This window comes from Pelecanus crispus, chromosome Z (assembly GCF_030463565.1).
Source record: "Pelecanus crispus isolate bPelCri1 chromosome Z, bPelCri1.pri, whole genome shotgun sequence".
In the NCBI taxonomy this organism is placed as follows: domain Eukaryota; kingdom Metazoa; phylum Chordata; class Aves; order Pelecaniformes; family Pelecanidae; genus Pelecanus; species Pelecanus crispus.
Window position 1 is genome coordinate 1,809,405 of NC_134676.1, and position 141,888 is coordinate 1,951,292.

General features: G+C 42.8%; 5 protein-coding genes across 13 annotated transcripts; 2 read left to right on the forward strand and 3 right to left on the reverse strand.

Moving 5' to 3' along the window:
* Positions 1–9,423: 9,423 nt before the first annotated feature.
* On the reverse strand, positions 9,424–24,435 carry LOC104038989 (uncharacterized). Of its 3 annotated transcripts, none has more exons than XM_075726873.1 (10): positions 24,395–24,435; positions 18,754–18,840; positions 16,760–16,984; positions 15,307–15,513; positions 13,733–13,966; positions 12,812–12,965; positions 11,444–11,553; positions 11,186–11,299; positions 10,388–10,537; positions 9,424–9,736 (listed from the first exon to the last, which is right to left on the reverse strand). In XM_075726873.1, the coding sequence occupies exons 2-10, from the start codon at positions 18,829–18,831 to the stop codon at positions 9,620–9,622; spliced, it is 1,389 nt and encodes a 462-aa protein (XP_075582988.1). In that variant the 5' UTR covers positions 18,832–18,840; positions 24,395–24,435; the 3' UTR covers positions 9,424–9,619. The 3 variants fall into 3 exon arrangements, with proteins under 3 accessions (XP_075582988.1, XP_075582989.1, XP_075582990.1); XM_075726874.1 differs by lacking the exon at positions 24,395–24,435 and adding an exon at positions 22,324–22,364; XM_075726875.1 differs by lacking the exon at positions 24,395–24,435 and having other exon boundaries at positions 18,754–18,863.
* A 29-nt stretch (positions 24,436–24,464) lies between these two features.
* Positions 24,465–36,268, reverse strand: CZH18orf54 (chromosome Z C18orf54 homolog). 3 transcript variants are annotated; one of them, XM_075725998.1, is made up of 9 exons: positions 36,254–36,268; positions 35,648–35,789; positions 34,684–35,013; positions 32,412–33,188; positions 30,763–30,913; positions 29,477–29,585; positions 27,922–28,053; positions 26,275–26,348; positions 24,888–25,407 (listed from the first exon to the last, which is right to left on the reverse strand). In XM_075725998.1, the coding sequence occupies exons 3-9, from the start codon at positions 34,961–34,963 to the stop codon at positions 25,305–25,307; spliced, it is 1,626 nt and encodes a 541-aa protein (XP_075582113.1). In that variant the 5' UTR covers positions 34,964–35,013; positions 35,648–35,789; positions 36,254–36,268; the 3' UTR covers positions 24,888–25,304. The 3 variants fall into 3 exon arrangements, with proteins under 3 accessions (XP_075582114.1, XP_075582113.1, XP_075582112.1); XM_075725997.1 differs by lacking the exon at positions 36,254–36,268 and having other exon boundaries at positions 35,648–35,963; XM_075725999.1 differs by lacking the exons at positions 24,888–25,407; positions 26,275–26,348; positions 36,254–36,268 and adding an exon at positions 24,465–24,514 and having other exon boundaries at positions 35,648–35,963.
* A 1,757-nt stretch (positions 36,269–38,025) lies between these two features.
* Positions 38,026–45,733, forward strand: STARD6 (StAR related lipid transfer domain containing 6). The gene is made up of 7 exons (XM_009488849.2): positions 38,026–38,115; positions 38,280–38,329; positions 41,403–41,529; positions 42,655–42,772; positions 43,865–43,958; positions 44,293–44,448; positions 45,702–45,733. Exons 1-6 carry the CDS (start codon positions 38,026–38,028, stop codon positions 44,444–44,446), a joined length of 633 nt encoding a protein of 210 aa, XP_009487124.1. The 3' UTR covers positions 44,447–44,448; positions 45,702–45,733.
* POLI (DNA polymerase iota) lies at positions 45,498–55,120 on the reverse strand. 5 transcript variants are annotated; one of them, XM_075726395.1, is made up of 11 exons: positions 54,964–55,089; positions 54,074–54,238; positions 53,117–53,269; positions 51,865–52,101; positions 51,001–51,179; positions 50,641–50,732; positions 48,956–49,089; positions 47,524–47,726; positions 46,202–46,434; positions 45,999–46,045; positions 45,498–45,869 (listed from the first exon to the last, which is right to left on the reverse strand). In XM_075726395.1, the coding sequence occupies exons 1-11, from the start codon at positions 54,998–55,000 to the stop codon at positions 45,619–45,621; spliced, it is 1,731 nt and encodes a 576-aa protein (XP_075582510.1). In that variant the 5' UTR covers positions 55,001–55,089; the 3' UTR covers positions 45,498–45,618. The 5 variants fall into 5 exon arrangements, with proteins under 5 accessions (XP_075582510.1, XP_009487125.2, XP_075582511.1 ...); XM_009488850.2 differs by having other exon boundaries at positions 45,498–46,434; XM_075726396.1 differs by lacking the exon at positions 54,964–55,089 and adding an exon at positions 54,523–54,550 and having other exon boundaries at positions 45,498–46,434.
* A 2,007-nt stretch (positions 55,121–57,127) lies between these two features.
* MBD2 (methyl-CpG binding domain protein 2) lies at positions 57,128–100,523 on the forward strand. The gene is made up of 7 exons (XM_075726775.1): positions 57,128–57,240; positions 70,546–70,705; positions 77,463–77,600; positions 87,977–88,067; positions 88,798–88,975; positions 97,800–97,940; positions 100,114–100,523. Exons 1-6 carry the CDS (start codon positions 57,128–57,130, stop codon positions 97,927–97,929), a joined length of 810 nt encoding a protein of 269 aa, XP_075582890.1. The 3' UTR covers positions 97,930–97,940; positions 100,114–100,523.
* The last annotated feature ends 41,365 nt before the right edge of the window (positions 100,524–141,888 follow it).

The window sequence follows — 141,888 nt, forward strand, 5'->3', positions numbered from 1 at the left end:
CCTAAACGATTCCATGATTCTATGATTCTAAGTGACCTCCTCCCTCGCCCGGCAGCGCGCACTGATTCTGCCTCGTGCCCGACAGGGATGTTATTCTTTGTAATTAAAGTCAACGAGAGGAAAACAAGTTTCTCGGAGGGATGGACCTCACCGTCGCTGCGGGGTCTCCCACCATCTCCCGCTCGGGGCGACCTCCCGCCGGAGCTGCGTTGGGGGACACCCTTTCTTTTTGCCATATTGCGGCAAGTTAGCTTTTCTGTTTTGCAGCGTAGCGATCACCTGCTTGCTGCCAGCGAGCAGAGCGACTGGCCAGCGAGCCGGAAAAGTGCAAAATGAGTAACGAAATGAAAGCGCAATCGAAGCTGTAGGGGCGGGGCCTGGCAAGCACTGGTGCATTTATAAGACACCCAAAGAGGTTATCGTGAGCCGTGGGAGGAGGCGAATTTGCAGCGCATCGACTGTTGTCCTCGGGTTAGGAGACAGGGCGTCGTGCACGTCGTCACGGGGTGTCACACATGTGCCCAAGGCTTCAGGCGGAGGACAGGCGCGGCGCCGGCAGGACAGCAGCAAACTCCGCATGCGCAGAAGTAAAACCCCACGTCCGCAGTTGAACCTCCAGCCGGTCTCTCCCCTTAACCCCACCACTGCCGCCGCTGGCCTGGGCAAACAGCTCTGCTTGTGCACGGCCACCGAGGGCTGTAGGAGAAAATAAGCTGTCTGCACACTCAGGAGAGCGTTATCAATTTGCGGGCAGGCGTTGCATCAGAATTCCATCTCCTTCAACAGAGCTTCACCGCGAGGCTCGTTTGGTGGAAGAAGACTTGAGCACCCTCTTTCCATCTGTAAACTTTCAACCACAGCACATTTCTGAACCACTGAAAACTGCTGGATTTTTTTTCTATATATAAATTATATGTATATTTTAAAAAATATATTATATGCGTGTATACACACGTATCCTGGCAAGCACTCCATTTCAGAGGGTTTCTGCAGGGTGCCCACTGTGATAAGCATAGGTCAACACAGCTGAGGAAGCTCAAAGGAAATTAAGGTTTTGCTAATGACTTTGGGGTTTTGGCAGAATAAGCAACGTCTGCTGGTTGATAAACTTTAGTGAAAAGGAGGATGAGTTCATAAACATCTGGCACTCCTGGGGAACACCATTTGGGCTGGTGCAGGGACACAGGGGGTGGCAAGGGGCTGCGGGAGCTCCCCGGCATCCCACTCGCATCAGCCTGCGCTCAGCACCATCCCGGTGATGCTCCTATTTCCTGTGCTCCTATGAAGCACAGTCAGTTCATCATTTGTCCAGTTCTGTATTATTTCAAAAATGAACTCACTGAAAACCACACATCGTCTTCACAGAAAAGCCCAGTTTGTCTATTTGATCACAATATTTGCCCATACCCGTGCTGCTGCCTGATTTGTTACCTTCGCGCCTGACTGAAGAGGGAAATAAGCAGCATCCCTGAGTCCTTTGGGGCAGGCGATTTAATGGGAAGGTTTGTTTTTCATCACAGCCTGCATTTTGGTACCCTTCGAACAGAGGGTCTGTACATCCTGCAAACATTGCTACCCTAAAACGGGCAGAGGTGGCACTTGGGGACATGGTTTAGTGGGTATGGGGGTGTTGGGTTGATGGTTGGACTGATGATCTTAGAGGTCCCTTCCAACCTTAGTGATTCCTAGTTTTACTTTCATTAAAAAATAATCCAGCTACCAAGCCAGGAAACATGAAATTGTGACTCTCCCCTTAATTGGCTTAGTGGTGGACTTGGCAGTGTTAGGTTAATGGTTGGGCTGGATGATCTTGAAGGTCTTTTCCAACCTAAACGATTCTATGATTCTATTCCATGATTCTAAAAGCCACCTGTATGGAGCCATCCATGGAAACCCAGCTCCTCCGCAGAGCTGCTGGAGACGGCCGGCGGTGCTGCCGTGCGCTGTCTGCGCTCACCTTGAACACGGCCTCTTTGCCCAGGCTAACGGCAGCCCATGAACCCACAAAAAGGACTTGGCAGGTACCTTCGAGGGTGCTGGGAAGTCCCCAGCTGGGGGAATGGATAACCCTGGCCTATAAAGAGGTGCCACCCCTATAATCAGCAATATCATCCTATAAAACAAGCTAAGCTGTTTCCAGCTGTGCAGCCATCAAAAACTAGCTCAGATCCAACCAACCTTGGCTTGCCTTCGAAAGATCCTCCAGCTTCCAAAATGACTCATTACTGCGCAGGTTGTTTTGGGGTCAGGGATTGGGCTGGATTTGCTGTTTGGCTGTGTTTGCATTGCTAGGGAAAGATAAAGATTTCTCAACTTTTCTAACCTGGCTGTCATCAGAACATACAATAAAATGCAGAAAATTTCCTTTTGTCCGTTGGGATCTATAAAACTCACCTGGGGCCATAACAGCTCGCTGGTGCAAGAAGAAAAGTGCAGGACTGGGATGTGCAGAGCAGGTTTAATTATTAAATCATGCTGTATCGAGAGCTTCTGAGATCCTACTGAGCTCCGTCACGGCTTTTTAGCCGGTGGGATCGCAACAGAAAATGTTGTATGAGGTGTTTGCGTGTGTGCGTGTTCACAGAACACGATGCAGGCTCAGCAGAACAGCACCGTGCAGGAAATCAGCGCAGGTTACTCATTATAATGGCAATATTAGTAAGATGAGATGATTTAGCTGTTAAAAATCAGAAACGGACAAAAAAGGGGGCTACAGCACAGCTGCATGAATACACGTGAACTCTGATAGTTCTGTAAGAATTAGCAAAAAAGTTTCAATAGATTTAGGAGCCACAGCACCAAGCCACAAATGGTCGGTGGACTCAAGGAGCTTAAAAGCCTCCAGATAGTCCTGTGTTAATCTCTCACCATCATCTTTTTTTTTTTTTTTTTTACAAATAATTTTCTGTTTGAGGAAACTGGTCAAACTCCATCGGGTTTGCCAGGCTGTGAAATGTGCACCTTTAACACCACCACGCCGTGCCAGGCCCAGAATAGGCTAAACCCTCCCCAGCAAAAAACACCGTGGAGCTTTTTATGGGGTGCATGAACCCTTTGGTTTATGGCAGCTGGTTACAGAAGCACTGTTGCATCCTTTGCTCTAAAACCCGCTTCGTGCGACCTTGGCTGGGCACGGAGATAGGGCTGGAAAGGGGATTTCGCAAAGGAGGAAGTGGAGGGCAGCCAGGATGACAAACTGACCAAAACCGATGGCCCATCGGGGCTGGGGCTGCCCCAGGAAACGCGTGAGCCCCATCCCCGTGACGGCCGGGTGCTGGCTCGGGAAACGTCCCCAGGCATGCGAGGGACAGCCGTCGCCTCGGGGGAGGCTGCGCGGAGCATCGCAACCTCTGCCGGGGGGGGGTCACAGGTAGCGTCCACCCAAACCCGGGGCTGGTGCCGACCCCAGCGCAGTTCGAGTGGCCCGAAGCCAGGACACGGGAGTGTCGGGGTTCAGCCCCAGCTCAGCACCACGCAGCCATCGCTCACTGCCCTGCCCCGGTGGGATGGGGAGAGAATCGGAGGAGTGAGAGTGAGAAACACTCCTAGGGTGAGATAAGAACAGTTTAATAATTGAAATAAAGTAAAATAGCAATGATAATAGTAACAATAATAATAATAACATACAAAGCAAGTGATGCCCAATGCAATTGCTCACCCCCCGCCGACCAATGCCCAGCCAGTTCCCAGCAGCAATCGCTGCTCCCCGGCCAACCCCCCCAGTTTCCATACTGCCCATGACGCCGTATGGTATGGAATGGCCCTTGGGGCAGTTGGGGTCAGCTCTCCTGGCTGTGCCCCCTCCCAGCTCCTTGTGCCCCTGGCAGAGCAGGGGAAGCTGAAAAGTCCTTGCCTGGCATAAGCAGCGCTGAGCAACAACTAAACCATCAGCGTGTTATCAGCGTTATTCTCATCCTAAATCCAAACCACAGCACTGTGCCTGCTGCTAGGGAGAAAATTAACTCTATCCCAGCCCAAACCAGGACAGGGAGGCGATGAGCGAGCATCAGATGGAAGAAGAGAGTTTGACGAAGCGGTCGTGTTTGGGGACACTGGAAAGAAGCCCAGGTGTGCTGGGTTGCGTTTGCCACCGGAAGGACAGCAGACAGCCCCGACACACGGACGCGAATCAGTATCTGGCTTCTCCTTGGTGAGCCCAACGCCAGCCGTCCCCTGAGCCAGGGAACCGGCTTTGTCGCTTCGGAGCGGGTCTGAAGCGACCCTCTCCGCCGGGATTGCTTAGGTGATCACGTCGGGGTTTGTCACTTAAGTTAAGTCACGAGACAATTTACTCCAAACAAGCTTCACTCATATGCGCAGGGCTGGCGGGCTGCTTGACTCTCCAGATTTGGCTAAAAAGATGCTTTAAAGGCTTTTAAAGTTTCTAACCTCTTGTTGCTTCCCCAACACAAGGCTGATTTGGCCCGCTGGAAAACATCACGCATTTCTGCTGACGGGGTAGGGCAAACCCTTGAGGTAGCTGTACGCTGCTAAGTCATCACACGAGGCATTTTGTGACTTAATTTGGTATTGTAAGTGTCCCAAGCATTTTATTACTGCTTTATATTTATAATTACCCAAAGATGCTGAGGTCCATTCCACTGAACAGACCTATAGAGTTTGTAAGGTAAGAAATATTATCTGCCATAATCCATATTTCTCGTGGAATGCAACACAGCCTTTATTCTTTAAGCACTGCCATTTCAATCAGTGTTTTACCTGTTATTTTCAGAGCATATCCAGGGATGGACTTAGCTGGTTTCAGGTAAATGACCCTGATGTACTGCAGGAATATCCCGAGAAAGCCACAGCTGCCAAATTCCCATTCTCCTGGTGAGCAAAGTGGGGGTTCTCCCTGGGTTTTGGTCTTGCAATAGAGGCGAATTTAGGAGACAGCTGTGCATTGCACATCTGCATTTGAGACCCCAAGCTAGCCAGCCTGCACCTGCAACAAGGCTGTTGCGTTTCATGTCTGCGGCGAGCACGTCGCCCGTCCCGTCGCAGGGTGCCCTCGGGACTCCCAACCGTTGCTCCTGGCATGCAGAACGTCTCCTGACGGGTAGGTGATAAAGCAGCGCCACAAATTGAAGATAAGAACCGAAACTAAAAGACCGAGCAGAATCCTCTCAATTTGCTCGTATTTCTGTTGACTTAAAGCCAATCCCCTAAACAAACATGAGTTGTAGGAGCAAGAGGAAAGCAGAACCGAATGTGAGAAACTGCCTGTATCAGAGCTGGTGAACTTCTGCAATTCCTATCGCTTTCCGCCGTTTTGTTCTTCAGGACCGAGAAGCTTGGTCCTCATCTCTTTGGGCAAAGCTCAGCACAGACGCTCGGATGCATTTCAAGCCCATCTCCCCCACGTCAATTCAAGAACTTCGTGACCGGAAAACCTTTTTGAACGTCTGACCAATCGTCCTTTGGGTAAATAGGAAAAAGACTTGGAAAAGCTAAAGGAGAACTTACAGGCAAGTCTCATCTTTTTAGGAACCAGACCTCACTACATCGTGGTCCTTTCGTCTCGGGCCTGTAGTACTGGGGCAGGGGCAATCTGGTTAATTTACTAATCAAAGAGAGAGCAAAAGAGGAGAGCATATTTCATGACTCGCTGAGTATGTTGCTCTTATGGGCCAAGCGTTATTTGCAAAGCTGTAATATTAATGGCCTGGAATAACACCAAGAGTTATAGGGCTGACCGCGGTCCAGCGCTGCACAACATGCAGCAACAGCCATATATCCCCGAGAGAGCTACCGTATAACCTCGTGTCTCAGTAGCTCCTGGCACCTAACAACACACCTTACTCCTATATTTCAAATATGGTACAAGCAGCAGTTCCGGGCCCTAAAAGCAGGACTAAATCAGAGGGTATCTGGATCTTTATCAGGTCTTTGGACAAGGTTCGGGGCTCAGTATTAACAAAAGTTCACTGGTTTAGGCAACTTAAAGCAAATTGGGAATCTGGCACTTGCGCTCTGACGATTTGCTTGGGTTCTGAATGCAGGAGGTAGGACAATAAATGCGATTCAGCACAGTATTAAATCCCACTTTGGTCAGCTGGAGACAGATTTGATGCCTAAAGGTTGACTGACACCTAAAGAAGCTACGGTGAGAACAGCCGGGTTATCAGTATTACTAAAAGTTAAAGCAGAATTAAAACCAGCACATGTGTAAAACGCATACTGAAGTCAGTCCACCTGGATACACGCTTACAGCTAAGCAAAAAGCACTTCACTCAGCTGGAGGATCAGTCTGCAATTAGTAGCCCAAAACTTAATTTAAAAAAAAAAAAAAGGTCTGAAAAAATATGCTAGCTATTTAGTAAAAAACAAACAAAAATAAAGCATTCACAAACGCCAGCCTGCTTTCGAAGCACGAGGGCAGGGCTGCAGCAGCTGACGGGGCAGTAATCGCTTTCGGAAAGTGCGTTTCGCAGGCTGTTAACCCGACCGATTTGGACGTGCAAAGCAATGATGGTTTCATTGCGGCGTGATAAACGGCAGCAACGCATCTCAGTTCATGGTCCTTCCAAGAGGTTCTCCAGAGGGCATTCACCCTGCTCGCAGCGTACGGGGTTTTAAGCAGACCGGCACAGAGTAAAGCGGGTAGACTTCCTGTCCCAAATCGGAACGGACAGCTAGGCAGCCAAATTTCCCTCAGGGCTCCAGAAACGGACCTACAGAAGTGCTGCTACCTGAACCCCACTGCTGCGAGTCTTAATGAAGTAGTTAGTAGAGCTTGAGGAAGGGTGCTACGTCAACATGTCCCCTGGTTTGCTTATGTAGCACCCACTAATCGCACCCTTCCGTAGCCTCTCAGGATCTGGGGACTCACAAAGATCAGTTGGCAAACTACAAATTAGAAATTCCAGGCTTTTAACACTTTTTTGATATTTCTTTTATAATCAACGTGATCACCCCCTCTTACTGACAGTCACTGTCCTGCCCTACGCTGATAACAGCAGCATCCACCTGGGTAAAGGACCTGAATCTGTCAAGATATGTTTTCAAGAGGAGCTTGCAGTCAAATACAACATAGAATAAAAAAAGCACACCAAAAAAAAAGAATCATAGAATCCTAGAATCGTTTAGGTTGGAAAAGACCTTTAAGACCATCCAGTCCAACCATTAACCTACACTACCAAGGCCACACTAAACCAATCAAGGGTAGACCAGACTAAACCATGTCCCCAAGTGCCACCTCTGCCCGTTTTTTGAACGCTTCCAGGGATGGGGACTCCCCCACCTCTCTGGGCAGCCTGGTCCAATGCTTGACCACCCTTTCCGTCAAGAAATTTTTCCTAATTTCCAGCCTAAACCTCCCCTGGCGCAGCTTGAGCCCATTTCCTCTCGTCCTATCACTAACTACTTGGGAGAAGAGACCAACACCCACCTCACTACACCCTCCTTTCAGGGAGTTGTAAGAGACACAAAAGATAAACCAAACCTCTCCAACAGCAGGTCACGGGTCAAACCCAGCCCAACCAAGAACACCGGCTGCAACCAGGCACTCAAATATTTGGTGGGTGCCTCTAAGCAACTTCTGGACAGCATGCCTTGGGACCATGGGGGACAAGAGATATCCCGGCCGTTGAGGTGAGAGGCCGCAGCTTTCAGTCTGTTATTCCAGCACAGCAAAGGAACACGACAACAGCAAAACAAAACCCGCTTCCCCGTTCCTCAGCCAGCTGGCGCTTCCCACCCGCCGAGAAGCGCGTCTCCCCTACCTGCCGGGTGCCTCTGGATCCCCTAAGGAGCATCTCAACTGAGAACCTGGCATTTGGACCTTCCTTTTCCCAGCTGAATTCCTTTAAACCAGAGCCTTGGGCTGACTGAGCCCCAGCACCCGGGAAGCCAGCCCCTTCCTCTCCTAACACCTGAAAGCACTTAATGACCTGGTAATGAGCCAGGTCTCCGTCCCTTGGGGTGCAGCATGACTTAGAGGGCTGATCCAGCCCTGGTACCACCTGTGGCTGGGGTCAAGGCCAGGCCAGGCTGGACAGTGACCAGTGAGGACACGACACAGAAGAAATACTGCTCCTGTGGGCTCTGGTGGGATGGGGGACGAGGCAGGTCCCTCTGGGACAGCGGTGTCTGAGCTAGGTCGTATCAAGCCTTTTATGTCCAACTCCTGTTTAAGGCTTTTTTTCTGGCCTTTAAAACCAGCACTGGGCTGCAGGTTAATCATGTGGCAGCGGAATTTCTCCTGGACATGCATGCAGTATCTTTTCTTGAAGGCGGTGCAGAAGTCAACGCTTCCACCCCGCTGGGCTCCGCAGTCCGGGCATTCCCTCTCCTGTCCGGTCTGCAAGGCCCAGCCTGTGCACGGCCACCCAACAGCTTCACAAAATCATGGAATCGTTGAGGTTGGAAAAGACCTTTAGATCATCAAGTCACGGAGAGGCAGCAGAGAGCGCTGGGGCGTGGATTGGAGACGTTTGTGCAGGGACCCGCATGGCTGCTCCCTCCGCTCTGCCGCAGCCGGGACAAGCCCAGCCAGTGCAGTAGGAAGGGGAGCGCAGCAGCACCTGGGAGGGGAGAACTCTGAGCTGATGGGATGTTTGCCCAAAACTGATAAAAGCTGAAGAGGAAGATGACCTTCAGCCAGATTGAAGAGTAGCCAGGGGATTTCCAAGAGCCTTGATAAGAAAGGAAATTGAATCCCAGCTGTCTATTTCACCGAATCCTTGTTATAACATTATGTGTTGATAATAAATCAGCAATCCACTTTGATCCTCATTTGATTTAAACCCCATGAACTAAGCAAATATCTTCTGAGACAGAAAAAAAAAAAAAAAGCCCTAGGCCACGGGAAACAGAGAGAGACCTCCTCGCTTCCCTGTTGCAGCCATCCTGCTGGCTGTAATAAAACATTTACACAAAAAGGAACAGGAGCCTGAGCATCACCAAAAAATGGCATAGATGCCAGTCTGGGAAATCATCTTTGCTTCTTTTTGGCCTGTTTTTTGGGGGGTTTATCTCTCCCCACCTTTTGCTTGCGAAGCCCAGGTGCCTGACACAGAGCTTATCTGCTACCGAGTCGACATTCTGCTAAGAATCTAGCCTCAAATGTCGCTTCCAAAATCTGACAGCAGTTTGGAGGCAAAGCCAGGAAAAGAAAAAAGCTGTCTTAAATTCTAACACAGTGCCTCAGTGAAGGGGCTGCAGTTAGAGGAGGGAGAGTGACCGTGACCCGAATGTACGAGGGGCTCCTGCCATCACTGTCAGATGCAAGGTTTGTAACACCATGCCCGGCTGGCGGACAGGCGGAGCTGTGCAAACTCGCCGTATGTGTGTAGAGACACTGCTAGATGCCTATGTGACAGAAAAATCACTGTGGACTGTAGTAGTGCGAGGGAAGAGATGTGGTGGGATAATGGGTGTTATACAGAGCAAAAGCAATTGTAATGGTAGAAATTACTTTAATTTACAATCAAATTACATTGCACTATAAATAAGACATGATAAAATACAAGAAAATAACTTTTTACAGTTAATAAACCCAAATTCTTCTTTTTTCTGAACATGTCCTCTGGATAAATAGCGAGAAAGGTACCAAAAAGTACTGCTACAAACATGATGCTCATGACAAATTCTTGGAGCCATTAATGGCTAAGAGAGGTTATTTTTTGGCAGCCCTTGGAAACTTCTTAAACTCAGCCTGTTTCTTTAAGAAAAGCTGAGCAAGGATATGATCTGCTGTTCCGTGGAAGTAAGCATTCATACGAAGAGTTTCCAGCTATGAAGAAAGAGACAATGTTTTAAAAAGAATAACCAGAGCTACCTGATCATTTTTACAATATGATATGGACTATTAAAGTGCACCTCAAATCCAAGATGAAAATGAATTAATATAGAAGTATATAGCTAAGGACAAGTCTTACACTGGGCTATCAAGATCACTGGGTATGTGCAACCTTAGATAAATACACCCTTGCTCCAGCTCCTAGGATACAGACTTGTTCAAGGCTTACAAAGATCTCTTTTTGAGCCCATCATGGGGGCTCAGCTTGTGAAGACCCTCCGCCTGTCCAGCCTGCTCCAGGACAAGCTCCGTCTCTGAACCACCAGCAGTACTGCACGCACAAACACGATCTGAATTCTGTCTTACACGCACGTACACACACACACACACGAGCACGTCACACCCTGCCACAGACCTTTCCTTTGCCTTCCCCACCTCCTGTTTCCGTGTACAGACCTTTGATATGCGTTGTGTGCCAAGCACTCACCACCAGAAGGGAATTTGCACTCTCCACGTACTTGACATATTCTTAGAATCTCTTTTGAAAGGTGCACACCAAAGCATAAAGCTTACGTGCAGGAGAAAAGCGTAAGATTATGTACAGCTGAACATTTTTTGACTCCCCTTGCCCATTCGAAGTCTCACCTGGTTGCCTGTACTGTAGGCTAGAATCAAAAGCAAATCCTCATCGCATATGCTCTGGATATAATGTTGGGTTCCGACAGGGAAAAATATGACATCTCCAATGCCGATGTTGAAGCTGGCAGTGACTCCAGATGAGAGAATAACTCCAGCCTGTTGCAAGTAAAGCAGCAATATTCAACAACCACAGTTTTCGGCATGCTGTTACTGGACAAATACACAGTGATGGTCCCAGCCCTGCACTGAAATCAGCTAGCGTAGCACCAGTGCTTTCACTGAGACTCCAAAAAGGTGGAGGGGTCCCAGGCAAGTTCCTGTGTAAGAACATGGTAAGTCCCTCATCTTACAGAGGCTCAGCATTCCATCTCAATTACCTTGGCACTTCAAATCTGCACTGAGTGAAAAACATAATAAAATCCTGTACTCTAAATCTTAATACTCACTACATTTTCTCTATTTATCTGTTCCTCAGAGGTGCTAAATCAAAAGTATTGCTTTTTTATTTTGTACTCCCAGCATTCAGGAGAGCGGGGATTCCTGTCATAAGCATGTGTGATTTTGCTGAGCTTAACAAGACTGATAAATTCTGCTCTTCATATAACTCCACTTTGAGTAGGCAAGCTTCCACAAATGTAACTGAGATCAAAATTTTGTACGGAGAAGGGGAGTGTGGACACTGAAAGTCTTGCAATAGTACTAACTGTAGTACTATTAATCAGGGCTGGGAATCAGTTATTAGGTCTGTAATTGTTACACAGCCAAACCTCCACTGACTTATCCCTCACCGATGTAACAAATTACCTGTCCGCAGCCGCTAATGACATAACCCATCTCATTAGCATTGAAGTGGAAGTGAGGCTGCCCCAGTTGATGGCTGAATATCCTCAGAGTTGCTAAGGTAAGGGTATTTTCATGCTGAAAAGCAGAACAAAAACATTCAGAAAACCATCCACGTTCGTTATATCCCTGTTATACACGACAAAGCAGTGATGAACCCACACAAATTGTGTACCGTGCCTTATGGTTAAATAGCTACAGTATCCAACTGAAAGCACATACCTTGTTCAGCGACTCACTAAAAATTTTTTCTGTTTCATTTAGTCCAGTGCCATTTATGCGGTAGCGAGCCCACTGGAAGATTCCTCCTGGAAAAGGGTGTTTTGCTGACCCTAAAATAAAGACAGCTAAATGAACATTTCCATCAAGGTTTGTTAGTGTTGCTTGCTAGTGTATTGGCCAACTTCAAGTCATTACTATGTACTTTAGTAATCATATTGCATCTGGCCTAATTTAAAATTTCAGTGTACTTTAAATGATGATGTGAATTTTGCATTTGATTTAGAAGAAAATTACACTTGAGGCCTCAAATCTTATGAGCCTCTGGAATCAAAAAGAAAGCCTGTTTAGCTTATCTGTCCTTCATGCACTATGCAATCTCCTTTACTGTATTTTTCTGTAGTCAGATAATCATAATGAAAAACTCCGACTAGATTTTTACCATCCCAAATTGCTATCAATAGCAATACACTTGAACGTGCTAACTTTCAGTATGTTAATTCATGCTAACCATTATGGTACCAATTGTGTATCACAACATTTTGTAAAGTAGTGCCAATGCAGAAGAACATTTTCATCCAAGCGCAAACATTTTTGTCATGCATCTATTTCTCATGACCTCCATCAGCTGTGTGTGGAGCTCTGGACCTATATTTGCTTTTTATAGCTTTTTGAACAGACTATACTACTTGGAACTACATTTTGCCACCTATGTTTATTAGGTGCTCACTGATAATCACTAGATGCAGGCTGTACAGAGGGTTGTTTAATACAATTGTTGATAAACCAAACAGTGACTATGGTTCAATGCTGTTTATGAAGTTGTATTTGTAAAAGAAAAGGGAGGTAATTAAGTATATGTTAAGGTATTTATTCATTGATGTTTCATACGCAAACACAAGATACTCTAAGAAGCTCAGCACCAGTCACTCTCCAGCTGATCTGCTGCAGGGCTTCCTGACCTATTAGATTTTAATTTCTGAACGAAAAGTTTAGGTTTAGGTTATTGCTTAGCTTAACTGCAGCAGGGAACACACCAGGCCTAGTTACATACACCAGCAGAGAACCTTGAGCTGGGAAGTATTTAGTTCATGCCCTGCTGCTTACTGGCATTCTGCTCTCATAACTACTGTTGCAGATAGAAACATTAAAATCAAAAGGGCAAACTACTTTGAGATAAGAATCAGGTTATACATCTTCAAAGGGCAGTAGTTAGATGTGTTATCAATCTATTTTTCATTTTATCACCTTAAATTCTTATGATTTCTCTATATACTTTTTAATTCCTGTTTCAGTGAACCGATTACAGATCCCCTCCTCTCCCCCTCTAGAAACAGAGAGCTCTTACATACAGAGTTCTCAGATGTATACCTTCGAGATTGTAGAAGTACTGCCATACAAGCCTGTCCGGAGACTGCACATAGGTGGCTTTTTGTACAAGCTCATCTAAGTTTGGTGGGAGGTTAATTGCTTGATCTTCTACTTGTTTCTTGAATGTTCTGATGAATTTAACTCCATCTTGTGGCTGCAGGACACACAACACGTATTAAGTTGACAGATACAGCAAACTGTGGGATTAAAAATCTGCTTCATCAAATATCCCACTTTAGTACCTGGTGGCAGACAAATTCCACCTTATGGACATACCTCATCTCTTTAATTGCCTCACCCTGTCAATACCCTATTTTGCTCCTTTCCTCCTCAGTTATCACAGAGATTTGGAGCAGAAGGGGAACTCGATCGGTTGCCCATCAAACTGTTTCAGGGTGGGAAGGTCTATCACAATTCTGTGGTTTGAACATGCAAATTCCTGACTCAGCAGAAACCCTGTGGCCTTAGTTGGCAATGTCCCATGAGCAAGACTAAGTCAGTTCAAATAAGATGCATTTTAACAAGCAGATGGACTTATCTATAGTTTCCTATGAGATCTTCTCATACCACAGAATTCATCAAGGGTCTATTGGGAAATTAGCTTTGGGCTTCACTATGTTATTTTCCCTTCCACCCTTGGAAATATGGTGGATCCTCAATGAACTGGGGATAAATGTGAAGCGTGGAGGAGAAAAAAGTTTCTTGGAGCCAGCATCACCATTTATTTCTCCTCATGTATAAAGGAACACACAGGGTGGCACAGCATTACACAAAGGACATGTGTACATCTTTCCACACTGATGGGACTAAAGAGAACAGCTGAGGTAGGGAGGATCCTCTCCAAGAAACAGAGAGAGAACCTGGACTGCCATGTTAATGTGTAGAAGACTAGACAGAGGCTGGCTATCCTACCATACAGACCTTTAATGCTCTAGCTGCTATATCCTCTGGGGTAGAGAAAAATGCATCATCTACATCCAAGGTCTGAAGTTCTTCATGTGTTGTGAAAAACAGCAAGAACACACAGTCTTCTGATCCTACATTCTTTATCCAATGCACAGTATTTCTAGGGAAGAAGATCACTTGACCAGCCGTGACATTGTATGTGGTAACCACACTGTCATCTGCACCAATTACTCCAATCCAGGCAGTACCCTGTAACATAATCAGAACTTAATGATCATAATGAAAGTTCTCATTTAATCCACATGCGGCAGATCAGTAATTCAAATAACCTGGAGGCCATTAGAAGAAAACAGATCCTGATGCACTAACAAGCCTGTGCGAACCTAAATCCAGAATAGCATTTTAAGTGACAAAATTTTATGTTTAAGGAACACATGACAAATACACATTGCTCATACTTAAACCATTTCTCATTAAAAGAGGCTGTGAACAGCTATAAAGGAGTCATCTTTGACCAAAAACTGCTGGAGAGAGGGCCAGGTGTTTGTAGAATGCCATACTCCAAGGACAATTCCCCCTTCCAGCTGGAGCTGTTCAGTTCTATGCTGATCAAAATATGAATAATTATTCTTAGAAATAAATTAAATTAATGATTGAGATATATCTAAGTACCTATGCTTCCAAAGAAAGATCACTGTGTTTTCAAATTAATATGCTATCTTGAACTCCTCATGGTGAGTTTCTATTTATCTCTTATTTTTTTATTTTTACAAATTTGAAATCTGATGCTCAGGTGAGATAGGGCAAACCTTTTCAAAGAAGATTTACTGGGGGCAGGGGGAAGGGTATTTGGTCTAGAAAAGAGAAAACTTTACGGGAACAAAACAGTCTTCCATGTATAAAAAGTTGAGAGAATGAAAGATGATCTGAGGGTCTCCACAGCCAATGGACATAAACAAGGAGAAAATAGATTTCTTCCCGCCCCCCAAAACCAAAAATGTGGTTTGTGTACCAGCACAAACTTTCTAATGGTTTGTGTGATGAAACATGGGAGACAACTATTTTTTGATTTTGTAATAGCTCCTTTGTTGAAGATTTTTAAAAACTGAACAAAACTCAGATACGCTTTAGGTATTCCTACCCTGCATCAATACAAGGGATGGAGCGAGAGGCTTTTTGAGAGCCTTAACAGTCCTTCATCTCTCTGATTCTGTGATGGCTCTATAATATAATTACTTTAATCAGTGTAAGCACTTGGATAAGTGCATAAAATTCTGTAACTTTCAGGTATCCAAAGTTTCCTCTGACCTCAGTTTTTATACTTCATTGGAAGCTACAGGTGTTTGGTCCTCTTGCAAGTAACAAGATTAAACAGCCTATTTCAAGCACCTCCATTTGAAAGTGTTATTTCAAGCAAGAAAAGTAATGGCATACATCAATCAATGGCAACTCTGCTTCTGTTACCTGTTAACATTTGTATATAATGTATATGTAATTTTTTTTTTTTTTAACATATGTACATCTTCTATATATACTTGATACTTTAAACTGCAAAACCAACAGGGAAAGCCGAAATAATCAGGTAATACCTGTAGCAGGTAGCCATGTTCATTGGCATTAAAATGCCAGTGGGGAGCCCGAAGCCCTTTGCTCTTGATCCGTAAGGTTCCAACAGTCATTTTGGAGCGATGGCTATTGATACTTTTTCCAAATTCCTTTTCTTCATCACTTTGATATTCATTTACATCCTTCCTGAATCTTGCCCAGCGAATTTCACCACCTGGGTAGCTATATACCTGTAAAGTTAGTGAGAGTGGAGAATTGTATTAATTGTGGACAGTGGTGACCAAACAATCCAAAAATACTTCAGAAAATTCTTGGTCTGGGCAATACTGAAGGGACCTATTCCTTTTCTCATTGAGGATTCTCTCTGTATGCATTTTAGTCACATTTCAAGATCATTTATATACTTCCTCATGTTGTGATGTAATAGTATTGTTTCTACAAATGAAAAATAAATAGCGATATCAAGAACAAAATTATTGGCTCCTCTTCTCTTTATGTCATTCTGATTTGGAAAATCGGTTACATATATGCAAACTTTTAGATTCAAAACGTTTAGAACATTTCCTGAGTGAGACATTTTCCTGAATTTCTACAGTTGCAAACTATTTGCACCTGAAACTATTCCTTTCCCAATATTTGTACTGCCTCTAGAACATGTTTTGTACTTGAAAGAATCATCTTGCACTGAGGAAGGGCATATTAAAAGGGTTGCTCCCCTCTTAAACACTTTTGTTTACATTCTTACAAACATTTTTTGTTTGAAAATGAATTACATAGTTACATCTAACACAAAAAAGTACCAGAATGGCTGTTGTCAGTTTAAAGTGCCCTACTATCTAATCCATCCTTTTCCCTCTTTTGCTGAGAAGCAAAAATTAATCAGAAATTATTTTTTATATAAAGATACATTTAGAAGATGGAGTATGTCTTTAGAGTTTGCGCAAAGGATATGTTTCTCCTCAAAGTATCCAAATACACCTAAACAAAACCTACATAATTCCTAGGGTTTCATTACATTGTCAATTAATTCATTTTAGCTCACTGAAACAAGACCAGGGAGTTCATTTTTTTCTTGCAACATAATTTGTTTGAACCCAGTCCTAAGAATGAAAAAGTTAGTGTGTTACTCAGCTTACATTAAAATTTGATCGTCCTGGTTTTGTTCTCAGAATTTCATACTCTGTAATTTCAGAATCACATATAAAATGGTTGCCTTGTCTTGTAAGCCTAATTTGTTGGAGCAATTATTTAGCTCTCCAAGAGGCACTCCAGAGATCCATACCACTTCCAACATCTGTTATGAATTGGAGTGAAACGCTGTCAGGAAGTTTGCGTCTCTCCCCATGGATTATAAAAGAAGCCTGGATAACAGGTTTAGACTGATCACCTAATGCTTAAAAATTAGTTAGGTGAAACGAATTCATTAAACTTCTACATATGATGCTAGAATATTATTGCACAAAATGAACAATTTACCTTTGATTTCCCCAGATGATACAGGAACTGGAATTTGAAATCCACACTTCTTTCATCTGGTTTTGGGGAAGATGCACCATCGTCTTTAATACCCGTGTCTCTCATGTAGGAAGTGTTCTTTACATAGACCAAGGACAGGACCAGCACTCCTATTGCGGTGGTGATAACACAGGCCAACAGACAAACTAGGAAGACTTTCATTAGGGACCAGCTGCCCTTTCTTTCCTGAAATTAATAAAAAGGCCCACCCCCCAAAAAAGAAAGCTTTATTAGATCTAACACAAAGGAGAAAGTTTGTGATAGTTCTTTTGTAATCAAAACAGTATGCCTTTCAGAAACACAGGTATCAGCAAATTACTGGGCACAGTACAGGGAAATCTCATAGAGTGCGTTATCAGATCATTGCTGTCCTTTCATTATTTCATCAAGTAAAACCATGTCTTCATCATCCTGGGGTCTTACAAACCGATAAATATTTTTTCATTGCTGTTTCTAATCTATAACACAAAACACTGAAGACCTGTAGCATCCACTCCTGGCAAACCTTCATCTCCAGGGCAGAAATGCTGCCTCTGCTTTACGTCACATCTCACATGGCCCAGCTCCCTGGCAGTGAAGACAGGCCAGAATGGGGAAATTGCACCTGTACTAACTCTCTGGGCATCATTTCTTTACTGCAAATTTCCTCTGTGGACATTCAGGCCTCTGGAGGAGAGTGAAGGGGAGGAGCAGCTGGGCACGCAGAAGCACAAGTTCTGTACAGAAGGCCAAGGCACTTCTGGCACCACGAAGCACCACCTTAGTGAGGATGTTTGGCGTTTCCTGTCCCTTAACCATTTTTGCTGCTGAAGTTGCAGCTTCAGACGAATAGAGACTGCATTCTCCGGCCCAGATTTTAAAACTGTTTACTGATTCTAGGTGCACAGCTTGATCTACCTTTGAAAACCTGATTTTTCAGATAGTGAGTGCCTGAAAATGAGCTATGAATGTTGATTTCTTAAGCTAGACAATCAGAAATAAAAAAATTGAAGACTACTTGCAGATTTTAACAAAATGACCTTTTTCATGAATCTATTTGACAAAAGCTCTTTACAGATACGTCTCTCTTGCCAGCAGAAAAGTGCTCAAAATATCACCCTATTCTATTCAGTAATAATCTTTTCTTCAGTTCAAACGACTCCCTTTTTAAAGCTTGTGTTCAATTAAATATCACAACAATAGTACTCGGACCACAGAGTCTCATCAGAGAACAAGGCTTTACAGTTAAATGCATTCGAAATCTCCATTTTCCAGATTTGAAGGATCTTTAATATACAGCATTTTCACAGCAGTGGCACCAATTCCGTAATTATTTTTAAAGCCAAAAGAATGCTGTACAAATTACATAATAATAACTAATACCCAACTGTGTGGAGTGAGTTATGTTGTGAGGAAATCGGTAGCCATGGTATATTTCTAGCCAAGAAGCAGCACTGTGCCGACTGCAAAGAAATGTAACGGCTGATGAGCAATATGCCAACTCTTACTGCACAAAGTTAATTCAAATCCCAAGAAGCAAAATCTTTAATGGGAAAATTACTGAGAATTACTTTTCTCAAGGGGGAAAAAAAAAAAAGATGAAACAGTACTCTAATGTGTAACTCAGAGATACTAAATATTACCACAAGATAAGCTTTTAAGTAGCTCTTTCTGTTAAAATCAATGGGGAATGCTCCAAAGATAATTACTTTGTCCAGTAGTTACAGGATAAAGAATTTAGCCATCAACTTAAGTGGGGCCAGGGAATTATGTCTCACAGTTCAGATCCTAGCTAGTGCACATGGAGCTATGCATTTTAGGACCTTAGTAACTGTAGCCCTTTAGAGCTTTTATTTTCTTCAGGACCTTCTTAATAGTATAGTATTAGGTCATATTACAAAATCATATAAGGGTTTAACCTTCAGACTGACTGTTAATAACGTTTTGATAGCACTGTAAAAGAAAATGACTGGTACCTCTTTCTTTGGCCACTCATTTCCTTTTGAAGAACTTTGTATGCTCTCTCCGTGCATTTCAAATGCCTGGTTATCCATTTAGTAAGGCTGAAATAGATTAGTCCACAGAAGACAAGAAAAACATTAAAACAAAAGAAAGTTAATTCCGATATGCACTCAGTTATGTTACAGAGCACAGGGAAGTGACTCTTCTTCTGCATAGTAACACTTATGGTCTTTAGTGCAGTACCATCGTGCAGAAATGTGATGCAATACAACAAACTCTTTTTCACTAAAGTACAATAGAAAGGTTTCAGCCTCCACATTCAGATTTAATATTATTCATGTATCGCATGAACCCTAAGACACGGCATGACAATGCGTCTGAACCACCAAATACTTGGGGAAAAAACCCAGGCCATCTAGTCCCGTTACCTATGCTAAGGACCTAATACATTTAAATAACAGTTTTGGCTGGTTGTGTAATCTACTTTTACAACCACAAAACCAGTTGAGGTTCCAGAACTTCTCGGCAACCCATTTCCCCGCATACATGTTATCATCGTTAAGGTTTTCACAAGCCTAAATCACTCTTGCTGCAATGGAACTGCAACCTTTTACCCTCCTGCAATGGACCTAACTACACAGGAAATTCCCTACTAGGCGAGGCCAACAGTACATCCAGCCTAGTGTTTTTTCTGATAGGACTTCAGGACATGATAAGGGAGAGCATTGCCTGGCTACTGCTTCCAGGTTACACCTTTCAGACTTTACAAACACACATAACTGTTGGATGAGAGATGCTAGAGGAAATAGCCTCTTCCCTTTAGATTTCACTCTATGAAAAACTCCACGACTTAGACAAAGTCTTTTCTGAACTTGCTGATACTCCCTGACCTCCCAAGTTTACTGCTTGCAGGTTAAAACAAAGAGCACTTCTCAGTCCTAAACAGATCTCCTACCGGCTCCTTTAAGGCCCCCTACATCTCAGTATTGTGGGATTTGAGCAACAACAAACGCACGTCCCCCTCTCCAAGCTGAAGGTCCCAGCCTTTTTAGTCTCTCCCTATTAGGCACCTCTTCCATCTCCATGATCATTTCAGTCACTCTCCTCTGGACCTTCTCTAACCCCACCACATTATGAAAATAAAGAATAGCAATAGATTTTGTTGTTAACTGCTCTCCAAGTACTGTTTTCTACTTCCCTAAAAATAATTTAATATAGACTAGGATTCCTTATTTTGAGGCACACAAGCGTTAAATGTTGCTACCTAGTCATAAAAAGGAAACTGGGTTTGTGCAATACATAGTGTTTGTAATGACCTCTCTTTTTTTTTCCCCTCCCCCTCATTTCCTTGATATATTCCATGTTTGATTACGTACTCCCAAACTTCTAGGAAACTGAGGTTAAGCTTATTACCCTATAATTCTTTGGTATCATTTAGATGACTTTGTTAAAGGTTACTTTGCTAGTCCCATTTCTAGACCCTCATGGGACTGCACTGAGTTCTGAACATTACTGATACCTCGAAGATAGCTTCAGCCATTTCTCCAAGAGCTTAGTGTTAACACCAGTAGGCACAGTCTGAACACAGGTAGCTTCCGTAAGAGCTATCAGTCATGTCTTCCCTGTGTTTTATCCACCACCCATTGCCACTGATGTTTTAAGTAAACATTACACTTCCACTGACATAACTTATTACTCTCTGCAAGGAGGTCATGGACAAAATTTTCCTTGGTCCTCCCTTATATCAGTAAGGGACTTATCGTTTACTTTCATAAGCAATAAGGAACTTTTGGGTTATTTTATTTCTTTGACAGCTCTTCCTCCTTGTATCTCATTGTGCTTTGGACTTTCCAAAAAGCACAAAAGTCCAAGATGACTCATCTTTAGGGACAATTCTAGCTATTCCTGTAATGCATCCTTCTTGAAGACCACTGAGGACTACAAAACATGTTACATTTATTTTCACTGTTTCACATTAGGATATCCTACAACTATATCTTAAATATATGTATTTTCACGAACTGCCAAACTTCTGAGCACCTTTTTCCTAGACTTTTTTCATAAGATTTTGCAAACAGATCTTTGCATTTCTTGCAGTTGCTTTTTTCTAGTCTTCTTTTCCATTCAAAAAAATCTTGAAAACCTTGTGAGAAAATTCTTGTATTAACCTCCACCTTTTGTATCAAAACCTGACATCATCCTAGTCTAAAAATACCCTGGATACTCTGTATTCAGTTTATTCTTCCCAACAAATATTTGGTTAACTAGTATCTCCTCAAGGCAACTTATTCTGTCAGTTTACAAAAATGTTTTTCCATCTTATCCTTCTTGGTTTGGTGGTCTTAATGGTAGGTCCTCAACATGAAAGTATGACAATAAAAGAAGAAAAATACTGTTAACAGATCATCTCCCTCTATATTCTAGACTTCAATACAAAGGTAAATATTCATAGAGAAACATACATTCCCTTTTCTTCAGGAGCCACCTCCACTTTTTTCCTGTATTAACAAATGAAATATCCCACCAAGTAAACATTTGTATTGCCTATATCACAGCTTTGTATAGAACCTTGTACATTCTTCCATTTGGTTTCCATACAGCCTGCACTAGTATAGACAACTTAGTGAATATGTCTGCTTAACATTTGTTTTCCATATTGCTTCAATCCTTTTTATAAAAGCCCTATATCCACAGTTACTATGCCTCTGGTAACCTTTCCAGTGATAACACATTCTTTTGTCATCAGTCCCCATTAATTCTAGTTTAAAACCTTCCTTTCTAAGTTGGTAAGCCTAAACTTAAAGAAGGACTTATTTTTCTTTATGAGACAGAGCCCACCTCTCCTCAGCAGTCCCTTCTTTTCTGTTCTTGAAGAGCTGTGAAAGCTCAGCTATTCAAATTGGCAACAGCAGGATCAGGTGAATTAAAATTAAGGAAAAGTTTTTCTCATTTCCCTTTGAACAGCAATTCTCTCTGCATAGCGAGAGACCTACCAACTGTAAAGTTGACCAAATATTTTGAGTAAGGACACAAAAATTGAAAACCAGGGTAGATCACAGAATCCACGATCAACAAGAAAATATACATCATTATTTTCAAGGCTTTCAGAATTCCAGATACTCTTTTTTTTATATATATATATATATATGTGAGAATCTATAAGCATCTCTTGGAAAACAAATACAACTGCTCTGGCAGTGTCAAGAGTTACATAGGAAAAGAATTACTAGGTTGACAATGAGTGACTATGGGGTTTGCAGTTTTTCAGATCCTCCTTTTCAGACTAAACCAGGTGCAAACTGTAGCCAAATTAAGCCTCTGCTGGCAGCACTGTTAGTCTTCATGATATCTGGAGCCTGAAATCAAGTTTTCCTATATCAGCACCTTTTTGTATCAGTGTGAATACAGAGAGATTTGCTAATGCAAATGGACTGTTACAGAGGAAAAGATAGCTGCAGAATACAGTCATTCCATTTAAAGACCAGTATCACAATGGACTCTCTCATTAAGCCTTTAAAGGGCAAAAATCCCCAAGACAAAAATCCCATCTTTTCTCCTCCCACCGTGCCAAGTCAGTGTCTTACCACAGATAGGATCGTCACAAGATTTAAGAGCACAACACTTGTCTTCATCAAAGCCTTTACTTCCCTCAATGCCGTTTTACTGATATATATACACTGTCATTCAGGAAGTGCCCTCATAAAAAGATTTCCTGTATATGCAAATACATAGGATCACAAATACTTGTGTACATCCTTAGCAAACAGTTCTTGTCATTTGCTCAGAACAGTGACTCTCCTTCTATCTAGTCCTGCTATTTTATTTTAGTATTTCCTCCAAATCCTGGTCTCTGTCTTTCTGCCCGCCTGCCTTGTTTTTCCCACTGTCACTACGGAAGACTGTAGTTCAATAAAATTCCTTTTCTCTGATCTAGCCTCAAGGACAAGAATTTTTGTTTAGTACTTGATTTACGTATTCCGTTACCTTTCTTCAGTGGCAACTTCTTTATTCTAACTTAACAGCAAACTAAATTCCAACTGTAATTACAAAAACTGACCAGCATATACAACCAAAAAGTTAGGTTTTTTCTATTGATATGTAAGGGATCAAATCCCTCTCTAAAATACTCTTTAATGGCCATAAAAATCTTGATAGCATTTAAAAAAAATTATTTTTATCTGAAACCAGTTGTCTCCACTTACTAATGGTGTTTTATTGGTATTTTTAGAATTTTATTCTATTCTTATTTGAATTTCTACTGTTTATAACTAGAAAGTGTCACTCATTTGTTGCTTAGTTTCATACACTTAAGGTACTTTTATCTTGTGCTGTACAGTGCCTCACACAGTGTCCATGATCATACGTGGCCAATATAAAGTCAGTAGATATGAATAATCAATAATGTCAACAATACTTCTAGTTGTTACCTAGGTCTGTGTGCCATAAAAAATGAAAAAAGTTGTACTGCAATTCTTCATCAAGGTACATTAAACTGATAAAGGAGAAATATCTGGAGACTAATAAAACCACCTCCAAAGAACAAGGAATCTCACAGATACGGATAGGTATGAGAATTCTCCAAGGAGGAATTAATGAAAAAGACTTTCTAAATAGCAAACAAACTCTGCCCTAACATCAAGAGAAGTTCTAAGGGAGCAGAGGATGCTTTACATTTGTCCTACGCACCCCTGCAAGGAGGATACAAGGGGAATATAACCTCTAAGTGCTCTCAGGGCATCAAGTCTTGCTTTAAGTCCACCTTGCTTGTGCTACCGGCACCCCGAGGAGTATCTGTACACCTGGGTGAATAAATCTACCTTTCTGCTGCAAGCTACATGGGCCACAAGCCCCTCCAGAAACAGGAGAGCTACAACAGCTTTGGCAGTGCCACACTAGCTGTGCTGAGAGTTTGAGGTATACTAGCTCAAATGATGAAGCGTACACACACTGTGCGTAACTACCTACATGTGGCATCCCGAGTAGTGCAAAAGTAGAGCAAATTCATTGTAACCCACACTCAGACATGTGTGATGTCAAGAAAAACCCTCATCTTCCCTTGCACAGCTGAATTCCTTTGATAAAATGACCTCTGGCAAACAGATACTGTCTTAATACAGTTATATCCACAGTATTGGTTGCTTTGTACCTTCATGTCTCAGCAATGCCATGCCTTCTAAAAGCTTCTACAAGAAAGTTTTTTAGAGGAGTAATTGAGTAATTTCATTTTCTGTACTCTGATTTCAGATCTAGCTCTCAGCATTTGAGAAAGACCAATAAAATCTGTCTGAAATACATTATTACGTATTACTTATGATCTACCTATGTTCTCATGATGCCGTGACAGTCATAAAATGAAGTCATTGTCATCTCTCTACTTACTAATTCTAACAGGAAGATGGCAGAAATACATAGCTAGTTGTCCGTCTACTTTTTCTTCTGGTTTCTATTTAATTTCTCAGAATCAGTACATGCTCAGGTACCTGCTTTCTCATGTGTACCTATAAATATCCAGATAAAAAGGGAACGGCTCACTAGAAAGGCATGTTGCCATACATATTTTGTTTACTGACAGCATAAAATGCTAGGCTACATTATAGAAGCCTCAGAAAACGTTCTGTCAATATATTTCAGTTCACAACTCAAATTACTACTTACAGGTTTTCTCTTTGTCTCTCAATTTGCTGCTGCCAAATGGGATAAGTCCTGCTCCTGTCTCCCCTGCACAAGCTCCAGTGCCTATCAGTGGCTTTCACGAGCTAATTCTATGCCATTGTGCTGCAAAAGAAAAAACAAATTCTATTACTTCTCTGCCTATTTAGGCCCACTGAAGGATTTTATACGCTCTAAAGCTAAGAACGAAGCCAAGGAAAATGGAAGGGAGATTAGGACTTCCCAGTACCAGTGACAACCAGCTGTCGGAGCAGTTCAGCTGGCACACATTCTGTGTTCCTGCACAGGATGCCTCTCAACAAGTGCCTTCTCTCCCCAGGGAACCAGCCTTTACTAGGATGTGAAAGGGGGACCATTCAAAAAGACTTCAGACACCTTTTGATACAATATATTTGGTAAGTCTGTTGTCAGGGAACAAGGAGCACACAGTTACATCAACTCAAGTCCCGTAAGAAAGAACAGCGCAGAAAATATTACGTAATTATATTATTGCTAAACCTTACTGCTTAACGTTACACATGATATTGAGTTCCCTCTGTTTCTAACAGGCTCTATAAGGAAGTGATGACTAGAGCTGGCCAAATAGTTTAGGTTTTTTGTAAATTTTTATAAACACACAAAGATTCTTCCATGAAAATGTTCGCATTATTTTAATTAAATATTCTCTATAAAGTGGGATCTCTTGTCACATATTGTTAGGTCCTACTGGAAGCACTAATACTCAGTTAAGCTTTGAAGTAATTAATGAAAAGAATGAATATGTACAGAAATACTGAATACAACATTTTGAGAACATGCACTGGTTAAGCTTTCAAAAAATTTTGACTAGTAGTAGGGCTGACAAATTACTTAAACTACACAATATTAAAATATTCTTAGATATCAGCTTCACAGATTATTCTTTTTTTTCTTGTTTATCTTCATGATCATCGGTCTGCTCTTGTTGGTTACCATTATCTTCAACAAGACATCTAAGACGTGACAAATGGTGTAAAGCCCTAGATTAGGAAAAATGAAGACTTTAACAATAGTGTATATATTACTGTCTACATTTAACACAAAATGATATCGATTTCTTACAAACAGCTTAACAGTTTGAATGGTATTATATACAGTTTACATCTCTAACTGTTCCATTTAATTCTGTTCTGTAAAAAACACTAAGACTTTTTTAAAAAAGTAAAACACTTCGGAACTGAAATTTTAAACACATCTTCTCAAATACAGGTGCTCACACAAACACACAGTTTCTATTAAATTATTACAGAACGGGTATTTAACACAGGGTGTAAACACTGCAAAACAGTGTTATAAAATAGCACATCAATACTGGAAGTTAGTGTATTTTTTTAAATTAAAAAATCTTTTAATTTTACATTACAGTATAAAACTGTACTGCAACACTGAGTTTTGTTGAAACAAATGTTCTACATAATAAACCCCTGTTTTCCATTCTGCCTTTTCTCAAGCTTATTATTTCTTTAGTCACTTATAACTGTTCAGTAGGACTCTGCTGATTTCATTAACGAAATGTTTTCTAGGAATAATTTTCTCCACTGTAGTGAAAAAAGTAAGAAAATACTTCTACCCATATTACAAACTTCTCCAAGCCTGATTAGAGTCCATCTATGTGTAGCAATAATTAATCTATTGACATACATGAAATACAAATGTTGATTTACAAAGCACATCTCTGCAACCGTTCACTAGGTAGTTCATGGAGCGGGGGAGTACCGTGTTTTTAATTATTCACTACTGGTTTACTCAAAGTTTTCAGATTACATGACAAGTCTCAGCTAATTTATCATTCCTTTTCTGCACTTTTTGAACACAGTGAAAAGTCAGAAAAATCAATGGTCACTTACTTCTGAATAGAATTAGTAAGAGGGATTACCTCACTGTCACACAGTTTTAATTCAGCTTCTGCTTTTTCAGAAAGCTTAAAAAGAACAAAAGAGAATTGTTACCTACGGGAAGGAAAAGTAGCTGAATATGACAGAAACCATGGCATTTTTATAGCACATTGCACTGGAAAGTATCGCTAACAACTTTGTAGAACAGAAGTTATTCAGGTTGGGAGGGCCCTCAGGTGGGCTCCTGCTCAAAGCAGAGGCAGCTACGAGGTTACAGCAGGCTGCTCAGGGCTTTATCTAGTCAAACCCTGAAAACCTCTAAAGACAGAGACTGCACAACCTCTCTTGAACAATTTGTTCCAGTGCTTGGCCGTCATTCAGGGTTAAAAAGTTTCTCCCAACATCCACTGTGAACCTCCTGTTTTGATTTATGCCTGTTTCTCATCCTTCCACCATGCACCACTATGAAGACCCTGGCTCCATCTTCTTGATGCACCTCCTCATAGGTGCAGGAAGACTTCTATTAGGTCCCCCAAAACTTCTTCTCCAGCCTGAACAAGCCCACTTTTCTCAGCTCCCCCGCAAACAAGCACTCTAGCCCCCAACCACCTAGGTGCCCCTCCATCAGCTTATTGTCTCTCCCAAAGCGAGGGGCCTAAACCTGGATGCAGTATTACGGATGTGGTCTACTAAGTGCTGGGGGATACAGAGGGACAATCATTTCTCTTGATCCATCGACTGTGCTCCTGTCCATATAGCCCAGGCCCTGCCGTTCCTCCTTCGCTGCCAGGGCATGCTGGTGGCTCATGTTCTGCTTGTACCTACCAAGACCTCCTGGGCATTTTCAACAGAGCAGCTCCCTAGCCAGGCAGTCCCCAGCCTGATTGCTGCAAGGGTTTCTGCCTTCCCACGTGCACAGCCTTGCACTCGCCCCTGTGGAATTTCATGAGGTTCCTGTCGGTCCGTTCACCCTGCCTGTCTGATCCACATATTTATGGAGCATTTCATTCGCTACTGAGTATAGGACATAGGGCTTAAGAACTGCATGCAAGCAACATTATGAAAAAGGTAAAGAGATAATAAAGTCTATTAAATAATTTTGAAACAAAAGTGCCAGAAAATACCAACTCACTGAAGCCAAAGGAGGCAAGGATAGAGCATTTGAGAATACTTGGCTTTTTAAAAATTTGGTACACGCCCCTGAAAGCCTAGAATTAATAGGGATACTATCAGAAGACCACATTTCCAGAACACAGCTACTGCCAGAGCAGCGGAGGGGAGCACAGCCTGCTCTCCTCGGGCAGGCCCGCCTGAAATGTCGCCATCTCCTGGTACACAGGCACTGCTTTCCGCAGCACCGCCGAGGCCACTCTGCAGTTACTGACCTGCCACATGCAGCCCCTGCAAACAGCGTTTATGTTACAACAGTAACATAGCACAGAGCCTCCAATTTCCAACAGCAGCAACAAGGCACAGGGGATTTAGGGCGCAGCAGTCTTGAGCGTATGCTCCCGACGCAAACTGGATTGAATCTGCTGGCAGTGCTTGTTTTACATGACCAGGAAACCAAGTCCGTAAATGGACTAGTGTTTTTTTCTCAGAAAGGTACACAGCACATCAATTTTGAAAAGATACAACATAAGGAAACAGCCTACTCACTTTTTCAAACTCTTCCTTTTGCTCAGCAGTTGTGTTCTGGCTTAAACTTCCCTGAATTGCTTGAAGTTTAAACAACATTAGCTTCAAAGTTTCAAGGGGCCTGGGATGATGACCTCCAGAAAAAGTATTTTCCTAAACCAAAACCCAAAGAATTTGTTGGTCTTGCAGTGTACTGCAGTGCACATAAAACGAAACAAAATAAAACAAACAACTTTTGAAGTTTCCCTGAAACACGTTAAAGGCTAATTTCTGCGAGTGTTTCCTTCTACCTATTCTTTAAAGGTCTATTTATAAATTGTACGTGTATGACGCTACACTGGTTTGTCTTAATTTATACCACTGTACGGTCAGTGAAATCAGTGTAAATACATACATTGTTAGGAAGATGTGAAGCAACACAGAAAGGCCTCAGCCCCGGCTTATGTAAAATAATTCAAGAATATTAAGACTATTGGTCCTTGTAATGCTACAACAGCAGTGCTGGAACATGTTTCAACATTTTATAACTGACAGAGCAAGTAAGCTTCCTTGATGATAAACATAGATTTATTCAAATAATTAGCATCTATATGCTCTCTGCTCATTCTAAATCAAAAAAGCAAATTAACTCAAGGTGACAAAAATTTGTGGATATAATTTGTAGAAATACTTATGTCTAGAAATGTCTGGTGATCTAGGAGAACCAAGAGAACAGGAAGCAAGAAGGATGAAATACAGTGCAGCACCATTCAGAGAACAATCTGAATTACTCACACACATTGTTAGCTTCTGTGTCAATTAACTCCTTAGGGAAACAGAAGCATGTGTCACAGTGGAAAAACTTAAAGGGTAATGCTCTCTTTACTACAAGATGGGAAAACAGAATCTTAGAGCAGTTAAGATTCAAGGACAGCAGGGCAGAAAGTAAAGGAAAAAGATACCAGTACATAAATTAATACTATGCCTTTCAACTAGAATACTGGGCCCAGTGCTCACCTCCCTAGCTGAGAAAAGGATAAAGGGTTCAAACAATCAAAATGAAAGACTGAACAATATTAAGACTGCCAAGAAGGTGCTTAATATGTAAGAATAGAAGTAAAATAATGAATAATCAAAAGAGTAGATTCAATCCATGATCCAATTCCAGTGCAACAGCATAAATAATATGAAACATATTACTTAACTTACCTCTTGAACTTGACTCATACCCAACAGTACATCAGCCAGGCAAGGAAATTAGTAGTATTTAATACATCAATAACAAAAAAATGTCTTCCTTTACTCGAGGCAGGAAAATTATTATTTAAACAAAACAGAGTATAAAAGTCAAACTATTACAAGCAAAGCATTTTATAGTTAGATGCCTTCTTAATCATAATTGTGACCAAGGATTTGATTATAGGATTTAATAACTGTATGAATTCATCATGCTCAAATATGACTAAACTACTGCAGTTAGACTTCCTACTTTGTGTATTACAGAAGAAAAAACAATTTACAGGTATTCCCCCTTCTAATATTTACCAGCCTTACATATTTTGAGTGCACTCAGAAATAAATACTCAATTTTACTGACCTTATTTTTGTCATTTAAACAGTCTTCCAAGAACTTATGTATGATATCTGCCTTGGGGAACGGTAGAGCATCCTCCATGTCCTCACAGCACACAGGCACTGGTGGTTTGCTAAACCAACATTAAACACACAATAGAGAATAACAACAGGTTTATAAATTAATAGAATTGTTTTAGGATACAGTCATTATGATGAAAGCAGATATATTGCATCAATGCAACACCAAGGGGTCACCGAGTAGTCCTGTCAGCACTTTGGTGTATGTGTGAGAAACGCACAACTATTTTTTCCAGTTTTGCCAGTATAATCAAAACCTGGGTAGCCACAAAAAAAACCCAAAAAAGCAAGGTAAGGGCTTCTTAGCTATAATTTATTACACATGGGTGTTTTCCTTACACCTGGTACTCCTCTATTAATATTCAACATCTAAAGAAAAATAGTCACCTCACCTTCTGCTTACTGACCTCTAATTCTTCTACAGTCTCTAAGGTATTTTAATTCAAAGCTAGTAGTCTCATAGAAACCGGTATTAATGAAGCCTGATTTCCAGTGATGTTCTCATACGTGGGTATTCTGGTGGCTAGCAGGAGACTAGATTATTAGCCTCTCCCTCAACAGGAGCATGAATAGTACCATTTCTATTATCATCACATGCAGGAATGCTGTGGTTTGAGACTTGTACTCACCTGTTAAATATTGCTAGGTTTAACCAATAGTTCAAAACCTTCTAGGGTAAAGGGAAACCGACAGACAACACCCAGAACAACATACACCTAGCTGCTTCTGCAGTTTTTACTGCCAGAAATTCTAGCATTGATTTTTATTATTCTTTGATCCTGTGAAATAACCTTTCAGTTCCTGAACAACCGAAATTTCACTTCCAAGACTGCTCCACAGCTTCCCAAGGCCACACCACTTTTTGATTTTTAAAATGGACTTCCCACTATTAACTTGTTTTTCCTAAAATATTAAATCTGTCAATTTAAGTTCCATTAAATAATTTTTCTCTTGAAATATATCATTGATATACAAAGATACATAAGAAATATTAAAAGGCAACAACAAGTAATAGTGATAGCGCACTCTGCAAGTTAATGAAAAAGGGAAAGCAGCGCACTAATATCCTGACCTTGAAATATCAAGCATTTAGCACTATGCAAGAAATCTAATAGTAAATCCTTTCTTTATGTACCTGCCACATCACCATTACTTATAATCCATATACGAAAGCAATTAAGTACATTATGCATTTTCCTGAACAAATTATTCCAACATATGTTTACTTACAAAGTACCTGGAGCATTTTCCCATGATCTTTCTGCTCCTAGTATATCTGTTGTAGAAGGACTGCCACCATTTTCCAGAGTATTTGACAAATCTTCAGCTGAACTCTCCAGACCTTTGTCAGCCTTCGAGGTAAGGAGCTCACGCTGGTCTTCTAAAAAAACGAGGACACAATGTGTGCAACCCTCTTCAAGGGCATTATTTCCACAGTACTTTTAGTTTTATGCAATACTCAAAGAACATTACTACAGACAAATCAGCACTGGAAATATTTTACAGACAGTACAGCCCAAATACAACTCCTTTGGTTATCTTGGTATGGCAGCATGGCATGTAAGTCATCGGTACCAAATGGGATCTGCAAGGTTCTAGCCAGGAGAGTATTTGAAGTAGTCAAGCATTTCTTTTCCTGACTTACACAGAACAAGTATCATATGCAGCATTCAAGATTATTTAATGTTTCTAATCTGCTTTCATGCTATAGAAAATATAATTAATTCATAATGCAATGTTATGTATTACTTAATAATACTCTAAGTTATTAGGTTAATTTTCTTATTATTTTGTACAGGTTTTTCCAATAGCTACTTTTACAGACACCTGGGAGAGAAATCAGGCAAACATACACGCAAATCACATATACAGTCACATACAGGACTCGCATTTAAAAATAGGTTGATAGGCACTCAAAATGTCAGGCATATTCTCATATATTTTTTTATACCTAGCCTGTTCATGATTGGTAAAATTTTGTGTGTATAAAAAGATATAACCCTGTATTTAAAGTTCATCATGCACACACATTAGAAGGGTATTTACAGACATTCGCATATCTGGCATTTTGTCACTTTGAATCCACAACATAACATTTTAACTTAGTTTTTATATATAACCTCTTGGAAAAAGGGAGAGATCAATATTTATACTTTGCATAATGAAGAAAAAATATTTTTCTTTTTGAATGAATACTTAAGACAGAAGTGAAGGTAATTAACACTTCGAAGTGTTAGTCTCTCCTATCAAGCAAATCTTGCTATTTTAGAACACGGAGATGGCGTTTCACCATGGGAGGCCCTCCCTGCTTCTGAAGGACGATGGCCTGCTGCAAAGAGTAGCTACATGAGAGATTCCCAAGGAGCATCTTTACATAAACTGAAGGCACTGGATAACCTAAGTATATGGGTTACAAATATCTCCTGCTGACTGTGTAAAGTAGAGGAAAAAGACTGCACGATAAATGGTATTTTTTACCAATCTGACAGGTTCATTTACACTATGTTTAGGAATCTCTCACCCCCAAGGTTACACTTCATGTAATTTAATTTAATGCTTGAACTTCTATTAAAGTATTCATGGAATTACTGTCATTATCTCGCAGTAAGGTACTAAATATGCCATTGTAATAAATACTTTGCTGTAAAAGGAATGCTTAGATAGTGATTTATATATGAAAACTTACAGTATAAAAGCTGTTTAACTTAGTCAACTACTAGTAAGGTGCTTTGAATCATTTGTCAGTCATGGACATGAATAAATCTACTGTACAGCACAGTCTGACTAACATGGCTAGAGAGTGGTGGTTTAAAAAATGTACATGTCTCTATACACATACCCTCAAAATTAAAAAAACGAATTATATGAAATTTAGTTACCTCTGAATGGCTTTTTGGTATGTCTTGAAAATGAGTTATCAAATTGGCAGCATGCATCTGGATTGTCATAGTTGTAACTTTCTTCTACTTTGTTATCACCTCTCAGATCCAGGCAGCTCTTTTGTTCAAAAAAAACAGAGCTGGCTTTATCTACAGAACGTCTTTTTTTCAGGATCTCAGAAGTTTGTGAAGAGGAAGCTTTGCCTTGTATATTAAAATTTTGATCATCACTTTCTTTAGTTGCATCAGAAAAAAGGTTGTAACTCTTAAGCCAGACCGGGTAGTGAAAATTGGGAATACTACTTAACCCTGACACACTTAAGTCAGACTTCTGACTGGTAAGCCACCTTGGATAATTCGTAAGAGGAAAACTGTTAGAATTCTCTTGAAGAGACAAGGGTCTCAAACTTCCTTTAGAAGAGACCGAATTGTACCCATCGGACATATACACACTGTGTTTCTTTTTGCTGAAGTCTCTGTGTGGATTCCGGTGAGCAACAGCTTTCCCATTCTCCTGGAGACTGAAACCACCTTCAGTATCAAGTGATGAGGTTTGGTAAGGGCAGAAAGATGTTTTAAGTGACCGCCTGTTCCACTCACTACTTTGATGCCTTGATTTAAAAGGACTACTCTGGACAAAGGGCAGCGATCCATCTGCTGGAAAAGCTAACAGATCATCTGTCGCGAGACTAATCAAGTCCAGGTCACACTCAGTCTGCCTTCTACAGGGTGAAGTAAGAGAACCCAATCCTATGTGCTGATTAAAATCGTCCAGTGCTGAAAAACAGAGATATTTTACATGAATTGCTAACCTTCAAGCATACCAAAATGATATATTTGTAAGATCTAACATGAAGTCATAATTTAAAGCTGAAATATATTCTTTACCGGGGGTACTGAATTACAGTTCTTGCAAGAGTGGTTGTTTCTAATCAGAATCTTGATAAAAACCTCATCAGTCAAAAGTTACCACTCCTTTCATAGCACATAACGTTTAGAGCTTTGAGTATTTTCTTCAACTTTTTATTTGAGAAACAAGATTTCAACATTCTAGAGTCCATTTTTAGTTCCACATTCAGAACTGTGTATTCTGCAGATACATCCTTAGTATTTCAGTCCAAGTAGTGACACTTCCTCCACACAGTAACATTAAAGATGACTTTCCCCATATTGAAATTGAGCACATTTACTAGCGAAAAAGATGGCTAAAAGCAATAGCTTGCAAGGCAAGTAGCCAGATAATGGGCCTACAGACCCATTTTGTGATTCAACAGAAACTTACATGCTATATAAGATTTGACTTGGCAGTTTTTCAGGGAAAAATTATAGCTTGCTTTTTTTTTTTTTTTTTACTGAAACTATGAAGCACTTTGATTCACGAAAATAGGTTTTCCTCAGTTGGTACCCGGAAGATATTTTTTCTCACTTTCACTGTAGTATTAGTAAGTGAAACTGTATATTACAGACTATTATAACATACAAAACATACATGCAGACTAGCTAATACATGAATGGAGCTAATGAGACTTCTGCAAAAAAAAAAAAGCAACAGAGAAATTTTGGAGTAAAATATGAGCAGATGACAGCTTTTATAGAACAGTTTCTCATTTTTAGTGATAATCAGAATGCTTATTTTTGTTTGGGAAGTCAGCTAAACTTAAGTAGAAGATAATTTGCATTAGAAAGATATAAACAGAAAACTAAACACAGCTAAAAACCAGCTGTCTTGGTAAGAGAAAGAAAGGAAAGGCGTGAAGCGAGAGGAAGGTTATAGGCTACAGTGAAGAAAAAGCCCTGAATAATACAATATGTTACTATAACTGTCCATGCCAATGCAACCCAGGCAAGCATCCTTTTTCAGGTACAAAGTTTGCCTGTACTTAGGACTGTTATTTTCAATGTAGTGGACAACGCATTTGCGGTATAAATTAGCTTAAGCACAGTAATCTACTCTAGATCTTCTCATAAGAGTTCGTATAATCAATTAAGTATTTATTTATTCAAGCTAACTAATAATGACAAAAGCCAGTTCAAACCCATACACATTACCCTGATGGGTTAGACTTCAGAGCCAAAAGTACACTCCATAAAAATCAATGGATAAGGGGCAAATTTTGTTCCAAGACAAAGCAGCATTCAAGGGAACTGCTTCAATTAATTAGGTTAGAGACAAGGAGGTGCAATGCCATTGGCAATGGAGGGAAAAAAAAAACCTAAACCATGAACAACAAACACCACAACTTATTAAAAGACATATTTGCAAAAGACATACCATGTTTTTCTTTGGCATGACGCTTTGAAAACTCAACTTGTTTGGGAGTGCTTTGACATATGCAGATTTTTCCAGTGCTTATTTCTGAAGATGTGAGACTTAGATCAAAATCTTCAATATAAGCCTCCAGAGCCTCAGATGCAGAGCTATAAAACTTGTCCTTGTATTGAATCAAACTGTCTGGGTATGGATTATTGCTGTCAGCGCTACAGCTTGTTAAAAGAGAAGATATTGTTGACTCAGGAGAGCAGATACCGCTTTCTTTTATTGAGCTTGTCATGGTTTTTATCCAGGTTTCTAACAGAATCTTCACTCATCTTTTTAATCAATCTAAATGGAAAAAAGAAACAAAACCACAAGTGATCTGCACTAAAATGTCTCCTCAAACTGTAACATATCTAGAATTTTTTACTTCTTATGTAATTTTATTATTTTCCTAAAAATTACTATTTCACTATTCAACTTGCTGCTTTTCAAATAAGTTTGTCATATATATGTGCTACCCCTAGAAAAGGACAAAGGCAGAAAATAAAGGCTCTGGGGAAAAAAAAAAAAACCCACAACAATAGGGAAAACTTCCTGTATAATTAAACTTTAGCGGTGGTGGTGGGAATATAACAAGAGCATGAAAATCTAGCTCCTCACTAGTTCTAGAGGAACCTCGGTACCCTGCTTTTGGAAGAACAGGCTTTCACGTAAGAATTACTGACGTTTGTCACCAAACATGCAATTCAGCAAAAATGCACCGAAGTATCATAACTTTCAATTTCAGAACCAGCACAAAAGAGTACCCTTCAGGGACAGGAACCCAGAAGTAAAAGTAGCTTAGTATGAAAAAACTAAACTACTCAATGTAACAGGAGTAGGAAGCCATTACCCTTGCAGATATCTTTATATAACCAGAATGGGTACACAGAGCAAAAGAATTTTACAAGCCACATGGGAGCACTTAGGACCATCCTACCTATGCAATTTAGTCAACTCAATCCAACCTGCCTTTGTAAGCCCAAAAAACTGTTAATTGAAGAGTTGGAAGCGCAGGCTTGTTCCAAATGTGATCAGGATGGTCAAGGTCACTGAAAGAAACGTAACAGCTCGCTTCATCCCTGTAGATAAAACAGCATTTTAAAAAAATCTGTTAAGGTGTTAAGGAAACAGGTGCTGTAACAAGGAATAAAGTTAATAGCTTTGTTATATCCAGTATCATATGCATACAGGGATCACCATGCAACAGCAGCATAAGGATTGACATGAAAAGGGCACAGCGGGGACTAGCTCTTCCAAATCCGGAGCGGCTTTCCCCAGAAAGCCGAGGAGCGGGGCTAGGCACCGGCCCGAGACCTCCCGGGGCCCCATCCCCACACCACATCCCCGGGGAGAGGCCGAGCGGGCCCGCAGGGGAAGACCCGGCCGCAGCGGGCACCCCCCGACCCCCTTTCCCTCACAACAAGCCGCCAGCACGGGGAAAAGAAGCGCCTAAAGCAGCACAGCCCCTCCGAAACGCCATGAGGGTGCACCACCCTAGCTCCTGCCCGCCCATCCCTATCCCGGGAGCCCCGGGCATCCCCACCCCACAGCCGGCCGCTCCTCTGGGCTTTGCCGCGCAGCGTTTTTGAAGGGACCTCGCCCCTTTGCAAAATGGCGGCGCGCAGGCGCAGGGGCGGCCGCGCAGCCCCGCGGGAGTTGTAGTCGGAGGCGGGCGGGCGGTGTCGGGACTACAACTCCCGGCATGCCCCGCGGCGGGGAGGCGGGAAAGGGCCGCTGCGGGTCCCGCCGCTCCGTGCCGCTGAGGTGAGTGCGAGCCGGTGCTGCCGCCTCATCCTCCTCATCCTCCTCATCCTCCTCATCCTCCTCATCCTCCTCATCCTCCCCATCCTCCCCTGAACCGGACAGCGGGGCTGCCGGGTGGGTTGTCCACCGCCCTTCGCCGGGCTGGGCGCCGCGCCTCAGGGCCGCCTCCGCGGAGGATGGGGGTCCCGCCGGTCCAGGCCTTCGGCTCCGCCGCGTCTTCAGCGCTCGGCTTCGCCTGTCAGCGCTCCCCGAGCTGGGTGCGGGGGCTGTGTGTGCTGGTGGGCGCGGCCAGCCTCGCTGGAGGCGCCGGGAGTCTGTGCCCTGCCCTAGTCCTCAGCGGGCAGCCCTCCTTCGGGGCCGCAAGCCCTGAGCACCTGGCTGAATGCGTTGGAACAGGCTGCCCAGAGAGGCGGGGGAGTCCCCATCCCTGGAGGGGTTCAAAAAACGGGCAGAGGTGGCACCTGGGGACATGGTTTAGTGGGCATGGGGGTGTTGGGTTGATGGTTGGGCTGATGGTCTGAGAGGGCTTTTCCAACCTGAATGATTCCTAGTTTTACTTCCATTAAAAACTAATCCAGCCACCAAGACAGGAAAAATTAAATTAATTATTCCTCTCCCCTTAATTGTTTTAGTGGTGGACTTGGTAGTGTAGGTTAATGGTTGGACTGGATGATCTTAAAGGTCTTTTCCAACCTAAACAATTCTATGATTCTATGAAATTCCACAGGATGCCACTGAAAGAGTCTGTGCAACCCATTACACGGGACAGCCCCATGAAGGTCTAGGTATGAAGTTAATTTTGTGCGAGAGGCTGGTCCAGAAGCGTTCAGCGCTGTTGGCCCAAGAGCTACTGTTGATGTCCTTATGAGAAAGAGCTCCCCGAGAGATACCGCAGGGGTTGGGGGGAGGAAGGGCGGAGAGGTGGGGAGCTCCGGCGCCCAGGAGGTGTCCGCGCTGGGGAGGGCTGGGTGCTGGGTGGCTCGGTCAAGGTGGCTTCTGCAACCTTGCTGCTCTGCTTGTTGGTAGAGCCAGGCCTCTCGCTTGCCAAAGAGTTTCAACAATAGCACAGCCTGTAATGATTGTTGTGTAAAGCTCTGATGTAAGAAGAAAATCTCTCTTCAACTGTTTGAGCCTCGTGTGTTTGCGCTACGCAAGTTGGCTACTAGTCTAATGACTTTAGCAAGTCAGGGCAGAATCAGAATCTCAGGCGATAAACTGTATAAGGAGGGGAAATTTTCATGTGGAGTAATGATGGATTTAATACGGAGTGAACGGTGTGTCTCACTAGATGCTGTAATTCATTCTCAAGATCCACACCAACACCTACTTCTCAGTAGCCCAGACTGGAAGTCAATTACAGAATTTTATTTAAATAAAGACTTTTTTTCCTGTAATCGAGTATGATGAACAAAAAGCTCATTTGATAGAAATACTCAATTAACATATGCTAAAGCCTATGGAAAGAATACAGGAATGAGCACTATGGCTTTTGTTCTTTAAGGAATGCTTTTATCATATAACAGCAAATTGCTTTTAAATCTTTACAGATAAATGGACTATAAGAAAATTGCGGATGAAGTTTCAGAAAAAATTTTATCATACAGCCAAGATACTTCAGGATGGAGAGTGATAAAAGTTTCAGTAAGAAAATATTAGTTAATATTGTTTATAAAGTTATTTTTATTGAAATAATTTTGTTGCAAACAAGTGTTTAAAACTGTTTTCCTTTAAAAATTAGTTGGTAACTCTTTATTAACCACTAAGTTATCAACTGCTAAGTTTTTTTTTCCTTTTTCTATTTTGAGAAAAATGTTACAGTTTCCTCAAAGCCTTCAAAAGAGTATGCAGGAAATATGTAAGTATTTACATTTTGTTTGTCATTGTAATGAATAACAACATCTCTTTTGAACAGTAACACCCAAGATTGAAAGGGAAAATTTAATCATGTTCTGTCCTGTATGAAAGCGTTAAGTTTAGTTTTGTTAGCTGTAGAGAAGATTTTGTGCTGTAGTTACGCTGTGTCAGCAATAGGGCTGGAATATGAGAGGTGGATTTCCCAAGCAATTTTCAAAAGTGCTATGAAAATTAAATACTATATAACACTTAGTAATATGGAATAAGTAGATACGGAGTCACGGTTTTGGCCTGAAGCCAGTGACTCTTCCTGGTGTAATATTCTATTCAAGCAATTATATCTTACCACTTCACTTTTCACCCCTTTGTACTTGTGAAATGACCGATACTCACACATGCAGACGTGCTTACACTCTTGCTCTACCTTATCTGTCCTTTGTACCTGTTTCTTTCTGGCACCCGAAAGTGAATTAACTGTACTGAGAATAAGAAGGTCATGTAATCTCTGGAGCAGCAATTTCATCTGTCCTTCCTTCTATTGAGCAATGAATTCTGTGCTGTTAAGCAGCTAGATTTGGCCCAAAGAGTGGAGTTAGGCGAGGCAGATAAAGCTGATCTCCTAGCTTGCTGTCACTGATAGCATTGGCTCTACTCCTTATGTTCTTCCTCTCCTCTTCCCTACCCCTCTCCTGGCTCTGCAATCCTGCTTCTTGTTTATGGTGGCCGTGGCACTCAGCTGATTGTTTACCAAGCTGATTTGGCTCATTTAACCAGGGGAAAGGAAAAAAAATCTCACTGAAGAGAAGCATGCAAAAGCAGAGGAAAAGAGGACACTTGCAAGATGTCCTTAGCACCTCTTTTTTTTAAAATTTATTTTATCAAAATGCCTAATGGGTATTAAATTATATTAAATGCCAATCTCGACAGATAGGCAGTAGAGAAAATATGCATCTGATTCTTTTTTGTTCTCAATATGATGAGATGTCTGTGATTAGTGGTATTCGAAATCCAAAAGTCTTGCTTGGTTTTCTAATTATTTCTGAAGGTTTGAGCAAAGAAGGTATTAATTACAGAAGGCAATGCTATATCACTACTATTACAGAAGAATTACTCTACAGTACTATAATGGAAAACAGCTGTAATATTTCATTAGAATATGTTAAAAGTACTGTTATCTTAATAAGAATTTCCATGCTTTGTATGTGGCATTATTATTGTAGTTCAGATCTTATTTCAGTACAGGTGGATGTGAAGGAGTGAGAGTCTGGTTGCTTAGAATTCATAAGAATGTGCCTGACTTATTTCTGTGGAGGAAAAAAGATACGCTATGGTCTCAATCAGGCATGAAGCCGTTTTCAGTTGCACTCAGACCTGTATACAGCAAGTCCTTTGCAGTTGGGAGAAGCATCATTGTACTTTCTGCCATTTGGTACAGCCAGAATCTTTAACTCATTTATTTTTGTACAAATCTTTGTCACATTAGCAAGCAGCACTGGTCCCTAGCATGTCTTTTGTGAAGGAATGCTAGCTGTTTGTAGGAGCAAAAGTATAGCTGTTCGCATTTTCAGTTTGACGTTGAATATTTATTAACTGCCTATCACAAATGCCACTTTCTTTTTTAATTGGCAAGAGTATTAACAGTTTGCTTTACTTGCTAAAAGAAATCAGTATGGGATCTGGTAGTGAAAAGCAATAGAGATCCTCGCTTCAGTCAGCTGAAATATTTTTCAGCAGAGTTCAGGGAAGCATTAGGGTGATTGTTCAAGGCTGAATAGGATTTTCTTTGGAATTATGTCACCTAAGCTCAAGAAAGACAATGAGGTATGTATTTCAGTTTGTCTAAGACAGCGAGACTAGATTTGGTGAGCCAAGCGGTCTTTACCAGGCTTACTTCCTCTTTTTCCAGTGTTCTCAATAATCCACGGTAAAAACTGGGAATTGAGATTTTTCACAAGTGTGCCCTTTCTTTTATTCTAGCAACTGTGTCTTTCAGAAGCCTTGCCTAGAAGAAGTCCTCCTGATTAACAACTCTGAGTTTAGGAGAGAAGATATTGCAGGATGCAGGCGAGAGCTGCTTAGGAGATTGGTAAACATAAGTTCATGGGAGTTATGGAAATAAAGGGTGTATCCAGATATTAATATACTGGTTTTAACTGGTCCTGCCACAGCTTACGTTCGCTGTTTTTGAGTAGGCATTAAAATGTTTTCCATCACCATCGGACCTGCTGTAGTTAGTGGAGAAGCGGGTTTCTGGAGTAGTCATATACACCCACATGGCGCTCGCTCCACCAAGGCAGTACGTGGTGATAAGAGTTGCCACAGAGTGAAGAAACAGATGCGTGACTTTACGGGGCCTCTGTGTTTGGGTTTGAACTTGGCTATCTTTGCTCTTTCTGACTTACACTCGTGCACCATCAGGGTCTGTAAATCTGATTTCATGTTTCTTAAATTGTTTGCAAGTGTTGTCTCCTTTGAGCTCATCTGTTGTCGCGCAGCATCCTTCACCTTTGCATTTAACTGCTGTCTGTGAGTGCTTACTGTAGTGATTCACAGTTTCTCCAGGAACTAGGTGTGAGAATTATCAGTATTAGTGAGCAATTCCCAGCAATACAGGAGTTTCCTTTTTCCTTGTGAGAGGCCCCTCTTCCCCTCTGTGAACTTTGCCTTGGACTCCTCAGAAGATTATGAACAAAAGTTGGAGAAGTGCCAGGATGTACGAGTTAATAAATAGAAGATTTGCAATCAGTGTCGAAATGGATTGAAAGTATCTATAGAGAAAAAATAAATTAATAGGTGAATTGCATATATTTAAATTAGCAAGTTCCTATCTAATAGCTCACAAATAATTCACTTAAAATGTATGGTGTCAAGAATGTCATGGTCTCAAAAATCAGTTACAGAATAATAATTTTTATTACTACTTCAATTTTAATCAATCCATCAAGTACAATCACATTCGTGTGCTTTACCTCATTATAGCCTGGCATCCCCAACTGCTAGATGCTTATTATTGTATCATTTATTTTTCCGATTCATAACTGTGAATTCAATATCTGTTTTTTTACACAATCTAGATACCGTGGAGAAGGGATAATTAAGGAAGTACCTAGTAAAATTATTCCTTTTATGTATCTTCCTGAATATCGAAGCAAATGGGATAAAGCATTACAATCTTACAAGCTGTTAGAAAGGATTGACCAGGTAATATGATAATTTAATACAAAGATTTTATTTTAGCTCTTTCTGCATGAATTACAGTGACTAAAAAGACCTCTCTTGGGACGAAGAAAGTTCTCAATACAAAATACATTCTGGGTTGGTTAAAACTTTAAACCTGCTGCTTACGTGGAATGGGTATGAAATGTGTCCCTCCCCTTAGGCGTTAAATAATTATTGTGAAATATATGTCCTCGAGCATATCAAGAATTCAGTGCATGGAGAACAGCAGAAGTCTCCATCAAGAGTATGGTGAGCCACAATCACGACAAAATGTAGGGAAAGCTCACCTCCCACAGGGAGCATGGTTTATAGAAATTAAAAAAATCCAAGTCAAGGGCAGCATGGAGATGGGATTGATGCCGTAGTAGTGCTGTGAAATACTGTATGTTCTGAATTCTGGTCGTTTGGGACTTTGTCTCAGGCACTCTGGAAACACAGAACTCGGAATTCCTATGAAGAATACCAGTTCTGTGTTAGCTGCCTTTGATCTAACCACTTGAGAGAGATGGCCCACTTAGAGGTCTTGGGACACATTGTACTTATATGAACGACTCAAGTGGATGAAAGTACTCTCTAAATCGGGGGCCGGGGGGGGGAATCCTCCCCTTCTTGTCTTCCCTGAACCTCTCTCTCACTTTCCTCTGCCTGGATCTGCTAGAGTTGGTCACGTTAGGATGGAGTGGTACATCCAACCGTATCTTTTTGTGCTTTTTTTGGAACTGATTTAATTTAACAGATGATACATCTTTGTCCTAGAACACAATGTGCAATCCAGCATGTGTGTTGTAACGCAAATAGGCATTCTAGCTCCACTAAACATGGATACTCAATGTGCACATTTGGAGTTTTTCCACACAGAAAAGCTGCTCCTGCCTCAAATCTAGGCCACAGGGAATGGCAGTGAATCCCTACCCTGGGTTACTGGAAGATCCCTTTCGTGGCTCTCCTGTTAGTTCAGCCCTAATGAGATCTCAGAACTGCCATCTTACACTAAAAATAGGAATCCATTTTTGCCACATTCTCATTATTAACATATAACGCTGCTTCTCCAGTGAAAACTTAGCTTCTTGCATATTAATTCAAACAATTACTTTTACTTACTTGTAGGACACTGGTATATACCACAGTGTAACGCACAGTTATGGTATGGGACTGATTTCATCAAGAGATTTTGTTGACCTGCTGCATGTTAAACCATACCCTGGTGATATCCTTACAACTAACTGTAAGTTGCATGGAACTACTGCATGTTTCCATATTTCGGCTGCGTTCCGGAGGTGAATGGCTGTAGAATCAGTTCTGCAGGCTCATCGCAGTATAGAGTACCTTGCTCCCGGTGTGGTCTTACTGACATTAACAGTCCCCTCCTGTTTATCCCCAAAACAAAGCTGGGTTTTTGGGTTTTTTTTTAATACTAAAACTATCAAAATTGATCTTCAATGAAAATACCGTGTTCTTTGTTTACTCTCCTATTATGACTCTATTTGAAAAATTGAAAGAAGTGTAGTAGTACAAGGAAGTTAGAATGTATTATTTCCCTATATAAATTCAGTGTTTATTTAATAACACTTCTCTGTACTTGGATGGCTTCCTGACCAAATGCTACTTGTCTAATATGCTGTTCACAAGAGTGAACTTGCTAATTCGCTCCATATTTGATTCTCTTTGAGTTTGGCTCTGTAAACTTGCACAAAATGTAAAATGATTAATAATACAACTATATGGCCAGCCAGGAAAATCTCTCACTGCTACTTCATTTCTGTGCTGATCTTTTTCCTTTGTGTGGATCTTAGTACGTGGCAGAAAACAAGATTTTTTCATCTTGGAACTTTACTGACCTATCTTTTTTCAAGCCATACTCTTAAAATACTTCTGTTATGCAAAAATAATGGATAGCTAAACAAAACAACCCCTCCTAACTACTACTGTGCATGTGTGCAGCAGTTTTGTCTTCTCTGCAATTGCATTTACTAATTAATGACGTCTGCTGACAAACTGACTTCTTTGTCCAGAACTAAGCCGCACCTCAACACTTAAGTATGTGTAATCACGTCTCAAGGATAATACTTTTGGGTATACCCACCCAGACATCTATAGAAACTTTTACATGTACTGAATTACTTGCACAAATATTTAATGTCCTTTAGGTGCTTTGTGTACAGAATGGAATTGCTGAACACAGCAGTGACCGTATTGTGAGATCTTGTACTGTCCTGTAATAGAGTTGTCTGTCTTTAAAAGGTATTTTTGAGTCGTATGATTGACATATATAAACAGAACTAATTTGATTTTGCTTTTTGTGTGTGGTGACTTCTAGCTGTCAGCGTGGAATACTCCAGCTGCCCTCCAACTCCCTCTTGTGTCCGTGGTTATAACAATCCCTGTGGATATGTGTGTGCACCTTTGCCCGAGTAAGTATTTAAAGCCCCCTTACATCAGCATCTTTGGTTACTCGGTTGTCTTCTCTAGACAAAGCCTAAAATTTACTGAACCGCACAGGGGTTTTTTTGTTGTTATTTTATTTAGACAGTTTTATTCTGGGGAAACTTTAGAGTTTTGTGCAGATCGGTTTTGTGACTCAGACTATCTTTTGAAACAATTGAAACTTTTATACATCCTCCACTTTTTTTGTATTAGTAATTTCAACAGAGGCGAACTATAAATTGTAAGCATTTGTACGTCTCAGTAAGTTTCACAGCAAGAGCAACAAGTGTTAACTGAAGGATTTTGCTCCTTTCATCACAGGAATCCAGCGCATTCTAAGCTAGTTGTATTTATTCAGCCAGAACTAGGAGGAATGCTTCCCTGTTCTGTAGTGGAGACAGCATTGCCTACTACTCTCATAAACTTAATCACTGAAACGAGAGCTGGACTGAAGGGCTTGAAAGACCATAATTAAATGTAAGTGGAAAATAATAAGCACTTAAGTCACGTGTAACTCTTACTTGGATTCATTTTTAAAGTAGATGATGAAGTTTATTTTAATTGTGGTTTATGTGGAAATGTGTAAAGCTTAACTGCTAAAATGGTGAACGCTGGTTTTCTCTGTTCTTGGGAATGATGCAAGAATGTACACTGAAGTGCCCTCAAAGTACAGGATGTCGCTTTCGATGTAATCAGGTGATGTTTTGTAATATTTTTGCACTTTATATGCAGAGAATATATATACACACACGTGAGAATCTGGTGATATAAATTATAGCAATGTTAAAATACAGTCGTCAAGTATGTTGCCATAGCTTTAAACACACCGTGGTAAATTCTTACCTCAATTATGTCCTCTTGACTGAAACAAGCAAACATCTTGTGTACTAGAGACTTTAAATATGTTTCTTAACTATAAGTGCGCATCTGTAATTAGCAACTATTTCACTGTTTTGCAATTAAATATTTCAAGAAAAGCCTGACGAATTTGTATATAGCATCTCATTAAAAGCTGCTCTTTATACACGGAGTTGTTTGTCATTTTCTGAATCCTGAGCACCAAACCTCAACAATTTTTATATGCTGACTAATTTCCAGGAATGAGCTGGTGATATGATTCATTTGGAAGTAATGTTTCCCATTAGCCCTTACTATTTCTAGTACCTCTAGTTACGAGCTAACTGCGGGAAATAGCAATAGCCATGCGAACAGCAATTTCCATTACCAATCACAGAAACAGTGCTGCAAATTAAAGAACAGTGTGAAAATTGCTTTCATCTTCTCCGCTCAATCCCCTCCCAATTTGTTAGGAACAATTAACTGCACACATACGATAACTCAGTGAAAATTAGAGTAAAAATTCCTTCCCCCAGTCAGCGTGTTAAGGTATTAATAGTGAATACTAAAACATGTTTGGATGCTGTCATATTTTTAGGACAACTGAAGATTCATCAGATAAATGTCAGTTTAGAAGGACAAAAAATAAGACAGACCACTACTTAAACAGAGTCACCAGCAGGCTTTATGGCAAAAGTCGTCAAAATACATTTTTAATATTCACATCTTTACAATTTACAGTAAACTTTTCATAACTAAAGTGCCTTCAAGTTGCTGATTCTTATAGTGTCACTATCATGAAAAAATATTTCACTGGGGTTTAAAATATCTTAGCAAACTGTTAGACTGTGATAAAGATGGTGCTGTATTCCTCCTTCCTTTATTTGCTTTAGGCTTTTCAGGGGGTTTATCCATAGAAGTCTTGGGCACAGGTTCCCGATTCTTCCATTCAGCTAGCAGTTCTTCTTGCACATCTGTGGGTAGTTCATAAAAAGTCTTTGTGTCAACATCAGGAGGAAATACAATTCCTGCTTGCCTACTGTAAGTTTTATCCTCAGAAGCTGTTTCCAAGGCCTGCTTATCTTTATCCGAGACAGGGACGTGCAGAACAGTTTGGCTGGCTCCAGCTTCCAGCGGTGACAGATCTCTCCCTCTGAAGTTCAGGGAGTCAGTAGCTTGTTTTTCCATACTGCTGCTTGGCAATGCACTTCTGGGACACTCGGAAGAACAACTGGCCCTGGAGCTGCGTGCCAGAGCAGCTGCAGTTTCGTGAGCTGGCGTGATACACCCTGCAGAGTGTGTGTCGCTGTTTAGTCCCTCAGAATTTGGGGAAGTGCTCTGTACCTCTCCTGCAAAACATACTGATGGCTGACCCGAAACATTCTCAGTAGGGATTCCTTCTGCTTTTTCAGAAATAATTTCTTTTTGAATATCTTCTGGAAGTTCCCTGAAGACTTCCTGGTCAATATCACCAGGAGACAAATGAAATGGGAAGTCAGGAATTCCTGCTTTTTTAATATTGCTTTTCTTTTCCTCTGAAAATTTCCTACTTTTTATAGCTCCAGTTCTGTTGCAGTTCTGGTTCCAAGAAGCACTTCCCTCACCTGGTGAGACATCTTCCACTTCCTGTGGCAAAAAATGTACGTAAAAACCTAAGTACGTTCTGTGTAAGCTACTAGTTACCAAACACTAGTTTATTAATGGCAAGTTCTTCAAATTATTCCTTAACAGACAGTAATATTTTTTTCTTATGATCAGTAGTGTTTTTTTAAATCTCATTTTCAAACATAGACCTTAAAAAGTACATACACGTAGGAATCCTTTTCTGATTTTAAAGTAGCAAATACCTTGACGTTACATTTTATTGCTTTAAAACTGTGGAGCTTTAGAATACACAACATGATGTTATCCCTCACAGTCCTGAGCAGCTGAGAAACAGACAAGTTTATCGATACGCAAAATCGCTTTGTCAAGACAGAAACGGTAAAGTCATTACACAGATAACTTTGAAGTTACTAAGGTTTTGTATTACGCACTGAAAGCATCTTGTGGAAATACTTAGCAGCGTCTCCACAGACGGCTTCTACACTGTCTAGCAGAGGCAGCTGGGAGGTAGGAGATTTGTTCCGTTCCGAGCAGGAATTAGAAGCTCACTAGATCAGAACCTAGTGGCCAATACAGAATTGAATCTTTGATTAATTGCTAGGCTGAACAGGGAGACTTGAGAATGCATAGGAAGGTAAATAATAACTGTGGAAGTTACCTTAATGAAAGCAACAAGGTAAATTGTAAGCAACTTTGCAGAGATTTTAGTCTAAGGTAAAAGATGCTTCAGTATGACAATATCTAAGTAAGTGGCCTGCTGTTTCACAAATGCTAAATAAAGGGCAGATCTTACTGGAATGAACAGCCAAATTCAGCAATTATTTTTTAGAAGACAAAGTCTGGATTTCTCCCTTGGTGAATTCTGTTCTCTTTGGTTAAGGGGCTGGATAACCTAGCTGGCTGTCCCATTCAAGACTATTAAATCTCTTTTAATGAAAGAAAGCAAACAAAGCCTCAGAAGACTCCAAAGAAATCTTCATTTTTACCAGGTGAATAAAACTTCTGATCCTAAAAATTCCAAAGCAGTTACGGTTTAAATCTATATAATAAAGACAGAAATATCTCAGAACTTTCTTATCTGCAGGTAGTTTTCAGTGTCTTTCAGCTTACCCGGCCACGTTTACCAGAGCCTGATGGTGGTGACATCTGCTTTAGATAGAAACCAATTGATCCTTTCTTGCTGCTAGGAAGATCTTTGAGGTTGGAGAAGCAGACACTCAAAAGGGTAAGATGAAATGGTAGATCTACATCTATCATCTTTCGAAAGAGCTTCATTAGTATAGCAACCAATGGGGATATAACGTTGCTGCTTTCTAAAAAAAGGTTGGGGAAAAAAGCAATGTATGTAATCGAAAGTAACCGAGTGAGTAAGATTGATTTAAATAGCAGAGTACAAAGGCAAGCTTCTAACTTCATGCTCTGAACTGTCACCATTTTGCATGTACACAAAAAAGAAGAGATCAGTCGTAGTCTAAAAAGTTGAAAATACAGTGCTATTCCTAGCAATACGAGAATATTTATAGCTCCAGCTATATACACTAAGGAAACCTGTATTCATCTCAAAACATGAATTTCCGAAGTATTAAATTCTAAACACTGCTGAAGGCTTGCAAAATAACCTTGTCAATATAGTCGTTGTTTGTTCTGCCCTGTCAGGTACATCCTGAACTGAGTAACAGACTTCCCCCCCCCCCCATCTAGTAAAAATACTTAATGTCACACCTGTGAAGATTACTTTATAGTATGTACTTAGGTTAGAAAAGAAGAATTACAGAATCCAAGCCAAGCGGAGTAGATAGGAAAAATGATCTAATTCTGCCAAAAAGGGCCTTTACAGGGCCACGCAGGTATAGAACATTACCCCAACACTGGCCATAACCACACGGTTTATTGGAGTTTGCATGACTATATGAGCTGACAGTCATCTCCTCCAATGTAGAAGTCCAGTAGCAATTTTGAAGTAGGGACCTACAGAGACTTTCAATAGCTTCTCTAGGATTGCAAGAAGTAATTCGGGAATTGAAGTCAGGGAAGAGTGATTCGGTGTGCTGACACAGCCGTGATTCAGATTTATTTCCTCACCCCAATTGGAATGAAGTGTCAAATGAATCGCAATTGCTGGTTGGAAAGCTTAAGTCTGAGAAGGAGGAGAGCCTTTATGTGATTAATTTTCAGAGGTACATCAAAAAGACATTTTGTTACCTAATAAAACTGAGAATGTAATTCAAATCCCTAATAGAGAACAGTAGATTATTAATCTGGGAAGCAGCCCCCAGTCGCCCTTTCCCACCCCACTAAGAAATTTACTGCCAGGAATCCAGCCAGGTTGGGTTAAAACATGGTAGTAACATAGAAGTTATTCCCACAGTGAAGTTCTGTATGTTTTTAGCATATCTCATCAACATACATCCATTACAAGTAAGGGAAAAGTTTCCAAATATTGAGTGTAGGGAGTATTATCATGACATTAAGTAACAGAATTTTACAGAGAAGTTAGGTGGCAGCAGCACAAAGTTGATACCTTCAAAAATTCTAAGTTTACCTTTTCCAAATTTCTGAATGAGATGAGGCGGAATAGGACACTGACGACTTTCCCGATGAAACCATTTGTCGGTTGAGGAGAACTGGCGTATGGTCAGTCTCACTGTGTGTGGTTGTCTTCCATCTTTGTGTATTCTAAGGAACATCAACGTGCACAAAGCAATAAGCATTGCTACGAGTATTTTTCAGAGGGTCTGTGGAAACTGTTACAGCATCTAGGTTACCAAGTCACTTGAATTAAGCATTACAGATCTCTCCCAACTTCTGGCTTTACTGCACGGATTATACGGGGAACTTTGGGTCCTCACCGGTTCCCTTAGTTACCCATAAGTTAGAAGTTCAATACAATGAGAATACTGTCTCCAAGAATCTTCAACTGAAGTGAATGTGAAAATTAAGTGGGTCAGTCTGCAATACTGCCACGTTTCATATTTAATACACTGAAAGCAGCCTAGTCTTTGTGGTTACACCCTGCGTAATCCTCAGCTTTTAGCTCTTCTTTCTGCTTTTCAAGGAAAGATCCCCACTTCAGCAGCAAAAGGTTAGCCAGCTTTTGGATGAAGAGTAAGAAACAAAGTATGTAATTGTTTCTTTCCCCCTCCAAAAGGCATTGGGGGGGGGGGGGGGGGGGGCAGGGGTATTTTCCCTACCAAAAAAAAAAAAAATCTCAATTCTCCATGTTGTAAACAAGATAGGACAAACAGCCTCACTTCAAATTTTGTGATTACCAAGCAGTATCTGAGATGCAGATGAAAGACTGCTTCTCCACAATGTTAATATAACTAAAATGGATCTATCTGTTGTGAGACTTGCATAGACGTGGGGACAGAAAAAAAAACCTTTAGGACTTGTAGATTATTTTAAGGCTTGGAGAGGTGTGCAGACAATATGAAAATATTTAGAGAAAAAAAATAATAAAACTAATGGGGGACACAAAGGCTAGTCAGGACTGACACAAAGATGGCTTAAGTTGTTGAAGCATGGCAGGACAGGAAACACAGTGCTGTGCTGCTAGAATATTACTCTTTTTTTATTAATTTCTTTTAAGTAAAGAGAGTCATGGGATAGAAAGGGAGGATAGGAAAGTCACAGTAGTCAAGACATAAGTAAATGCATCCTCCTGCTACGCTGGTGTTTTTGTCAAGTGTCTTGGGTCTGGATGGTGCCTGGATTCCCAGGCCAAGGGAGGGAGGAAGAAATGAAAAAGTTCTTTCAGACTGACAGAAAAATAAGCTGTGGAACGGCAGACATGCATAAATGGTGATAACCAAGGGTCTGAAAGTAGAGAAAGTCACTTGCGGAAAGAGAAAGAAAACCTAGGGTACTTCAGAGAGGTTAGTGAAGATGCAGTAAATACTGTGATGCGCAACCAAAGCAACAGAGAAGGATCAGCAAATGGAATATGCAAAGATCTTTATCAGAGAGGCTGCACAGGAATGGAAGGGCTGGCAGCCAGCCTGGGGGCAAAAGATGGGGGCAAGAGGAAAGTGGGGCAGTACAGCAGGACAATCCATGAATGGAGGGAACAAAAAGACCAAAGGGGAAGCTGGCGAGGCAAGGACTGTCCCTACTCATGGCGTTTTGCTATGAGAAGAAACATAAGAGTATAAGACAAACCTAACATACGCTCCAAGTCCCTTCAGGTCACAATTTCAGTCATCAAAAAGAGCTACTGAAGGCAGTCACCTGTCTAATAGGTTAGAAAGCAGTTCTTCAATTTTCTCTTTAACTTCCACTTCTGACGAACATTTTTTGAAGGAATCTTCATCGCTAAAGGACTGAAAAAAACACATTAGTCCTTTCGATTTTATATTTACTTCAAAATTCTGAAGAGGAAAAAAATATCACAATTAAGTGTGTAGCATTAACACCAAGATACCTTTGACACTCAGAGCTCAACTGAATTTCAGGAGAATTACACATCAATTTGAGTTGCGCTAGAGAATACATACAAAAATGCATCATTTTGGTTAATCCAGCAAAGCTGTATAAAACTAAAAGCAATTTTTTTGCTCTTTATAAAGTACTTCAGAACAATGCTCGTACCTGAGGAGGGCCTGATGGGGTCACAGGGGAGTCATCTTCCCCGTAGCTGAGTTTTTGGATACGCTGAGCAACAGCAACACCTAGTTCCTTCTCTAACACAGCAGATGGAAACGCTTGGAGATCACACACGTTCCTAACGCCCAGTGTTTCGAGACGTTTGGTAGTTTTGGAGCCAATGCCTAAATAAAATGTATATTAAAAATATACAGAAAAGTGAAAATATATACACACACACACATATACATAAAATGCCCACCCACGTACTGATAATTATTTTCGCTACTGCAGTGCAGGCTTTTCAGCAACATTTCTGGTGTGTTTCCATTCAAATTTTAGAATCTGCCATTAGAAAAGCCATACTGGGACACGGCAAAGGTCTGCCTGTGTCTCTAGCCTACGTCAGTGCTTCCTGGCCAACAGCTCAGGTCAGCGTAGAATAATTAGGAAAAATACTTACTCAGAGTAGTCTGTCAGGCTCCAATAGACTGTTTTAATAACTGTCAGTAGGTTTCCAATCAGCAAGTTTTAAAAAGTTTGTATTTAAAACCTAGTACCAACCACAACGTTTGGGCTTCAACAAAAATAAACTGAGATTTTGGTATTTTTGAAGGTATCTTGTGAAGTGCTGCAACACGTTTATGTCACAACTGAAAATTAAGATAACCAAAGCGCTTTCATTCTTTTTGCTAAACAAAACTCCAAACAGCTTATGAAAAAAAAGCAAGCACCCTGAACATGCATCTGCACACCCCGCTGCCTGCTTGCGAGAACTAGATTGTAAAATTATTTCAGCTATAATTTTTTCAGTATTCTTTTTTTTCTTACCATCTTAAGACTTGTCACTATGCTCTCCACTTTACTTACCAGGCACTCTTTGGATGTGATCAAGGCTGCGCATCAGATCTTGACAGCTTTCGGGCAGAAGAACTGTTTGCTGATTTGGTTTAAAGGTCCCAGATACTAGTTTAGACAGTAATTTGTTAGAGGCCACTCCTGCACAGCCCGTGAGGCCCAGTCTCGCATGTATGGCTTCCCTGAACTCCTCTGCAATCTGAGATCCGATAACGAGTCTTACATGCGCTGTATCGTGCAAATTGATAGCTGCAAAAGAAAAAGCAAGTGGCGTTCAGCACGGAAATGGTTGCCCAGTTACCTCATTCTCTAGATTTAGATATTTTGTACGGTGCGTTAAAGCAATACAAGAAGCTATGGTCTCTCGGGTCAAGCGGTATTGCCGTGGCTCCTGTAGCCAAGTTTAACCTCGCTCCTATCTCCCAAAAACCCTGGTAAAAAAGGAGACTGCTGCTGTCCAAAACCAGGGGCATACTGTCCAGGAAGCATAATGTTTAAGGAGTATTTTAAATACAAAATACAATATATTAAGAGATGTCAAAGAAAAGTGTTAAATATCACAGATTCTTGTACGAATGTCACCAAAGTAGATTTACAAATCTTTAATTTAGAGGGCTGCCTTGCAGCTAAGCCTTTATTACTCACATGCAAATGCCAAATGAGGAAAAGGACTGTTCAGGCATTTCCCTCCTTTCCAAACCATATTCAAAGCCATCGCAATAGCTCACAGCCAGGAAAAACCAGCTGCTTTCCTTCCTACTGTAAGTAGTGTTGCAGTAAATGAGTATTGCAGCATAGCTATTGCATTCACATCTGACGATGGACGAAGCAGCTCAGTTAGCTACTTAAGTCCCAGTAAATCTATTCCTGACCTAATGGCTAGAGCAAAAATTTACTCTGGGTTTTGGTTTTTATGTATTAAAAAACTCATTCAATTTTGCCAATTGACAGCAACAGTCAAGCCAAAACAAAATTCTATGTCTTACTACAGTAAAACTACTTTAAAGGAAAAGGACAATGAAAATCTGTTCTCCCAAATCATTGTACCTGCTTATCTACCACGGAGATTTATTTTTTGTACAACCTAATTGGAACGCCGATTAACAGTTGTGATACGTGTACTCTCAAATACAGAAACCGAGCACGGAGCAATACAAGTTTCCAGCCGTTCAGCTCTGGACAATACTTGGAAGCAGACAGATACTTTGTACTGAACTTCACAAACGTTTACCCTATTTTTCAACACGAAGAATGTTTAACTCACCTTGGTGGTTGTACACGTGGCCAGACACACAGACCGTGGAACATCCACTTTGCTGTAGCTGCTTTAGTCTCTTCTCTACAAGCTCTGTGATATCCACAAAATTTTCATCAAACCCAAGCCTTTCCACCAGCGGACAAAATTCCCCCAACAACTCTAGGAGGAAAAGATACCCAAGGATAATATGCACACAACCAGTAACGTGAGGTTTTCATGTCTGCATCAATCCACAGCTGATTTCCCAGGGATTCAAGTAGGATCCTTACATGAAGAGAAACTATATTCTCTTCCAGATAAAATAAGGCACTTATTTTAGGAGAGGTGAAGAGGAGGACTATTTCTTCATCCCACAACTACCTCTGTCGTCTGCTTTTCCTCTCCCCAAATCTTCTTTCTTTCCTCATTTCTTTTTGGATTTATAGTTCTTAACTTCTGCAGTACTTTCTCCTAAGGAAATCTGTTTCCCGGCTGGGTGGGCTTTCACTTTTAAGTTACTGCTATTTCTCCTGCTAACACGGCTAATGGTAACAGCAGTAATCAACGCCAATGCTGGCACATGATTTAATTAAGAGATACTGCAGAAGTGCACCCACTCGAAGGCTTCAGCATTCTGTCCTCCATTCCTTCACACTGGGAAACAGATCACTGCAGTCAGTATTTAAATAAGAAAAATTGTTCCTCAAGAACTACACGGGCATAATCCTAACACAGCATACAGACCCCATATGACATCGGTACGATATATCTACAGTGCAAATTACAGATTGCAACCAAGTCTAATAGCTTGGTTTATGAAATACTGACATTGTACAACTAAGTATGATCGCCATGGTACGAGGCGCATTCTAGTAAGAACCTTTAGAGCAGGAAAATGTCATGTCCCATTGCACACGTGTGCATGTGCACACAGAGTTTAACAGAAAGTGTTTGTCCTCCACTGAAAAATTGTTAATTTTGTACCTGTAACCTTGTACGACATTTCCCTGTATGGAGTTAGATCTTCTCCGTTAACCAGTACCAGCTGAGGACACTTCTCTTTAGCATCCTTGACAGACATCAATTTCTTAATTCCAAGTTTTCTGGCTTCATAGTTACAGGTAACTACGATGTTTTTCTGTTGCACACCTAAAAATAAAGGTTAAATTTTTTTTCAACGTTTAGGTTTCTTGGTGCTTCACAGAAGGCCACAGTACTTTCAGGCCACTGCAAAGACTGCGAAGGACATGCTTTGATCAGAACGCAACATCGCAGCAGCAGCAAACAAACCACCGCAACAGTCTCACAAGACTATGAGAAGGACAGATCTCTTGATTTAGATGACTGGACGGTAAGAACATTTTAAAGCCTTACAGATACTTTTTCCCATTGTAGTATCGCTCTTAATTTGGGGCCTTTTCAGGCAATCTTACCCGTGAAAGTGCTCTTTATGTAACAGTCATTTTACGATGTACTTTCTCCACTGATCGCAGACGCTACTGGCCGCCTCGCGTTCATTCTTAAGTTCTGGGTAGAATAAAGCATGCTTTAAGCATGACTGTGTCAAAAGGCTCAGGCTCATCGGTGGAGCTCAGCCCCCTCTCTGCCCATGTACGTTATAAACCAGCCTCAATCCCCAGAACTGCTCGGGCACGTCGGCAAAGTGCCTGTACTTGTGCCCAAGAGGATTTATTAATCTTGTAGTCACAGCTACACGGAGTCTAGACTGCACCTTGCTCGCTCTGGATGCGGTTACAGCTCCGGTGTGACTGCCTGTATCTCACCGCACAGGCACGTCCTTCCTTTCTTCACGTCCTTAGCTTCTTCTGCCTGAGCACACGTAATCCCCAAATTAACAGCAAAGTAACTCGTACCTAAAGGCTTGTCTCTTAATTCAGGATTACGGATCATTTCTACTTGGGCGTAAAAGCAGTCCAAGTCAACGTGCACGACGGCTCTGCACGCCGCGCTTCTTGCCGATACAGACTTGCTGTGGCCTGCTGCAAGGAAAGTAAACGAACACATCAAAAATTACTCGCCGCCTTGCACGTGATGTAACAATTTTTTAAAAAAAAAATTAATCCATGCTAATAAACAGGTATTACAAGAAGAATATACAATTTACAAGTTTTATACTAATTCTAGCGCTTCGTTAATTCTAGGATTACTTGTGAGCGTAAGTCGTCCACAGCAGCTCGGCTTACTACTAAACACTCCCGTTTTTGAGGGTCAGCTGTATGGTTTTTTCACGGAACTGTCTCAGAACATCGCTTTACTGATACAATGTCCTGTCACAGTGAAACTTCTAACATGCTTCTGTAAAATAATCTGATTTAACTCCGCTAAGACAGCTCTCGTGGGTACCCGCCCTCCCCAGGGGCGGCCAATGACGACGGCAAATCGCCATCCAACAAAGAGCAAACCCTGCTACGAAAACAAGTGAAAAGAAAACTGAGAGAAAATTTAAAAAAAAAAAAAAAAAGGCTTTTATTTCTCTAAGCTGAAAATAACCCCGAGGAGTTGATACAGTCCAAAGGACTGGTCCAAAGGATGCTGGTTTGGGGGCGGCCGTTTTAACACCTCCCGAGGCCTCACGTTGCGAAGTGGAGAAGCAAAGCGGTTACAGCGTGACAGAAATAATTAAAACCGAATAAAAGCCGGGTTACGGCCGCCCCTCCTCACGGCGCCCAGGAGGGTTTCTCTTCCTCAGGCGGCCGGGATCGGCTGGGATCGGCCGGCTTCGGCTCGGCTCGGCTCGGCTCGGCTCGGCTCGGCCGGGTTCGGCCGCGCTCGGCTGGGCTCGGCCCGGCTCGTCCCCCCCGCAGCTCCTGCCTCTCCCCTGTGCCCCGCCGCCGAGCCCCGGCGCAGGCAGAACGCAGCGCTCCGGAGCCGAGCGGGCCGCGGGCTCCGGGCCGCGGCGGCTGCCGCCGCTCCCCTCAGCAGCCGGCGCCATTGCTCCCCGCCGCCGCCCGGGGCCCAGGCTCACACGGGGCGGGCGGAGCGGCCCCGCCGCCCGGCTGCGGGCGAAGCCAGTCCTCCTCGTCCTCCTCCGTGGGCGGCGGGAAGGGCTCCATGCCGCCTCAGGGCTGACTCATCCGCCGCCGCAGAGCCGCTCCCCGCCGCCGCCGGCGGGTTCGGCCGCGCTCCCGCAGCTCCCTTCGCGCTGCGCCCGCCCCGCCGAGGAGGCGGCCGCCGGGCCGCGCCGCGCAGGTCCTAGCGCCGCGGCGGCTGAGGGCCGGGGCCGCGGCCTGCGCTGGGCGCCTGCGAAGCCGCCGAGGCGGGGACGGGCCCCGCGGGAATGGCGGCCGGCGCTGAGGAGGGCGCGGAGCCGGGAGAGCGGCGGCGCGGGGACGCGCTCCTCGGCTTGTGCCATGTGGGCTTTGCGGCGGGGCCGCCCCGGTGCCCGGCGGGGGCTTGGCGGGGTGCGGGGCCGAGCGGGGAAGCACCCCCCGAGCCCGGCGGGGAGCCGCTGAGGGGCTGTCAGCCCGGTGCGGGGAGGAGACGAATAAACTGACCGTGGGGGAAGGCAGGGAAGCGTTTTGTTCACGGACACGTTGGAGGAGAAAACGGGCGACTTGGCGTCGACGGCAGAGCGGGGCTGTGCGGGAGGCGCGTCCCCACAGCCGCCGCGAAGGGGAGGGAGGGGGCGACACCCCCCCGCCCCCCGCCCAGCCCGGGGGTGCCGGCCCGCACCGCCCTGCCCGCTCTACCCCGCCTCCGGCGCTCTCTATGGTCGGCGGGCTCGGCCGCTCCAGGCCCGCCGCCGCTGACCCGGATTCCGGGGCCCGGCCGCGGAAGCGGGCGCCGGGGGAACGCTCCGGCGGCTGCGCGCGCAGCCCGCGGCTCCTGGCGCTGAGCTCCGCGCCGCGGCCGCCATCGCCAGGGGGTCCCGGCCCCGGCAGCGTCCGGGAACAATAAAGCTCTTGTTGAGAGAGCCGGGGGCTGGGCGCCGGGAGAGCCCCTTCCCCGCTCCTCCTCCTCCACCTCCTCCTCCTCCTCCTCCTCCTCGTCCGCCGCCGCGGGCCCCGCGCCCGGTGCATGGAGAAGCAGGGTAGGATGGACTGCCCCGCGCTGCCCCCGGGCTGGAAGAAGGAAGAGGTGATCCGCAAGTCGGGCCTCAGCGCCGGCAAGAGCGATGTCTACTACTTCAGGTAGGTCCCGGCGGGGCCGGCCGGCCCCTGACAGCCCGCTCCCCCGGCGGGACGGGGCCGGCCCCCGGCGGGGACCCGCGCTCCCCGGCCCCGGCGCCGCCACCTGCTCCCCCAGCTGCCCCTGCCCGGGGAGGCTCGGGGCCGCTCCCGCTGCCGCTCCCCGCCTGTCAGGGGCCGCGGGGAGCCCCGCTCCCCTCCCGCCGGGCCGCCTGTCAGAGGGCCGGGCCCCTCCTGGCGCCCGCCTGTCAGGGGACGATGGGGCCGGTGCCCTCCCGCCGCCGCCCGCCCGCCCGCCTGCCAGAGGGTGCCCCCCGCCTGCCAGAGGGTGCCCCCCGCCATGGCTCCCCTGCCAGGGGGTGCCCCCCGGCCATGGCTCCCCTGCCAGAGGGCCGGTCCCCTCCCGCCATGGCTCCCCTGCCAGAGGGTGCCCCCCGGCCATGGCTCCCCTGCCAGGGGGTGTCCCCCGGCCATGGCTCCCCTGCCAGAGGGCTGGTCCCCTCCCGCCATGGCTCCCCTGCCAGAGGGTCGGTCCCCTCCCGCCATGGCTCCCCTGCCAGAGGGCCGGTCCCCTCCCGCCATGGCTCCCCTGCCAGAGGGCCGGTCCCCTCCTGCCATGGCTCCCCTGCCAGAGGGCCGGTCCCCTCCTGCCATGGCTCCCCTGCCAGAGGGTCGGTCCCCTCCCGCCATGGATCCCCTGCCAGAGGGCCGGTGCCCTCAGGCTGGTCCCCTCCCGCCATGGCTCCCCTGCCAGGGGGTGAGGCCAGTGCCCCCGGCCATGGGTCCTCTGTCAGAGGGCCCGTGCCCTTCCGCCATGGCTCCTGCCAGGGGATGAGGCTGGTGCCCTAAGGCCGGTGCCCTCCCGCCATGGCTCCCCTGCCAGGGGGTGAGGCCGGTGCCCTCAGGCTGGTCCCCTCCCTCCATGGCTCCCCTGCCAGGGGGTGAGGCTGGTCCCCTCCTGCCATGGCTCCCCTGCCAGAGGGCCAGTGCCCCCACCATGGCTCCCCTGCCAGAGGGCCGGTGCCCTCAGGCTGGTCCCCTCCTGCCATGGCTCCCCTGCCAGAGGGTGCCCCCCGCCATGGCTCCCCTGCCAGAGGGCCGGTCCCCTCCCGCCATGGCTCCCCTGCCAGAGGGCCGGCGCCCCCGGCCGTGGCTCCCCTGCCCGGGGCCGTTGCGGGGAGCGGCCCTGAGCGCCGCGCTGGGGCGAGCGGCGGTGGCGGGGCGGAGGGGGCGGGCGGGCGGGCGCCTGTCCGGGGGCAGCGCCCCGAGGCAGCCGGGCCCCGTGGGCGCAGGCCGGCGGCTGCCGCGGCGGGGGGGCCCTCGGGGAGAGGCTCCCGCAGGGCGGGCTGGAGGCCGGGCCCCCCCGCCCCCGCCGGAGCTCCTCCCGCCGCCCGTGCGGGAGCCCCGGGCTGCCGGCCGTGCCCCGCGCTCGGGAGGAGCCGCGGCTGTCTGCAGCGATGCTCCGTGCTTCCCTGCCGCTGCCAGGCGACGGGCTGGCAGCTGGGCGGCCGGGGGGCTTGCAGGGCTTGCAAAGGAGCCCCCACGGCCCGGTTTTTCCTTCGGGAGCGGAGCGCCAGTGCTGCCTTACGAGCCTCCCGAGCCTAGCTGTTCGGTAGAGCGGGATCAGCCTGAAGAGAACAGCCCCCCTGCTTTGAAACCAAGCCAGAGTTGCCACGATCCGTACCCGAGACGTCCCACCGAAATAGTTAGGTCGCTGGCGGGATGCACACACCCCCCCCCACACACACACTGAACCGATTAGGAAGCTTACCATTAGTAACAACAGCTGAAATTTTGGCAAAGTTAAAAGCATGTGAAAATTGGAGAAGTCTTGCCGCTGCTAAATGTTCTCGCTGCTACTGCGCAGGTTATAGTAAAACCAAGAGAAGCAACAGCAACCTAATTTTGTTTCAGCCTCCCGCTTGCTTTCAGAACCTGAAAAGACAGTTCTTTTTCTCGGGGCAGAAATCAAATAAATTCTCAAGTTTTGCTCTTAGGCCATGCTTCTGTAAGTCCAGCCTGCTGCACAGCAGAGGAAGCTGTCTTCTGCAACGGCTAACCTCTTACCCACAGCACCTCTATTTATAGCTCTATATGCATCTGATGAACCACACCTGAAATCTCTCCCTAACATTGCTGTTTCCGAGCAGGCCTAGCAGTCTCCTTTTGTTGCAGTGAATGGACTCGGTCTTTCTGCTGCCCGGCTGGAGGAGTGAGAAAGTCGCGCTTGCTCCCTCTCAGATACCAGCTAATGGAAAAGTCGGTTTCTGTCAGTGTTGAATATGGCATCATTTGACCCATCACGTGCTGCCGCTAAAGAAAATTAAACGTCTGACGAAAGGATCGCTAGGCGCAGAGGAGGAATGTTGAGTTTTCGCAAGCTTTTTGATTGAATCCGATTGAAAACTTTTTTTAGGCGAGTTACGGTTTTGTGTTGCCGCCTTTGTCTGACTTGGGCTCCCAACCGTATGCTAATACTGCGGCAGATGATTGGGTAGCATCTGGCATCACTCTCTATCTCTTTGCATCTGCCTTTCCTTTCTGTGGTGCTGCCTCGTGAAGCCTGTCTGAACCATTGCGCTTGAGTCTACAGTCTGAATCCTGGTTTCTGGATGGGCCCTGATTTTCTGCAGATAGCTAAACTGAACTTTCTGCGTAGGATTATTCTTTCCAGAATTAAATGCCAGACTTTTCTCAAGCCAGACGGTCACTGCTGACTGTGTTGGAATATGTTTCGTGTAGGAAGCCCAAGTAACTTCAGCTATTTGCTCAGAATGACCCGTTTCAAAAACACTTGAGCTTAGCCACATGTTTGTGCCATCAGAATATAGGGGTGTCAGTGTTTTAGGTATTACAGATCCTTAAATGACAACACGGGGAAAACGCAGTAAGTTCTAGTATTTCCAGGTTTTAGGTTTTGCTTTGCAAAGAATGATATGTAACCTCATTAAGTTCATTAAGGCACCTTAGTTAGCTGACTAAAAACCTGAGGTTTATGTTTTTATGATTTCTTAAGGCTAGGAAAAAACCCAAAAGGGATTGGACAAAGCTTCATTTACTGTGATGGTCTAAATAATAATAGTAATTAAGAACAGCTCTTGCAAGATTAATACATGTTGCAATCTACCTTATTTGCATTCTGAAACTTGCTTGTTTCGGGACTGCTTCATGGTATTTTAACATGTCACGCTTTAGGAGGATGTGAACCAGTTGCTCAGGCAAAGTAAAACACTTCCAGTGGTTCCTGGTAGGATGTTTTTTGCCCCTCTTCACGTATATCCATGAGTCTTCTAACCTTTGTGATTATCGTAAAAAAGCGGTGGAGGAAATACTTCACAAACAGTATACCTGATCGAAACACGGCTTCTGCAGTTAGCCCCTTCTGTGTAATGATCTGAGCCTTCATCCTTCAGATTTTGCAGCTGCTGCCGCCTAAAACCCTGTTAAGAAACTCCTTAACGCAATTTTTGTTGAAGATGCAAGACTGTAATCTGCTCATCACTGACTCTAGAATTCTGTCTTTTTAATGTGGGAAAGTGGTAGGGATAAATGTTTCAAATTTTAGGACGCCTTCCAGCATGGTTAGCAGTGATGCAGATCTTCTGCCAAACAACCGCAAAATTGAAACTAAAAACTTACCAGGCAACTCATAGCTTAGAGTTTGTTGATTTCACTGCAGATTACAGGTTTGGAAAAATAAGTAGTCATTTATGTCTAGAGAAAGAACTTCTGTTCAGTAACAGGACTACTTCTGCACAACCAAAGTGAAACAAATAAAAAATGTTTTTATGGCTGCAGGCAGGACTGGCATAGGAAATTTATCTAGGGGTTTTCCCCCCCCCTTTTCATTCTGTTATAGCTATGAGGCAGATTGCACCACTGCTATATTTAAAACAAATGAAAATCTGTTTTGATCCAGTAAGTAGAGCAGGCCAAATACATTCAAAAGAGTTATGTCACTCTAGCTCTGTTGGAAAAAAAAAAAAAAAGAATGTTAATAAACGCTATGTTGTTAAATATGTAGTTGGGTACAAAGTGGGTTTTGGTTTGTGTGCCTTATACAGAGTAATATTCCCTAAAAGCCTGCATCGTCAGGATTTGGCATGACCGCTTAAAGAGCAATACCACACTTTTTTGGCAAATGTAGGACAACGATGAAAATGTACATTGCATTTGAAGTTTGTACGTCTTCAGAATAATTCACTTAAACTTCCAGTTGCTTAATTTTATCCAAACAGTCAGAAGAAACAGATTTCCACGCGTGTCTTGATTTGAGGATAGTAGGCTCGCATAGGTGACACCAGAGGCCTGGCTTGGCTTGCAGAATCCTTGTCAATGGTGATGGAGAAAAATCTAATTCTTCTGGAGCTGAGTTTGAGGGAGAATTACTATATTTAGTAATATGAACTTATGCGATCTAAGGAATAGCACATTAAAAATCATGATACTGAATGTGGGACGAATGCAAAACCGGCACAGCATTCTCAGAGTAAATCCTGGGTTTAGACTTTAATCCACACCTCAGGTAACGTCCTGGAAGGTTGTGCGTGCAGTGGGTCTGGTGTGTGTGCCTGTAGCTCGAGCGCATGTTGTAGTGAATACCGGTGTCCTGTCTCGAGGGAGGGATGTTCCCAGTGACAATGATACGGATTGAAGTCAAGAAGATTAGGATGGTGCTGAGACAAAACAGTGTTCTTCGGAATCAGTTTGAGATACGTAGCAACTTCCAGGAATATGCATGATCGTTTCTAGTTTAAAGAAGGTAGGAATTCTCTTAGTGACCGTCTTGTCCATACTGTAAAGTGAACACTCAACTTACCGCAGAGGCGAGCTGGAAAGTCATTTTTGTTCATCCTCAAGAAGAAGAAGTACAAGTCCTCTTTCTGAATGGCTTGTCTGTCTTTGCTAAAAAGTCCTTTATAACGTCCTCCCCATATCTGCAGAGTGATAATCTGAGAGTATTCTTTCACTTTGCCTACAGACAGGATATTACATTTAGGGCTATGCATCTGATTTTGCTTTTAAATCAAGCTGCCGTGCTTGTATGAACCATATTTCCAATTTGTCGCAACTGTTGTTCTCTTACTGTAATCTAAGTTACCTGAGAAACTGTACCTACACAAAGAGCACTTTTTAAGTGACTCTCCCAGTAGTTACCTATTTATATAAGGCCTAATACTGTAGTAAATTGGCATTGTGATTTTTTAAAGTATTATTTATTCGGTGTACTATGAGGTAGGGGGTGCTGCTGTCCTGTCAAAAGACTCAGTCATACTTCCAAAGTCTTGCAAAAGTCTGAGTAAAGTGGGAACTTTGCGCATGGGTATCTCAGCTTCTGCTTTCTTTACCCCTTCTTTTTGTGGGTAAAATCCCTTTAGCGTATATAACCCCCTAGAGCGTTTACCTGTTGAAAAATGTTTCTTAAATTCTGGCATGAAGTTACCTCTTTCATAGCAGCAGCAAGTTAATATTCTGGTTTGATGCATTTGTTCTTCGTGGGAAAAAAGCAAGCAAGAACTACTCTACTTTTTTCTAGTCGAGATTAAAAAAGCCAAGTAGTTGACACGGCTTTCAGCGGATTCTAATAGGCTGTTAAGTTTAACTACAAAAGCTTTTCCAGTATAGGTGTACCCACGGGGCAAACAGACATCCCTTTGAAGTTTGTTTTGTGGTTTGACAGTAAGATAAATGCCGGAGAGTTTCCAGTGACAGTAGGATTAGTTTAATTCTGGGCCTTTTTTTTTTTTTTTTTTTTGGCCTTTTTTTTCTTTTTTAGGCAGACCTTTACCTTTACCTTTAAAAGGGAGCAAGTCCTGACTTCTGAGTGATGCTCACTTGTGCTTACCTTATACGTAGGCTTATTGGGGTTTTGTTTCCAAAGGTAATTAGAACATAGAACAAGTCCTAATAGTGAGGTCTAAACTTCAAGAAAGTACTTCACTTTCTGTGCAAGAAAAATATTGCTGCCGTTAGCTGCTTGTTAAGGTCTTAGTGCTGCTCCTTTTATATCTTTTTTTTCTGCAGTGCACCCGCTTCGGGGGCTGGCCTTCACTGAGGAGAATTTTCAGTTGCCACCTTGTTCTTCTCATCTCTTCTGAAAGTCTGCAACTTTTCTCCTTCACTGCTCACAACTGTACTGCTTTTCTAAACTTAAATGAAAACCAGCACAAGGCCAATGATAATAACAAGTTAGCCCAAGTGTTCTTGTGTAGGCTTTCTCTGATCATCTTTAGGTTTTAGTTTGCATATTTTGGCTGCCTTTTGTTTTGCCTGTTGGAAGGAGAATGTAAAAAAGAAGTTGAAGCGGAACGGCTGTTGTTTTGTATTTCGATGGCTGAATTACTTGCACTGATCTCTGAAAATAGGTGGTAACAATCTCCTCTACTTAAGTTTGGGGCAGCATGGGGAACCATGCTGCCTAATAGGGGCTTAGTATGTCAAATAAATTGATTTTCTTTATAGGGGGAAATCACTCCTGTACTGAATGATGATAATGATTATTACGAAGTCATAGTGGTAACTGACTTCATTTTACGAGGGCACAGCGAACCAGTCCTCTGTCCCAGCAAAGGAGCTCATCAGGTTGTTTAGGAAACAGAAATAGGTTGTGGTAAATGAATCCAAAATATTTCCATAAATAGGAGATGAAATAACAATCTAGAAATTAACCTTTTACAGGTTACGGGTGTCAGTTGCTGTTGGTGATTTAGTGTGGTGGTAGAAACTCTATGTACTGTTGTGTAAAAAGTATATTTTTGTTGCAAGTGAAATTAGATACCGAATGCTGAACTCCTTTGAAGGCATGAAAATGTGTTACGTTATGCCATTCATGCAGCGGTGACTTCTTCACCGAACCTTTGAACGTCTTGGAGCGTGTGTTTGAGTGTTTGCAAACAAATCTTTGAGGAAAGATATCTCCAACAATTGCAGAGCAGTTCTGATATCGTGGTGACCAAATCTGTCATGTTCCCTTAGAGGTCAGCTACCTGGGAAGCTTTAGGCAGCAGCTGCCCAATATTAGGTTCCCTTGAACATAAGATCAAACAAGTAATTTTATTGCGGGATTTCTGCGGTCTTATTTACTATTACACTGTGAAATGCTCGGCTATATTTTCAATCCTCTTGTTTTCCTGGGCTTCATTCCCAACCTACGGAGGGGAGCGATTGGTAGAAATACTTTGCCCCGCTCTGCCTCTGTTAGGCAGCCAAATTAAGATGTCCTTTAATCTGAATTGCCTTTTCAAAAGTGTTTAGCATTTTTCTTCCTCTTCGTTGGGGCGTGGCTCTGGGTCAGACTACAGCCTGCCAGCTGGGATCCTGAGAAAACAGGAACTGTGCGACTGTTGGCCACCTCGGGACTGACCCTGCGGTGCTGTAGTAGAGGGTGTAAATGCTAACGTGAGGGAATGAATTGTAGTTTCAGTAGCCATGAGATCACACCTTCTCTCTCTTCAGTTTTTTAACATTTTAGCCACTGCTGCAAAACTGTGAAGCTGGAGCTGGTTTGAGAAGCCAGACTTTTTAAACTGGGAGAAGGCAGCGTGTTTTCCGTGTTACCATCTGCTGTTGGAGCATCCAGCTTGCTGTGGTTGAGATTTTCCTCAGAAATCTGTTTGATGGGGAGGGCCAGCAAGCAAAAACTCAAAATGAAAAAAAAAAAAGTTTGCCAAAACTTTTTTGCAAGCAACCAAGCCCAGAAATGTCTGCCAACAAGATTATTGTTTTACTAAGCCACCCTGCTATCTTGCCTGTGAACTTGCTGTGCATTTTGAACTGGGGAGGGGGCCAGATAGGCTCGTATGAAGTAGGTTTTGCTGTACGATAAAATTCAAGGTAACTTCCTTGTACGTTGATTAGCTTGCTCTGCTTCTTCACAGGAAATGTCTGAAAAGTGTCTTTCTTAATGAAGTTCCCTGCAAGCTCATTATAGAACATAATCACCTTCAGCCCACTAAGAACTTCAATTTGTATAGTATGTGAATTTGCACAAGCGTATAGCTGGAGGTGAAGGGTTGTGTTCTTCATTTAATCGTGTATGCAGTGATTTGAGCCTTGATAACGTCATTGAAAGAATAGTTTTCAGATGTTGTTGCACGTCACCTCTTTTGAGGTGTGCTGGTTTTTGTTAATTGGTTATGTCGAAAAATGTTGTACGGTGTTTAATTTGACAGGATAAAGTTTAAGCGCTGATAAGCATGACAACTATGGTAGAACTGTCTCTCAGGTGCTCTAAATATAATATTTCTGTGTGGGGAAAAAAAACCCAGAAACTTCTCATTGAAGTTAACAAATGTTTTAAAAAGCTGTAGGAAGTTAACTGTCTTTAGGTAAGACTAAATATTTATAACTTTTTTTAGTTAATGCTTATAAAAATAACAGTCTTACAGCAATCTATTGTTGAAATTCTATGTGGAGATACTCCTGTGTAATCCCACGTTGATCCTGCAATTCTAAATTGTCTCAATGTTGGGTCACGCTGCGATTTAGTCAGACCAGAGGCTCTGTTATGTCACAGCACCCTGAAAGAGCGCTTTCACTTGCTTCTTGTTGCATGAAAGAAGTCAGTGCAAAATTAATGAATGTGCAGAACATGTGGATGAGGGCAAATTTTCCTGGTTTCTCCCATATCTGTGTAGCATCCTTAAAATAATGTAGTGGTCCATGCTTCTGCCTTTTGTGACAGTTGCAATTTTAGAGTATGTGAACTCAGAACAACGCATTTTAAAAACCCTCTTCAGCAAGTGTGACTTCGAAGTCTGAGCTTTCTTCAACATCGCTTTTCAGTTTGACTTCTGAGGTATCTCCAGAGTATCACTCAGAGTGCCTTCTCAGAGAGAAGAAAGCCTAATACCTCTCCTTCCACCTTTCTTTCTTACTCAAAACTAAGTTTGAACTTAAACTTGGTTTTCACACCTTTAAGGGGGGAAAAAAAAAAGAACATGGGGTTTCTTAGTTTCAACCAAGATGTGTAAGCAGCAGGCTTTTATGTAGACATACTGGTTTAAATAGGTTCTATAACCTCACTCTTTTCCATTAGTGCATACTAATTATTTAATAGATGTTCAAATAAAGCCTCTGCAAATAGGCCTTTTATTTGACTTTTACCTCATGGAGCTTTCTCTGCAGGTAAGAGAAAACTTTGCAGCAGGAGCAGGTTAGAGATTGAAGATAATTTGGGAATGATTCAGAAATCAAGGCCTTACTTTAGTGGTCTGCCAGCCTACACTTTCAGAGTGGAAAATGGAAACAACTACAGGACTGGTAGTGAAAAAATGAATATCTGTGAAAACTAATGTAGGTGGGGTGGAAATAAAGTTTTGAGTTTATTCAGATCCTTCCAGCTTGTGTCTTCATCCCCCTCTTAGAACAGGGGGAAGGTCTGTCACATGAAATGGCGAGCCTGGCCGGCATTAGAAAGAATTGCAGCCTTGAAACTGGATGGAAGGCCAGTGGGTATTTTGTTTGCCAGCTACTGAGGCTGGACCAGAAGGCTTCCAGAGCATACACTTTTCTCCAGTATCGTCAGAGGAACTTGTTGCAACTCTGCAATGAAGAACAATTAAGGTTAGGGGCTTTTGTGGAAAATGGAATCAAATGAAATGTAGTTTCATGGTAGAACTCACTAAATTTTAGAGTTTGTGCCAAAATAATGCTCTGAAGTAAGCAGAAGGAATGCTACTCAATCTGTTGGACTTCAGTGAACTGCACGTTCAATTGTGTGTCCTTAGATTTCATTGAAGCTGGAAAATGGAAAATACTACACGTTTTGTAAGATGGTTAAGGTATGGGGTGACGAGGAGACAATAATAGGTTATGATAAAACAAGGGTTTCTTGGTTGTCGTAAGCTACTTACAGAGTTGCGTGGATGATATTCTTGGCATCAGTCTGTTATTAATGTCTGTTAACTTGGATGCAGAAGCGGTGTGTGCTGTGCATCGCGAGCAAATTTCATACCTGGGACATCACCAGAACAAGTGAGGATCAGAAAATAATCAGGAGAAATTGGATGACTTCGAAGATAAGGGGATGATTTACGATGAAAATAATGAGTAGAAGACTCCGCACTTAAGGACTAAGAACAAGAATTTCTGCTTTTTGTCAGAGAGGGCAGATGGTTGATTCACCACCTGGAAGGAAAAGATGCATTGAGAGCAATATGAATGTAGTGGGATGCAAAGGAGTGCCATACTTTTCCGGAGACGGGGAGGTACCGTGGCCACTGGCTGCTGACTGGAGGCAGCAACATCTGGAAAAGGAGTCGGACGATGAGGGTGAATGGTGCAATAACAGAAATGTAAAAAAGTCCAGAATAAGTGCTTGACTGAAGTGGCAACCAAAGCTAAGGCGGACAGATTCCTCTCTGCCTGCCTTTTTTGTTTGCTCTTGCCGTGTCAGGTCCAGGACAGATCGAGCAAGTCTATCATCCTTCACACCGGTGTGGGAAAACATGGAAGCAAAAGCTATGGGACAGAATGTCGAACACTTTTTACTAAAAAAATGCCTATTTTCAGTTGCTTCTCTTTTTTTGTCTTGGATTATTTTTTATTTTGTATATTTTTTTATTTTTATTTTTTAATTTGGGCACAAAAATGCAGCTTTTCTTAAGGCTGAAATTAAGGTGAAACTAGATACTTCGCTAATGGATTGCAGTCTGTCCCTGCTAAGAGTTTCACCGTTAACTTAAATGGTCGATTTTGTGCTGTGGATTGAAACAGCCTTTAGTACCAGCCCTACTGATGATCCATGCAGATGCTAATATGGAATATTGGATCAAATGCTTTGATTTGCTTTTGGATTACTGAACAAAAAAAACCCAAGACCCCCAAAATGTTAGATGTGTAAATAGTAGAATTTAAGAATGTTGGATGCATTTATAAAGTTTGCTTTTATTTGTTAAATCTGTTTTCAGAGTTCTGCAGGAAGAATTTTTAGTGAAGCTAGGCTGATAACTGCTCATTGCTGGAACTTTGGATTCCTTCGAGGTGTACGTGAAGCATTTCTCTCCAAGGAACCTGAAGAGGAAAGCCAGTAGAAAGAGTGCTGTCTTGATGACACAGTCTGTTAGCTTCTTACAGAACAGTAGAAGGTGGTGATATGGGAAAAATGAAAGATAGCATGTTTCACCTTTGGTACCAAAATTAGGATATAATAGAAGAAGATGTAGGATGTCCAATTTCTATCTCCTTTTAGTAGTTACTTAGCTGTGGGCTAAAATGACTGAGTGTATACAGGTTTTAATTAAAAAAAGTGTCTGGAACAGAGAATATTAACACCAACTTCAGGGTTTACTTATAGTCATTGTTTTCTCCTTTTCATTCAGTGTTTTATGTTCATTAGGAAAGCTGGGAAAGTGATTCATAACAGGAGGCTTTATTCGGTAAATTCAGCCCTTCCAGTCTGTGAGGAAGCAGGGACATTTAGCTAGGCAGCCAGCAATTCTTGACAAGGTTTTATCCTGAACTTTTCTTGTAGGTGCCTGAATAGGAATGAAAGACAATGGATCAGATTATTTTAACAGCAAACTTATTGCCCCGCAAAAGACTTGCTCTGTCTCTGACCTTCAGTGCAGAGTTTTTCCTGCTGTTAACAAGCCAGGGTATTAATCTCCACTATCTAAAATAAAAACGGTGTTGTGTTTAGTTTGGCTTATAGCATAGCTTCGACTCGTGGTTCACAAGCAGTAGAAAAGAGTTTTGTGGTGGGGGGTGTGTACGTATGAGCGGTGGGGTTTTTTTTCCCTCCCACACCCATCCTGGAGGAGGTTAGCTTCAGATTGCGATCTGTTTTAAGTCTTTTTCTCCCACCCTTTACTTCTTGTTAATTATGACTTTCCTTATTTCTGGATTCATTTAAATGACTTTGAAAAATGTTTGTCTTAATTAGCTGTTTTTCCCAGAATTCAATACATATTCTTCCATGGGGAAGTTCTTGCCTCAAGGTGTTTTTAAGTTTTTAAAAAAAAAAAAACAAAACCAAACCCCAACACTTTGGAAAAGCGAAGAAAACAAAAATCTTCAGTAGTTTTCTGCAGAAAGGAAGTGGCGTGAAAAACCCTCTGAGTTCAGTTAACTTTTTGGGTTTCAGTAGTGGGAAGATTTTGACTCTTGGCTTGTTTCATGGGATAGAAATTTGTATTAGACCAAGGGACTGTTGCCTTCACACGACGGGTGTTCGGCCATTTTCACGGCTATCTATACTGAGAGGCTATCACAAGGTGGTGTTGCAGTCTGAGTTTTACACAGCCGTTCTTGATACTGGATTTTCTGCCGAGCTTTTAAGTCTGGCGGCAGCACCGGTGTCCCTTACAGCGAAACAAACTGTATAGCTTCTTGTCAGCAAGGTGCCTGTTAGCAATGACTTGCACACAGAGCACGCAGGCTGGTTAGTCAGCCTGCAGGAAGCCCCAGTGAGGGTGGTGAAAATATGCGTGGATTAAATGTATATTTAGTGCAGGCAGTGTGTGCACAAGGCGTGTGACCATGTTCAGGGTGCTTGAGAACGAAGTAGGGATGAGGAGATAGAAAGTTCTGTGATGTAAAGATTGGTAGATGTACCGCTTCCATAGGGTAACTGGAAATTGGATATTTGGTGACGTTACTCAAAAACATCAGCTGGGACTCTGGGGTAATAATAATTCCGTTATTCCAAACGAAGATGATTTAAATAACAGTTCCCTCCACCTGATTTCACTTGTGGTGGTGGGATCTATGTACACAATTGCAGCTTTGGACCTGTTTCATATTCTGCATCATCTTGCTTGCTGCTTGCTTGCTTGTTGCTCAGTTACTTACCTGGCTTTGCTCACCAGTCGTAGTGACTGAATAGCTAAGAGATGCCGTGTCACCTCAAATCCTAGTTCTGCGCATCTGTTTAATGCCTTGCTGTTTGATAGCTGAGAAGGGTTGCTGTTGAGTCTAGGTTGGCCTTAGCTAGCAATCGGTTTAAACCTTGCATACGGTCTTCACATTTGTGCAGAGAGGGTCCCGCACTTGGCCACAGTCTGACATTTATACTTCTTACGCTGGAGCTTGGTTTCGCTGTGCTGCTAGCCCAGCTTCCCAAGGCGTAGTGTATCCTAGCGTCCGTCAGCCTGACATATAAATTAAATCCTGTGCAAAGGATGGGAGCAGATACGCAGAGGTTGGGCAGGTATACCATCGCTGATCAACGCACCGATGAACATGCCACATGGAATAAAGATAATGGAAACTTTTTAGATATTTAACAAGGTATAAAACCTGTTATAAGAAGTCAAGGTTGTATCCTCTTGTACAACAAAACATACTAAAGTGTTTTCTTCTTTTTAGTCCAAGTGGTAAGAAGTTCAGAAGCAAGCCTCAGTTGGCAAGATACCTGGGAAACACTGTTGATCTCAGCAGTTTTGACTTCAGAACGGGAAAGATGATGCCCAGTAAATTGCAGAAGAACAAACAGAGACTAAGGAATGATTCTCTCAATCAAAATAAGGTTTGTTAGTAAATACTGTGTTTAAGGATATCCTAAGAATTTCCTTTCCTGTAGTTCATTTAGCAATTTCTTTTCTGCTTAAAGCAGTCCGCTTCTAAGATGTACATGTATGTTTAATTTTTAGTAGTGGTAGAGACGTAAATTTCTAAGTAGAAGGAATACTCTGCTACTACCAAGAAAATACCAAGGTGAGGTTAAGTATGAATCAAAAGTTTGAGTAATTCAGGAGCTGGCTTGGGACTAAGAACCTCAGTGCTAGTCATCTGCCTGAGTGATATTCTTCTAAATGGGAAAAGTTAGGACTGTTGACACCAGGAGATTCTCCTGTGCAAGGCTTCAAATTGCTATGTTCATCTTCCTGTTCTGAGATGAAATAGTCCACATTTTTAACGTGTGCAGTATGTGCCAGGAAGCTTGTTTTCTGAGGCAAATGTATTTATCTGTACAAATCTGGATGTCTGTGTACAGCTGTGTAGCTTGACAAGGCCAGGCGTTTTTCTGTTTTAAGATTGGGCCTTTCTCAGTTGATCTGATTGTTCTCTTACTGTCTGTTTCTTTTTGAACAACAGTGAATACTGAAGAAAATGTGTATAGTAGATTAAAAATGAAAGGCTGAAGCATACAGAAGTGAAATAACTGATGTAGCACATAGGGACATGACAAATAAATTTAGCTGACTCTCAGATAATATGTTCCTGGACAAACTTGAGAAACCTCGTACAACAGTTTGAAAGGATTTCTGTAACAACCTGCAATATTTTCTTTTTAAAGTGTTTTATTCTTCAGGATTTCATAACTTACAGTAGTATATGAAAATGCCTAACAAGTTATAGCTATGTCTTGTGCACTGATGTTTTTTGTCATCTGCCGTTTGTAATGCGTGAACCGCACATTTCGTGCTGATTTCTTTTTATTGAAAGCATGTGTTCGATTTATTTAATATTTTCTTCCCACAGACATGAGGCTTTCAACTAACGTAACATTTGGGGGTAGTCCAGGGAAAGGTTTTGGTTAGGCTTTTTGCATGAGCGGAAATTACAAAATTTGGTATATAAAATCTAGATAAGTCTGTGCTCACTTTGTATTCCTGTGATCTCAGATTACTTGAATGTTGCTCACAGTAGCTCTGTTAAATACAAGATTAGGAAAAAAAACCTTGTTTTAGGTAAATAACATATATTATTTCTAAGTGACTGAATCTGTAACTCATGAGCTTTCAAGAATTTCTGCAGTATTCCTGTGATAGTTAAAAATGAGAGCTTATTCCTGAAGTTTATGTTTTCTTCCACAGACGCTGAAAGAGACTGGTTGTGGTCGTCTTCTAGTTTGCCTTGCAGCTGTGCTGCTGGGGGGCCGTAAAAGGCAGACTTGCAGGGGCAAGTTTGAGTATAAACTTGCTCATATTTTATACGTTGTTTGTTTTTGTACAAACAATTTACCACAAATGTTTCTAAATTCTTTGGCTCCCCTTACGTTGCAAGAAGGAATATCAGAATATACTTGAGTCTTCTTTCTCGGACGTGTCTAGGCAGTCAGATTTACGCAGCTGGTGGATGGAAATGCTGTCTTGCCATACTTCTGAGATTCTCATCATTAGCAGACTAGAACTCAATGTCAAGATTGCCATACCAGTGGCACCTGGCCTGCAGTGGAACTGAGGGTAGTGTATGCTAACGAATGCTCTTCATTTTGTGATGTTAATGTACAGCAGTGTAAATGACACAGAAATATTCTTCTGGCAAAGTACTTCCTCCCATCTTAGCGTTGTACGTTCTTACTGACCTTTCAGTATTGGCAATAAAGGCATAATTTGATAGGTTTATGTACAGTAGAGCCACAGGAGGAGTTTGCTTCAACCTATACTAATCTTGCCATTGTTTTCTGTGTAACCATTTTTACATTTCACTTGCAAATTGAGTTACTTTATTTATTTGAAGTGATTTTGAAGAGGCAATGAAATAAGGAATACAACTGAATATGAATCCAGTAGCTACAGCATACTGCTGTGCTTATAAAATATGTTTACCAATTCTCTCTATTGAAAAGAAAACATAATAGAGACTGCTGGTTAAACACGCTGTCTGGTTATAAGTGACTTCTTAGTTTAAAGGATTTGAAAGGCCTGGAAATGCATTGCTGAGTTTTTAAAACGTTTTTATGTCTTGGGCACATTGATGCTTCTGGAAGTATGTGTCTTTGGAAAGGTAGTGGACTGAAATTCTTTTGGAAACTGTTGTTGGAGCATAAAATACTCCTAATGAGTAGAAATGAGCAGGGAACATTGGTATTTCTGCTAGCTGATACATTGCTGTAGTTCCCAGAGTAGGAAGAGATTTTGTTTTGTGATAGTAGTCAAGCAATGTAAAAGCCCAGGGTATGTCTGTGTTTCTGAAGGCTGAAGTTTTGTAGGTGTGCCTAAAACTGAATATTGTGAGCTTAATCGCCATCTGAAAGGAAGTAATCTGTGTCTGACCATTTGACATGTGTCGATAGTGTCTTCTGTCTGGAAAGCTCAAAAGAGCTCTCTGTTCTTCCGGAGAGGTGTTGGCTGTAGGGATCTTCGTTACTTACTTCTATTAGGATGTACTGGAAGCTTTTCCTTTGTTATGAATAAATCTTGCATATGGCTGGCTTATGATTTGTTCTGGAAATAGTTTCTCTGAATATCAGTCACTTCCCAGTAATGTGTGATAATTTTTTTTTCTTTCCCCTGTACTCTGAAGATCTGCTGGTGCTGGAGATGGGCGAGCTTAGCAAGCTTCTGTACTGAAGAGTTTATTTCTGTTGTTCAAAACTCAGTGCCACAAATGAGAGACTGTTTATTTAGGATGAGCTCAGAAAGCCCAGATGTGACTATGATGAGAAAGGAAATAACGTAGGAAAGTTGTACGATTATAATTACAGTACTTAGGAATTGATCCCTTCTAAAAACAGTTTATCCTAATGACTATTTTCTAGTAGGTAGCCTTGATAAAAAGTATATGGGACATCTAGCTCTTGAACCTGTATTTCCTGCATAGTTTATAACTCATCAGGGTTTCGCTTTAATTCTGGGGGCCATATCATTAATGTAGCTGAATTTTTTAATTTCTCACACTGCCCAAAGAAATCTCCCTTTCGCTTTTCTAAGTCTAATGGATTTTTTAACTTCTCTTTAAGTCACATTACTGGCCAAAAGGAGCCTGTAAATATCTTTCATTAACTTGAAACGAAAACCTTTGTTCTAGAAATGTTTGCTAAACCAGATTTATCCCCCATATGGCGGCTGGCTCTGTAATATTATTGGTTTTGTCAGTTTTAATAGCTGTTTTGCCACTAATACTGATGCTGCTGTACAGAATGCCCTGTGGGCATGGACTTCAAAGCTTCAACTACTACTTTGAACTTGATGTCACAAGATCAGGGAATGCGAAGCTTGTAGGATAGGCAAGGTCTGTCAAGGTTCTGGTGTGAATTAAGTTACGTAGTGTGAGGAAAGTTCATTGTCAAAATACTTTGCAAATTTAAGTACATGCGATTACTGTCTAACTCTGGTTGGTGATTTGGTGCTCATCCGAGATGCTTTAATTATATATGAAAATATATATGAAAAAGTCTAACATTAGACTTACTATTGTCATCATCAGTGGGGAAAAAAAATAGAGCCCATTACCAGTATCCACCATGCAAAGCACATGCTAAAAGCAATGGCCACAGTATCGGAAAGTATTTTTCTAGTGGACTGGAACTACCTGGGTGAAACATTAGGAGAAGACTGACATCTAGATTTATTTATAAGCTTAGATTCTCACTTCTGCTTTGTATAAAAAGGTCTTACGACTTCCGTGCTAATTGAACGGTAATTTCTCTGGTTGGTTAAAGCTCTTAAGTGTAATCAGGCAGAAGTACTCGTGCTCTGTTGCCGTTTGCTCTGGCCATGGAAACTCTGGTCCTAGTTGGACCAGAGTCAACAGCTGTGTTAGGGATGGAGCTGAGGATGTGCTGCTTTTCCCATTTGAAAGCAGTAACGTTGCAAGACATGGAGACAGGCTAGTTTCTGGCTGTAAGTTTATAAACCAGAAATGATAGGTGCCTGAATTTCTGAGGAAAACTTCGGTTGGAATTTGTGGGTTTAGCCTTATTGTATTTTAATGAGTTAACTGCTACCTGGAAATGATGAAGAAAGGGGACCTATAAAATAACAAGGTATGTTTAAAGGAGCGGTAGGAATAGAGACCTGTGATCAGAATCGCTCCTGGTGAAAAGAACAGATTTCTAGAACTCTTTCAGAATTCACCTGTATGTTCTAGCGTAATTTCTTCTGTTGGTCTAGAAAACTGTTCTGGTTCTTACGAGAGGGTGAGCAAATCAGTATTAAGCGAGACTGCCAAAATGCTCCAGCGCTGACTTGTAAATGAGTGTATGAATTGAGTCATACTGTTGAATAGCTAAGAATATGCATAGTACTCTCGATAAATCACCTACTTTGCCATCTGCATGAAAAACTGAGGCCTGAAATTTTAGAACTAGCCCTTCATTTAGGTTATGTTGAGATGCCTGGATAAATATGAAGCGTTACTCTGTTGCTCCTTCCTATAAGTCACATTCCTTAGAATTACATGGAGGAATTCCCCATTTTTTTTTCTGCCAGGAAGGATCTAATAGCGCCCTGTCATCCTGGAGAGGCTACAGAAAGAGGGTCCTCCCTTGCCTCTCCCCCCACCCACCAGATGAATCAAATAGTTGGATAGGAGCAGCCAATATAATAACCATTGCAGTGTGTAAGGATGTATTTTGGGATTAAGTGGCTTGCCTGTAGAATGGTCTTCATATGGAAAATTACTTTCTGTGGAGTGCAGAGGTGACATTCTCTCTATTGCTAGTTTATAGATTATGCACTGTACACGTATAGGAAGAATGACTTCACGCTCCCTTTCTCATCAGCCATCCACCTTGCAATAACAGAGGTATGCTAAAATACAAGGCATTCTGGTGATGGAGGAACCACCCTGTCAGGTTGCTCTAGCAAAGCTCTGAAAGAGGGATACGTACTTTTAAAATAAGAATTTAATCTGAGATGGATGCAGTGAAGAGAAGGCTTATTGCTTAATAAGCCTAAGCCTCTCACCGTATTTTTAATTTCATTTTTATACAGGTCATTACAAAATATCTATAGTCAGTATTCTAACTTTCATCATCTGGAATTCCAGCGTGTTCAGCTGAGGAACAAACGATTTTTAAACAAGCATGTGCTCTCTGGTTCTTAACATAGTCTCTTTTATGAAGTCATGTAGTCCAAACTATAATCTAAATATGGAGGATTTGAAGATTGAGATTTAATTCCCATTTCTAAGCCCAAAAGATTGCTTTTTGTCACAAAATTAGGAGCCTAAGTAAATCCTAATGAAAAACTCTTTTAACATGATCCTTGGATGGAGTCTAATATCAATGTTCACTGTGTAACATTTGAGCTATGATCTCACAGCCAATTATAAAACTTCTGAGATCTGAAATACTACATAATAACTTATTTTTCTTCCTTTTGAATGAGTAGAAGTAAACTTTTAAAAAGCAAAAGCTTAACCATTTTTCTTTGTCAGAAACTAGACATGGCTATTAATGTGTTAAGTGCTTAGCACTGTCGTGCAAAATAGAGAACATGCTTTTTGATACGCGTTCATTGGGAAAGTATGTGTCATGGGTTATTTATTTTCAGTGTCTGTCTTGTGTGGATATAATCACATGTCTTCTCAGTCACACCTTTGTATCCCTGGGAAAAAAAAAAGGGAATTATTTCAGTTGTTAAGAAAAATACCAGACAAAATGCAAGAGCAGAAAAGACGGAGGGAACGTCTTCAGGACTTGGAGGAAGTGGGATTACAAGCCAAAAGCTGTAAGTGCTGTTCTGTTGGCACAGCACTTCAAACTGGCAGTCTGCTTTTGGACAGAGAGACAGATTTAGAGAAGCTGGAGTGGTGTGCAGGTGATGATAGATCTTTTTCTTTCTTCCTTCATCAATCTTGGGGGCTATGGGAGAATTCCATTCCCCCACCCCGAATACTTCTGGGGTTGTTGCTACGGAGAGGGGTTTAGGTACTAATGTCGCCAAGAGCCTAAGGGTTTGACATGTGGCAAGGTATTATTGGTAAATATTGGTAAATAAAAAATTATTGGTAAATCGGTAAATATTATCTCGGATGCCTGGGAATCGTTTGTTCACAAAGCTGATAAAAACTAGCTTTGCCAGAAGATTTTGTTGAAGTTGATACAGTTTTAATTTAATTCCAGAATAAATTACTGCACTTAATTAAGAATTTTGTTTGATGTAGGAATTGCTTAGGAAATTTGTGACCAAAGTTATGTAGGAAGTTGCTGTTCTTTAAGACTTGGAACTCCATAAACTGTTGGCTACAAACATATTTTCATGAAGCTTTGGAGATTTCATTTTGACATCTGATGGTGAAGCTGTCTCTTTTCAGAATGTAAGTTACTTGCACAATTGACAGATATGTTTTAACAAAAGAAAAGATGGACTTTCAAGCAGTTTTAAGTCTTCCCGAGAAGGTGAAAATGTGTGGAACCAGTTAAGTGTTACGGGTTTTTTTCCTTTAAAATGGAGGAGTGCAAAGGTTAGTTAAGTACAGCATTTGAGGGAAATCTTTACTCCAAAAAAAGATGCCTTCTTTTGCACATCAGTAGAAGAGGGTGAATCCAACGTTAGTTTGTGGAATTTTTCTGTATAATTTTTGTTAATTCACTTTTTTTCCTTTTTTAACAGGGAAAACCAGACTTAAATACAACTTTACCAATCAGACAAACTGCATCAATTTTCAAACAACCAGTCACCAAAGTTACCAATCATCCTAGTAACAAAGTAAGATCTGATCCACAGCGAGTGACAGAGCAGCCACGACAGGTAAGAATCTGTTTCCATTGTTACTGCTCAGAAAGTTGAAACAAGCTGAAAATGTGCTTGTTTTCAGCTGTGCTTCAATTACAGTGAGAATTCCTGTCTTGAAGGTTACCTATAGAAATGTGTGTAATACATACAGTTTTTAAAAAAATACAGAAATAACAGTCAGTTCATATGGAGGTTAATTTTTCTTAATCCAAAACTTCATTCATATTTGATTACCATACTCCTCGTGAAATTCAGATGTATGCTGTACTGTCACAATTGGACATCGAATATAAAAATATGTTGTGCAGCTTCTTAACAGAAGTTTATAAAATACATGGTTATCATCAAGAAGTAATATGTCTCTTTTCTGTAGAAGGACTTTGTGGCAAATCAATAAAAAAATGTATTTTAAATCCCTCTTTTTCACTATAATACTGCTATGAATACAAAACACGGTAACATAAACTCATCTTACACGAGTTCTCCTTTAGCTGCTTTTCTTTGTATCAATGATAGCGCCTGTTCACGCAATGCTTTTTTGGTTTTGTTTTTTGTGGGGAGGAGGGAGCTGAGAAGAAACGGAAATCTAGTTAATGAACAACTGATCGGCTAGATAATGTAGTGTATATTGTAATGAGGTATTGTTTTTAAGTCTGACTGGTATTTTTTGAGTCATAGCATTACTACCATCAATTTGAAACACCTTATTCTACCTTAGGAGCGCAGGGATGAGAAGAAAAGGCAGAGGGATGTTCAAATTTTTGTACACTCATATGTCACTAGCTTTTAACAACATTTCCTTTGAAACTCAAGCTGTCTCTAATATTGCACTTTCAAACATCTTGAATGCTGTTCTTGTAAGAAATAACATAAGGAATTCAGACTCTGCATCCTCTAAATTCAGGTGAGAAAGAAAAAGAAGAAATATCGAGCCGTATTGGATCATCTTGTTGAGATGTCTTTTAGCAAGATTTGAAGGCCTCAGCTAACCTCACTGTTGGTCCCGTGAAGTTCAACAGGGGCCATGTAAGTGTATCACATTCAGATCTAAAAGATGCATAATTGCATGTGTCTGTTGATTCTCTTCACATTCTTTGGGTTTTCCTTTTGAACTGCTACACTTCGCGTGTCAGGAATTTCCTTTTGGTCATGTCTGCTGAACCAGTAGTAATCACCAAAGCATATGAAAGTTATGGCACCTTTGTGGCAAGAGAAACGGGTGTCTGGCAATTCATATCTTGATGGATTCCAAACCCTTTCATGCTTGCCTATTTCCACCCTGTTTTCTTTCTTCCAGAATCTTTTCTTCAAATACATAGTGACCGAAATCTTCAGGAATGCATCCCTCGTCTTTTGAGAATGGCTGTCCAGTGAAGATTTACAGAATAGGCTATTTTCAAACCTACCCGAGTTAAATCTTTGCCTCCTTAAGATAGATTCTAACAGATTAAGCTATAACACGATCTTCAAGAAATCGTCGCCTGCTGATCACTGCGTCAGCATTCTTTTTCAATCAAATTCTTTTCTCCTTGCTTGCAACAGTGCATCTTTGGAAGAGGACACTTTAAGCACTATTCTTACTCTGTATTGACATACTTCATTTGGAAGAAATGGTAGCTCTGTTTGCATTGAATGTGGAATAGCTGATCTTACGTATCTAGTAGCAAAGCAAATCTTGGTGTGTCTTACTCTTGCTTTTCTCCAAGCTAGAATGCTGCCTTGAGCTGTTTTCTGGTTCATCGTGGTTCTGATTAGTGATGATTGACATAGGTGGGAGACTTGGGGAAGGGAGAGAATAGATTGTTACAGTTGTTTTTATATAAAACTTGAGTGAGTTTTCAGTAAGATTTTCATTAAAAAATCTGGAACAAAGCAATTTAATGTAGGTAGTGTGCTGTCAGTTGTTGGAGAATCTTAAGAAATTGACAGCTTTCATAAACAATTTCCAGTGATCCGGTTTCTTTACACACAGACTTCCATCATACAGTTATCAATATTTCTTTGCTATTAGTAACCAAAAATATAGAGGAACTCTGGTCATTGATCATGTGTGTTCCCTTCGTATATGCATCCATAGATGCACACACATGCACATCTTGTTCGAACATAGCATGCAGTTCATTCTGATGTTTTACTCGCTAGCTGGAGCGTAAATATTTATAGACAGGATCTTTGCTTGGTTTTCAAAAAGCAACGATTCTTTTCTTGATGTGATCTGTTGAGATATAGTAGGGACGCCAGGGTGAGGACTGAAGTTGCTGGAAAACTTTATTCTTAATAAAGCCTACACCATGTGGAGTGCCTGTCACTTGAGATACAGTTGTTGGACAAATGCAGCCTTGCAAATGCATTTGAATTCTCTTCCCCTCCAGATAAAGCCTATATTTTCCTTACATAAAGAATCCCTACATGTGTCACTGTCTTCTCCTTCTCTCATACTCAGGTGTGCAAACTTTCCTGTACATAGACTGTAAGTATATCAGTGTTGGATATTCAAGCGAATGCTGAAACGCTGACTATCTTGCCTATTTGTATATAAAGCTTACTCAGTTACCACTTCCAGTGTCATTCCTCCCTGTTTCTTCAATCCTTGGTCCAAATCCTTTAAGGGATTCTTGCTTCTGTAGTTCTAGATATCCATCTCTGAAACCTTTGTCCACTTACATCTATTGTATCTCCCTTTTCAAAAGACAGTCTAACCATCATTCCCTGAAAATTCTCTTTGGCCTGCCTCCTTATGTAGAAATCAAAATACATGAGCACTGTAGTTCCTTTGGCAGTCAGTAGGTTTTTTTCATGACCTGAGAGTGAGAAGACTTGCTTGTTGGTGTTGGCAGGGAAGACATTTGGCAGCAGCTCTTCTTTAAGCACTAAACCCTGTGATAGTTCTTGGAAAGATAAACTAATAACAGCTTGCCTATGATCTTCGTATAGGTAAATCTGTCAGTTAGAGCAGTAGATCTTTGTGGCAACTGCTGGTTCCATGTATTCAGCGTGCTAGTTCATTGCACACGAGAAGTGTCACGAGGTTGTCTAAGCCTTTTTCAAGCAACAGCTTCATAAGACAGTGTCTTAAAGCTTTCAGAGCCGTTCTTAAAGGTTTTAGAGATTACTGATTATCAGAGTGGAGAACTTTACCCAACTACAAATGGAAATGTTCTGGAGAATCCTGGAAGTAGGTAGTGTCAGAACTTGAGCTCTGTGTTTATGCATGCATGCTCCGAAGGGTCTTCTGGTAGTCACTAGACTTCTCGCCTCTTAACTGTCAGTCTTCTTCCTCTGTGTGGCTTTTGTTCAAATACCAGTACCAGTCAATCCACAGAGATTTCTCAAATTCTTCATAGCTAATCAAATGATAGGAGTGTCTGTAAGTTCCTAACTAGCAAATGTAATAGCCTCAATTGCAGTCTTCTTCAAAGTGCTTTAATGTCTCTTTTTGAAGTTATCATCCTGCTCAAAATATTTTGACTCTCCATAAGCTTCTTAAGATAGGTTTTCTTACTGTTTCTGTGGCTTTGGGTTTTTTCCCTTGCAGAATCCACTGATAAATCACTGTAAGAAAAGGAATCCTGAAAGATTGCTAGTGGGCCCTGCAAGGAAAGAAAAAAAAACAAAACAAAACACCAAAATCAACAAACCTTCTTGTTTTAGCCCCCTCTGCACTGTTAGACTTAGTAAGTTTCGGTCCGATATGGTACATTCTTGATGAATTTAAGGTTTGGATTTTAAAAAGTCAGATGAGCATTGCTGAAATTGAAACTGGAATTAATGGTGAATCAAAAAGTCATGCAACTATATCTGTCATCTTCCTCTTAGGTGGTGTTGAGTACTGTCTTAAAATCACGTTGTTTTCTCCCTCCTTCCTATTTAGCAAAAAGGCCACTAGATGTAGCAGTACTTCAGGGCACATTAATGCTCCACTTGTGCATCTGGATTTGAGTATTCCTCAATGAGAAGAATGAATGTGAAGCAGAGGAAGTCCTGTAACTATCTGAAACTATTACAGGCAGTAAATCTTTTATGTAATTGCTTAAACTTGAGTTACTTGCCTGTCAAGGGTTCTGTACCTAACTGGATCAAATGGAATGGTGCTGCAAATCAAATTTCTTTCTTATGGATCACTGCCCTTTGTACCCACACTCACTTGGTGCCTCCAAAAGGTCAATGTCTGTGTCCTGTGTAGAGCACTTATCCTCTTCTTCGTGTGTTAGAGCTTCTTGGTTCACACTGTTCCACGCTTACTGACCCTTTTCAGGGTAAATATGAAACTCGCTCATTTACCCCTGCGCCCTAAATGTATGGTACCCGAGGTATTGCTTGGAGAGAGCTTTGACTCCTGAGGACCCACTGATCACTAGTTAATTCTGTTGTATACTGTTGATTGTGGTGGTAGGAATATTTGAAACCATACTGATAAAACTGATGTTTATGTAAGTGGCAATCATAACGCTGAATTTGCAGAGCATTCCTCAGTAGCTTCATGATACATTTGGCTAAAAACATTCCACGAACATACCTCAAGTGTTTAAAAGAAGGCCATCCTTCTCGTCAAAGCTCATTTTGAGAAAATCAGGTAGTCAGTTAATATTATGTGATCTGATTCCTCTAGTTCTGTGGCAATCAACCACCTTTAAAAACCACCTTAGGATAACTCTCGAGGTATTTGCTTTTTAAAAACAGCTTAGGATAAACCTGATGTATTTACTTATAACATCATCTATCTGTAGGGCAGAAGTACGCTTTAAAATTTATTTGAAAGTCTCTTTTCTACTTACTGTCATATATATTTGCAGTAGATTGTATTGTAATGGATTATTGAATAGGATTATATATGACAAATTAAATCTGACCGTAGTCATTTCTTGGCATAAGATATATGCTGTCTAAAAAGCCTCATTTATGAGAAAAATTGCAGGATGTCATTTTATGTATGTCTTCTTGTGAACAATTCTTAACAAGAAAGATGTATTTAGCTCTTAGCACTTCGTATTTTGTCAAATAGATGTGATTTTATTTCCTGTGGATCAACTTTTAAAGGATTGGAATCTAAAATTAGACAGGATTGGAAAACTTAAGCTTCTTGGTTAATATCTATTAGAATTATCAAAAAGAGGGATGGAAGGAACCCAATGAGGTTGTTAAGTTCCACCTCCCTCTCCCAGGCAACTAAAGGAAGACTGAAATTTTGATTGGCAATTATGGATGCAGCAGAGCTGAGCAACTCAGCAACTGCATATAAAAAGAGGAAAGAAGTTTTCCAGTTTTCTGGAGAAATTCTGATTCCTTTTAAATTCTTCCATGGAGACTTTGAAAAAACCTCTCTTTAGTCATATTTCCTCATTTAACTGCCTGCAATGTCAGTCACTTGAGCAGTTTCCCAAATGCTAACAGGCATTCTGGTCTCGCTTAGCCTTTAAAACACATTTTAAAACATAATGAAATTGCAGGCTCTCTGTGCCTGCAGTACAGTGTAGATACGTTGGCTGTATTTTGTGTAGACATGACTAACTTTCAATCAGCTCGCACACCGGGTTAGAATCCATCTGCAAGCAGCACGGAAATAAATGTGGTCCCAGAGAGCTGGGAAGATGCCAAGGCAGCTACCTGGAGTCGTGACCGTGCTGTTAAACTTGCTGAGCCCATCATACTTCTGAATTAGCTGGTAGCTTTGTCTGACTACTGCTGCAAGTTAAAAGTAGGTTATCTGTAGCTGTCTAAATAGAAGAACACCACCTCAGCAAACAAATCTTTGAACTTACCAACACCAGAATCATTGTCCTTTCTTCTGTGTGTCCAGTCAAGTACATCATTCTCTTGACATCTACAGTATTTTCAATACTCTGTAAATAGTAAATGGCAGGTGAAATTTGAGATTCTTGATGGATGGATTTGTGTATAAATCAGTCACTCTCCAAGAATGTTTGACTGTTAAGAACATACGTGCTTTTCTTTTAAAAATAATAGAATTGGGATGGATTCCTTTCCAGCAAAAATTTCCTGTAGGCTTCCATTGCTTTAGCAACTGCAAATAGACTTTTACTTATCTAAGGAAAAGGAGCAGCTCATAATATGTTTGTATTTGGTGGTTCTTGCAGTGGAGAGGCTAATCTATCATTTCTTTGTTGTCTGAATGAGAAATAATAGTTGCTTAGGAGATTGTGTTTTTACAGAGATTATGGGTTAGATTATAGTTCACCATTAGTCACAAATAGCTTTTCTTGGACAAGAAACAATTATGGGGGAAGCAATATTTTATAATTCTCCAAACAAAGAACTTCAGAAGCACAGCTGTAGTACAGCTCTGCCATTACGGAGTTTCGGAACAACAAGGAAGTGAAAATTCTGCTCCACCCTGGGGACCTTGGCGTTGCATTCCTATGCTGCCTCCTCTGTCACAGGAGAAAAACAGGGCTGCCCTTAGGATAGTAAGTTTGAGTGATAAGGGATACATTTCTTGCTTGGCGGGAGATTATTGCATAAGAGGCCACTTTTGGCATGATGCATACTGATTCATTTGCGGGGAAATGGAGCGCTTGGCTGCTGGGCCTTTCTGAATCTAGAATACTCAAACATGAGTAAATGAAGGACCTGGGGTTTAGGCTCTTTTCAGTGTGTGTTCCCTAACCACTACTTCAAGCAAAACTGAAATAGAGCCATTTTTCATCCTCCAGCAGTATAAATACCCATAACTGACTGACGAATCCTCAGAACGGTTATTCATTTTGCATTAGTAATGAAATATCACATCATAACAGTGATGAATCTTGAAATCCGGTTCTTCTCTCATTCCTTCCTATCCTGGTCCCATCAGGATTCTCATTACTGAATAACAGGGCCTCATGTTTGCCAATGCTTCTTTCCTGGAGGCATGAATCACGCTTTTCTGGCTGTACTGGTGCGTTTTCAGCAGGAAGAAGGAAGATTGGACAGTATCAGCCCGCCATGTGCTTCAGGGATTACGGTACTCTCCAGGGTCCTCGAGCTGAGAAAAGCCCGGAGTCTGGATAGCTCACTCCGTTTTACGAGGAAGCCTCTCACTGTGAGACGATGTGAGGTTATTAAGTAGCAGGTGGCCTCTGTCGCTGGCAGCCATTTATTGAACGCGAGTGGCTGGATCTGCAGCCGCTTGCGCTGCGTGAGAGGCTGTTGCTTGTTTTACAAAGTCCAGATGGCTTTGGGCCGGAGACGAATGCCAAGGGTGCAGCCCGCCTAGGCTGCGGTCTACAGGTGCTGGTGCCTGACTGTTAAACTAGAAAGGATTTTTGCGAATTGCTCCTAACTTAGGTGCCTACTTCTCCGCTTGGCGGGGCACAAAGCCTGTGAACCTGAGCTTTATATTCTCTTTTCCTATTCCCTGTCTCGCTAATGATGAGAGAGTTGCAAGTTAAATAACATAAGCTATTTCTAGGGCTGTAGCCTGAGAGGTAGGTATTCTGCGCATCAAGGCTCGCGTGATTTTTTTCAGCTACTCGAATGTGTGCTTCTGGTGCTGTGGAAAGGTTGCATCTTCATCATGTAAGCGGAGTAACAGAAAAACTTTTTCTGAATTTGTATTAGCAGCTTTCTCCCCCCTCTCTCTGGCCCTTAATGGCTGTTCCTGGTGCAGCTGATAGGGAAATTCTTGTCCAGGTCTGGTCCAACTCAGAATCTTCAGTAAAATCCAGGAAAAGATACAGGGGTTCAGAGGGGACTTGTAAGAACCCATACAGGGTTGGGGAATAAACTTCATCGCAAAACTCTAGGAATGTGAGTCATTTCTGAGCAAAAAAATTAGTAAGAGGGACTTGTGCAGTCTCAGTGGAGATCTGGGGAGATGCAAATTTGGAGCACAATCATTGTCGCTTGCAAATAATTGTATATAACGGTGCTGGAAGCTGGTGCTGGAAGCTTTGTGCTAGGAAGATGGTTCGCTTCAGTCTTGTTTTAACAGGTGTGTCTAAGTGCCAAATGCTTTTTTCTGCCTGAAGGTTGTCTGAGGTGTTGATAGTTGGATGGACTTTTCCCTGCATTTGCAATCAGTGCTTACGGAGCTGAGTGAGTACTGGTGTTGGAAGCTCCACCCAATCAATATTGCACTACACTTCCCAAATCTTCTAAGCTTTCATATACGGTAGTTGTCCTTCTTCAAGCTCCTCTCTCCCCCACACAGGCATTTGCATTCCTATACACCCTCTGTAACCAAACCGTGCTCCTGATTCCTCATTCCCTCTGTGACGTGTACTGGGTTGATTTGAGTAGGGAACCGAAGAATCAAAACCTAGTAATATTTGATTGTATTTGGTGATGTATTTGCTGCTGTAGACCAATTAATTTTATCCTGAATAAACAGAGGCTGTTCTTACGTTTACCTGTAGCATATAAAAGCATAGCTTGGATTTGGAGTTGGTGGCCTTTTCTTTATCTCTAGAAGTTGATGAAACAGAGAGGGAAAGAGGAACGAAGGGCGAATTCTTTTAAGAGTGGAAAACACGAATAAGCTTTGTAGAGACTTTATCAAGATGGGAAGCTAACCCCATGATGAAGTACTGAATTGGTAGGATTTTACTTTGACTTCATTTATCTGAATCCTGATATTCCTTTAGACTTTGGCTAGTGAGTTGCTGGTTTCACCTTCGTAATGAAGGATTTCTTTAGCGTTCTAGACAGCGTTAAGGCACCGCCACTTCATACACGGAGCTGTAAGGACTGCTACAAGACATCTAGAATGCTTTCTTGGGGTGGGGGCTTAGCAGTAGTGGTAAAGAGCAGGAGCGAATGACTGGAGGTACTAAATATTTAACATTTAACAAGATAATGAGGTGCCTTGATACTCAACTGACAATGTAGCTCAAACCTGGGTTGGAATATTGAAAATTAATACTAGTTAAGAGTGAGGAGGCAGTTTACAGGAAGCATTTGAACTTTAAGCAGCTCTAGTAAAAGGAGACACAAGTGGCAACAGGTATTTTCAAAAAGCTGTCAAGTCACGGAGATGTCAAGAACATGTGAAAGGTAGTCAGAGTTTGCAAAAAAGTTGAAGAGCTTACTTAGGTGATCCTGTGTGGGTTTTCTAAGCCGCTCAGATCTAAACTCGGTTACAAATGTGTCCTGTTGTCCAGAGAAGAGTGCTTAAATAAGTAGATCTCTATAAAATGACGTAGTAATCTCTCAGGCAACACAAGTGTCATTCAACCTACTGATTTATAAAGCTTGTACAGACACGTTGTGGAGAATATTGCATTTTTCTTAACATAACTGCGTGTTTTATTTTCAGTCAGTAGTATACTCTTCATGCTGAGGTGGATGTTCTTTGTTGCTTTTTTCTTTACTGCCTCTGTAACTGAAAAAATGTGGGTTTTTTCTGAATAAGAATCAGCGATGTACAGTGCTTCAGTTATGATGTCGTGTGACTAGCAATATAGGTTCCACAGAAGATGAAAGAGGGTGCTCTAGTTGTTTCACTTCCACTTTTAGAGCAGAATGTGACATTCGAAAGCCCTGTCTTAAACTGAGGCTTTTGGGCACCCAGCTGCAACAAAGAATTTCCTAGGAATGAGAATAACTGCTTGTCTAGTTTCTTTTCTCAGATTTTGCAGGCGTGAAAAGAAACAGTTTTTTTTCCCTCCCCCATATCCTGCAGAAAAATCAAAGTATTGCTGAATGCCCTTTCCACAGGACATTGCATAGCTATGTTCTTGCTTACCTCCTTATTAAGATTATTTGTTAAATGTAGCTTCCTATGCAATGGAAATCAACTTTTTCACTAGCTTTCATTGCTATCTTGCTAAATAGAAAAGGTCCGTTTTAAAGAATAGGCGTGGCTAATGTCCAGCCCAGAACTTCAGGATGAATCTTCAGACCATAAGATAGGAGTGAGTAGGGTAATCTGGATCATTGAAGAAAAATGTCTTAGGTCAAGAAATTGGTTTCTGTGAGAAATGGAAACATGTTCCCAGCTAATAAACAAAGCAATAGAAAGTAAAATGAATGCGAATTTAGTTCATGTATCTTCCTAAAAGCAGAAAGATTTGGTTCTATTTCCAGATAAGTCGAGATTGTTACGGCGTCGGAAAGGGCCGGGTCATGAAGCCAGCGTAGGTCTGAAGTGGCGTAGCTGCTGATTTGCGGCTGTACTGCTCCAACATGCAGAGCTGTCTCTGGTGTCTCAACACACACGGCATTAATTCCATACAAGCATCTTCCCGATGACTAAAACTCCATCAGCAGATAGGATATTGCCTTTTTGGTAGCTTTCGTGACTGTTACGTTGATCGTTTTGTAAGCTGCTGAGCACCGTCTGCTTTTTATTGTTCTGATGCTGTTTTGATCATGAATGCTGTTTATTTCCATAAGCTGATTTAGGAGGGGGTTATTATTATTTTTAATGAGCAATCTTGTTTTCTCTTTTTCAGCTTTTCTGGGAGAAGAGGCTACAAGGCCTCAGCGCATCGGATGTCAGTGAACAAATCATAAAATCCATGGAGCTACCTAAAGGTCTTCAAGGTATTGTGTCCAGTTACTGCAGTTGTTTTGTGTTTAAAAAAGACAGAGGAGTTTTTCGTGGTCTTAACAAGTTTTCAGTTTACAGTCAGATTAAGTAAACTTCAAGTTGTAAGTGTTCTTGCTCACCAAATACCTCAGTCTCCAAAACGATGTATATTTTTAGTTCATTTATGTAGTTAATATAAACCACACTTCAGAACTGCACTCTTATTGGTGAAAGCTGATCTGAAATATGTTCAAGTCATAGTTTCAAATTAATAACTGTTCCACTGCTTGGAAGATTTTCTTGGGAACTTGAGTCTTGTAAAAATCTCCAGTGTTTATTTTCCAGAATTAATTTAATATCTTGTAGTGTTAAAGCAAAGACTGTGCTGGTGTGTATTAATACCATGAAGCTGCAAAGAAACTATTTCAGTGTGTGACTGATAAATTTATGATGTGATCATCTTGATTAAAAAATTGATGATACTGTAATTGTTAGTGTAAGCAAAAAACCTAGCCAATTTTAGACATGAGATGCCTTCTGAAATGCTAACTTATGCTTAAATGAGAACTGTGCTATTACAAAGCCATTTTTAAGAACGTGCGTTTAACTGTTTAGATTATACAGTCACGTATCCAGTAGCCATTACATCATGAGTATACATAACCTTACAAACTGAGAAGAGCTCTGCCACTGGAAGTTGCATATGACATGCGGATGGTAACTGTTCAGTTATCTCTGTTGTAGGAGTTGGCCCAGGTAACAATGACGATACCCTGTTATCAGCTGTTGCCAGTGCTTTGCACACCAGTTCTGCACCTATCACGGGGCAGCTCTCTGCAGCCGTTGAGAAGAACCCAGCCGTCTGGCTTAATACATCTCAACCCCTCTGCAAAGCTTTCATAGTCACAGATGATGACATTAGGTAAGTATCGTAAAGTCTTCAGTAAAACAGAAAGAAAGTTCAATTAAAATAGATTCCTTCCTGACTCAGTGCAGCCCTGGAGATACAGGAAGGGAAGCGTGACCATTTTTGTTGTACCTGTTGATTAGTTCTGCAACTTGAAAAAATGAAAACCTGGGATTTTTCTTTGGGTCAAAACAGTAATATAAAATATTCAGTAAGGTATGAGTCGTAATCCACATTTTCTTTCCCAAGAGAGTGCCCTAACCAGTAAGCTATAGTCATGATCAATACTGGCTTTCTACCTAACCATTTCTGGTTTCGTCAAGGTAATTTGTTGATCTCAGTTAAAAAGTAAGTAATTTCAACAAAGGAGAATAAGAATATTCCCCTATAGCAGCTAATACACTCTCTTAAAGTGGGAGATTGGGATATGATATGAAGAACACAGACAGATCGCTTCACATATGGGTAAAGATTTTAGTTTTTAATAGCTGCACTGTTAATTTTCTTTCCAAAGAAAGACTCATCCTTTTTTAGGTACTAAAAGCAGGGGCTTCAGCACTGAATTTCAAGGTTAGGACTGGGTGAAGAGAGAGATTTCTCGTGGCATTGACTAATTGCCAGTGTGGCAAGACACGGGACACAATCCTGTCATCCAGTTATTTTTTTGGTATTGCTTAGCATGAGTCATCACATGGGGTGAACACTGCCTTTAGTATCACATTTTTAGTTACATTCTAGGTTGCATGGGGAATCTGAAGACCAAACTTGGATCTTGCCACTTAGTGGAATTCACTCGGCACCAAAGTCCACTACGGTCACATTCTTTTTCTAGGCCCCAGCTGGCTAGCTGAAGCTTCTGCAGAGCTAATGTTAAGGGATAAAATTATCTGATTCCCAGTCCTTTGCTTAGGGATTTACTTTGCTTTATTTTCTTAAACATCAACTTGAAATGCTTTTAGAAGGTAAACTCTTCTTGCTTTGTTACAGAAACTTACAAGGCAGGATGAGAAACTTTCTCAGCGTGTTTGACAACGCTTATTATTTATTGGAAACAAAATTCCTTTTTTGTCTTACCAGTCATTCAGTTGTTTTTACAAAGCAGATTCTGAAGTTGATGTCAGACAGTACTGGCAACTCAGACAGGGCACAGATTCTGAACTGGAGCGGCGCTACCTTTATGAATATGCTGCCAGTTTGGTGTCTCTTCCCGTTCATGACTTCGTAGGCAGCTCACTACAAAAGGATTATTCTTAGAAGTTACCTTTTCATAGTGTTTGTGTGAAGCTGGCTTTCATTTTAAGACCATCCAGAAAACACATTGCATGAAGAAGCAGTATCAGAATACGGCACCTGTTATCGCTAAGGCAGGCAGTACAATTAATTGCTTTCTGAACTTATATCAAGGTAAGGAAAAGTTCGCCATTGGGATTATCTGGTCAGGTGCCAGTGTATATTCTTTCGTACCATAAATTCTTCAGGGAGATCGTAGCAGTTGTTTACATCTAATAAAATAGCTGTCAGCTCAACTCGTGTTTAACTTGAAGTATTCCTGGTCATGTAATGATGGTAAATCTCTTTCATAATCAGAGCAAAATGCAAAATTACCTCTTTTGGTTCAGCACGTTCACTGGGAAGACATTAAATAGCCTCCTGTAAATGCATGGTTAAGAAACAACCGTGCTTCCTTATCACTAGGGGCAAGCGTGTATTTTTTTTTCTCAGTTGTGGGATACACCTTTTGAATAGTTCTGGGCTTCTTCATGCTAGTCCTGTGAAAGGTAAGTATGTAAAATGAGAATGCTGTGGTTCCCAGTGGTCTTTACATCCAAATCTTAGCCTCCTGAGGCAGGCTTTTAGAATTCCCTATTAACTGTCTTCTCCCATACTGAGTCTGTGAGATGATTTATCTTGAGACTGCTGCTTTGCAGCCTCTGTTTGTAGCTTCTTTCCTGACCAGCATCTAGTTATGTTCTTTGCAACCGCACTGTTGAGTTGCCTCCGTTTCCATGAAAGGCTAAGGCTGACAGCCTTTGTGTCTCCGCTAGATAAATGCTTTAATCAGTTTCTCTCTTTTGGGATGAACTGTGGAATGGTATCTTCTGAAAATAACAAATAGGTGGATTGTTTTATTCTAGTTGTGCTTAGGTGGGTGAAGTTTTGCAGTATATTATAAAATTCTTTTTTTTGACTCACAGCTCTGTCCTGCTTCATTGTCCAGTCTGTCATTCTTTTCAATTGTCTCTCTTTAGCGGGATTTTCTAAAGCTTAAAGTTTTCAGGGGATTTCTTTTCCTAAAGTATGTAAGTCATTTCTGAAAATCCCACCTTTCAGTTTTCAACAGCCCTTTCTCTTGCTCAGTCTAGGTTCTTTGCTGAGCACTTACCATCACCCAGTAGGTTTTGTTCCTGAGCTTTCTCAAGTATCTTTACAATTGCCCTTTTCCAATAGCATGGTAATGGGACTTTTGCTTTTTCTTATGGGTAGCCATAACCTGTTAAATTTACCCAAGCATAAGAGTTAGTGTAGGATGTCTGGCTGTGTCATGCTCTGCACAGTAGCGGGTAAGAAAAAGTACCTGTTAATCTGTCCAAAAACTAAGCTGTATTTGCCATGAGACAGGAATGGAGAGTAATTCAAGTTTAATGCTCTCTAAGTTTGTTTGGCATGGCTTTAAGAATGTCTTAATTTCAAGCTGTATGAACCTTGATCCACGCTAGTCAGCTGTGGCTTAGTCCCTCACAATACCCTGTACCAATCTCCCTTTCAGTATGACAGACCACAGCCATAACAACTATAATGTGCCAAAGGAAGAAAATGAGAGATCGAGAATGTTTCCACAGTCTGAGCTCTCCTCAGGAATAAGAAAATTGTAAGGTAAAGTGATGTGTGTTGCAGGGAGGCAAAACCCTAAATCATCCTTATCAACCAGGTGATCAGGCCCAGTCAGCATGGGTTTATGAAAGGCAGGTCATGCTTGACTAACCTGATCTCCTATGACAAGGTGACCTGCTTAGTGGATGAGGGAGAGGCTGTGGATGTCACCTACCTGAACTTTAGTAAAGCCTTTGACACCGTTTCCCACAGCATTGTCCTGGAGAAACTGGCTGCGCATGGGTTGGACGGGCGTACTCTTCACTGGGTACTCTTCACTGGGTAAGAGTGGGTGGCCGGGCCCAAAGAGATGGGGTGAATGGAGCTAAATCCAGTTGGCGACCGGTCACAAGGGGTGTTCCCCAAGGCTCAGTACTGGGGCCAGTTCTGTTTAATAGCTTTGTCGGTGATCTGGATGAGGGGATTGAGTGCACCCTCAGTAAGTTTGCAGACAACACCAAGCTGGGCAGGAGCGTTGATTTGCTTGAGGGTAGGAAGGCTCCACAGAGGGACCTGGCCAAGTTGGATTGATGGGCCAAGGCCAACTGTATGAGGTTTGACAAGGCCAAGTGCTGGGTCCTGCACTTCGGGCACAACAACCCCACGCAGCGCTACAGGCTTGGGGAAGAGTGGCTGGGAAGCTGCCTGGCCAAAAAGCACCTGGGGGTGTTGGTTGACAGCGGCTGAACATGAGCCAGCAGTGTGCCCAGGTGGCCAAGAAGGCCAACAGCATCCTGGCTTGTGTCAGGGATAGTGTGGCCAGCAGGAGCAGGGAGGTGATCGTGCCCCTGTGCTCGGCGCTGGTGAGGCCGCACCTGGAATGCTGTGCCCAGTTTTGGGCCCCTCAGCACAAGAAGGACATTGGGGTGCTGGAGCGTGTCCAGAGAAGGGCAGCGGAGCTGGGGCAGGGTCTGGAGCACAGGGCTGGTGGGGAGCGGCTGAGGGAGCTGGGAGTGCTCAGCCTGGAGAAGAGGAGGCTGAGGGGAGACCTCATCGCTCTCTACAACTGCCTGACAGGAGGGGGCAGGGAGGGGGGTGTTGGGCTCTTCTCCCATGTAGTTAGTGATAGGACGAGAGGAAACGGGCCCAAGTTGTGTCAGGGGAGGTTTAGATTGGATATTAGGAAATATTTCTTCACGGAAAGGGTAGTCAAGCACTGGAACAGGCTGCCCAGAGAGAAGTAGTTGAGTCCCCATCCCTGAAGGTGTTTAAAAGATGTGTAGATGTGGTGCTTGGGGACGTGGTTTAGCGGTGGACTTGGCAGTGCTAGGTTAACAACAGTTGGACTTGATGGTCTTAAAGGTCTTTTTCAACCTGGACGATTCTATGTTTCTGTGATTCTATCTTGGCTATGAGATAAACTTCTGACCCCAGATCTAAAAGCAAGTTTGATACAGAGTATGTCAGGAAAGCACAGTAACTAGGCATCTGAGAATTTCTGTAATTACCATTTAGAGTGTGCTGTCTCAGCGGTGGTTAATTTCTGCTGAGAGGGGAGGAGGTGGGAAAGATCTATTGGAAGCGATGTGTTGGAGAGGTGTACGTGCATGGGGGAATTAGCAGATGCCCCTAAACCTGAGTATAATATAATACAGCAAATACAGTCAACATACTAGTAATTAATTCTCCTTTCAGCAGTGCATCTCAGATCCGGTTAGTGGAAGACTTCTGGAATCCCTGCTGCTGAGAAGCTCTAGAGTATGTTTTTCATAAAAACAGAGTAAATGTTACTGTAAGCACTTATGGTGATGGTTCTCGATTAGAGTGTCTCCAAAAAATACTATATTTGAATGTGCAGGAAGAGCAGGGGAAAAGGGGCATTGCCTCCCTCCTGACGCGCAGGGAGGTGGAACTGGTGTGCAGACCAGGACAAGTTGGTTCTGTGGACTTCTGCCATCCAATCTGACACCAATCTTAAATGTAAAAATACCTTTGTGTTTCTGCTGCAGCTAAATGCTATTACTAGAGCTATATGCAGTTTTTTATTTTGATGACAGAGTAGATACCGCATTACCAGCACATAAGGAACTAAATCAAATGGAACCTCAATAGATTTAACAATATAGAAAAATAGAAGGAGAAATCAGAGGGGAGGTTGGCACGGTATCAAACTTTGATTGCATACAGCAGTGAGGAATCACACATGTCTTTAAAGCGTGCACACCACTTAGTTGGGTGGGCTGAGAAGAGTGCAAGTAGTGAGGACAAATAAAATCATTCTAAGCACTAAGGAAGTCATCTGAATGCAGAGCTATACGCTATCCTGTTGTACAAATCAGTTCCTCACTCAAAATAAGGTCAGAATTGGAATTAGAGGCTTGTGGGTTTCTGTGTTAGGAGTAACGTGTCTTTAATTTTAGCGTGCTTTTGAAGGCGATAGTACTTAAATGAAAGGTTGAGGATTGTGTCTTGCTGGGAGGAAGGCTGAAAAGGGCACGTGGCCGGGGAGCCGCTTAGTAGCGAGTGATGCAGCTGGGGAGGTGAGAAGCATCCGCACAGGCTGCTGCTGCGGGGGAGCTCCATCGCCAGCATGGTGCCGGGGAGCTGCAGGGCTGAGGGCCGGTAGCCAAGAGAGGGCACGTGCGAGCAGCACGCTTGCCGCTTGCCGGTGGCACTGCTAACCCTGTTGACTTCATGGGCTAAAGCAGTTCTACTGAATATTGCTGTGATAAATTAGCATAAGTCGTCAAATTAATCAGATTGAATGGAGATACTCTAAGTCCTAGAGTTTTACTTAGTGTTAAAGATGAGCACTTTGTATTAGTAGTGTTTTCTTGCTCTTGGTTCTTAAACATTTGCTCTTGGTAGTTCATGTGTGTTAAAAGTCATATTACTTGTCTAAAAAGACCTATGTTTTTAATACTTAAAAACTCTGTTTGCTAGAAGACCAGACTCTTCAGGACTGGGAGTGCTGTGAATTATTTTTTTATTGTTGCTCCCTGGGAGATCAGCTAGCTGGCTGAAAATTTGGAAATGAGCTAACTGCGGAAAGCTACGTCTTCACGCGAGTTTGGGAAGCAAGACCTGGGAATAACCTCTGGAGAAGGCCACGTACACTGTAAATAGGGAACCTGGGCCCTTAATAACAGGAGCTAGTCAAGATACAGAAAACTGGCTGTCACTTCTGCGTATTGTGAGAGTTAAATGTTGCAGTCATATGGCCGAGATGGTAGGAAGGGGCTTGTTACAAATTAGGGTAACGATTCTGAAATCTAGGACAGGCTGAGCTTACGCTTCAGCATATGTTCCTCAAAACTTCATCAACATAGGTAAGTACGTTTAAAAGCACATCTCAAATAAAGGAGCCTAATGAGGTGGTAAACCTTACGATTGTTTTGTGCCTGGCTCCTCAAAGTTGATTTATAAGATCCTCGCTGGCCTTTATGTCAGATTCCACGTCTGGACAACAGACTCCCTGAAGAGCACAGCAGGGAAGGACCTTGGTAGCACCAAGAAAGAAAGGATATTCCAGGTTAACTTCTTGTGTGCTTTCTGGCAAGTGCATTCTCTGATACACATTGACGGTATGAAATACTCACAGCCTGGAACGGGCCTCCTTTCTCTCCCAGCTCAGCTGTTCATGGCTTAATTCGGGTTACTGAGTGGGTAAGGTTGTCTAAATGCCCTGTGACTTTTTTGGCAATGGGAGGATTGATGATTACCCTTGACTTCACTGGATATGTGATACTTTAGGACTTTTCCATGAGATACACTTAAAATGCCCAGTGACCGCAACCAAGTTCAAGGAACATTTATATTTCATTCCTGATCCATTCTTTGCGAGAGTAAGGAAGCATCCTTACTGTGTTTTAGTTCATTGGAATTTTCTTCGCACTCTAAAGGGGAGCTTTATAAAGATACTCCAGCAGCTTTATAAAGATACTCCAGCAGCTTTCTTCTCTCTGATTCAGTCATTCAGGCACTTTTTAAAAAATGCTGTCATTAAGTGTTCATATTTATCATCATAGCCTAAATGAGCCCTAAGTAAGGAAGCACCGGGAATCTAGGGAAGGGTTCCGCTGGTGTAAATGGCTATTGACTGTGGTCTGAAGCCTGTTGTGATGGAGTTTGTGGGCTGTGGATTGTGGAGAGATCCTACTGTCTTAAAGTCAAAATTCTAAAGCCAAAAAGGGGAAAAATAAAATCTGCTTCAGCAATTTATTTGCCATAATCTTTGGCCAGTTCACAGTGTATTCCAACATTGAGATGGTGACAACTTTTTGTTACTGATTTTTTTTAAAAAAAAAATATTTCAGCTTATGTGTGCTCTTGGGAATCATTTTCATTCAATTAACAAATACTGAATTTGCTACTCTGACTTTTATTTCTCCTTTGTCACACAGGTTCTGCAAAAGATAAGGCATCTTTGGTTTTGTTCGGTTCTCTGCCCTGGGGTTTGAAAGATCACTCTCTAGGCATTGAAAGTTAAGAGCATTGGGACAGTGAGCTGTATATTGAAGGTAGAAAACAAGGATAGAAAACAGCTGGAAGATAGAAAACAAGTTCTGTACTGAACTTATAGCTTGTTCTTTTTTCTTTTTCCTTTCTTTTTCTGTGTCTGTAAGCAGACAGCCTCCTCTGAAGTACTTAGGGAGTGCTGGTAGTTGTTGCAGCTGTAGAACTGAATAGCCTTCGAGGCTGGTGCTCCTCAGAGGCTTCTGGCTTCTGTGGAGCATGTTGGATATCACTCCTGCTCTTCTAAGATTTGATGTTCTTTGTATCTGTCCTGCCATCCTAAATAGCCACAGGGAGTTTGTGGCACTAAGGAATGTTTTCCTGTGCCTGCTTCTGATGAGTTCTGGCCATTTTTAAGCATGTATTTTGTTTAAAGATTTTCTTTTTTGGAAAACACAGCTTGGTAGAACAAGTGGATTTTCATGTGAAAAAAAAAAAAACCCTGGGTCTGACGCAAAATTTGTGTTCTCTTGGGAAAACTTCAAAAGAGGGCTTTGTGTTTACTGGTAACACTTGAAAGCTAAATACTACCTTCCAAACTAAACATTGAATCCAAATATCCTAAATTTATATTGATATCGAGGTAATATTTTTGAATTCACTTTCCCCAGGGAAACAAACCTTTGTTTCAGCAGAAGTTGCCACCATCTTAAATGCATCGCTGACTAGTAGCTAAGACTGAACAGATAGGTGGGAGTAATTAAGTAAATAAATGGAAACAGTGAAGCTCCTTGAGGTTCTTGCCCCGCACACACATTGTGTGGGACTTGGAGTTGGCTCTTTGAGCACTTAGAAACCTACTCAGTGCCCCACCATCCTATAAAGGTGCTCCTGGTGTACACACCCTTAGGTTGGGAAAGAGGGAGATTGCCTCAGATCTCCTTTACAGTGCTCATGACGGGAATCTCCTTCTCTGATTTTCAGTGATCTACCCTAAAATGTCTCTGCCAAAAAAAAAAAAAAAAGAAGAAAAAAGCCAGTCTGACAAAGATAGTCCAGTGGGATATTGCTCCATTAACTTTCTCTTTGGTCTTTTCAAGTATCTAATCTGAGAGTGGAAGATCATATGTCACATTCAATCCCTCTGTCTCTGTAGGAGGGAAAGTAAACCATGCACGCTAAACCAGAGAGGTTTCTGGCTCGGAGTGCTCTCAGTCTTAGTGCCAAGCACTGTCTGCGTGCGTGTGTAGGTACAAAGGTAACAGAACTGGTCAGCAGGGGTTTCGAGAGGTGGTCGATGGCCCAAGCTTGTCGCTGTTTAAGAGGCATTTGGGCAATGCCCTTAATAATATGCTTTAACTTTTGGTATGCCCTGGAGGGGACAGGCAGTTGGACTAGATGATCATTGTAGGTCCCTTCCAACTGGAACTATTCTATCATATTCTGGGCGAAGTTAAAATAAGAGTTGAGAAACCAGTTCTGAGTCATTGTTTATGCAAGTATTATGCTCCCAGCCTACTAGGATGCTTGAAGGATTGACGTTTCTGCCCCTTCTTCCCTTCTCTCCCTTCAGAAAACAAGAAGAGCGGGTGCAACAAGTGCGTAAAAAACTGGAGGAAGCCCTAATGGCAGACATTTTGTCACGGGCGGCTGATACAACAAAAGATATAGATGTAGAAATGGATAATGGAGATGAAGCATAAGAAGAAATCAGGTGAGTTGGATCTCCTGGAGGCACGCTCCGAGGCTGACAGGTCTCAGCTGCAGGCAGTCACTCGGCAGGCACTCGGTGGGCAGCAGCGTCACACACAAGCAGTCCTGCCTTCTCCCCGCACGTATGTTAGCTGACATGCGCTCTGTCACTGGAACACTAGGGTGATTTTGCATATCTAGACACGAGCGTCCTCACATTAAATGCTACGCAGATCACCAGGGAGGAAAAACCAGTGGTTTTCATCCTTTATGGCAAAGACCCAGTCTCTAGAAACGATGGCAGGTATATTTTCTGGCACTTAGTAGTTGATGTGAAACTGGGGTAAAGCAATCAAAGTAACTGGCCTTTTTCCGTTCTTCAAAATTTAATTTAGTAAAATTGCATAACAAGTTCCTGAAAGTTTTCTATTTATTTTTAAATGGATAATACCTCTACAAATTAATTTTCCAAGGCATCTTCTTGCATCTTATACCAGTTTATAGTACTGATCTGTGGATTTGCCAAACACTTTCTTAAAAAAATCTTTTTTTTTTTTTGTAATCATCTGCAGAAGAATGGCAATTCATTCTCTTGTTTCCACTGAGCTCGTAGTGCTCATTTATGAAAGTGCACAGCTTTGAGATCTGACCTTTTCATAAGGAGTTAGCAGAAGTTTTAACAACTAAGAATTCTGTCTGGAGATGGTTGTGTAATTTTAAAGGAATTAACTCCAGAGCAAAAAAATGAAATTATTACCCACACGGGAAAAGAATGTTTCTATTTCCATTTTGACGGGTACAAAGGAGTTAACTTCTATACAACTATGAATACTATGTTCAGGTAACTTGTAGACATAGGATGGAAATTGCCAGGCTGTGACCTGCTTTAGCAAGGCTGCTGAACACTCAAACTGGATTTAACCCGTAGCATGGAGTGGCCATTCCAGGGCATTTTGGCTCCCCGCTATATGAAGAAGCTGAGCCTGGTGCACCCAACAGCCAGATGTTATTTTTGTGCTCAGCATCTGGACTGCACGCTAGGTTAGTGCTTCAGATGCAAGGGTGTGTTGCTGGAGTAAATTCCTATAATTAGAAACAAAATGTATTTATAATGTACCCACCGGCCCCTGAATATTCATGTTTCTAATGCACAGTCATTTGTATTACTTCCAGTGTCAGTGCAACGTAAAGGGAAATTTGATCTTGAAGTTGTGGACAAGAGCTATTTGCCAGTGTTGTTTAGTCCACTTCACAGGCCAGTAATCTTGATGTTTTCCAGGCTACTGGAATATTTAATTACTTTAAGTTATAGCTGTTTACTATTAAACTTTTAATCCCTGAGTATTTCTCCTGTAGGATTCTAATTATGGATAACTTTAAAGGAAGCCAAGAGAGAACATTGTTTTAAGAGGTGAAATTTCAAACCTTTGCCATTTTAGAATGAAATTGTCCGTTTGATTTTTTTTTTTTTTTTTTTTTTTTTAAATTTAGTGTAAAATAATTCTTTTGTAATGGAGTCACACATTCATTTGGTTTTGCACCGGTACTGTGGTTCTCTGCGGAAATCGGCTGGATCAGTAGACCTTGAGTTTCACCAACTTGTGGACTCGTTACCTGTTTACATGTACATAGCCAGGGCACATGTAAATGTACCTGCATTGGCTATGTTCTATAAAACTGCTTTTTTTGCCCTGGTGGCTTTAATTGTAGACTTGAACAAGATTTTTAAGTGGATTAGTGAAGGGAAAATAGCTTGAAAGATGCATTTTTTTTTTTCCTTTATACAGACTAATGTTCTGGTATGATCTTTTTATATTAAGAAACTTTTTACGTACACATTATGCCGTATTTAAAAAACAAGAATCCAGAGAGTGATTTAAGGCCGTAGTAGAAGTAGTGCAGAAGCCTGGGTAACGTGCCAGGCGGGCGTGTGGTGGAAGAGGCTGGATGTTAAAAGCACGTTACGTACGCGGGTTGTGCTTAATGAAGTAGTAACTGGGCGTCTGTGGGACTCCTAACGACTGAGTAGCCACTTACACTGTATTAATTTTTTGTTACCCACTTATGAACTATTTATGGTGTGCTCTTCATGTGGAACTGAGACACGGCTGTAACTGCTCCAGCAAAGTCATTCTAACTGATGCAACCATCAGCCTTTCCTTTTCCAAAAGGGATGATTTCTTTCTCTTTTACAGGTACTTTTAACTGACTTGTCCCAGGAGGAACTTCCTAAAAGACAGAGGCACTTTCTCCTTCGGTCTTTCGTTATAAGAAGAAATGGACCCATGCACATTTATATAGCTTTCTAATAGCATTAAAACCAATGCCTTTTTTAGACTCCTATTTTTGATGTATATATCTTATTTGAAAAGCAACTTTATTTTGTGTCCTATGACTTAAAGTCCTTTTTTAAGTATCGAACGTTACCCTTAATCTAAAGCTGAGCTTTTGATGCCAGGTTGCAAACCTACTGAAATTAAATTGCCTGTACTAAATATTTGTTTTTCCTGTGGTTTTTAGTAAAGATGGATCAGGAGAACAGAATGATTTCCCAATTAAAGATTATTGTGACTCTGTATATAAACAGATTTTTATACCTATGGGTGAAAACACCTGTACATTCTTCCGTCATCACTGTAAAGATAAATAAATGATTATATTGCAAGCAGTTGAAAACTTGTTGTGTTGTGGATGGAGTAAGCAAAGGATGTCACTGCTCCTATTTCGGCGTTCCCGAGGCCAGATACTGCACAGGCTGGGAAAAGCGTGTATCACCAAGCTCTGTCTTTGCCCCGAGCACTGCCTCAGGAAATCTGTCTGAACAGGGGAACAGTTGCGGATTTTTCAGCCGAGGTGAAGTACAATTGCATATTTCCTCTGAGAAAGACGACTGCTAAAAATAAGTAGCCAGCATGACTTTACAGAGTTCCGCTTGGAGGTGAAAGCGAGCCTGTAAGGAAAGCGCCTTCAGCGCGGCATGCAGCAGGTGCCAAGAGCGGGGCTCGTTTCTGTCGGCCTGGACAAAGCAGTTGGGGCATCAGGACGGCCTACGGCACTGCAAAGATTTCTGTGAAGTGAGTTGGGTCTTGCGCAGTTCATCAGAAAACTCAGAAATAATCCCAAAAAACCGAGCAGGTTTGCTTAACTTCCCTGGAGACTAAATTGCCTGGCGGGTCGGAGCAGCTCTGAGGTTAAAGTCTGCTTCTCCATCGCCAGGAACGCGTCGTACCGCCCGGCAGCCCTCGCTGGGGCAGCTTTTCCGTCGCCTCCGGAGCCTCTTCTGTCCACGCGATACCGATCGCGAGAGGGAGAGCAGAGGCAGGTGACCTTGCTGCAGGGTTTCCTGGGATGCGTGCAGGCTGGGAATCAGACAGATGCTCATTTTCCTTCCTGCAGTTTGTAATTGGGCAGAAGAAAAGAGAGGAATGCACCTGCTCTTTTCCAGCCTGGTTGCAGACTGGGGAACGATCAAACTCTCGCCAAGAAAAGAACGGAGCCTGTTACTACCAGGCTTCTGTGAAATTGGAAAGAAGCTATGTTCCCCACAAATTGCTGTTATTCGATGAATTTCCTGAAGATTGCTTTTTGGAAACGTAAGTGCGCTGCGCTAGCTGGTAACTTCCCAGAACACAAGGTGAGGGTTTGCCAGAAGGAACTCGGCAAGTAGAACTTGAGTGAAGACGAGTGAATACGCATCACCATTGATAATTAGTTAAATTTAAAACCAGTTTATACTTTTGTTCTCATTCCAGAGCTGCTTTGTGTAATTACTGATCAAAGAGCTCATGAACAGGGACGTGAGTGACTTCTCCTGTGGAGCTGTGCAGGGCAGTCTCATTTTAGGGACGAAAAGACCTGGAGCACAGGGCTGGTGGGGAGCGGCTGAGGGAGCTGGGGGTGTTCAGCCTGGAGAAGAGGAGGCTGAGGGGAGACCTCATCGCTCTCTACAGCTGCCTGGCAGGAGGGGGCAGGGAGGGGGTGTTGGGCTCTTCTCCCAAGGAACCAGCGATAGGATGAGAGGAAATGGGCTCAAGCTGCGCCAGGGGAGGTTTAGGTTGGAAGTTAGGAAAAATTTCTTTACGGAAAGGGTGGTCAGGCATTGGAACAGGCTGCCCAGAGAGGTGGGGGAGTCCCCATCCCTGGAAGTGTTCAAAAAACGGGCAGAGGTGGCACTTGGGGACATGGTTCAGTCTGGTCTGCCCTTGATTGGTTTAGGTAGTGTAGGTTAATGGTTGGACTGGATGATCTTAAAGGGCTTTTCCAACCTAAACGATTCTAAGATTCTAAGATTCTGATTACTCCTCACATGACTGCATGTTCAAGTGCAGTAAAACCAGCACAGAAGTGGCTTTAAAAGGCTCTTCCTGATTAAAATATTTCACGTAAGAGCAAAAAGCAGATACAGGTCTTGCACTGGTTTAACTGTGCCTTGTAGTTTTTTTGCTGTTCATTACGCCAATATTAACGCTTAATGCCCCTGGGGACAGGGTTGTCCTGGTCTTGCGTACAAAACCCCTGGTGCCGCACGTCCGGGCTGTGCTGCCCCCAGGGTGCTTCAACGCCTCCCAAGCGGGCGCAGAAAGCCGTGCTGGCTCTGGTAGCTCCTCCGACGTGTTGCTAGGCTGTTTAACATGCTGGTTTATTTCTCGATGGTGTCTCTTATCATGTTCTTTAGTGAGTAACCACCATTATTAAAGGTAGCTGAAAAGCCTTGGGGGAAGAAAATGCATCTTTTTTTAATGAAAAGATGTTTTCTGTCAAAGCTAGAAAGCTTTGTATTAAAACCCAGGAAGTTTTCCAAAGTTCGGACTCAAATTTGAAAAAAGGAGTTTCCACTCATGCTTTCATCGCTGTTCTGTCAGAAGCCTTTCCTTCACCTGTTAGCAGTAAGGTGGTGTATTGGCACTAACCTTATGGGGAGCGGCTGAGGGAGCTGGGGGTGCTCAGCCTGGAGAAGAGGAGGAGGAGGAGGGGAGACCTGATCGCTCTCTGCAACTGCCTGGCAGGAGGGGGCAGGGAGGGGGTGTTGGTCTCTTCTCCCACGTAGTTAGCGATAGGACGAGAGGAAATGGGCTCAAGCTGCGCCAGGGGAGGTTTAGGTTGGATATTAGGAGAAATTTCTTCACGGAAAGGGTGGTCAAGCATTGGACCAGGCTGCCCAGAGAGGTGGGGGAGTCCCCATCCCTGGAAGTGTTCAAAAAACGGGCAGAGGTGGCACTTGGGGACATGGTTCAGTCTGGTCTGCCCTTGATTGGCTTAGTGTGGACTTGGTAGTGTAGGTTAATGGTTGGACTGGATGATCTTAAAGGGCTTTTCCAACCTGAACGACTCTATGATTCTAAAAAGATGGATATTAATCCACTGCAGTCATGCCTTAGCGATCCTTGGAGCGGCTTGGAACGGAATGATTTTCTGGTTTAGTGATACTTTTCTACCTGGAAGTCAGCAAGAGCACGCAGAGGGAAGGGCATCGCCAGCCGACACTCCCACCGCTGGGGCTCTGGTGCAGCTCTCCTGGCAGCCGCTGCCCTGACCTCCTGAGCGGGCATTGAACAGCTTAAAACTGGTTGACTGGTGCTGCTTGCAGCTTCTTCCAGCGCCGGGACTCCACATCGTGACGCCTCCCCACCCCTCAGGTACGTGCTAACCCTCATCTCATGCACTGCATGGGGATATTCCTTAGGCTCCCAGCTAATTCCCCTTTTTGAGAGAATAATACCAAATTCTGGGGCCAGAGAGAAAGCGTGGCGTGCTACAGCTCAGTGTTCAGGGCGTTGCCTGCGGCTGGAGGGACTTGGGGTTGAGGGGCTGCCTGGGAACTGGTGTGGTTGGGGCGAGGGGGTAGAGATTTACGGTTTGCTGCTTCTTCCGCAGTCAGTTAAAGATCATTAAACAACTTTTCTTTTTTTCCCATCTCTTTTTTTCTGGGAGAGAGAGAAATAACTCTAGGGGGGGAAAAAAAAAAAAAGGGATTTATTCTGGGCATGAAAAAGCAGTGCTCTTACCTATTCCGCCTGCCATGCTGACTGCAGCAGTCTGTCGCTGCAGGAGAGAGAACGGGAAAGGACTTCGCGGGTTCCTCGCCCACCTCGCCGCTGCTGCGCGCGAGCTGGTCTCCCTCAGACCTGGGCTGGGCCGGCTGCTGGAGGGCACGCTCGCCCGTACCGTGCCTCGCCACAGTCCGCCTGAATTTGAATTTATCATTAACAACCTTCATCATTCGCCTACACCCTTCAAAAAGGCGATTATTAGTAATTTTGGCTAATGTTTTAGTACTCCCCGTGTAGTTTAGCTTTATACTGTCACCAATAAATTTGCCAAACAATATAAGCTGAAGTTGTATAAAATCCTGGATGCGCTTTTTCATATAGAAGCAGACAAGAAAACGGGAATTATTCTGTTCCTCCGGGAAGGAGCCCGTCCCTGATGGTGCCTCTGAGCATTGAGGTAACTCCAGGATGCCGCTGTACCAGGTAGGGAGCATCTCCTGCGTGCAGACAGCGATTTGGAAATCCCATTGCACGAGTCGCAATTCCCTTGGCATATTGTAAGAATTCGAAGCATTAAAGGCTTGGCAAACGCTAGGTTTCCTTCAGGAAAGTTTTCCGAGCCTTCTCCCTGTCTCATTGCAGAGCTCTCTCCACCGCTGCCACCAAATCCGAGCAGAAGGGATGGGTGCGATCAGGTTGCCCACAGACTTCTGCCAGCCATGGGCACGTGAGCGGTGCCATCTCTCAGTGCAGAGTTTTCCCCCCGGAGCATTAACCCCGCCTGCTGTATACACGTTACAACACTCATTTCTGATTTTCTTTCCAGCAGGGACATGTTCACGTGCTGGTTTACGTTGAACTTTTTTGGTAAAAAATACGATTTGCAACTCGTGCATCTTAGTTGCTCCAGTTCCTCAAAAGATGAGTCGGTTCCCTTCATCAGTCCCTGGGATTCCTCTGCTTGTCTCTTCCCCTCTCCTCATCGAGGACCGCTTTGTAAAGTAAACCCTTCATGAAATAACTATATTTAACGTGAGACCAGCAGCTTGGGGCAGGGTCCTTTACTGAAGTTTCCTCCATCTTCTGGCTGTAGCTCTTCCCTGGAGAAACTGGAGGTTGCTGACCAGGTGTGACCACAGCTCACCCCCATCTGCCCGCCGTGGTTATTTGGGGGTTGTTTACATTACATGCCTTAACATTTAGTCCTTGGAGGAACTCAGATACGGTCTAAATTAGGCAATCGCCGTCATCTTGTATGGGGATACGATATTTATAGTGTATTTTGTGCATAGAGGTGGCTGGCATTTCATATATGGAGTAGCTGCAGACTTCCCATGTGCGTACATGCTCTTTTTGCCAGGAGCAGACCACAGAGAGTCGCTGGGCACGCTTGAAGACAAATTCAGATGGTTTTTAAATCTGAAGCAGCCTCTTTAAGACAAGCAGAACAAAATCAGATACTCTGGGTAAGTCGTTCTCCGTCTTCTCAGGGAGGTGGAATTATTTCTCAGGCAGCAAAATGCTCAGCTCTCCCTTCTCCTTCCTTTGTGGTTTGGCTGGAGGTTAAGTCCAAAAGGCAACTTGAGGAAAGTCGTGGTGCAGAACACGTTGCCACCTTCCAGGAAAAAGCAAACACTGGGTAGCGGAGCAAATGCCACCGCCGCTGGGTGCCCCTCCTGAGAACAGCCGCGGGGATCTTTACGAAGGGATGGGTGTTAGGGATGCAGGAGATGTTTTGGTGCAGGAGTATGCGCCATCTTTCACGTCGTGTTGCTTTTGAGGCAGATGTTGCTTAAAAGTAGTGCGATAGTCTTTTGGGGGTGATAAATTCTCTGCTAAAGTACGCCTCAGTGAAGTGAGCAGCTGCTTCCTCATTGACTTTAGAAGAGCCTAGGTACACGCTTTCATTTTTGTAACTACACCAAAAAGATTGGCTTTTTCCGAGCTTTTATGTCGGAAGTTTGACAGCTTCTCCATTCAAGCTGGGATCGCTTCATTGAGGCATCACTGGCTGCATCTCCAGTGGACTTCCAGCGTCAGCAGCTTCGTTTGGGCACTTCACGCAGCTCTGGATGAGAGGTCCAGCTTCACTGTTAAAATCCGTGCTCAGGCATCCGTCCCGAAATCAAGCAAATGCTGATGATCAGGTGCTCTAAACCAGGGATTTACTTAAAAAAGGGATGTGTGGCGACGCACGGTCTGGGGCTGGGTAGGGCTGGTACCAAATTTTGCCAGCGGGATACCAATAAATTGGCGAGGCAAGATGGCCAGGCGCTTGCAGCTGACCGTCCCTGGGTTTCCCTCAGGGAATCTTACGTCTTTCCCAATTTCTGCAACAAGAAGTACAAACACGTCCCCGCATGCTGCTGCAGGCTCTCGCAGACCCCTGTGGCCACTGCCTGAAGCCTCTGCGGGGAGAGGGGCCGGAGGGCGGGCAGGGAAAGTGGGAGAGGGAAGGAGGGAAAGGAGGAGAGGGAAGGAGGGAAAGAAGAGGGAAGGAGGGAAAGCGGGAGAGGGAAGGAGGGAAAGAAGAGGGAAGGAGGGAAAGGAGGAGAGGGAAGGAGGGAAAGAAGAGGGAAGGAGGGAAAGCGGGAGAGGGAAGAAGGGAAAGAAGAGGGAAGGAGGGAAAGGAGGAGACGGAAGGAGGGAAAGCGGGAGACGGAAGGAGGGAAAGCAGGAGATGGAAGGAGGGAAAGGAGGAGATGGAAGGAGGGAAAGGAGGAGAGGGAAGGAGGGAAAGGAGGAGAGGGAAGGAGGGAAAGGAGGAGATGGAAGGAGGGAAAGAAGAGGGAAGGAGGGAAAGGAGGAGAGGGAAGGAGGGAAAGAAGAGGGAAGGAGGGAAAGGAGGAGAGGGAAGGAGGGAAAGAAGAGGGAAGGAGGGAAAGGAGGAGAGGGAAGGAGGGAAAGAAGAGGGAAGGAGGGAAAGGAGGAGAGGGAAGGAGGGAAAGAAGAGGGAAGGAGGGAAAGGAGGAGAGGGAAGGAGGGAAAGAAGAGGGAAGGAGGGAAAGCGGGAGAGGGAAGGTGAGAAAGCGGGAGAGGGAAGGAGGGAAAGCAGGAGAGGGAAGGAGGGAAAGTAGGAGATGGAAGGAGGGAAAGAAGAGGGAAGGAGGGAAAGGAGGAGATGGAAGGAGGGAAAGGAGGAGACGGAAGGAGGGAAAGAAGAGGGAAGGAGGGAAAGGAGGAGAGGGAAGGAGGGAAAGGAGGAGAGGGAAGAAGGGAAAGAAGAGGGAAGGAGGGAAAGGAGGAGAGGGAAGGAGGGAAAGGAGGAGAGGGAAAGAGGGAAAGGAGGAGATGGAAGGAGGGAAAGAAGAGGGAAGGAGGGAAAGGAGGAGAGGGAAGGAGGGAAAGCAGGAGAGGGAAGGAGGGAAAGGAGGAGAGGGAAGGAGGGAAAGGAGGAGAGGGAAGGAGGGAAAGCAGGAGAGGGAAGGAGGGAAAGGAGGAGAGGGAAGGAGGGAAAGCAGGAGAGGGAAGGGGCCTTTCCCCCGCTCCATCCCATGCAATCCTCTCCCTCCAGCGGGGCCAGCTGCGACGGAGGCAGCCGTGCCCGAAGCCTCTAGAGGTCGGTGCAGCTCCAGCGATGCTCCCGGCCGCTGCCCGCAGCGCAGGCAGCGCAGGCAGCGCAGGCAGCGCAGGCAGCGCAGGCAGTGCAGGCAGCGCAGGCAGGGCAGGCAGCGCTCGAACCGCCCGGCCCCGCCGCCCGCCCCACCTGCCTGCCCCGCTCCCCCGGGCAGGGCCCGCCGCGACCCCCGGCCCTGCGGCCGGCCCCAGGCTCGGGCTGAAGGAGCCCTGCGGAGAAAAATGAGTTTCTCCTGCCTGCGGAGCGGCCAGAGCGCCCCGCAAACGGGGCTCCCTGGGGAAACGGGACAGGTGGCGGGGCTGCGTGCCCCATGGCGAGGTACCGGCTACCAGCCAGCCAGCTGAAGGCAACCCTGCCCAACGCCCCTCTTTTCCCGTATTTTCCACAATTCTGGTCGTCTCGTTCTTGCGCCCTGCGCCTTGACTCTTCTGGGACGTGCCGTGCAAGCCCAGCTCTCGAGATGAAGCTGTAGTGGCGCTTGGGCATCGCTCGGCGCTCGGTGTGCTTTAGGAGGTGCGAAGCCATCAGCCTGCTCCCTGCAAGCGCCGACGCCCGGGAGGGAGGGCGGTAGGGGCACGGTCGGCTCCGCCAAAGGCTTCGGCTCTGGCCTTACACAGAATCGTAGAACAGAATCAGAGAATCGCTCAGGTTGGAAGAGACCTTTAAGATCACCCAGTCCAACCAAAATGCACTCGGAACAGTTTCACACCGAGGACTGAAGGACAAGTTCAGTGCAAGCTGCGCTGTTTCCTGCAGACGGAATAATGTTTCCTGCAGCATAAAATGATACAAAACCAATTTCTGAGTGCATGTCCAGCTTAGCAAATAACTTTTGTCAATGCTCAGGTTTTCTTCATCTGTTTTGTAAGTTTAAAAAAAAAAGAGTCTTCTTATACCTAAGTAATGAATAACGATCTCGTACATATCTTTGTATGGGGTGTGAGAGAAATATTTCTTAAACGTCTTGCTGACAGATGATAAACTGCCAACACCCAATGCGCTATGGACTATTTTAAAATATACTCATTCTCCGTGAATAAGGCTTAAAACAGAAGTATTGATCCATGTCCCAGGACGGATTTTTAGTCTCTGGATTATTATATTGACATTCGTCTCAGGAGAATTTGTAGTAAAAAAAAAAAAAAAATAAGCACCTGCCTCCCACTGTCAGCAAAGTCCTCTTCTCAAAGCTTTCCAGAGAAGGCAGCGTGCAGGAAAGCTCCTCAGATTTGCATCCTCAAATCCAGAGAGGAGCAGTTCGAGGGATGATTTAGTGTCACTCTCTTTTCAGAAAGGATTCCAAATCTCTGGCAGTTTTATGGTCCCCAAACCCACGTATTTCAACCCAGAAACTCTGGCAGCTTCTGCTAAATGGCAAGAGTTGCTGGCTTAGCAAGAACTAGTCCGGTGGTGCCTCCTTGCTTCCCAGCAGCTCTTACCCAGTCTCACCTCACTGCAGTGGCCCATAACTGTCCCTCCTGGTGATTTAGGTGTTTTGTAGAGAGAAGGCTGGCTACCTCGTTGGCCTTCAGCCAGACCACCTTGCTGGAGGCTGTGGAAGGCGAGCGTGGTGGGCTGGTGGGTGAGTACTCGGTGGGCCCGGGGCTACCTGCCTCTGCAGAAGTTGGTAGCGGCGGGCGCCGAGGTGAAGTGCCACGTTATATAGCCCCTACGCTCTGAACAACCAGCATGAGTGAAGAGGTGCCTCTTATTTTTCAAAATTCTGTCTTTCCTAGGAGGTGGCCTTCCTTTCCCCGTCTGACCTACTGTGGTGTTATACAGCTGCACTGGGTTTTATTTAATCTATTTATTTAGTAATTTATTTAATACATGTAAGATATTCTTTAAGTACTTAGTAGAGGCATTAGAATGAGAGGAAATGGGCTCAAGCTGCGCCAGGGGAGGTTTAGATTGGATAGTAGGAAAAATTTCTTCACGGAAAGGGTGGTCAGGCATTGGACCAGGCTGCCCAGAGAGGTGGGGGAGTCCCCATCCCTGGAAGTGTTCAAAAAACGGGCAGAGGTGGCACTTGGGGACATGGTTTAGTGGGCATGGGGGTGTTGGGTTGATGGTTGGGCTGACGATCTTAGAGGTCCTTTCCAACCTTAGTGATTCCCAGTTCTACTTTCATTAAAAACTAATCCAGCCACCAAGCCAGGAAACAGGAAATTAATTATGACTCTCCCCTTAATTGGTTTAGTGGTGGACTTGGCAGTGTTGGGTTAATGGTTGGACTGGGTGGTCTTAAAGGTCTTTCCCAACCTCAACGATTCTGTGATTCTACGATTACTCTGGTGGGAGTCCAAAAGCAGTAGCCTCTGGCTTTCGCAATTAAAATCACTGGTGACAGCTTGCATCCTTAAAGCCCTTCAGAAAGCATCTCCCAAAGCGTGGTTGGGAGTCCCAGTCCTGGTGAGCCGGATGGGCCCGGTGCTGCTCCGGCCATGCTGCCGTCGCCGGTGCTGGGCTCGTCCCGGGGAGGTCTGGGTGGGCAGCGGCGTCTCCTCCAGCTCCCTCTGCAGCAAGTTAAGCACTCGTGGGTGATGCACAAGGGCAGGAACCAAATCACAGCACTCTGCTCTCTCTTCTAACGGGGGCTACGGCTTTGCAGGGACTTTCGATGCACCCCGGGCAGGGATCTGCCGTGCCATCTGGGCAAACCTAGCAGCCCCTTTGGCTACCACCAGCCCGCAGTCACATTGTGTCCCCGACTGGCGTGGTGCTTGGCAAATAAATTAAATAACACCCTATAAAGACTTGTCTGCGCTTGGAAGTTCGCCAGCAGATCAGTGATGGACTAATTATTCCCGAAAAGTTATTCCAATGGAGGCCCCCTGTGGAAATTTATGCCAGATTGTAATGATTATTTTTTCATATTTAGCTCAATCCACCTCCAGATGGGGGAAAATTAATGATTTCAGATTGTGAGAGTTCATGCAAGGGTATACCAAAATAACTCTTAGGGAACAATTATTCCAGCACATCCATTTTGGGAAATTTCCCAGTGCATGAGCACACCCAAGCCTCGCTGCCCTTACAGGGATTGTTAAAGAAACCGGCTCCGCGTTTCCAAGGGTTGGGTTATAAGGGCCAAAACAAATGCAACTTAAATTTTATTGCTCTTAATAGAAGAATGGAATTAAAATGGAAAGATTAAAATCTGAAGGTGGGAAAGATAAGGGACAAAAAAAAGAGAAGGAAGCAAAACAGGTTTCTGGGGACAGAAGAATTTTTATCACCACACTTAAAATTAATCAATATTGTCAATGTTTTACATTTCCAAGGAAAATAAATTTTTCCAATATCTCTCATTCTATGAGTTTCAAGCAGGATATAATTAATATAATAAATTATCTTTGGTACGAACGTGATGGTTGTTCGGTCAGTGCTCCCAGTTATGCTCGTGTCGTTGGAAGCTCTTTGTTCCCAGCAGAGAGTCATGTGAAACATTTATTTGTATGGGAAAATCCTGTAAGGCTTTTATAATCTATTGTTGGTTTTATAGTTGGTTAATCAATAAGTGTGAATGCAATGTTTGTAATACTATGATGGAAAATATAATTTTTAAAATGACATTTTTATGGGTGTGCAAAAACAGTTTTTTCAATTAAACCCCTGGAAACCTTTCAGAGACGTCCTTCACGGGCAGGTTTTTTAAAACGCAAATTCAAAATTCAGTCAAGGACTTAAACCCTTCCGCTTTATTCTAGACTGTTGCTTATGGAATTTCAAAAGTAAGTCTGGCATGTTACAGATCGTCCATTCTGGAGCCTCATTTTGTTCATGAGAGTGGGAATGGGATGGGATGGGATGGGATGGGATGGGATGGGATGGAATGGAATGGAAAGGAGTGGAATGGAATGGAATAGAATGGAATGGAATGGGATGGAATGGAATGGAAGGGAAAGGAATGGGATGGAATAGAATGGAAGGGAATGGAATGGAATGGAATGGAATGGAAAGGAATGGAATAGAATGGAAGGGAAAGGAATGGGATGGAATGGAATAGAATGGAATGGGATGGAATGGAATAGAATGGAATGGAATGGAAGGGAAAGGAATGGAATAGAATGGAATGGGATGGAAAGGAATGGAATGGAATGGAATGGAATGGAATGGAATGGAATGGAATGGAATGGAATGGAAAGGAATGGAATGGAAAGGAATGGAACGGAATGGAACGGAATGGAATGGAATGGAATGGAACGGAACGGAACGGAATGGAATGGGATGGAAAGGAATGGAATGGGATGGAATGGAATGGGATGGAATGGAATGGAACGGAATGGAATGGAATGGAAGGAAAAGGAATGGAATGGAATGGAATGGAATGGAATGGAATGGAAGGGAAAGGAAAGGAATGGAATGGAATGGAATGGAATGGAATGGAATGGAATGGAATGGAATGGAATGGAATGGAGCAGAACAGAACAGAACAGAACAGAACAGAACGGAGCAGCAGTGCTGATGCAGGTGTCCCGCCGTGGAGCACGCCCAGGGGTGGGCAAGCAGAGAGGAGCTGGCCTGTGCCCCCTCGCCCAGGCGGTGCCCACATCCCATGCAGGACACGCCGCCGGTGGGGAGGCTTTGCATCCCCTGGGATGTCGCTGTTCTGGGATTTACACCAGTCAGGCATTGAAAAACCCCAGGGTAGTCCCTGCTACTATTTGCACCGCGAGGTTTGGTAAAGGCTGCTCTTCTGCACGACTCTTTGAACCCCAGCACTGGGGCGTGCAGACTTCTTGCTGTATTTAAAGCTACACAAAGCGCTCTTTTTTTCCCTGACATTGCAATATCGTATTCCTTCAGTATTCACAGCCTGATTTGATCCTTTGATGCATTTTCAGGAGTGGGCCACTGTGTGCGCGTGTGTGATGCATCTGCAATCTTACGTCCTCTGAAAAGTAGCAGTAGAGAGGACGCTTTCCCGCAGCGGCGTCTCACCTTGCGTTTTCTGAGGTCAAATCCAGCGGCGATGTCCACAGTGCCGTCCGCTGACAGGGTCTGTTCACATCCATCCGAGGGGTGAATCCCCTAAATTAGGGAGCATGAAGAAATTGTGCGAGAGCATTTTATTAACGAGTCTTCAGATTCCTTGTTCTTTTCAGTTTTATGCCTGGAGTTCATGACCAGGAAAGTTATGGGGCAATAACTGTAGAATTATTAAAAATGAAACGAGCTTGTGCAGTGGACTTATTTTACAGTATAGCTTAGGGACAGGAGAACCTTATAACTTTATAAGGTTATAGGCTTTAAAACGCTTTAGAACTTTTCTGAAAGTTTTACCATTTCATAAAAGGAAAGAAGGGAATGAAAGAAGTTTCTTTACAGAAACGCGAGTATCTAAGTGAAGAGCTGGGCATGTCCCGGCTGTTTAAAGAGAAAAGAAAGAAAAGCAGAGAAGCAGAGAACGAAGGTGGTGTCTGGAAGGGGGACAAGATCAGTCCCTTTCTCGTCTCCTTTGACTAAGGATGTTCTGCTGCTGCTGCAGCGGGATCTTGGACACCACCCAGCTGGATGTTAAAGCTGTTTGTGAGGAAAAGCCCTTAGAGACGGCAGGCTGTCAGGTCATCCATCTACTATCATGGGACCGAGTCCTCTGTTACAGAGGATTGTAGGGGGTTTTTATGGGCTCAAGCTGCGCCAGGGGAGGTTTAGGTTGGATATTAGGAAAAATTTCTTTACAGAAAGGGTGGTCAGGCATTGGAACAGGCTGCCCAGAGAGGTGGGGGAGTCCCCATCCCTGGAAGTGTTCAAAAAACGGGCAGAGGTGGCACTTGGGGACATGGTTCAGTCTAGTCTACCCTTGATTGGTTTAGTGTGGACTTGGCAGTGTAGGTTAATGGTTGGACTGGATGATCTTAAAGGGCTTTTCCAACCTAAACGATTCTATGATTCTATGATTCTATGGTTTTAGAGCGACATCCAGCCCTGTTAGAAGACCCCACCCCACCGCTCTGTTATCTCCACTACTCTTCAAGCAGCTATTCAAAATTGTGTAGATCCAACTTTGCCCTCTAAGTACAGCCCAAATGTCCAATTTGTAACAGTGAAATGCTTTAAACTTTATCATCACGGTCCTCACTCCCAGTTCCTGCACTCCCCTGGAGTACTCTGTGTACCATCAGACCACGTTGCCTAATTTGTCACGTTTGATTTCCACGCTGGTATTTGCCAACTTTCTTTGCAGCCTTTCCTTTTGCTTCGTCTCTGAAATGGATCCCAATTCACCATAGGGAATGGACTCATTCAGGTTTTATCAGTGCTAAAAGCAACTTTGGGCAATGTGAGCGTTTTGGTGCCGGGTCCTGCTCCAATACCTTGCCGGTGTCCAAGGGGATAATGGTGGTGTTGGGGGGATGGAGTTTCCCTCTGCTCACTGGCGGCACTCAAGTTCTCTGCAACTACAGTGAAAATACAAAGGATTGAACTACAGAGTTTTCTGAAGAAACATCAATGTGTTGTGGGTTTTTTTCTAATTCTGACTCTGGATTTGTGCTTTCACAATCCACCACTAGGAGGGAGATCAGGGCTGTTCATTCCTCAGTGGAAAGGGAACAGGGAGGCAGAGGTTTACCAACCACTTTTTTTTCCAAGTACAGGCTTTAACTTTTGCCCCTAAAATTCTACATATGTTTTCCTAAGATGCTGAGGAATTCATTGAGAGTGGGCATGCACGAGGCTCAACGAGTCTGAAAGTGGTGTCCGAAATATCATTCATTAGATGCCCAAAATTGTCAGGTGTTCTTGCAAATTGTGATCCGGGTCAGCTGCCCCAGCTCACCTTGGAAGGCTGCAGATCTGAAAATGTTGACTCCTTGCACATCTGTTCTTCTTTTCAGTAGCTAAAATATATTCCTTTATCTGTTAACATTCACTACTACCAGCAAAGGAAGAAAACCTTGCTTTGAATGATTTATTTATGTACAGTTGTTCTTGTTATTTGTATGACTGGGTTTGAAATATTCCTCCTACCAGCAAGAGCAGTTTATGCTGCAGCTTCCAGCCTTAGATGATATTTTGATGGACAGCCAAGCAGTTCTTTTCAAAAGACCGTCTGAATCAGGAGTTATAAAATGATGAGCGTCATAATTTGCAGTTAGAGGAAGAGAGATGCATTTTCTTCCCCAGAAAACAAGCTTTGGGAGAAGGGAGATTTGAGTTGTTTTTTTTTTTTCCCCCCAAATGAGAAGCCTTAGCAAAAAAAAAAAAAAGAAAAAAGAAAAAAAGGAAAAGAAAAGGGGAAAAAAAAAAAGAAATAGGCCCAGAAGAAAACAGAAGTGTAGGAAACAAAAGCAGAGGTGTGTATGTAAGGATTAGAAGAAATACCTGGGAGCACAAAGCAATTTTCGTGTAGAAAAGGAGGAGCTGCAGGCAGTGAAAGGCAGAGATTTGCAAAGGCTGGTGACTGGCTGGCTTTAAAGTGCCAGTGACCAGTTTGGGCAAAGGCCCTTGCAAAGAGGCTGTGAATTTGCAAAAAAAAAGATGCAGACTGTTATTCAAGGCAGGTCTCAGAGCTCCTGGTCTTCTGCAAATGTGTTCCCATCAGGAGCGGTTCAGCAGACATGCTTTCTGTATAAGTAGGTGGTATTGGCTGATAAGATAGCAGACAAGAAGCTATTTTCTGATTTAAAGATTCTTTATCTCCCCTGACAGTTTTGGTGGCAGTTTTAAAAGTTTTAACGCGGCGTTTGGCATAGCAGTTAGAATTCGGATTGTTGAGGGGCAGATAAAGGATGTCAAACGCTACAAATCTGTAATAACTGCTTGCGTTTGCGAGCTTTCGGCTGGGACCCATTGGCAGGTATCTGTTCCGAACAAATGAATTTATTCTGAAAAAGCTGTGGGAAGGAGTGAGGAAGGTGTAGTGGGGAGGGGAGTCATACCCAAATGATATCAGCGCGTCCTTCCTCTGGGTTGTGCTTAGTTAGCTATGACAACAAGGAGTTGACTCTTCTGGCCAGGTCTTTGTGTTGATTCGAAAGTGGCGATGGTCGAGGTACGGAGCGAGCAAGAAGTTAAAAAAAAATCAATACGTGTCGGCGGTGGAGCGTTGCGGACTCAGCGGGGGAATGGATTAATGCCCCACAGAACGGACAGGTCTGATCCGGAAGACCGAAGTAACTCGGGAAATTAGCAACTGTCGCTTTTACAGTAAAGAAGAGTGTTGGCAAACAGGATTGGGATAAATTCTGCAGACAATAACAAAGACTCTGCACCAGGATCTCCAGGGAAGAGTCCCGCTCTGGCGTGTGTATGTGTGTTTACGGCAGCAGCAATTTCCCTCAGCCCTATCTTCTACGCCATTCAGATCCCTTAAACCATGATGGCCCTTTCCATTATTTTCTGTACTGGAGAGGACATTCATTATCTCCTTTGGCAGAAACACTTCTCCCTCTGTCACACACTTTATTATAGAATCATAGAATCACAGAATGGTTTAGGTTGGAAAAGCCCTTTAAGATCATCCAGTCCAACCATTAACCCAACACTACCAAGTCCACCAGTAAACCAATTAAGGGGAGAGTCATAATTAATTCCATGTTTCCTGGCTTTTAGGCTGGAAGTCCCATCTCAGGGGTGGTTTTTATGGGAGTGGAGGGTGCTTAGGGGGATGCTGTGTTATCGCAGTCGTGGCGCAGGGGTGAGGGGTGGGAACCCTGCCTGGTCCCTCTTTGCGCAGCCTAGGGACCTCAGGCTGCTCCATTAACTTCTTGGAACGCCGGATGCTTTGTGCCAAAAGCTATTAGTGGCACTTTCCTGTTTATGTAATATGTTCACATTTTCATAATGAGGATGCTGTCTATCCCAACTAATCAATCTGTTCACAGTGTTTATGGGACAACCAGTATCACCGCGTGAGTACTGTGTCTTGCACCTTGTTCCTCTGCGATGCTATTGAACGTCTCACAGCTACTTGACCGGCACATGTTCATCTCTGCCGGAGCATCTACTCTTTACCTGAGGTTATTTTTCAGGGTTCTTCATCCTTCCTAATCGTTCTTTCTTCTTTAATGTGTTTTTGTAACCGAAGACACCTACTAAAGGAGTTCAGCCCTTGTCCATGTGGCATTCATTTCATCCTGATTTCTTTGTTAGTGGCTCTGTTTTCTCCTAGCAGTCCTGTAAACCAAAACCAGACTTAAACACCAAAGATGAGAACTAGCAATTGACCTAAATACAGGTCAAGTCTCTTTGATGGTTATTTATTTTTTTTTAAGTAAATGTTTAGAAGTATTAAAGAAATGTATATGCTGCAGCTGAAAGATAAATTAGGTATGCTCAGCAGTTGCTCAGTTCATTATAACATGTTTTTAAAATAAAAATTCTTTACTTTTCTCTCAAGTTGAGAGCAAGCTTTCAAGTTGAAAAGGATAATATCTTGATTTGCTTCTTATCTTACCCTGGCACTTACGCACACAATTGCCCTGAATGGTGTTACATCAGTGTGAGGGGAGAAATTCTGCTCTAAAATGAAGGGCCAGACCACAATTTAGCTCTCACTGACATAAACTTCTGCTGGGGGAAGCTAACGTGTTCATTTTATTGTTCGTTATTCCATTGAGACATAAGGAGGTATTCCTTGGCAATTTCCTTCCACTGTGCTTAACTGTGGTGTTAGGTACAGGCGACAGCAGAAATGGGAATACAAGGGGAATTATGATTAATTGCATGGCTTTCCTCTTCAGCTGAATGATATATATATTTAAAATACCTGTAATCTGCTTCCATTGCAGTAGAACCAGGACTCACCCAGACACAAATAATTTCTTGATATTGTTATTTCACTTTAATTCACCAGAGATAACGACATCTTGACTGAACGATGAAGACAGGCAGAAGAAGATAGTATATCTGAAGGAGATAAGAATTTGTTTTTACCTTAATGTTCAACGGAATGACTTGGAAACCATTTAACGGCAGCCTTGAATTGGCTTCATATATAGTGCATCTGATTTTATCTTTTCTAAGTGAACACAGTCTTTCTCAGCAGGATTGTGTACGGACCTGGTGAAAGAAGATTCAATAATGATCACTGGGGAGCATCTGAGGGGCTTGGGGGGAGATAGGGAATTTTTAGTTTAATTTGGTTTAATTATATTTGTTCAATCCCACAAAGCCAGTAGGAGCTAAGCACATCTGTTAAACACTTCAGAAACTTCCCTTCATTAAGGCATGGAACTTTGTGAGGATGCTCTGGGATTACAGAACTACAGTGCAAGTAAGAACTGGGGCTCGGGTCATTAAAGGAAGATATTTTCAATAATTTTTACTTAAAGACAGCCCTAAACAATAAATGAAAGGCATGAGACATAGTCACAGTAATTCACTTCATATCCCATGTGTTTTGTGGCTTCCTCAAGGCTTCTTAATTGTTCTGGTATTGAGTAGCAATGATTAGCAAAGTCTCCTTAGCACAGAGGAGTATAGTATTTCACAATAAGCAAGTTCTGCAAATTAGTGCTTTCAGTCCATGTCAGAAATCTAACCACCACGGCCTGACTGCAGGAAAGAATGAGCACGGAGCAGCAGTAAAATTGGCACAAAGAATTTTACTATAATCAAGTTGATGTGAATTATTGATGGGGAATAATAATGTCAGCATTAGCTTTATTACAGCTGTGGAGAGGAATGAAGATGTAGATTTTTCTTTAATGCACCAGAAAGTATACATTATTAACAAATGTGCAAACGTATAAAAAAAAATCTGTTACTAATGACAGTAACACAGTTCTGTCATGGTCCGATTTGCAGGCCCATGGCTTGGAAATCACAGCGATCTTCTAATGCAGGTTCTTGTAATGGGGCAAGGTGCTGAGGTGCACCGAGCTGAGGAAGATCTGGTAGGCTGTGTGCACGTACCACATCCCATGCCCGAGCTCTTAAAAACTCAGTGTGTACAACAGGGTGCTCTCAATGAAAAAAATAAGCAAGCAGATTTAACAATAAACACGGAGGTAACCGCAAAACACCTTTTCCTCTTGAAAGTACACAACTAAGTTGTGTTTTGGTTAAGTGGAGGTCTACTCAAATCCTACTTTACAGGGTGTTTTGAAGCACCCAGCTTTTAAACTGGGTAAAATGAGACAGAGAGCCTAAGCTCTCCCTCTGCAGAGGATGGAAAGAGCCGGGTGGCTTCAGAGTTAGGTTCCCATCATCCTGAAACAGCACCCAGGACAGGTGGGGGGAATCGCTCTGGTGCTGCAGGTGGCACAAGTCCTGTGCTATTGCCTCAGAATTACCGTCCGTGGCCCAACGACAGGGATGAATCGTTTAGTCACAGACACACATCGGGCCGGTGAATAGATTTCTGTCTCAGTGCCTCGGCAGTGTTTAATATAGGAGCGGATGAGAGAAGGCATGAGGCACATCTGGTTCTTCTTGGTGTGACTGCAGAGCCGTCCACAGCCCAGGGTGGGATGAGAGCAGGACACACCACGCAGAGCACCAACAACTACGCAGGGTGGCTCTGGGGTTCTTCGGCATTTGCTAACGAGTTTCTTCTAGCTCTTAGGCTGCTCGTTGGCTGGTGTCGTGGTTCAGCCCCAGGCAGCAGCTCAGCACCATGCAGCCGCTCGCTCACTGCCCCTGCCCCGATGGGATGGGGGAGAGAATCGGAGGAGTAAGAGAGAAACACTCCTGGGCTGAGATAAGAACAGTTTAATAATTGAAATAAAATAAAGTAAAATAATAATAATAACAATATAATAATAATAGCAATAATAATATACACAGCAAGTGATGCCCAATGCAATTGCTCACCCCCCGCCGACCGATGCCCAGCCAGTTCCCAGCAGCGATTGCTGCTCCCCGGCCAACCCCCCCAGTTTCCATACTGCCCATGACGCCGTATGGTATGGAATGGCCCTTGGGGCAGTTGGGATCAACTCTCCTGGCTGTGCCCCCTCCCAGCTCCTTGTGCCCCTGGCAGAGCATGGGAAGCTGAAAAAGTCCTTGCCTGGCATAAGCAGTGCTGAGCAACAACCAAACCATCAGTGTGTTATCAGCATTCTTCTCCTACTAAATCCAAACCACAGCACTGTGCCTGCTGCTAGGAAGAAAATTAACTCTGTCCCAGCCCAAACCAGGACAGCTGGGTAGCTAGTATTTACAAAACCCTCTTGTCTGAGGTGAGAAGTCACTGAGCTCATCTTCACCGTGGCTGCTACCTTGCTGTGTCCAAACCTTGGGAGCCTCCAGCTCCACCTCGTTAGCGAGGAGGTTTACGTGTTTAACGCTTGGCCAACCAATTCCTAAATTTATGTTACTGCATTGCACGTTAAATCCTTGCTTGTCACGGCATGAGTTGTTTGTGGTCCCCTCCTGGAGGATTTCCCCACATACTGCCACGGTCTTTGACATTTTCAGTACAGGAATAGAAATAGTGGAACTTGGGATGGTTAAAATGCTGTGTCTGATATAAGCATCAATCTATTCTTACTGTACCCCTTACAACACACTTCCCGTTACTGGCAGCTCTGAGGTAATGCTGTTTAAAATTGCGTGCTCACGTCACCCGTCAGGGTCTGTGGATCACAGAATCACTGAATGGTTGAGGTTTGGAAGAGACCTCAGGAGGTCACCTGGTCCAACCCCCTGCTCAAGCAGGGCCACTTACAGCCGGTCGCCCAGGACTACATCCAGGAGGCTTTTGAATATCCCAAAGGATGGAGACTCCACAACATCCCTGAGCAACCTGGGCCAGTGCTCGGTCGCCCTCACGGTGAAAAAGTGTTTCCTGGTGTTCAGATGGCACCTCGCGTGTTCCAGTTTGTTCCCATTGCCTTTGGTCCTGTCAGTGGGCACCGCTGGGAAGAGCCTGGCTCCATCCTCTTTGCACCCTGCCTTCAGGCATTTATATACATCGATAAGATCCCCCCAAACCTTCTCTTCTCCAGGCTGAGCAGCCCCAGCTCCCTCAGCGTTTCATAGAATCACAGAATCGTTTAGGTTGGAAAAGACCTTTAAGATCATCCAGTCCAACCTTTTCCTCATAGGAGAGATGCTCCAGTCCCATCATCATCTCTACGGCCCTTCGCTGGGCTCTCTCCAGTAAGTCCATGTCTCTCTTGTACTGGGGAGCCCAGAACCGGGCACACTACTCGGTGTGGTCTCACTAGCGTTGAGTAGAAGGGAAGGATCACCTCCCTTGACCTGCTGCCAATAGGTTGCTCACCCAGCTCTGGGGTCAAGGCAGGGGCTTGTGGCTTGTTTCCTAATTGTCCCGATCAGAGTTAATAACAGGTTTTCTAATCTGTGACCTCCCTGAGCGAACCTTGCTTTAATTACAAGCAAAATGAGCTGAGCCAGGGATAAAAACCCCAGTAATTTTATAGTCTTAATTTCCTGTATTTTGTGGGATTAAGTGAAATCTATAATTTTGTTTGAGTGTAGATTTTATGGCTTAATTTCTTACTGCTTTTGTACTAGGAAGGAAAAAAAAAAAGCTTGCGTATATGAAAATCAACATAATAAACCGTTATTGCTGGCACAAGAGACATTATGGTCTCCCTTGGAATAGCACAAATACATTAAAAATGTATTTAGATGCATTTAAACATGCATATTATTTCACAGATGAGTGTAATGGTTTCTTAGGAGCTATTAGGTTTTAGTATGCAAAAACCATGTTTATTTGTACGACTTTGAAGAAAATTATTTAACAAAAATGACAGTAACAGGCCCCTTAAGGTTTCATTATATAAATCTTAATTCAGGCATTTGGATTATTAATCCAAGAAAGTGCCATGGACCTAAATGACTCATTACACACACACACTTTGCGTCAGTTTATTAATAAACTTGTAAATAGCCCATTATTATTAATGGGATTTTTCTGAAGCATCCAGATCTGCAATATAAACGATGCAAGGTGTGTGGGCCTGAGGGCTTTTATCTTCGCATCCATCACAGAGAAGTTCAGGAAAACAGGGAAGGAGCTGCAGAAATAAGCAGCTGTCAAGGTCTCTGGCGTTGCAGCCAGGTGTATACGGGGCATTTTTCGTTACGATTAGCACAGCTTCAAGTCCAGATGCGAAGAAGTTTTTTTAAAATCGACATTTTGTAAAATGAAGATGCCACACTTGAATTAATGCTTGTAAGGCACCAGGACATGACTGGCTTCTAAACAGCTCACTACGTGGACAAGGCGGAGCAGGGAGCAGGTGACCTCTGTTATCCTGGGGGAAGAAGGAGCGATGGAAGGTCGTTGGAAGGAACATTGACGCCACCAGAGAAGCTCCCTCACCCTGGAGTTTTACTCTGATGGTAGCAAAATTACAGCCAAATCAAAATACAAAGGGAGCCAAGGGTTGAATTTTTGGACAAAGGAAAGAAGGTAAGAAAATGCCCGGAGGAAGAAATGCCACCTTCTTCATGGTTGAGGCATGAACTTGGGGTAAATGAGGTAGGATGGAGCAGAACCCAAGTGACAGCAGACCAACAGAAGATGTTATAGTGCCTGATACTCTACTGCTTTTTTTAAGATCCGTACTTAGTGACATTTTTGCTTATGTTTCTTTTCGCTTTGCATTGTAACTGTTGAGGCACTTAAGTAAAAATTAATAAAAAAGAAATGGGAACCAAATCCTGCCTGGAATTTTTATGACTGAGTATAAACTTCTCAAAACAGAAGTGTATCACGCAGGGTTCTTCCCATAAAACCTTGGAAGAGCCAGCCAAGCTGGCTCTTCTGCAAAACGCAGAAGAAAAAGGGAAGGCTTTGAGGACTGACTACGGGAACGGGACACAGAGCAAAAAGACGCGTCCTGTTTTTCTGCGTCCTTACAGCAATAGAGGCAGGAGAGATCAGGAGCCTTTTTGGTAGTAGGAGGGAACCAAAGCGGTTGCTTTTATTAGAAAAGAGAGAGGAAAGAAAAGTGAAGGCTTCACGAATTGGGAAAGTCGGATTTCTCTTTGAATTGCTGCATGTCGCCAGCTCCCACCTCACCATCCACGCACACAGAGACACAGAAAATGCCCGTGGTAAGAGTTTGTCACATGAAGAGAGTGTTTAAATAAACAGTGAGGCTGAGGCTGCCTCTGTCACATCCAGAGATGGTTTTGGATCTTGGCTGCTTATTCTCCGAAAAGCCTGCCCTGTCAGGGTTATCCTTAACACGTACAATGAGAAAGTACTCTTAATGAAAGTCATTTATTCCCGGTTTCACTCAGTCAGACCTTTCTCCGGAGGAACATAAGCAAGAATGAAAGAACAGGGGCCCCAGCTGTGTTGTGCGGTGGAAGGGGCTGTAATCAGTAGCAGTAATGACAGCCTACCACCCCATCTTAGACTGACTGGGAACTCTCTGAAAATTCAGGTGGTCTGCATTCAATTAAAAAAATATTATGAGTCCTTTGGCCAGGAAATGTGAAAACTGCAGGGTTAAAATTATTTGTAATTTTGCTTTGTTACTTGTGCATGAATAAAAGCATCTAAATCCTACATAAGCCAAATCTCAAGGGGAAAAACGTTCCTATTTTGCCTAATTTTAGCCATTTGCCTCAGGTGACAAACACTTTTGTGTATGGTTTTTTTTTTTATGGGACGAAGAATAGAGCTTTACATGAATACAGGCATGAGGGCAGCACCAGAAGTGCTATAGACATGTTACCATGGCACTGCATAACTAATTAACCATCCTAATGAATGTTTCCCAGGGTGTTTCCTTGTAAACTGCTTTTAAGTTGCTTGAGAGCTGCAGCTTCAGCCCTGACAAAATCTCATTTCGGCTGTGTGGGGAGCTGGGTGAGGTGGGGAAGCGTTGCTTGTAGTGGCTGGACCAAAGAGACGGCAGTTCTGCCACATCTACATCCTCACGTGGTGTTAGCTTGGGTGGCGAAAGCCTTGTGCTTCCACTGCTGAAGTTTTCTTACCCAAAATTGTCTGAAAATCATGACTTTAAGCTCACAGGTACTTTTGAGTCCTCTTCTGTTGTCCCAGTCCTGTTGTTGGGTAGACGGCACGAAAACATAGAATTATAAAATAATTTAGGTTGGAAAAGACCTCTGGAAGTCATCTTGTTCACTCTCGTGTGCAAAGTGGGTCCAAGTAGATCAGGTTGCTCAGAACCTTGGCCAGCCAATTTTTAAATACGTCCAAGGAAGGCGAGTCCACAACCACTCTGGTACATGTTTCAATATTTCGATATTCAAATAATTCAAAATTTCAATATTCACCTTCATGGTGAAATTTTTTCTCATTACATTTAACTGGAATTTTCTGTGCTGTAACTTGGGTCCATTGCCTCATCTCCTATCACTGCACACCTCGGAGAAGAGCCTGGTTCTGTCTTTTTGACAGCTCCCATTAGGTAACTGAAGACCACAAGGTCTCCCCATAACCATCTCTTCTAAGGCTGAGTAAACAAACTCTTTCAACCTCTCCTTGTTTTCTGGACTGTAGACTCTCCTGACCATGGATAATTGAGGAGTTCAGTTTTTAGGCCTGTTGGGTTGGCATCTTTCACCAGCACTAAAAAATAATTCACTTTTCACTTTTCTTCCGTAAAGACTTTATTGCTCAGCTCTCAAAAGGGAAAGTTTTTTGAAAAAATTTTATTCCCCTGACGTGCCACCTTTTCAGTGTCAATTAAATAGCATCCAGCATCCAGGCAATAGTATATTGTCTGCAGTAAAAACCGGCAGCAATGAAAGACTGAATACAGAACTGCTAGCAGAATAGTGAATTAGTCTGGAGTGAGCTGCTTTTGAGTGCAGTCACTGATATTTATGTGCCAACGGTAGGTGCTCTCAGACTCATTTCTTTCAGGCTGACAGAAAGTATTAATTGCAATTCTTTGAAACAAAAGCAAGATATCTGAGTAGGAGAAAATACTGCCTGCAGGACCTTATGCTTATCTAAGCATTGAGAGACTTCTTTTCCCAGCTCAGTTATTTTCTGGCTTAATCAAGTCAAAGTTGTCTGAGCGTCTGTCGTCTTCGTCTTTTGTCGTGTTTTGAGGTTAGGTATAAGCAATGGGCTCAGACCTGTTGAAACTGAAACTATCCATGCTTCTTGTCCCCACTTTCTCCCCAGTGCCTACATTTTAATTCACACTGGGGCTCTTTTCAGGGCCAAATCAAGCAATTCTTTTTTTTTTTCTTTTTTAAATTTTTTTCTTTTTTTCTTTTTTCTTTTTTCTTTTTTCTTTTTTTCTTTTTTTTTTTCTTTTTTTTTCTTTTTTTTTTCTTTTTGGTTATTTTTTTGAGAAGCCAAGGATAACATGCACCAGGGTTCAGCCTTGCATGGATGCAAGCCATGACACATTTGACTTAGACCACCTCCAAGGGTATCCATGCAGACCTTACCTGTCCCAGAAGACTTAGGAATGGAGCCTATGGAGGAGATGTCCTGACTAGATGCAGTGGGCTTATGGGAATGCTGCGCTGGACGCAATCCATACGCAATCTGTTATTTCGAAGGATCCTGAGACTTGGACAGCATAGATAGAAGGTAAACCAACCTGCTTAGTCTAGGGCCACGAGTGCCTCCACTGTCTGGGGTTTATCACAGGCAGAATAGATGAAGCCAACTGCTGATGTTGGCTGATGGTGCTTACAGAGATGTCAATTTTGGATCCCATCCTGAGACACCTAACTCTCCTCATGTAGACGCAGCCCTAGTCCTATTTTTCTTTAGTCTTTTTAAGACCTTATTATAAATCCTCTTTAAAAACACCCCCCTCCAAAGCAAATAACTCCCCTATCCCCACCAACCCATGAAATAAAAGTACTTCAAGGTGCTTCTTTCATGAAATGGATCGACTGCAGTGTTGCCCTCATATTGCATGTTCTATTCCCATCACATGTTAATGTTTAATCCTTGTGCTTTGAAAACAAAATGGTATGTTGCTTACTCAACATCCGTTTTGCATGGTTTATTGCACAACATATTGTTCTGATCATTTATATTTTGACTCCAATATTTACTTTAGATTAATAACCTCACAGCAGTCTATTGTTTTAAGAGATGATACAGTTCCAAGCTTCTCCATAGCAGAAAAGCTTATAATTGTCTAGTCTAAATTCAGCACTAAGGCTAGCATTAAAAAAAAAAAACAAACAAAAAAACAACTTACCCATTTCAGTTTGGGTTTCCTAAGCCAGACGTGACTTTACAAATCATGTTCAGACCCAACCAAAATGCATTACTTGTAAACCTGACAGTACATCATGTTCTTCACTTGCACTTCTTGTTTTATCCTTCTTTGTGCTACGCTGGATACTGTGCTCTGATCTGTAAAAATTGATGCCCCAGTCAACAAATCAATATGTTGATTTCCATGTTTCCTTGTGCACCTTCACCAATGTCTTCTGCAAATTAGAGCTCTCCCCAGCCTTTCATTTGGGTGCCTGGTATTTTCTCCCTGACTGACACCTATCCTTGTGATGCATGCTCATGCTGGAGCAATTTTCAATTCCTTTTCTCTGCAGCGTGTACAGCAACAGGCAAGGAAGATGTTACAAAGGGCACGGCTGCCAAAGTGAGAACAAAAATTCCAAAGCTTTTTATCTTGCTTGGGTTTTTTTGAGTTTTCTTTAACACTGTCTTTGCTATGTAGCAATGTAGTTCAATTCTCGATATTTTCTGTTGCAGGAAAAATAAAAATTACTTCTCTCACTCCTAAATCAAATGTGCTTTTCCACAGGTTGCCTTTAATTCAGAATTTCCATCATCTGAGTTTACTCTATTTCATTTTCCCTTGTTAGACTAGGTCGTGCTGCTTCTAGCTGGGACTTGGTTTACTCATTTTATAAGCGAGTTTTGAGAGGTCTGGTGCTAGTCAGGTGAATGGTTTCAAGGAGGTATGCCAAATCCCATTGCTTTTTTTTCTTAAGAAAGTCCACTACTGCACAATCTTTGCCTCTGTGCCTATTCTTTTCCCATATGCCTCGTTCTGCGTTTCTCTGAGATGTTTTCCACCCCAGTCTGCTGCACGCCATAAAAAGGGAAGCTATGAAATCACCCACCATGCCTAATGCTCCCTTTCCCTAATGCTTTGTCTCCCATGGCTCGCTTTGACCTTCTCTATCGAGTTTAACTTTCTTCCATTTTAATAAGGGTTGGTAAAAGGAAATACTTCCCTTTCCATTTCTCCCCCATGGCAGGAACACCCCTGCTGCAATTCACATTTCAAAACACGCCAACATTGCTGTCTGTCAGAGATACCCACCCGGCAAAGCCGCGGGTGCCGCAGGAGACGGTTCATCCCGCCTTTGCTCAGAGCCGGCGGTTCCTCAAAACTGGTTTCCAGCCTTGTGCCTAAATGGGATGTAAAAAAGAAAAAGGGGAAAGTTTGGGGAAGAATTTACTGGTGTTTTATGGTACGTCTACCTTGGAGGCCAAGTACAAATGACTAAAGAGGAGCCGGGAGGGCACATGATATTGCTGCGCAAAGTTCTTTTCCATGCTGGATTTTGCATCACGTCTACAAATTGATCAGGTCGCACGCTTGACACAGGCTGTCTTGTACCACAGTCACACTACAATCTTGTCCTACAAGTGTCTTGCCTGCCCACTTCTTGGCTATATGCTGAAAGAGGCTTTTTTCATGTTGTAAAATCAGTGACTTCTACTCTGTGGCTTAGGAAAATGTTTTGTTACACCAGCTTCTCTGGTGGGTCAGGGGAAGCTTTGAGAAAAACAGTTCAGGCGAAGGTGGCTGCTGTTACAGTCTGGTTTTATTTTCTGTTCTGTGCTTGTTGTTACCTGCTGCTCGTTTTGGTTTGGGGACGGTTGTGGTACATCTAAATGGAGCAAAGCAGCCATTTGCAGATACCTGAACCATCTCTGAATGATTTTGCCCAGAGCCAGAAACAGTAAAGCTGCAGTAAGGATTTGTGACTCGGTTTATTAGGCTGGATTAAATGCCGCACTAATGTGACGATATTGTTCCTTGTTCCAAGCCAGTGGCTTTGCATGGCACTGAACGCTGCCATGTGGATGTGCCAGCACAGTCAGACCAGGAACACTTGGGCATCTCTACAAAGAGCCAGGTACCACTTCAGAGATAAAAATGACATTTGTTTTTTTAAAATCCTATTATACCATCTGAAACAAAGGCCCTTTAGTTTGCTGTATAGGGATGGTGATTTCCTAGGGAGACGGGAAGAGCATCTATGTTGTTGCCTGCGTGGAATTACTTCTCCGCTGCTTTCATCTGTGGGCCAGCCCAGGCTTGTTTCTCTAGACAGGCTTTTCCAGTTGTGTAAAGTGTTTGATATGCTTGCTCCTCTGTTTTCAAAGAGAATTTTTTTCCATCTGTGGATGCAAAAAGTGGCTTTTTAATTTTAAATAAAGATGCCGGTGCTCATATTCATACAGAAAAGAATGAACCGAGGGAGGGAGGTATTTTAAAATGCACTTGCTGCATTTCTCTTTCGCCACCTGTAAACTGTACAGGATAAAATCCTGACCCACTGAATTAAACGGGGGATTTTGCCTTTTGTTTCAGCTGGGGTGGGGTTTTGGCCGTGGAATTTGGAGTGTAGGTGTTTGGCAGCCGAATGGCACGCTTATCCACAGGCTTTGATATGCTGCAACGGGAGCGAATACAACGGCACGCACCGGACCCCGCGCCTTGCACGTGCTACTTCTTGTCTCCTTGTAAGCCCTGGTTGGGAATTCAAACCATAGCGTTGTGTTGCACCTTTATTTATGGATGCTTGCTTTAAAGCAGCTTGGCGTGGAACTTGCATTTTGAGATCTATATAATTGGAGACATTTTAAATGTAATAACCATTTATTATTTTGTAAGTAGGACCAAGTGAATAATTTTAAATGAGCATGCAGCTGATAAATACAGTTCCCTTTGCCACACAGGGAGAATTTGCCAAATGGAGAATTTCCTGAGTTATTTGTTAATTCTTTTTTTTTTTTCTTCCTTTCTCATTTTTAATATTCCTTTTCCCTCCCTTTCCCAAGGGTTGATTGCAAGCAGACCACCACAGCTATTCAATGTTTGTATTTGAGCTGGATCAGCTAGTTGTATTCTAGTGACTACAGTAATTTTTCATCAACAGAAGGGAGAAGTGCCATTGGAGCACGTGAGATTAAAATTCTTTGTTGTGGGCATTTGTGAGAGTAAAATTTAGTTGTACGTGTTTGTGGAACACACACAGCACCAGCCCAGCCGAACTCCACTCATTTCCAGGTGCAAGAGAAATGAAAAATTTCCACGTCTGTTAAATTACCCATCTGTAAATTTAAGTATGTAAATACATCAAATAAAACCTGAGTCCGAAGTAACAATCAACCCTAAATTTTACTTGTAAACCAGTGAGAGATTTGACGTAGTGTCTTTAACTATTTATGCAATGGGCTGACAACTGGACTTCAGCAAATTAAATGGAGTAAATAGGATTGTTCACATTCCCTAAATGTCTGTTTTAATTTTCCTTATTTTTATTCATGGATCTCACATAGGCAAAAAGAGGAATGCAAAAAGCAATGCAAAATTCAGCAAAGACGCGTCTAGCCCATAAGCTTTCCTTAGGGCATATGAACTATATGATTTATAAATAGCTCATGTAGACACAAGATAAAAATAACCTAGGAAAAAATAATTAGAAAAAAAAAAAAAAGTCTGCCAAACTCCTGTTAGATGAAGTTCAGATTTGAGCATATTCTATCCCTAAAACATCCCAGCTCTTACCTCCAGAATTGTTTTAAAACTTTCCTTTTTGTGAGATAAGGGGGCAACAACTTTCTCCTTCTCCCACCTTTCTCTTACCTGCATTAAATTTTTAATTTTCTGACTACGTTTATCTTCGGTTGACATCCCTCCTCCGATAACTTGCAGTGAATTCATGGATAGTTTGGTGGGAAGGTGCTGAAGCATAAGCAAGTTTTCCATTCTGCGGGTTTCCATCCCCAGCCCCGCCGTGCTGGAGGCGGACGATGCAGCCCGTGCTCCCAGCCTCTGCGCTGGCCAAGCCCAGACGGGATGCGCTGCCCTTCGTAACTGAGATTGGCTGTCCGTGGCGGTGTGAAGCCAGAAAATATTTAATACCGGCCCTGGACAGTGGCTTTAATTCCGTGCGTATATTTAAATCTCTGGTTTGAGAGCACGTCCCCGTCTCCAGTGATCCCGTAGTGATGGAGGGGACAACCTGCTCTGGCAGCCCCCCGGCTCCCGGCACGGGGCAGGGCTCAGCCCGGTTGCACTGGGCATGCTGCCATCCCAAACTGGCTTTGGCCCTGGAGAATCTGAGCTGTGGAAGCTTGAAGAAGATGGTTTCCACTGAGCAAGGCCATATGAAGACTTTTCTCTTTGCTCCAAAACATTCATGTCAGACTGAGACCCTCGAAGAACAGTATAAAGCTCTCCCTGTTAATGTTTTATACCGTCCTCGTTCCCATCGATCTGGCAGAAGTCACCATTTTTCACCATTTACATATAAAACCTTATTTCTAATTTGAAATAATGTAACTTTCAAGTCCATTTATTTTGTATGATTTATTAAGAAAGTACATCAGTATCACCAAACTAATTATCATAGGCAAATGACTTGTCATAAAATTAATGTACCTAGTGAAAAAGTTAATAGTTATTATTTAAATTCTTGATTCCTCTTCTTTGCCTGTAATTACTTCCAGATATGTGAATGAATACAATTAATATGGAAAAGTGAAAATGAAATGAATTTGTTTCAGACTTTTTCCTACACAACAACCCTTTATCCTGCAATCTTTATTCTAAGGGAAAGGACTGAAGGAGATCCAATTTTGGTAATTAAAAATAAAGTTCCTCGGAAAGAAGTCCTTAGAACAAAGAATTTTAATGGGCGAGGATATTTAAAATATTGTGGTGAGTAAGTATGTTGAAAATGTTGGGGTCTATTAGTTTTCTGACAAGTTATTTTTGTAACCATAGTTAAAGAAAATTATTGTTCTTGCAACGTTCATAAAATAAACTAGATAAATAGCTAACAATGTATTTTTCCAGCAAAGTTATTATCATTTTTGCTTTACTCTGCATTTCCCCCTAGCCCATCTTTCTCTCCTTTATAACCCAAATTCATTATTCCTCTCTCATCAACTTGAGGCCTCCTTCTCTTTTTTTCCTGATCGTTTCCCAGCTCCATTTTTGGAGCCACTCGACTCAGGCTCCTCGTGAAGCGAGACGGCAGAGCAATGCTCTGTCACCTGCAGTGGCTGATCAGAGCAGCTTTGACCATTTTTTAAGGGATCACATGCAAGCTGATATGATGGCACCTCGACCTCAGGAATCATTAGTGCAAGGGAGGAATACCAACCCTATGGACACTATTAGCAGAAAGGCTGTATGTAACTTATTTCCAACATGCATGATGGCTAACTTAATTTTCCATCAAATCGTGCAGGTGGATAATACTCCACTGCAAGTACTTTAGAGAAAATTCCCCCATCCTGGCATACAATGTGCAAAGAGGGGGGGAAAAAAAAAAAAAAAAAGCCTGTTCTCCTTAAAAGAACTTCTTTGTTACAAGTGATTTACTCAGCTGCACGGTGCAGAAGCCAGACTGTCAGTAGGATGATAAACTAGTTCCTACCAGGTGAAGACGTGAACCATGATGTTATATTTGGACCATCAATGTACATAAAATATTAATACTCTGGCCGTTTTGAACACGTATGTGGTATTTCTGAAGAATTGTCCAAACACAGGTCAAATACCAGACACCTTCCGAAATAAATCTCACTGAGGGAATCTGACTCCATCCATTAACTCACATACAACAAACCTGGAAATATGCTTCAGCATCTGGGCACAAAATTCTCAGCAAAGGCGGTAATAAAGTATGTCTTGTTTATATAGATGACTGAATCTTCCTGAGTTACTGTCCTTTACACATTACAATATTTACAGCATGATCGTTATCTGCACCCTGTAACTAAGAAACAAATCACTTTAAAATATTGTTCCATTTAAAAAAGCACCCACCCAGCAGCCCAGCACAACATTACTGCTCAGGAATTTAAGTGAACAAAAGCCAGTGTGTTTACTCAAGTGGACAGGGTGATATATATGATCTACAGCGTTATACCTCCTCATGAAATAAACGTATTATCGCTAAAATGGATTGATGGCCAGTTATGTCATCTGGTGAATTTGAGTTCAACATGAATAATCATTGGCATAAGCTGAATTCTGACATTCCCAGGCATTGGGAATGAGGCTTTTTTGCTGGCAGGTTATCATACCCTGCAGCTGCTACAAGTGGGTTTTTTTTCAAGAGGAGTCCAAGTTTTCAAATTCTGAGCATCAAGGACCAAAGACATAGGGTAGGGAACATCCTGATATGCTCCATACTAATCTCAAATGCATTATAATGCCAGAGAGGTAACTATATAAGTGTTTTATTCTCTATAATCATTTATCTTTGTAAGTGACTCATGATTTGGCACCCAATGGAATCGGTAACATCTTTTTCTGGTTTTGGCAAGCAATGAATTCTGGTTCCAGCACATAACGACAACAAATGAACAAAGCTGTTAATGGTTTTCATGTGTTAGAGATAAGGACATTGATTATTAAAACGAATGACTAAGAGAGGTGGAATGGCTTAATTAGTCATCATGCTTCTTTGATTTGAAAACCTGTATTGCCTTTGATTAAACTCAGGACTTCTGCTGGTAAGAATCCCTTGCACTAGCAAATAAAAGGCAAGCAAGAGGGAAAGGGGCTGTAACCCTTGCCCCGTGATGGTGTTATCAGGATGGGCTGCAGCATGGGCAATGGTGGATGGTGTAGTCTTTGCCAGCAACATCTGCTGTGGTTTTTGGCCAGCATGAAGGTTCACACAACTGACTCCCTCTGGCTCTATGGGATCTTCCTCCATGTAAGTATGTTTCAAAGTTTAGGAACTTTTTCTACAATCTCCCTTTGCCAGTATGGGGCAATCCAGGTGGAGTTAATAGTGCTAATGTTATTGGTACAGTTGATAGCAGAACATCCTGAAGGATGCAGTTGGAATCAATGTTACAGTTTGTTGTAGCTAGAAAAGGAAACATGTTTTTTGTGTGGATGGAGAGTTTGCTTAACTGTAGGCATGTAAGACACCTGATTAGCAGACTGCTAGCAGTGCTATAGCTTGCTGTTTGTTCTCCACTTGTGGATGGGTAAATGTGTTGTAGGAAAACTGATAATACTCAGGCACTGCCAAGGTACGATGTGGGGAGTTGATGGGATTGTCCTCTAATCTCATGACTAATCATATTGATATATCTTTTACCTGGGATGCTGGCTTTGCCTGGAAATGGGGGATTTCTTCTCTCAGTTACTTAGAAGGTAGGCAGGACTCCTCTCCTTGTGGATAGCTACATGAGTGGAGCAGGTAAGGAGGAATGCCTCTCTAAATCTAAAATTTAGACATGAAGGTCCTTGTTTGTATTCACTTGCTTGGTGTAATATGTTGTAAAGGTTACATCTCACCAGTATTTCTTGCTAGCATCATTACAAGTGAATTTCCAACAATAAAAAATAACAATCCAGAGCTGGTTTCACTTAGTAGATGAAGATACCTTAATGTATGTGTCTACATATATGGCAGTTGAGTATCTAAACTTCCATCATGGATGATGGAGATCTCATTGATGGATGCAGTGGAGCTTGGGCAGCTGGTTCAGCTCTGGTTAGTGTAAGCTCCTGTCAGCTCTCTACCTCCCGCTGATGGAGTTTGCCCCATTCAGCTGCTCACAGGCTGGTATCTGGTGCTGGTTGGCACGCTCTGGGGTACTGGAGACATCCGCAGTGGTGGCAGGTGGGAGACAAGGCCTGAGGGAGAACTGTAGCTGTCTGGGGTAGCAGCCAAAGGCAGACAGGATATTCAGAAACATCTGAAAAGGCACCGAGTGGTTTCATCTGGGTATGTGTGGAACGTAGATAACTTTGAGCTAGAAGATGTGACTGCTTGAAGTCAACAGAAGGACATATGCTCAGCAGGCAGGACTTGCACAACTATCATATTGGTTAAAATATACTGAGGAAGAATAGGTCTGAATTAATTTCTGAAACTCCTTTGTAGATTGCATCTGACTCTGTGCACAGCTTGGCTTGCTAACTTGTGTGGCGTATTTGAACTTGGAGTGAATAAGCGTAACTACTTCAAGGCTATTGGCATATTATTTTGCTCCAGATTGAACTCTGAGGGTGCTTTTGCTGTCTGAAAGGAGATGACATTTTTATTTTGCAGGCTGAGTCCCTTTTTTTCCCCTTGTATTTGTGCTGCTTCACTTGATACTAGATTCTTCCAAATAATTCGGATCAAAAAAAGTGGTGACATAAATAATGAGCTGTTTCCCCTAAAGGAATTGTATTGATTCAGATGGGTTCTCATGTCTGAGCTCTTGGGAAGTGGTGTCTATGGCTCTTCCTATTACAATATCCAGCTTTCAATCATTGCATCTGTGCAGTGCATTGGATATTCTTCTGAATGCCTCTTATTTTTTAATGTTTTTTTAGCATTTTTTTGACCACTGAACTGAATTACAGCAATGTATATAATATGCACCTTAAAGGCCACTGTATCTGAAGAAGATTGTGTAGAAGGAGGGGGTCCTGCAGTATAGAGAAGTCAGGCTCTTAATTCATTGTTCCAGTCATTTTGTTAAGTGCTTGAAACTCCTTATGTTTCCTTACCCAATAGTAGACTAGAAGATAAAAAAAACTACTGAAAACAGAGCATGTTTAAAAATAAATATAGTATATTGCATTTTCTGGGTTTAGTGTAACAATTGAGAATCTAATCTGTATAATATATCAATTAGTTTTCTCAAAGTACCAAATGTCTGTTATTTCAGAACCTTTTAGCTGTAAACATTATGTTCAGATGCAGATGGTGTTATTCAGGGTTTTTTGCACAATTCAATCAGACAAAATATACCACATTTCGAGTTTCGCATCAGTATTTACAAGGCTGTTTGTAGGAACTAATGAATATAGATGCTATTGCTCGATGTGTATAATGTGTTCCTACAGCATGGAGCGAGGAGCTCAGGTGTCATTTCAGAACTCATTGGCTATCAGAGGAAGCTGGCTGTCTCCTCCAGTTTAGCCTGTGTAAAGAAATATTACGGTTCATCATTAAAAAATAATAAGGCTTTGAAAGTGACCATAAATGAGGCTACCTCTACGTGGAACTCATGACTAACCAAGCAGAAAGACAAAGTAAAACTGTTTGCTAACGACAAGCCTGATTCTGCTTCCTCTTGAAGTCAAAAGCAATACTGTTGCTATTGTCAGAGCAAGTGGGGCTGGGCTAATCAATTAATGGTGTGCCATCAATAATGATGAAGAATTCATGTTGAAATGGATAAATCGGCATCTAAGGGGCTGAATCCCTGCTGGCTGAGTGAGTAATGAGACTATTGGATTGCAAATGTACTTCTGATACTCTGTACAGGTATTACTTATTTGAGATGGCGTCAGCTGTGTGCACCATCAATGTATATTTGGGGCTGCCTTTGAGATGTGCAGGCGGTGGGTGCTGTAGGCAAAAGGATCTATAACTCCAGTTCAGACTGACATGTGTGAGGCTCAGGTCAAATGTAAAAGTGCTGATGTGGGTTCAGATGGGGTAGGTGGAGAGAATGTTTATATATTTGCATTTACAACAGGATTTACACTTCCTGAAACCTGGAAAAAAAAAACCAACCCAGCCAAACCTCACTTAATAGCCTGAGATGCAGATTTTGAACTGGTATAGAGGAGACCAGGATGTAAGCAAAGCTTTAATTTAGGTCTATTAGCACATAAGAAGAAAAACTCTTAACTGGAGAAGCTATGACTGGAGAAGCTATGGCTGTGAGTCCCAAGCTGTGCCAGGTGGGTTAGGGTCCTGTGTGCTTTGTGGAGCTGTTCCTATCACAGCTGTGGGGCACAGCTGTCTTGCAGGGATATTCCTGGCAGCTGGCTTTTCCCACTGGAAGATCTCTGCCTTGCAGACCCTTGGTGTGAAATTAGTTGTGTTTGCTTGCTGACCACACAGGGATTAGGTTTGGGAATTAGCTGAGCAGGGTGCATCAGCTTTATCTTGCGTTCATTAGAGTTACTAAAAATCCTCTTCCTTCCTGTACTGTGGCTTGAAAAACAAGTTTTTAACCAGGGCTACACCTGGGGTCAGATGGTCTTTCTTCATCAAAAGGCAATCAAAGCTAGGAAGAGGCATTTCATGTTTGGGGAAAAAAAAATCTATACATAAACAACATTGCAAGAAGCTGTACCAGCCTATTCAGGTTTTGACTTCCCCCTCAGGCTTCCTCAGCTTTCTGAAAACACACAATTCGGATCATGAAGTTACATGTTCCAGTTCCTTGCTTTTCTCATTGTGTTCTCCAGGCTCTAAAACTTTACCTATTTTTCTCTTTTCTTTACTTCTCTTGCACTCATGGTAGTGTAGTGTATGAGTTAAAGGACTGGGACCAATGAACAAATTGATTTTTAAGCTCCATAATTGCTGAAAACATTAGTGCACCTTTCTTGTGTGCAGTTAGACATACAGTGAACTAAAAAGCCAAGTTCTGCCTATTTCTTCCTTTAAAATGCTAGCATAACACTCCTTCACATGGCATTGAATCTGTGTATTGCTGTCCAACAGAATGCATTTTCACTTTAAATGGCTGTTTCCGTGGAAGCCTGGTTCTTGCTGCTGGCCCATCGCACAGGCTCCCCATCGTGATGCTATTCACGAAGCATCTAGTCTATTCAAGAAGTGTCTTGGGAAGCTTCTTGTTGAAACAGTTGTGGTTACAAGATGACTACAGATTAAAAAGCTTTTTGGAGGAATGTATCAATTTAGAGGAAAAAAAGGACATTGAGAAAAAGACCCTGGATAAAATACCTTGAAAACAGGAACACTTCCCTATAGCCTATACCCACATGTGGTGCAGAGCAGCCCTGAGGTCAGGGAACGAGCAATGTTGAGGTTCAAATGTATTTTCTCTGCACTGAACCCCAATCTCCACCTTCACAGGACATCCTGTGAATGAAAGCTGATATGCTAATAACACCAAGTTCACAGGTTCAATCCCTGCTTACTGCAGGGGGGTTGGGCTCGATGATCTCTCAAGGTCCCTTCCAACCCAAAGCATTCTATGATTCTGGCACGGGTCCTCCAGCTGGAGCTGCTCATCTCTGCATGATTGAGTCACCAAGCCAAAGAGGAGTTAACACCCTGGCATTAGGGTACCTTCACCCTGCAGCTGGAGGTCTGCTCTGCCCTGGAGAAACTCAATGGCCAAGTTACCGATCACCAGTGGGTTGTCCGAGTGCAGAAGAGCTTAGGAGGGGTAGGACATTGTCAGCCCAAACTGTGACCATATTCTGGATATTCAGTTATTTGCAATTATTGCTGCTAATTAGTGAACCTAACCGCAGCTATTCAAGTGTAAAATAGCTGTTGATACTTCCCTATTTACTTTCTCTTTTCTGGGATGCTGTAAGGAGCTACAGAAGAACACAGTGATTATGCATACTAAATACTGAGTAACATATGCCATATGCTGGGATTTAGCTTCTTCAATAAATCTTAATTAGTTAAATATAACCAAACTAACTATTCTTTTATTCTGAAATTGCTAGCAAATTGAATGTGACTGATGTACAGTCCTCCATGTTAACAGGAATAAAGAGCTCTTTAGCAAGCTTGCAGAAGCAACATACTTATAATTGCTTCTATTATTAGCAAGGTGCTTTAATCCAGTGATAATGAAGGTAATGATTTTCTTGGTTGCAGTGTAATTCTTCTCGGTATCTCCTCCCATGTCTCGCAGCAGAACATGTGCTTGGCGGGAGTTCAACACCACAGAGAGTTCCTGCTGCAGAGAAACCACTTCTGTCCTCCAAAGCAGAAGCAGGGACCACTGGATCAGCGGTGTGGTTGCAGTTCTGCTTCCAGTTATTCAGCATCCATCTGTCTAGGCCCACATCTGTAGTCATTCCCTATACGCTGGAGTAATAAAGTTTAAAAAAAAAAAATACCCACCCAAAAAGCATGAACAGCAAAGACAGAAACGTGTCTGGGAGAAAAGTCCTGGAAAGAGTTTGAGGCTGCATCCCTGTAGGCAGCAGCAGTGTATGCAACTCCTTCACAAACCACCCAAATGCCACTTTACAAGTGGCTGAGCTGTTTTGATCAATGCTGCTTGTGTTTTCACCCCCGTTAAAAATGCCTGTGGCTTATATGAGGTATCTAATACTTAAGCAATAACAGCAATATACGGTTTTATTCATACTTTAAGCATTTTTAGGATGGAATGACATTTAGCGATTGAAGGACTGTCAGTGGGATGCTGAGAAACAAAACCCAGGTTGTGACTCATGATTTTGTACTCTGCCAAATTTCCTTCACGAGAGCTTTTAGATGTGCACATCTGGAAAACTACTTCCAGAGTGCAGCAGTGGAGCAGGGCAGCAGCATCACTGTGTCCATTTGACATTTCCAGTCTGCATCCATGGTTTCTCTGGCTATGCAGTTACTAATGAAACCCAGGAAATGATACAGCGTGTGTGATCAGGAGTTGATAAAAAATTGATTTATTTTTCTGTGGAAAGAAATAACTCAAGAACAGAGTCTGGCTGAGTTCCTGCCCTTTAGTTCCAAAGTGGAATGAGGAAATATCAAATGTGGCACTTTGCTCAAAGAAAAATGCTAGTACGCAGAAAAGCTGAAGAACCTGGGGAAGGATGATGTGCTTTATACCAGTGCTTTATACTATTGAAACACTAAATAAAATACAAATGGCTATATAACAAAATATGGGCTTTGAGATGCTTTGCTTGCATTTAAAAGAGCAAGTATGTGTTTTGACGAAGATAATTAGAGGAGGAACATGTCAGAGGAGATGGCGATACTACTCTCCCCGAGTCCTGGGATAGTGAAATGTAAATAAATGAGACATTTGACTTCCAAAGAGGGTGCAACAGCCTAAGAATAACTTTCACCATTTGGTTTTTATTTGAACTAGGAGTTCAAATCAATCTAAAGCTGAAAGGGGGGAAAATAATTGGGATTTACATGTAGGTTGGAGAAGAGGCATGAAATACTTCTGATGTATGATGCCCGAGTCCAATACCTTAATGCAAGATGATTGGATTCCCCGTGACAGCCAAGGCAGTGTAAGGTAGTGGTCAATGGTTTTGTCTAAGACACTTCAAATCTTTCTGATTCTGGCCTGGGCTGAGTCTTGGTTTTTGAGCTGATTCCTGCTAAAATTTTCAGCAGGTTCCTCTGCTTTAAATGATTGTGTTTGCCCATGCTCCTAAGGGCCCACACAGCTGGAGTGGTCCAAAGAAAAGGTGTGAGACTGAGGGACCTGGAGGGGTAGGGTTCTCCAGCAAGCAGATGAGCCATCTCTACTGGGAAGGGAAAAAGCTGCATTTTCACACGGTAGAATCTGCACAGCAGACTTCCAAATGTGTGACAGCTGCTCAAGTGTTTTTGCTTTGCTCATTTTTAACTTATTTACGTAGATTCAATACAAACATTGTCATGTCCTGACACCTGTACCTATAGCATACAGAACTAATCCTGTTTCCAAAACTCTTTGCTTCTGCTAGCTCTTAACATACCCTTGGAGTATCTTCTGTGTCAAAGTGCTGTTGAGATGAGAAAGGTATGAAGAAAGGCATTTATTGGAAGCAATGTGGCTATTCATCTGTGAAGTCTATAGAAACAAAACAATAAAACTCAAACTCTGAATCTAAGGGAGGCAATGGCATGGAACCAAGGGTGTTTTTGCTAAAGCTTCCCAGTGTTTTGCTAGGTGACATGTCAGACTCATTATATTTGATTCATTGGTTTCAGTGCCTAGAGCTGAGCACCAGCTTTAGCAACGAATTGCAAAAGAAAAATAGACAGTTCAGGAGCTGGGATAAGCATTAGTGATTCTTGCTGCTTTGAATTTGGTTTTATGATGAATGGTATTACTAGAAATGTCCAGAATACCTTAACACCTGAGCACACCTGTGAGGTATTTCGACTATGTTACCTGTACTTTTTAAGAGGACATGAGTCTTACATGCCAAGCACAGACCCAATCTTACTTTGGATAAGAACAGGTCATGCCCAGTATTGCATCATGCAACCATATGGTAAAACCTGCTGGTTCATTGCCTTGGAAGAGTGAAGATCAGTCCAGTTGTATTTAGTCAGTCTGTCCCTTTGCCTTTAAACAGGACTGTTGTTGTGTAGATGGATCCTGTGTTTGCAGGCAGAATTATTGCATGTACCCCACAGCGACACAGAACAAGTGTTGGCTGACTTCTGCCAGTGCTTTATGCTACCGACTCCCCCTCAGGAATCCCTTATGGAAATGGCTTACACTTGTCATGTGTCTCCTCCTGCAAATGGGAATGATGGTGCTGACTTCCCAGGGAGACAAGCAAATGGTTTCTTCACTGATGACCCATGCTAAATGTCAAGGAACTCTGGTGGTGGTCCTTGGGTTGCTCCCTGTTACCATATACCTTGCTTCCAACTCTTATTAGGAGGGCATGTGACTTACCACTAGTTCAACTGGTAATTGCAAGTATTTGTCCAGCTCAAGTCCCTTGGACATATTTGAAATATGTACTTAAGCGAAGAGAGGAATATGCAATATAACTTTGCATAGGTTTGCCAGCAGTCAGATGCAAGCTGCTCAAAAATTCCCCCCTCTTACATTTTTCAGCCAGTGTAGACTGTGTTCTAGGAAGTTTGGAGTATGTTCAGATGAAGAGTTCCAAGAAAACAAGGACTACGAAGGGTCACAATAAGGCTAGGCTGCCATGCACACACAAGCCTTTTTGCCATGCTGTCTAGCAACTGCTCCAGGACACTGTTCCTTCTTATTTAATGTAAGTTCCCTGAGCCCATTTCTACTCTTGCCTTGGCAGCCTCCATTCCTATGCAAGGAATATATCTGGAATGTCTCATCTAAAGGGTGTGGGGATGCAGGTTTTTAAACTTACTCCAAATAATTTGCCCTAAACTGGGGTTTGTCAAAATGATGTTATTGTGGTAACACCATTGAAGCTTTTTAGTACTGTGATGACAGCAATATTGGTCTGAGATAGCTGTTCATGATTTCTGGTTACTTAATCATCTAGAATGTGCCTGGTCAAGCAAGATAAACTTGTTTCAGCCATGTTTGGGGATGCTCATGTGCATTTATGACCCTATGGAAATATTTATTAGTAAATATGTTACAGATGTGGCTAAACTGGCTGCTTTAGCTCCTTAGAAAAAGAGTCTCTGAGGTCCCAGGTGACAGGCGTGGCATGCATCTCATGGGGAATGGATCCAGATGCCAGCTTCCTGGTTGGATCTTAAAGGTCTTTTCCAACCTAAATGATTCCTGGTTGGCTTCTTGCAGGATCAGCCCAGGTGCAGTTCCATCACTGTCTGAAACCCTTCAAACAAAGCTGGAAGGGTTAATTAATGTCCTAAGTGGTCACCATTCCAAGAGATGGTCAGATTCTGCATCCATTTTTAAAAGATATAGTGATTTCTGTGGGCATTCCAACTAGATCTCTGCATGAAGGTGGGTACTTCATATCTATCCCATGTCAGTCAATTTTGAATTTCATTCTAAAGCAGAACTCAAGAGCCCGTAATTAGATTGTTATTAGGATTAATTTTCAAGTACTCTGTGATTTCTCTGCTGATTAAAATTGAAAGAACCCCCCTCACCCAGCCCCCCAGTTGCACAGAAGGAAAAAATGGTTGGAAGGGGTAGAAAGGAAGGATGGGCAGATGTTAATTTAGATTGAAGAAAGCAGATTTCTTATTCCAGACAGGTAGTGGGTTATTAGTTCCCTCAAGCAGTTCTGCACATGTCATAAACCATGAGAGTGGCTGAGCTCAAGAGGTTCACAAATGTCATCTGAACCCCAAGAATTATTGCTGTCTCTGGGTCTCTTCCATATTGGTTGTTAAATCTTGTATATTATCCCTCCCCAAGAAGGAACGGCAGCAATGCAATGCTAAAAATACCTGAATACATTTTTCAACCTTAAGCATAAAATATGTTGAGATATCTATGAAACCCACACTATATATCTTCTTGTAGCAAAAATATATGCAGGGAGAAAGCTGGCACTTACGGAAATGTTAAGTCCTAATGCTAATGTCACTTCTAGTGGTGCCAGCAGCCTCTGAAGTTATATGGGCTCAACTTTTTATCAGGTACTTCTGCTTTAAGTCTTTGCTCAGCCTGTGCCTACAAGCGTGTGTCTCTGATCTCCCTAAGGTTGGAAAATGAGAATGAGGAAAAGTGGCTCTGCTGTGTCAAAGGAATAAGCTGCATGCTCTGGGTTTTCTTTTGAGCTCATGGGGAAAATGCTCAGTAAAGAAAGCCACACAGTCTTTCAGCATGGAAGTTCCCAAGAGGAGAATCTCTGATGTGCTGAAGATGCTCAGAAGTCTGTCTATTCCCTAAA

What these genes read in the sequence shown, in the direction of transcription:
- LOC104038989 (XM_075726873.1), bottom strand. Translation starts at nt 18,831, where the DNA reads ATGGATAACCAGGCATTTGAAATGCACGGAGAGAGCATACAAAGTTCT. An exon ending in ATGAGTGGCCAAAGAAAGAG is followed by an intron (nt 16,985 to 18,753) that starts GTACCAGTCATT and finishes TATTAATTTCAG; the next exon opens with GAAAGAAAGGGCAGCTGGTC. An exon ending in TCATTAGCGGCTGCGGACAG is followed by an intron (nt 10,538 to 11,185) that starts GTAATTTGTTAC and finishes TACTTGCAACAG; the next exon opens with GCTGGAGTTATTCTCTCATC.
- POLI (XM_009488850.2), bottom strand. Translation starts at nt 55,000, where the DNA reads ATGATCCGTAATCCTGAATTAAGAGACAAGCCTTTAG. An exon ending in CCACGTGTACAACCACCAAG is followed by an intron (nt 52,102 to 53,116) that starts GTGAGTTAAACA and finishes TTTCTTTTGCAG; the next exon opens with CTATCAATTTGCACGATACA. An exon ending in CATTCAGAAATTTGGAAAAG is followed by an intron (nt 47,727 to 48,955) that starts GTAAACTTAGAA and finishes ACCTTTTTTTAG; the next exon opens with AAAGCAGCAACGTTATATCC.
- STARD6 (XM_009488849.2), top strand. Translation starts at nt 38,026, where the DNA reads ATGGACTATAAGAAAATTGCGGATGAAGTTTCAGAAAAAATTTTATCA. An exon ending in GGAGAGTGATAAAAGTTTCA is followed by an intron (nt 38,116 to 38,279) that starts GTAAGAAAATAT and finishes TTCTATTTTGAG; the next exon opens with AAAAATGTTACAGTTTCCTC. An exon ending in GTGTGTGCACCTTTGCCCGA is followed by an intron (nt 43,959 to 44,292) that starts GTAAGTATTTAA and finishes CTTTCATCACAG; the next exon opens with GAATCCAGCGCATTCTAAGC.
- MBD2 (XM_075726775.1), top strand. Translation starts at nt 57,128, where the DNA reads ATGGAGAAGCAGGGTAGGATGGACTGCCCCGCGCTGCCCCCGGGCTGG. An exon ending in GCTACCTAAAGGTCTTCAAG is followed by an intron (nt 88,068 to 88,797) that starts GTATTGTGTCCA and finishes TCTCTGTTGTAG; the next exon opens with GAGTTGGCCCAGGTAACAAT. An exon ending in GTCACAGATGATGACATTAG is followed by an intron (nt 88,976 to 97,799) that starts GTAAGTATCGTA and finishes CTCTCCCTTCAG; the next exon opens with AAAACAAGAAGAGCGGGTGC.
- CZH18orf54 (XM_075725998.1), bottom strand. Translation starts at nt 34,963, where the DNA reads ATGACAAGCTCAATAAAAGAAAGCGGTATCTGCTCTCCTGAGTCAACA. An exon ending in GAAAATGCTCCAGGTACTTT is followed by an intron (nt 29,586 to 30,762) that starts GTAAGTAAACAT and finishes ATGTTGGTTTAG; the next exon opens with CAAACCACCAGTGCCTGTGT. An exon ending in CTTACTAATTCTATTCAGAA is followed by an intron (nt 25,408 to 26,274) that starts GTAAGTGACCAT and finishes TTCCTAATCTAG; the next exon opens with GGCTTTACACCATTTGTCAC.